Source organism: Phyllostomus hastatus, unplaced genomic scaffold, assembly GCF_019186645.2.
Source record: "Phyllostomus hastatus isolate PE091 unplaced genomic scaffold, TTU_PhHast_1.1 phas_scaffold_93, whole genome shotgun sequence".
Lineage (NCBI taxonomy): Eukaryota > Metazoa > Chordata > Mammalia > Chiroptera > Phyllostomidae > Phyllostomus > Phyllostomus hastatus.
Window position 1 is genome coordinate 35915565 of NW_025334042.1, and position 144179 is coordinate 36059743.

Consider the following 144179-nt stretch of genomic DNA (forward strand, 5'->3'; position numbering starts at 1 on the left):
AAGTCAGCTATGTCCCTGCATCAGTGGATCCCCAAGACCTTGGCCGTGATTTATGCCTGTACAGGAAGAACAGGTGTTTGCAATAAAACTGCTATGTATTCAGCCCCTCTAAGGCCACTGTCAGAATTTCTAAAAATTACTCTTCTTAAACAAATTGCTTGCACAATCCCAGACAGTATTTTATCCTGAGGGTGCTCCTAAATATTCCTGCTGGTGCAAACATGTGTTCAGATGGGCCAAGATTTCACCCATCATGCATGCAGGGCTCAGAACACCTGTACCTTGGTGGAGGTTACAGTGAGAGAGTACAGGAGGAACTTCTCTGGCCCCTGAGGGGGTGTCCCAGAGATGGGTGCTTCTCCACTCAGCAATGCACAGGAACCAGTGAGCTCCTTATGGGCTTAAAGTGAAAACATTTAAGCTCATTTTTGTAAACAGAGTCTTTCAAGATAAAGAGATTAAAAAATGTAAGGGTCAGTGAGCTCAAAGGGTGTGTATTTGTGTGTACATGTCTGTGCATGTGTGTTTTATCTGTGTATTATATATATAACTTTTTAAAAAATATATGAGTGATTTAGAGGAGTTAAAATTGCATAAACATTTTTCAATGGCTTCTGAAGCAAAATATAGTTTAATAAATGTATTTTTAGTGCCAGATGCCACTGGCTGGCACCTGCTTAGCTGACATCAAGTTTACTTTGTAGAATGGAGTTTTCTTTGGAGCTGAAGGAATTCTCTCTGAAAGAGAACCCAGCCCAGTTCTTCATAAATACACAACAGAGTCTTCTGCTGGGCTGAAGAGATCAAAGCAAGGCAGACCTCCACTGATTATCAGCTTCATAAACACTTGGTTTAACTTCATATCTATAGCTGGTGTTTTGTCACAAAAGATTTCAGAAATGTGTTCTGTTTCCACAACCAGATCTGAGCCATTGGTGTTAAGATGAGAAGATGTAACCAATGGTTCAATTGGCTGCAGTCAAATCTAGTCAAGATAATTATGGGAGAAGACATCTTTGATTGCCTTTCAAAAATTGACAATCAAGAAAGAAAATCTACCGACCAAATCTACCAAATTAGCTACATTCATCTCTTGAACTGAGGCTGGCCATGTGTCAGAAATCAAGCTGATTACAGCCGAGAAATATTCAAAGAAATAAACCCCCAGCGGGGATATGAGTGCCTTCAGCCAAAGGAAGCAAACGCAGATAATCATGGAAATGACCACTTCCAGTTCATTCCTGATAGGGAGTCGCTTCTCTGCTAGGTGCCACGTCTGAACAGTGTAGGGATTCTGAATTTAGGGCAACTCCGCAGCCCACTGGATGAGGACAAATGGTGCTTCAGCGAGGCTGGAATCTTTAGGCGATGGTATGTCTCTTCCTTCCACTGAGGGAAGGTGCTGGACGTGTTTAAAATTTTTATCCATTGTACCAAGAAGTGCAGGGGAAAGAATTTAGAACTCCGAAGGCAATGAGAGGATGGCCAGCCACCCGGTTCCGACAGTGGAGCTGAACCCAGCAGGGTGCGCACTTCCCCAGCCACATCATGATACTTAAACAGGAGGCTCATTTTAAGAGTGAGGCACCGTACACTGTGGGTTTCATGACAAAAGTATGTTAAATCCCTTGCTTATTCCCAATCACCAGGACCAGTGAATTGCATTCACTCTATTGTCGTCGTTGCCTGAAAAGAGCCACTTCACTGGCCTGAGGTCATGGCGGACCCTACTGGCCACAGTTCAGGGGGGACAAGAGCCAGGTTTTGAAAACTCTGGCTCTAGTGTTTCCTAGATTGTGCCCTTGGACACGAAACTGAGTGAGACTGAGGGAAATACACTGGTTTTATCGAACTGTTGTATTAGTCAGCTAAAGCTTTTGTAGCACTGGATGATACACAGGTGGCTTAACCAACAGAAACTGATCTTCTCCCAGTTCCGGAGGCCGGATGTCCAAGATCAAGGAGCTGTTAGGGCTGGTTCTGTCTGCAGCGGTGAGGGGCACCTGCTCCAGGCCCCTATCCTGGCTGTCGTCTCCCTGTGTCTCTTCTCATCTCCTTCTCTCTGCACGAATCTCTGTCCAGATTGCTCAGTTCTACAACAACACCGCTTATACTGGGTTAGTAGTCCCTCCCTAATGATCTCATGTTAATGCATCACCTCTATCCAGGCTCTATCTCCAGATAAGGTCACATTCTGAAGACAGGGACAGAGAGGAGGGAAGGAGAGGAAGGGAAGGGAGTTTGGATGGGGACCCAGGATCCAATGATGGGGAAGGGGGAGGATGACAGAAGATCTATGAGATCTGGCTTGGGTGGTTGAGAGAGGGCCCAATGATAGTAACAGCAGGCATTCATTACTTCATTTGTTCAGTCAACAAATATCCACTGAGCATCTTTATGCTAGGCACCATTTCTAGGCTTTAGGGCGGGGGTGTCAAACTTATTTTCACTGGGGCCCACATCAGCCTCGTGATTGCCTTCAAAGGACTGAATGTAATTTTAGGACTGTGTGAATGTAACTATGCCTTAACAGTTAAGCGAGAACTTGGAGCTGCCACTGGGTAGAAACAAGGTGCCAGGCCAGATAAAACAAGGTGGAGGGCTGGATTCAGCTGGTGGGCCTTGTGTTTGCCACCTGTGCTTTAGGGGTTAAAACACAAAGAAAAGAAAATACAATTCCTCCTCTCAGAGAACGTGCATTCTGGTGGGGAGAAACAAACAATAAAAATAAAATTTAAAAAAAGGTAAAATGTTAAATGTGTTATTAACGGGGGTTACAAAACAGGGCAGAAAAGAGGCTGGGAGTGCAGGGGGCTAGGTGGGGTCCAGCTTTAAACAGAGTGGTCAAGGCCAGTGGCATGAGGAGGGACGAAGGTGCAGGGAGGTGAGGAGTGAGCCCTGGGGAGGTGGGAGGGAAAGTGTGAAGGCCCACATTGGGACTCACTGCAGTGGGGGGCAGTGGGGGGAGCTCTGGCCCCGACTCACCCACCCCACTGTAAAAGATTTCGCTATTCAGACTCAGATGGGAGCCACTCAGGGTTCTGAGCCCAGGAGCGACATCACCACCCCGGGCTTGATCAGGCCATTCCTGGCTGAGAAGAGTCGGCAGGGGACACTGGCAGAAGCAGGGAGACTGGATGGGAAGCTCCTGAGACGGTCCAGGCCTGAGCTGGGGGATCCCAGCCAGGAGCCCAGCCAGGTCTGAATGAAAATACTGGCTCTGCCTTTATTCTTTGTGATTTCCCCTCAGTTTCCAAGCCTGTTAAATGGGAACACCACCTGTCACAGAGCAGTCCCAAGGATGTAAAACCATGGCCGTGGGCCTGGCCCAGTATGCGGTAGGCCCTTGGGGAAGGCCACCCTTATCCAGCTATCTGAGCCCCAGGACTTTAAACCCCTGCTTTCTGTGTGACCCTGGAAAGGTTACTTAACCTCTGTGAGCTGGTTTTTGCATCTGTGAGTGGGGTTGTGTAGAGATGTATGGATGTAGAATGTAGCTGAACAGAGAGTAGACATTTCTGCCATATCTGGAAAGTAAGGAGAGGGAGCCAACTCCCTGTCACAAGAACAGAAGCTGAATTTGCACTTGTTACCTCTGCTAACAAACTGACAATCACTGCATACTTAATAGACACCTGCCACTGGGCTGAGAAATCTGCATTTATTATTTGATGCATTAGTACTGAGCCTGCACGGTCAATGTGAGCTTACAGTGTCAGCTATCATCTCACTTCATCCTCATAGCTCAGCTCTCTGAGGTAGGAGCTGGTGCCACTGTGATTCCAATTCCCATTTTGCAGATGAGGAAACGGAAGCAGAAAGAAATAAAATCACTTGTCTCAGGTCACTCAGCTGGCACATGGTGGAAACCAGGCACAGGCAGTCTGAATGCAGAGTGCATGTCCTTCTGGTTATAAACTCAGTGTGTGACCTTGGCCAGTTCTTGCGCTGCCTCAGGGCCCCAGTGTTCTCATCTGCACAATAAAACCTCTCAGCTGACAGCCTGCTCTAACTGCCAGGCTCATGAGTGCACCATCCTGGGTGTTCTGGCTCAGCTGGCCCCTGGCGACCCAGAACTGGGAAAGATAATAGAATGGACTTATTTTGAGCCGTTTGTTATACAACAATAGGTAAGTAAAACAGCAGTGAGAAACAAATATCCGTTGGATGCCTGCTGTGAACTGGACACTGTGTTAGACACTAGAAGCAGCTCAGGATTTGTCTCTGGATTCAGAGCCTGATGGGGACCTTTAACTTCCTCCTAAATGTGGTCTGAACTGGCCAGGCAGTGGCAGGTACTGTCTTTCCAGGGATGGCCTCAGCAGCAAGGATGACGCTCTCACAGCTGGGCACAGGCAAGGCGGGCTAGCTCCCAAGCAGGGCAGCCCGGGAAGCACTGCACGTCAGGTACTCCTCCGTGCAGTATGCGTGAGGTGCCAGGGACCCCTCAACTGGTGGGCAGTGCATGTCCTCATGTAAGTGAGGATGGCATCCAGCTTTGGGGGCCTACAGGGGACAGGAGAAGAGAGGGTGTTAACAGGGGCAAGGGCAAGACCAACTACATGCCAGGGAGAGAGTGGTAAGGGCCGGGGGCAGGAAAGACTGCATGTTCTAGCCCAAATACACACACACGGGGCCTGGCAGGAGCTGCCCCTGCAGAACTCAGCTCTCCTGTCTCTGCAGCCTGCCCCTGCCCCACACATGTTCACCACGCCTCCTCGGCTCTTTCTGCAGGGGAGTCCTTCTTACTCCCTCACCCTTTCCTGCTGGTCAGTCCCTGCTTGTCCCTTGACACTCGTCTGGGTAGCATGCAGTAGGTACATAAGGGTTCTCGTCCTCTCATGGTTTTGGAGATCTGAGAATACAGAGCTTCCATAAAAACAATGTTTTCTTTTATTTTTAAAATGAAAGGGAGGCGTTTATTTTCTTAATTCAGTTTCACTTGGATGAAGCTGCTACCTTTTCCGCAGTGAGTCTTAGTTACATTAACATTATTACTTTTAGAAAAAAGTAATCTTGTGTTACTGATCTTTTGAAGGTAGTAAAATTGTATTCTGAAACATTGACTATATAAGAAACAAGCCAGCAATGTAATGCCCCAATGAATCCTGAAAATTTATTATTTGGGAGAATATCAGATATTGATCCTTTGTTTTACAGATCATGATAATAATCAGAAAATATAACATTTTAAAATGACAGTCAAAAGAATAATTACATATAATACAGACTACAGGTACTTTATTTGTACATAAGCAAAGCAGTACTAAAAGCACATTTATGTGTCCACAATGCGTGAACGTGGCAATTTTGTTTAAAGCTGCAGCAACTCAAATCCTCCTTGGGTCAGTAAGGAAAGACAGACTGAGAAATACACTTAGGGCTATCCCCATGTCTGGCTGTAAACCTATTTTTTAATCTTTCCCTTCCCCCCATATATATATATGTATATACTTTATTGCCTTTATATTTCTGCTGGTTTAATATAATTAGTATACTAAATAGTAATCTGCATTTATTTGGTTTCTAAAAATATATAAAATGCATTGGAATAGAGCTCCTGCAGCTTTCAAGCAGTCACTGTCCTGGCACCGAAAGCTTATTCTGGAAATGTAAAGCAGCAATACTGAATAAATAGTGATTGTTTTGTCTTCTCCATACAGCTGATGGCCTTCACCCAAAACGTAAAAATACTGTAGCAAATAGTATAAACATGCAATTAAAAATGGACATAATACAAAAGTAATACTTATGAGCAAAATTTTATACAATGTAGGTGAAGAAAGACAACTTAGCAGGTGGAAGAGGGATGTGAACACAGCACTGTTATTTACATATAAATTAAGGCCCGATTTTTCAAAGGCAATACACACAGGGAGCTGCCCACCTGCCCATCCCCTCTGCACACTGTTTGCTTTTTCCACATTTTTTCCTCAATCCATTACTATAGTTCTAATTTGGAAAGATGTTCACAGGAAAGATTTTAATAAAGTTTCTTGTTTTGCTCTTATTCACAAAGAAAATTTTCTTTTAATGCAGGTAAAAAAATTTTACTGATGGTCTGGACACAAATGCTTATTTGCTCTTCTTAAACATTGTTAAAATTCACATTTTACACCACAAATCCTATATTTTTAGCCTACCAGTCTTGTTTGAGCTCTAGTTTAGGACTAACTGTGATGAATTTGAACTATGGGAACTCATGACCTGTTTAGAGATGACTGGGGGAATTCAATGGGTAACTCCATGAATGCCAACCAAAGCCTCACATGTAAATTCCCTGTACATCAAGACAATGTACAAAGGCTAATAAACCAAAGTATCTCATAAGAACAAAAAAAGGGCTGCGGCGACTCACTGCGGATCATTTTGTGAGGATGACAGACACTCAAAGGGCCATGCACACTAGTGCTATTTCCTATTTCAAATTGCTCCTTGGTAAAAAAGAAAATCTTCTAAGGTATTTAATACTTGTAGAAAAATCACAATAAAAGAACCTGAAGTATAATAACAAAGAACTTGTCATCTAATTTAGTATTTAGAACCTGAATATTCCCCAGATGCAAAATTTGGTATTTGGCATGTTTGTATATAGCACTGCACCCCCTGCACGGCCGTGCGTCCAAAGATGTGGCCCTTCATCAAACTCATCTGTATTCACAATGGATAAAAATGATTAGGAATAACTAAAACAGTTTTAAGATGTTCCAAGGAAATGAGTTTTGAGTTATTTAAAAAAAAACTTAGAAAACATTCCTTAGAGGTGTGCTTTCAGAAGGAATAAAACTGATTAAAAAGCACAGCTGCTTAATGTGTTCGTCAAATTCATGTGTACACGCTCGTCTCATCTACGAAATAGTATTTTCATCTGTAATTACATCCATGAAGACTATTTGGCAGCCTGAAAATTCGGGTGACACTTTCAGAGAGGTACCCATGGCACTAGGCTGGGGAGCCCTGAACCCCTGCAAGGTGGGACCGCTGCCAGTCTCTCTTTACAGTTATGAGATCAGTGCTGGTAGCAGTTTACAGCAATTAATCTGGATATAGACTCTGTGTTTCTCATGGCATGCCAAGGCATCTTTTCAGTTTACAACTGCAAAGTTCAATATATCTTCAGTTTAGCTTTTTGATTTATATAGAATGTGATCAATTTATAAAAATATTTTTCCTTGTGAATAAGATCACAATTTCTCTGAATAACAGTAACAAAATGTCTTAGTATAGGATGGTACCCTTTAAAAATAAGGCATACATCAGGCATACATAAATCATTATTGTCACAAAATCTACAAATTATTTTGATTTTTTAAATTCTCATTTTTATCATATGTATATATGAAATAACTACTACAAATTGAGAGGAAATGTGTACAGGTTGTGGTTATTTAGGTAAGAACCATTTATTTCTCAAGTTATTTGAAAAGTAGTATAATGGCAAGGTCAACTCAGTAACTCCAAGAACCCAAAGAAAATAATATCTTTAGTTGAGGTCTGCCATTTAGCGGGGCTAGAAAAGGCAACTCTGCATTATTACGTTCAATTCTCTAGAAGCTTCTATATATTTTCACAGCCATTCTTATAATTTTCCATTGGAAACCTAGATATAGCAGCATTCTCAGCATTCATTAAATCAAAAGTAAGTCAAATGTGTGAAAACATCCAAAGCTGCCCTCATGCATAAGCTACAACTTACATCTGTTTACTGTCACCATGGCATTAATACACTAATCCACTGCTACTTCGTGGCTTGTAAATAATACAGAGAATATATTTTCCTCAGAATTAAAAACTATAAATTTCAGAAAAAGGTCTTACTTATATTGTACCAAATTTTGATCAGAGGGAATGTAAAAATGGCTGAGAGGTATCGGACCACATCCATGTGGATATTACTTGTGTTATTTTAGTTAAATCACTACTCATGGGAGGGGAGCTGACTTTTTGGTTTTATAAATAAGAAAATAAATGTACAAATGGAGATTAATGTCCTATAAAAGTCAAGCTCAGACATGAAAACAAACACTGATTTTAGCTTTATTTCCTTGGCAAAAAGTACCTAACTCCAACCCACTTTCTCTCTAAGTGATTGGAGAAATCGCCATAGTCCGTAATTTACAGAGTAAACCCACGGGTGCCTTACACCGAAAGATCATCCGAATGGAGTGGGTTACTCTCAGAACATACCACTCAAAGCGACCTTCCTGAAGTAGACTGGCCTGGTCCTCAGAGGCCTCTAACTTATGCATTACGGCAACTCTGAGGATCCACAGGAGTGAAGGGATAAGGCAGGGCAGAGACAGAACACAATGGTGGGCTAGGAACCGCCTGGCCTGTTTGGATAGTCCACATTCACATCTTTGTTCGACAGTGTCGGAAGCACTTCGAACCTTTTAAACATATACAAGTATCTCATGAAAATATTTCTGTTCTGCTATGTGACCATTTATATGAAAATACTGGAAAGAAAAGATTAAACTTCAGATTAAAAAGAAAACCTGAGTCATTTCACGCAACTGAACGACGTCTAGGACAAGTCACAAAATGAATGCGCGTGGGCTCTGCGGGGGGGGCTGCATCTGCCGGAGGAGCCCCCGTGGCTCTTGCACACCAGCAGCGTGCGGCGCGGGTCTGGCCGCGGGCGCACAGGGTCAGCATCACACAGTGTGTAATGTAATTCCGTCAGGAGATCAGTATTAATAACAAATGTTACGGCATCAACATTCACACATTAATTGATTACATGGAATAAATTAAACTAAGCCAGTCACGTATTTCTCTTCACTCTCTTAAGTCACGGTTTTATTTATGTATATACACAGTATAATACTTTCCTAATGCTCTCAAAATGCTACCAATAAAAATGAAGGCTTTGTATTACAGCTGTTGGATAAAAATGTCAACACTGTTGATGTGTGAAAACATAGTTTCTTTGTTCTTTAGCATCAGTGCACAGGGTATGGCTCCAAGTGGTATGCAATTTAGGACAAAAGAAAGATATGGTGGCTTGTGAAGCAGGTCCTCTGTTCATCATTGGCACAAATCAAAGAAAGAATTTTCACTGTCCCTGGAACTTTTATTGGGTCCCTTCCCAAAAGACAGATAATGTTATACATATATGCCTTCAGGGTTAAAGCCGGACGAGATGGGGTTCTGCAGGATACGAAGATTACTGGGGAGCTGCCGAGATGAGCCGGGCCGCTTCAGGGACCCTGACTGGAATGGTGCCTCTGGAGAGGAAACAAAGAGAGTCGTTTGAGGGACCTGTAGACCTGGAGTGCTGAGCGATATGAAACATGAGGATTTTTCTTGCCCTGAAGAATCGAAGAACGTGCAGTGACAGTTGCACACCCCTGTGGGCCCTGGGGTGACAGAAGAAGGCCGACTCTGCTGGACCCTCTCAGTTGACAAACCAAGATTTTGGTGATTTGAACCCTTAATGATCTTTTAAAGCAAGTGAGCAATTTTCTTCTCTTTTGTGGTTGTGCAGGCCATATCCATGCACTGATTCAGACGTGTCTTTTAAATATCAGCTCAAATGTATTAGTTTTAGAAGGGGGAGGAAGGGCATTATAAACAGAGAGAAACTAAAACTCAAACAGACTAGGTAGGACTCACAGACACTTCAGGAGAACAATATAAGATTTGGTGATATCAAGCTCATTTAAGTAAATAAATAACTTAAATGTTAATTTCCCCCAGAAATAAATACATCAAACAATTTTTTAAAATGCCCCAAGAATTAGCTTTGAATGGTTAGGATAGCACTTTTACTGAATGCAAGAAACGTATGCAAAGTTAACTGGTGAGAAGTGGGGGGAAAAAAGCAAATTTCTCAACATCTTACCCCTTTCTATGTCTGCGTGCGAGGCCTCCACTTCGATGGGCTCCGCTGGCAGTACGGTCACTTTTGTCCCTGTCTGCTGGATGAACTGCTGGAGATTGACCTGCCGCAGCTCTTTAGTCAACTGCTCCAGTTCCTGTTCTTTGTCCTAGATAGAATTATTTTTAATTTGAGGACTCAGTATTGGCCAGCTAAAAGGCATCCTGGTGACAGTCCATCTGCTCCGGGGGTTAAGTGTGGGGTACTCGGTTTCACACAGACGCATTTAACAAATCTGGCTTACAGCAGCAATGCCGTGGGCTGAGGAGGTCACTCTCGTGTGTCATGGGTCAGAAAATAAGCAAATAAAGGGCAGTCTGGCCTCTTAAATGTGATGCTTTCTTCAATTAGGGATACACTATGCACCCGGTGAAATAAGTATGATACGTCAATAAAATACTGGTTTCCAGCCATTCCAATGTTTCACAGCAATCTTGCAAAGCTGTTAACAATTAAATTTCCCTATTACCCACTTCATAACTGGCGGCAAAATGAACAGTCATTTGCTCCATAAGATTCGGAGTTCTTGTGTTTTGTAAACTGTTTAAGTTCTCATGAGATCTGTGACTGAGATTTATAGCCCAGCCTGAAGAGAGCAGGGTTCCCACAGCAGTCTCACTACGGGGTTTTAAGTCTTTGGAGAGGGCAGTTTCGAGAACTGCAGAGCCCTAAAGAAAGGAGATCAAGTTTGGACAGCTGGAAAGGTCTAAGAGCAAGGAGAGGCATTCATTCTATGACTTAAATGGATTTTTCTCCTCCTCCTCTCCTTTCCTGCACTGTAAGAAAAAGTGCCAAGGCCCCACCTCGGCTGTGTGTCTGAGGACCGGCAGTGGCAGGGAGGCACTGCGGAAAGAGGGGTTGTTGACTTTGAGGGAGGGAATCCATGGAGCTATGCTACTAGTTTGATAAGGTATCTTTCACTAGGAAATGGGATTTACTAGCAATGATTGTGATAAATTAGTGTTTCCTATCAATCTCAAAGGCAACACAATTTCCAGTTGTACCCTTAAGTATCAAAATGAATCCAAAGACCAAAATACTGACAAATCAGAGGTTAACCTGCTGAGTGAGAAATTCCTGATTTTCAAAATTGGAGAGGAGGATAGTTTATCTTTTACTATATATAATGACAGAGAAACAACACCAGTTCTTCCTGAAACCTTAGGTTTCTCTGCTTTCTGAACAGTTCACACTCTAAAGCAGCTCTTCTCAAATTTCAGTGTTTGGAGATCTTGCTGTAACGCAGATTGTGCATTTCTAACAAGTGTGCCCCAAAGCTGCACGGCTTTGAGTGGCAAGCTTGCGAACCAGCACCGTCCAGTACAGCAGGCACTGGGCACGTGCTGCAGGGCGCTTGAAACGCAGCCAACAGAGACTAAAAGCAACTTTACATTTATGTAATATTTGTAAAGTGCTTTCCTGAATATCATTTAATTTTAATCGATTTAAATTTAAGTAGCCATGTTATGATCAACTCTGTCTTTCTCACATCAACTCTTAAAGCCTGATACCTCTTTGCAACTCCCGTAACATCGCTACGTCTTCTTTTCAAGCATGGGAATCCACGAAACGGAAGCTGAGTGATCAGAGTAGATGTGATGAAATACTAATGTTCGTATACTCAGACTTCAGAGAGGGAAAACACCAGGGAGGGGCCTTTGTGCCCCTCTGCTAAGGAAAGCAAAGGAGGGGACCCTGGGCAGGGGAGGAGGGAAGGGGAAGAAGATGGGCTTAGAGACAATGGGGCAGTGAACGGACAAGCAGCCAACTAGCCACACAATCCTCGGTAAACCAATCCTTGGTAATCTCTTTTGGCTTTGGGTTTCTCTGTCTCTAAAAGGAGGAGATCAGATTCTCTATCTCATCATTAGTGTCCATTGCAGCTGGGATTCGAGTCTCCTATGTCCAATTATCAAATGCTACAACTGCCATGGTAAGACTGCCCCTTCCAAGGAGCAAGAATCACTGTGCCTTTGGCTCTCATCTTTGTTTTGGCCTCACATCTAAGCTTTATGGTAAGCCACAAGAATGCTTAAAAAAAAAAATAAACCAAGGAGGGTGTCTAACTTTAAATGTAAGAGAAAAGGGACAGTCACTAGCGATGTCAAAAACATATTAATTCTCTTAAATACAGATGAAACATGCTCTTTATAAAAGTGTTCTTACCTGTAATCGTTTGGTGGCCTGTCCAAGAGACCTTTCCACAGCTTTAATGCCATTTTCCAGCCTCAGACTCTGCTGGCCTTGAATGTCAATTTCCCCTTTGACCTTACCGATTTTTCCTTTAACCTCTTCTTCATTGACTTGTGCCTCCTGGACTTCCCGTTGCAATTTTTCTGCCTCAAGACCACTTTCCATAGTCTGGATCTGGGCCAAATAGTCCTTTAATTTGCTCTCACATTCTGTTATTTTCTGTCTTATTTCTTGAAGTTGATCCTTCAGCTGTTTTTCATTTTCCTGTTCAATCTGTAATTCATTTTCCCAAAATTCTTCCTCTTCAATTTCTACATCATTTCTTTTGATCTTTTGCTCCAGGCGGGCAATTTCCTCTTCAAGGTTAGAATTATATTTTTGCTCCCAAAATCTTATTTCTATTTCATTTGATTTTAGCTCTTTCTCAATGGATTGAAGCTTCTCTGTCTGCAAATGGATCAGCTTCTTTAACTCATCAGCCGTTGTTTTGCAGTTATTCAGCACCTTTTGCTTAAATTCAGTTTCTTTACCCTTTCCAAAAATTTCCATTAATCCTTTGGCACCTCCTGTAAATGTTAATGACTTCCTTTTAGGTTCTCTCCGTTTGATTGATTTGTCAATCTGAGGCCTCAGTTTAGCTAAGGGGGGCAAACTCTGCCTGTATAAAGTTCTTTCAGGAATTCGAGCCACACTGTCTGAAGTGGGTCGCTCACTGAGAGATGGCCCCGTCCGACGTAAAATGAGCTGTACATCACTAGCATACTGCCCCCATTTGTTTAAGGATATGATGGGGTTTTCGTGAGGTGCCAAATGTCTTTCGGTATCTCTCCATTTTTCTATTAGAGTGTACCTTCCAGTTCGACCTAGATAAAGAAATAAGAATAAACTGTCAAAACAGCACATGCAATAGCTAAAATAATCAAACAGAGGGTGCTGTTTGAGAATCGTGCCTTCTTGATTAGCATCAAGGTCCAGCCCATGCTGCCTGGGAAACTTGCAATTGAAGGGTGAACTCCTTAAGATATTTAACAGCACAAATTTATAGGACACGAATTGCATATACTCTTCAGACTTGCTTAGAAATTCAACTTCATACTTAAAGCTTCAGTGAGAATCTCACACTTCTGTCAAACACCTGACTGCCTAGATCTTCTTGCTTGGGGCAAGACCTCCAGCTCAAACAATGGAGGACACTAAAATGCCCCATGCAAGTGGGAGGGCCTGGTCCCAGGAACTAGGTAGAGTTTCAAAACCTAAACAAACTTCCACTTTGTAAATCCTCTGCTTTCTTTGCACGTCAGGACTTGGGGAGGCTGGAGGCCCATTTCTCCACCTGAAAGGAGACAGGAAACCAGTGGGGAACCTGCCACTCAGCTACTAGGCAGCTGGACAGGTCTTTCCTCTGTCTGTCCACGAGAGCTTGGCAAACACCCAGTGCACATGGCTGGTATCTTCCTGTACGCCTGTGGCAAATAAGAAAAAAAAATCACCTCACTAAAAATAATGCTTCAAAGTAATTTCATATACAAAGAGGGGACTGAAGAGAAGTCTTGTTCAGTTTAGGTAGTAATAGTTCAAAGATTCTTCTGAAAAATTTAAAAGACAAAAATAGTATTAAAAACAAAAACAGAATAAAATCACATTTTAATAAAAAAATACTGAATCTCACTAGTAATTATGGAAGATAAAGCTTCTGAAGACAATATAATGTCATTAGTTTGGACATACTTCCTCAATATTTCCACTTAAGGTGAGTAGTTCGGATGGATTATATTAATTTTGTTAAAAGTGTCCATTAGACACCTGAAACTAATATAATGTTACATGTTAATTATATCTCAATAACAAGAAGTATCCATTAGTAGTTAATATTATTACAAAGAGAAAAACTGTTCCTGCCATCTAGCAATTGTAGGTTCTTGTTTTTTAATCCTTACTGAGGAGGATATGTTTATTGACTTCAGAGGCAGGGGAAAGGGGGAGGGAAAGAGGGAGGGGGAGGGGAGACGGGGAGAGAGTCACACACATACACACTGACGTGAGAGAGAAACATCAACTGGTTGCCTCCCATACGTACCCCAACCAGGGACGAACCCACAACCTTTTTGGTGTGCAGGATGATGCTCCAACTAACTGAGCCACTTGGCTAGGGCTTCCCTGCCTTCCTTTTCAATTTCATTAGCTTCTGAACCAACTGTAAGTAGTATTTTCTCAACTACTGTCTCATTAAATGGAAATTGGGATACATACATACAAACACCCATGTCTGCAATTCAGAAGCAGCACATGAAAAATGGTACTACTTTGAGCACATGAAGTGTTGTCGTTTAAGGAAACCTGAATTGTAGGCGCAGCTGAAAAGTTGGAGCTTTGCAGGAAAACAGACTGGAGTCCTAACTGCAGGTAAATTACTTACTGGAAGTAGCATAATTTTACTTTTATCTGGGGATAGTAGCAGTACCTTACAGGCTGTAAGAGTCAGAATCCAGTGTAATAAGCACCTACCACAATACCTGGCCCATGGTTAGCATTCAGTACATGGTAGCCAGTAAGTATTAAGGACACTGTTATTCACATAACAAAAGGCTGACCAGAGATCTCCTTTAAATAGGGATGTGACATGACATTCTGACTTAAAAAAAATCCTTAAGCAACTCTCAGGAATTCCCAACTACGTAAAGCTGGACAGAGTAGAGAGGAAAAAAGCTCTGGAGTTCAAATCTGCCTCTGCCATCTATTTACATGATTTGCACAAATTACTGCATTTCCTTTAGCTTCGGTTTCCTTATCAATAGGGTGAGAGTATTTTCTTACCTGATGATGTTGTTGTGAGAGTCAAATGAGATGTCAAATAAAAAAATGTTTTGTAAAATTGAAAAGTGCTACACAAATATTAGTTATTATTATGATTATTGAAAATACCTGGGCAAACAAAGGGAAAGAAAAAGAAAACTTTAGCATACTAGACTGGCTTCCTAAAATTAATTGGTTTCTAATGATTTTCAGGTTAAAAATTACCGGAGTCACCACCCCAAGAAAAGCCACATGACACATCTGCAAGGTACACGCTGCTTCACAGATCACGGCCCTCTGTGTTCTTGGCCCCACGGCTCTGTAACTACTTTCAGGCTCCCTCCCCTGCCCCTGGAGCTCTGTGTCTCATCGGTGATGTGAGGGGTTAGACTGGATCAGTAGAGGCCCCTCTAATTCTATCAGGGCAATAAAGTATCTTTAAAAAGAAAACTCAGTCATTATATTATACAAGCTAAATTAAAAACTTTAAAGACTCTAATTTAGTCGTAATTAAATATAAAGCTGATTTTTCCAATGCTTAGTGGTATGCTGCCCTCTAAGAATGTCTTGGTAGAAGATTATTTAGAATTGCTTTTACTGCCAGTTTCCCCTTTTTGTTAAATAATGCATATTTAGGGCAATTAGGCAAAAAGAAAGGAAAAAATCCATTCAGCAATATGAAAAACATTTTTTTTAAAGGTGAATGAATTAACAGCTTTAAATTTTGTTACAGAAATTGGCTTTTAGGTAGTTTATGTAAAAATTAAATCCCATAATCACTTTTAAAAAAGATTTTATTTTTAGAGAGAGGAAGAGGAAGAAAGGGAGGGAGATAAACACTGATTGGTTGTCTCTTTCATGCCCCCAATGGGGGACCTTGCCCACAACCCAGGCATGTGCCTTGACCTGCAAATGAACCAGAGATATTTCGGTTTGTGGGACAATGCCCAACCCACTAAGCCACATGGGTCAGGACCCATAATCATTGGTTTTAATACCTGTCCTTGGCCAGGCTGTACAGATCCTGGTTAATTTAGATAGATTCAAATTTCTCCTGCAAAACTCCTTTTAGTACAGTTTATTAAATGGATACATTTAATTCTACCTTGCATACTACCTTGATAGAGCCTTAAAACTAATAAAAGGACTATCTGTGACATTTGTAGTTTAAGCCACTTTGGTACCTGGACCATGTGCCACATTAAGTAATGATAAATAAAATGCTGACTATATTTTTGAATAGTTGAAGCAACTAAGTATAATCCCAAGAACCATTAACTTCATATAGCCAGGAAAATCACACATAAAGAGATTCTTTCTGCACTAGTGGAATCTCACTGGATGTCTGACATAACTTAAAAGGAAGTAAGATAACAGATTATGCTCATCCAACTTAAAGCAGAATATATCACAAATAAGTAATGTATATATTTGAAAACATATATCAAAACTCAAATATGGGTCCTCCAGAAACATCATTCCCTTATTTCAACCATTTTCTTTTTACTACAACCATTTTTCCAAAACAATTTTTGGAAATTTCTCCTTAAAACCGAAAAACCAAAATCATAATTTAAAAGTCACATCTTTTTATTTATTCAATAGATAGTGAACAACAAATATTTGTCTAAAACAGTGTCAGACCCTGAAAATACACATTCTATTAAATACCCTGATCATCAACCCTCTCCATAAGTTTTAGTTTTGATATCCGATTTTTTTCTTCAGCATGAAATCCTCCTTCCCCCAAAGATGAATACTAAACATTATTCAAAAGTACATGACAGAGAGCTGGCATGAGTCTCTCATGAATTTAATGCTATTGTATCTTCTTGTTTCTGGATATACTGGAAGTAATGCCAGTAACACCTTATTCTTTATCCTACCCCACTGAATTTTTCTGATAATAGATGCTTTGCTGAGCTATAAAAATTTTGATTCTTCTGCACACTCTAGTGAACATGACTAATCCTTTCCATAATCATTTAGAATTCTTGCAATGAGCATTGATTTGTGCAACAGAGCCTGCATGGAATTATTTCATAGTCTGTTAAATGCCTCTGGTGCTTTTTTATACAGAACATATGCAGTCTTAATTGGTTCTGTGAGTTAAGCACCATAGGTATTATGATCCTCAACTTGCCAGTGATGAAATAAAAACTTAAAAAACTACAAGTAATTTCTGGATGATATACTGCTCTCCTGCATACTCATGAATGAATCTTCTGTAAGTCCTGAGTGTTGCTATTATGATAACTCTTACTGTAGAGTATTTATCTTGTGTTGACAGTGAGATAAAATCTCTCTGACTATAACCTGTCAGCCAGCTGTGTCGTGAACCCAAAGTTAATTATTCACTGTGTGTTTTCCTGGTGTGTTGATAAGAGTGCTATGGAATCACAAAATCACTGCACATTAATTTAGGACACACTTAGGATTATATGATATGCTTATTACTATTTAATAAAAATATTTATTGATTTCATAATCTTAACATTTACTAAGACTACTATTCGATGCATTATATTGGTTACTTTTTATAAATAACGTTAACCAAAATAATAGCTAACACTATAAACCACTAAGATTTGGGGGATTGTTAATGCAGCATAATCTAATCATGAGCGACACAGGCTATGAATTACATGTTCACATTCATTAAAACTAAGAATGATTACTTGTAATCAAGAGATCAATGTATGTCTTGTATATCAGTGTTTCGCTCCCTCTCTCCCTCCTTTCCTCTCTCTCTAAAATACGTAAATAAATAAAGTCTTTGAAATATGTTCTTTTCCTTTTCTTCTAAAGCACAGGTGGCAAACACAAAGCCCGAGGGCCGAATCCGGCCCTCCACTTTGTTTTATCCGGCCTTGTTTCTACCCGGCTGCAGTGCCGAGCTCTCGCTTAACTGTTAAGAAGCGGTTACATTTATACAGTCCTAAAATTACATTTGACCCTTTGAAGGCAACTGCGAGGCTGATGTGGCCCCTGGTGAAAATGAGTCTGACACCCCTGTTAAAGGATTATATAATTTTAGAGAAGGATGAGACATTAGGTGGCCACCTAGTTCAGCCTGTAGCTTAAAGAAAAAATTCATTAATTTAGTCACAAATATGTACAGCGACTACCACAGGCCAGAAGTGGTCTCAGGCTGTGAGAATAAATGAGAACAACACAGCGAGGCCACTGAGAACACACACAGCTGGAGCGAGGTCCACTGTCCATGACCCAACAGCTTTTAGGCCACATGTGCCAAAAACTCAGAACTTTTTGGGTTTAGGCTCTCCTGCAGTTCTATAATCAAACATTAAAATTTCTAATGTAAAGTGTATCGAAGTTCATACCAAATGGAATAAATATAGATGAAAAACAGCCTCACATCAAATCAGATGAGTTTTTACCCCCAAATGAGTTCAAGCCATGAGAAGTATGGCTGATAAATGAAGTGTGATAAACTTCAGGCTTCCAGAATTTTTTAGATTTTAAGATGTGGATAATGGATCATGGCCGATACGGAATATGTCAGGTGGATGAGTGGTATAGAGAAAAATAAGAGTATGGTAGGTAGGGAGTGTGTGAGTGTGTGTGCATGGACACGTGTGGGGGGGGGGCTCTGTGATATTGAGGCAGAGGTCCAAGGGAGAGGAGTCTGAAGATAGCTGGGTGCGGAGAGTGTTCTCAGCAGGGAAAAGAGCAGATGCAAAGACCAAGGTGGTAATGTGTTCGGTATGTTTCAGAGGGGTGACAAAAGTGACCAGTAGGAAATCAAGCCAGAATGGTGAGGGGGTAAAGTGGGGATTCATCTAGGGCCCTGGGGACCATTGTATGGACTTTGGAATTTGCTGAGCGTCAGGGATCCTGAGGGGTTTTGGAGAGAGAAGTGATATGATGCAACTATTTTAAAAACAATTACTTTAAACCTGTTGAGAATATACTGGAGGGGACTGGGATGCAGGGATGCAGGGAGATAGGTTGGGAGTGGTCACTGCAAAAACCTAAGTGAGACGTGATGGCAGCTTGCACCAAGGTAGTAACAGTGATTGTGGAAAACAAGAGCAGGTTCTTGATATATATTGAAGGCTGTACAGGTAGGATTTGTTGATTGACTGGCTGAAAAGTATTAGAGTAAGAAAAAAAATCAAAGATCATACAAAGGTTTTTGATCTAATCAATTAGATGAAAAGACTTCTCATTTGCTGGGATGAAAAGGAAGAAACTTGAGGGTGGGCAGTGGTTGGGACACAGACCTTGAATTTTGACATTAAGTCTGAGATAGAACTGTGCCATTTTAATGTCTATTTTAGTAAATAGACATTAGTCACATTTAATTACAAATTTAATTTGTAATTTTTTACAAATTATTTCCTCAGTTATACTAGCTAACTTCAGGCACTCAATAGCTTCATGTGGTGCAGTGGCTACCATATTAGCACAGCGAACATTTCTATCCTGGCAGAAAGTCCTACTGGACAGCACTGTCCTAGACAGTGTTTTGCTGAGCACCTTCTTTAGGAAAAGCAAGGGTGTAAGCAAGGTAAACAAGCAGGACCCCTCACATCGGAGGGACTTCCACAGAACAGAAAGAAGTGTTAAAAACTGACACTAGAGTTCAGAATAAAATGTGTCTGGAAGCTGATTTTGTTGGGGCAAACTGTATGTAACATGGCTTCTTCGGAAGAAGAGTGCACTCCACCCTGGGCCCTTGCCTCAATCAATTTGTTCCTATTAAACACTAGGTCTGGCCCCCGTTGAAGGAGATATGGGAACAAGATCACGAGCTGTGAGAACAGAGAACAATTCTGACCCACTGGCACTTTAAGGGGCAGCAGGCACCACAGTAGTGTGAAGCAGAGAACCTCTCCCTCAGTCTCCTTGATGTCTTCCTCCTCCTTTCCTGCTCTCTGGACTTTGGTGAGCTGTGCTTTAAGTTCTATGCTACTTGAGGGCAGAAATATATTCTTTTCATACTTTTGGTCTGGCCTACTACAAAAGCAAATGCATTTGCTCGACTTTAACTTGGGACACATGGTCTGCCAAAGGCTTTCTGTTTAATATACAAATTTGAGAGGCAGTTTGAACTCTGAAATAATGACATTTCTTGGGCAGTTTATGGAGGAAACGAGTCACACTAGTTGATAACGGGAATGTTTCGGAAAACCAAAGGTGTAGGAGGACCAAACACACACAGTGTGTGCTCTTGCTGGGCAGTTCAACCAGTTTGAGCCAATTAAGTGTTTCAATCACGACATCACTTTTAGTTATGGTCCCTTACAATTTCAGAATGTGTTCTATTTCTACCACTTAAATATGACCTGTCAAGGCCGTCAAAGATCAGAGGAGACAGTATTCTTTCCAACTACTAGATATATTAAACATCGTTTATCAAATTGTGTTGGCTCTAATTAGATTGGATTGCTTAGCAGCACTAAGTTAGAAAACGTTAGCAGTCATATTTGCAGATTGCCAACTTGTGTACGTATTTTTCTATCTTGATGGTTCCTAAAGTAGTTTTAGTTTTCCAAAAAAACCTAAATAATCAATAATCTCTAATCCGGAATGGAAACATGCAGTCAGTCCATACTCTGCTGAGAGTATACCTAAACTTTCACTGTTCAAAGTCCCCCTAATTAATAAACCCTCTATTATTTCTTACAGTAGAAATTAGGTCAAATACTATAAAATTTATTTAGTGTTTCGACTAAATACCAATACATCTCATTACAAGACAGATAAAGATTTAAGCACATATGAGAAGCACACTGAATTTGACGCTGAGAAAATCTCACAGCATGACAGAAGCAAGGATCAACAGCCCTTGGCTGGCTGCCCGCTGAGTCATCTCTTTGATGAATTCTGAATTCAATGAAGTATTTATGGTACAGAAAAAGAGTGTGGGGAAGTATCATAAAACATCCATATTTAAGTTGTCAACTTTTCAAAACAGGTCTGGACTGAGTTACTCAGGAAGCAAAAGGGGGGTGTAGACTTAGTTAAAACTTCTTTTTAGGTTGTTCACAAACAAGTATACTCTTTAGTCCAAGTGGGGAAACACACGCCTGGCGCGCCCGGGCACTTTCCCTTTGCAGTTCTGTGTGGAAACTGTGGTCCCCACACAGACAGATGGCTTCCTCCTGCTGGCTTCCTCCATTACCTTGACTTTTGTACTTTTGTTGGTTTGTTTTTACTCCTGTCTGCGGCTGGATTCTCAAATATAACAGTTAGATTTTGACACTTGCTAATCCTAGTTTTCACTGAGCAGGGAAACACACACATACACACACAGTGCTGAATATTTAATTCAAATAAATTCTGTGAAACTTTTAAAAGAGACAATTACTAAAATAAATTGTGCAAATGATATTAAATAAAATGAAATGACTCAATTCTCCCCTCTTTAATAATTAAACTTAAGTCCATAACATAATATTAGTCCCAACAGCAAGAACGTTTTGTCGGATGTGAAAGCAGGAATCTCAGCACTGTTTGATGTACGAGCGTGCTATACGGCATTTATGGCGAAACCAAAAGGAAGCCTCTACCTATGTACAGGGCACTCCCAGCCTCCAACAGTGCATCTGCCACAATGCAGGTGGCACGACTGCTTCTACAAAATGCCAAGGTGACTTGTTTCAATCCTGAGCTAATCTGACATGCCTCCAATATAAATGAGCATGACACAAAATAAACTCTTGAAAAGAAACTCAAAGACAAAGAGGTACCAGGCACGTAGCATGGTGTGAAACACATGAATTCCTCTCACCACATGCTTGGTAAGTAATGGATCTGAGATGCAAACGTAAACTTTAACCCACATTACTGCTGTTACTGATGCAGGTGTTTATGATGTTATCATGTTCCAGAGGGATTTAAGGCAACTAAAGAACACACATAAAATGTGATACGGGTAAACAGGGAATAAATAAGAAAAGTTGCAACGGGGTAATTGAATAAGATGGAGCCAGTAAGCACACATGTGACAACTTCATCTTCTCTACATGATAGTTTAAAAGTATACCTTATCTTTCTACTGAAGAATGATGTTATTTAATTTGCTGTATTCTATTTTCTCAAAGTATATAGAATAAATAGAAGTTAGGATTTCTCCTAATAAGGGGTCTGGGAACTGTGACTCTAGGTTTTGACATCTTCAGTTCCAGAAACCACTGTTTAAGAAAAACAGCGGATGAGGAGACAGCACAGATTCTAGACTCTAGATGAGTAAAACCTGCAGGGAACCAGAGAACCAGGGTCTGCACAGACTCACCTAAGTGCAGGGAACAGGAATAAGTAGAAGTGTGCTTGTGAGCTGTATTATGGAACCCAATGAACAAAACCCACTAGAGATCTACAAACAAACAGGAGCCACAAATCCCTTTCTCTCAGACACCCAAGGAATTTACTTACCTATCGCTTGAGCTAAGGCTATTACAACCTCCTGGCAAGTGGTGACTTCGGTGACCCCACAAACAATCCTCTGAACTCCATCCACCCATACTTTCAGTTCCATGGTGCACCAGCCAGTCAGTCACCCAAGGGCCCTGAGACTGGTCATCAGAGGTGTCAGGTCATGTCTCTGGCTATGGAAACATGGAGAAGGCAGGTCTGTGTAGTCAGCTAAAAAGAGGAAAAGACATTTTTAATAGAATGAATCTTAGTATTTCTTCTAGTAAGTAAATATTACACAAAACAAATTTTAATGTGTGATAATCCTACTACCATTAATGACCATGTGCTTACTTATTGCACAGAACTGAATTCAGCAGCATGCATGTAACCATAGCCACCTATCACAACACTGTTTCATATTACTATGATTCTTATCATTATAATTTTAATCATAAAATAAATTTTAATAATTGAGTAAATAAACAGATCTTATATACTCAATAAAGCCCCTCCTGTTCAACAGATAAGCTGTTTCTTTTTTAGTAAGTCACTGCATTAGAATAATTTCTGAGGTTAAAGAGAAATAAAGAGTTTCTGTCATTTTAGGAACTGTAAGTAACTGAACCAGTTCCTGCAGCCTCGGCAGCATTTGTAGAAGCATCACCTGACTCCACTGTCTCCTGTTCCGTGTGCCTCCCACCTCCTCCCTAAATGACGGTGAGTGTGTCCTCGCGACCAAAACTCCAGCACCGAGTGCAGCAGAAGGCTCAGGTCTACGGAACAGATTAGCTGAAGGAAATTATTTCCTTCGACGGCTGACAGCTTCCCCCTATATGTCCCTTTTCGTTTATTTCATTGGGATTTGATAACTTTCTTAAATTATAAGTTATTCTAATATTATAAAACTTAACCTTTTGTTATACTTGCTGTTTTCCCAGTGTTTGATTTTTTTGTTTAGCTGTATTATATGCCAAGCAGAAGTTTTTACATTCTCCTATAGTTAAACCAAATGCCTTGATTTCTTCTCTTAAGTAGAATGCTATTATTAGCCTTCTAAAAACCAATTACACACAACTCCTTTTCCTGGGAGTTTTGAAAATCTCAACTCTTCCTGCATTAAATCTTTAATCAACTTTGAGTTTTGTCCATCATCCTATGATTGTCCTATTTCTTTGTGGTTTCTTTTAAATGTAATAACACTGACTTAATTAGAGAGAATAGGAATTTGTAGGTTTACAACAGAACTGATGTTTTAAGATTAAAGACTTATTAAAAAGCTTATTTAAAAAACACTAAACATTTTTCTTGTAAAGTAGTATTTACTACAAACAGTAACTTAGTCCTTGTACATTCTCTTAAAAGACCTAAGACAATTCTAGGCCACATGGTCATCTGGGAAGATGAATCAGAACACACGTGAGCTGAAGGAGAATAAACCTAATAATACTCCTTCTTCCTCCAGAGAAGATACAAAAATAGTTTCTGCCGTCCTGAACACAAGGGGAAGGACGGACTGGATGTCAGTTTCCTGGCTCTCTCCACGGTGCCAAACAGAGAAAGCCCTGTGCCTGACAAGCCGATTCCTGTGCTGGGTCCTCAGCTGAAGTCCTGTGAGATGTGAAGTCTTCTGGGGAAAAGGGTTTCAAAACCAAAGGATAATGAGAAATCCAGTAAACAAAGTCAAACAAGTTTCTTAATATGCAGATTTCTCTGAGCTTTCCGCTTTCTTTAAATAGGCTGGTGTGCAATCTACACTTCAAATAAGAGGTTTATATGCTATTGTCCCCAATCCGTTTAGAGAACATTTAAGGAAAGGGAACAGGAGATATAACTTAACACTTGTTTCCTTCTCTGCTAGGCACTCTGCTAAAATTAGGATATGTATTAGTCTTTCTTGAAACAAAATTAAGATTAAAAGATGGTCAAACAACATATATTGTATTGAGTAAATATATTAAAATTAAATTAATTAAAATAAAATAGCTAAATTTTTAAAAACTCAGCTGCATTAAAATTTATTTAATACCTAGTCCCTTATTTGTTATTAAGAAAACTTAAACTTGGGAAACCTAACAAGAAAGATGGCAGATCTCATTAAAAGCCCCCCTTCCCACAAAGAAGCCTGTCATTTCAAAGAAACTTATGAGGCTCATTTTTAATTTCTATAAAGGTTTCAGTTACTACCACCTATTTTCCTACCTAAATGATCAGTTTCACCTTGAGTTTTTAATCAACTGAATACAAATGAACATAATACACAGGTACATCTGCTAAATATTAAATAGTAATGTGGTAAAATGCTGGGCGTAAATAATGCTTAGTTAATATAAATGTGGAGGGTATTTAACCACTTGCTCAGAGTATTCCTACCATAGATCATGGCAGAGAAAACCAGCTTCCGCGTTTTTAACATCACTGATCTCTTTCAAACTTGAATCCTTAAGGAGAGCAGGAAATGCCTAAATGGATCAGATGAATGAACCACATGGTCCAAAATTTTGTTTCTAGGAGGGCCACCTGTTTCCAGTACATGGATTCTGCCAAGTTTGGGGCTGTACTGACGACCATCTCTAGCTCCCCTGAACATCTGGGCATTATTCACAAGAGTCATTTGAAGAGTCTGTCTCCCTTCCCAGCAGATGCCTCCAGCACTCCCTTCTAGGAGCTGCCACCCTTTTCCTTCCTTCACACCCTCCAGAATCCAACCCCACAGTTCTCCTCCCAGCCTCAGGACTAGACTAGAGGGAAAAACGAAAGCCCTACACTGTAGGTGCATGCGATGGACTGGTCATCATCGGAACCAGGCTCAGGAAGCAAAAAGGCTTCGGAATGTCGTTGGCATTTGGAATAATTCTTTCCATGGAAACAGTAATGTAGGTAAAAGTAAGGTTCCACTGTAAAGGTATAAATACAGGTGAGTTAGTGTTTTCATTATGAGGTTCCTGTATTTCAAACCACTATTATTTTAATAATTTTGACAATGAAGAACTAGGTTTATTAAGTAACATGGTACCAGTGAGCAAGTGTTCTTGAGCTAAGAACCATTTATTATCTTAAAGGCCTACTGGAAGTAAGCATCTGCACTTGTGGAAACGTACTCCCCTGAAACCAGTGCTTTAATAAGCAATTAAAGTCATTCCTCCTTATCCGTGAATCCACTCACCTACTAAGATTTGTTTGTAACCCCCAAACCAACACTTGTGGCACATTCATAGTCACTTACAGACATGTATATATATTTCACAGCAGTGAAAAATTTGAGTTGCCTGACCCTTACGCCCTTCCCAGCTGAGGCTGGACAAAGTTGATGCTCTGCCTTCTTGTTTCTGCTTTCATACTGTCAACGAGTCCTTGCCTGTCTATTTACTTCTTTGTTTTGGCATTTTTAGGGTTCCTGTTGGTTATTTCACTGGTTGAAATGGCTCCCAAGCATTGTGCTGAAGTGCTGTCTGGTGTTCCTGAGTGCAAGAAAACTGTGATGTGTCTTGTGGAGAAAATATGTGTGTTACTTAAGTTTTGTTCAGGCACGAGTTACAGTGCTGTTGGCTGTGAGTTCGATACTAATGTATCAATAATATATATTAAATAAGGCATCTTGAAACAGGAAAACATATAAAACAAGGTGATTTATTAACCAGCTGACAAAACTGTTTTGACCAAAGGCTCTCGTGAGTAACATGGCTGCATATTTTCATGTACTATAACTTCCTGTGATGGCAAGCGTCAGGCTACTGAGTAAATTCCATTACTCCATGGACACTAGACACAAGTACAGAGGAGGCTCACTGCCAATTTTGACATTTCCTTCACTGCTAGTTTTTTTTATTTTAACTGATTTTGAAAGAGAGAGGAGAGACGAGGGAAACACCAATGTGGTGTTCCCCTTATTTGTGCATTCACTGGTTGCTTCCTGTATGCTTCCTGACAGGCAACTGAACCCACGGTCTTGGCATACCTAGTGGATGCTCTAACCAACTGCGTTATCCAGCCAGGATCCCTTCCTTGCTAGTTCTGCTCTAGATCTAAGGATACTACAAAAGCAGTATACAGGTAAACTGGGTTACAATAAAACCTTCACATTAGAGGTATCTACAATACTTTAATTAAATCAAATACGGATGCTAACCACTAGTTGTTTTGTTTTTTGTTTTGGCATAATAGAGAAGGAGATTCAGCACAATGAACATGCTATATTCTGAATGGTCATCATTAGAACTATTGATAATCAGACACCAAAATTCTTCTTTGTATAGAAAACTGGTACAAAAAATAAAAACTAAAGGGAGTTTCAGTTACCTCATCCTAAAACTAGTCTGATGTGTGAATTAAATAATGTTGAACAACTGTTTCCAACTAAAAAATATTGACATTTTAACATTCAAATGATTACTGAGGTAAGGAAAAAACACCTGTGGGCAGCTGCTGCCTGCGGAGACGGGAAAGGACCCAGAGATGAAAGAACCACCTGGAGGACCTGGTAGGATAAAGCCCAACTCGGCAGGCAGAGAGCGAGTGAGTGAAAACACATCAGGTAGGGAGGGATGGGGTAAGAAAACAGTTTTCTGGAAGACTGCCCCAGAATCCAGTTCCAGGTTACCTGCCCCTGAACACTCTGGGTCTGTATTTTGGAAACAGATAAACATAAGTTGCTTTTAGCAAACTCATTATTTTGCTATAATGCAGTTCTGCAAATGGTGTCACAGAAAGCAAGCTGTTATAAAAAGGTACACAATGTTAAAAGTGAGTGCTAAGGTAGGTGATCTTAGTAATATAAATAAGTGCTTCCCCAAATAAATTTTTGACAACAGAAGTCCTATGAGATGCGCCATGGGGAAATAAAGTTCTAAGCCCAACAATTTGGGGAAACTTTCATGACACTGTCTCTGGGAGACGATGCATAGCAAGGTCAAGGTTCTGATACCCTATAGTAGAGAAACTGGATGAGCTTGGCTGAACTTACAGTGATTAGCACAGAGGTGGGGTGTGAAAAGGGGGCACAATGCCTATGAAATGTCTTGCTGAACTACAGGACACAAATGACCAACTTTTGGAAAATATACCTATACAGTGGTATCTCAGTACTCATTGTTAATTCGTTCCTGAACTCATGACGAGTGCTGAAACCTACGAGTACCAAATGATGAATCATTTCTCCTGCAGGGAGGCATCGTGACTTATAGGGATTGTAGCCAGTGTGGCTAGCCCCGAGCAAGTGCGAGTGCGGAAACCCTTTTTTCTTGTCAAAATGAGACAAGTACAGGGTTTGACAAGTTCTGAAGCTGACAAGTTTTGAGGTATGCCTGCATATAAAATGAAATTTCTGCCTGCCCTTTAATATATTTTGAGGTATCTAGAAGTGGTGATAGATACACTGTTTAAAATTTAAGTAGGAACAATATACAACAAATAAAATGTAATAGAACCCAAACTTTTCTCTTCCTCTTAAATGAAGTTTTTATTGCCATGACTGAGCTATGTCTTTTAAAGATGGGTTTTACATTTTTCTTTTTAGAGACTCATCTAAGTCATAGGATTATCTCTTTGAGAGTACATTTTTAAAAGGTCAACGCTAAGCAATCCCTGCATATTAATTATTAAATCCAATAAACCCATGCTTTTCCCTCTACTCTCCATCACCCCCATGTCACAGCATTCAAACACACACAATGATTTAACCTTTCCCACACATCACATGCTCAAGGGACCATTCTGCAATTACAGCAAGGGATGGCCTGTGTGCTTACTATGTGCTGAATAAGCACCGTGTGTTGTATGTCATTTTCTCATTTATTCCCCACAACACAGTACATGACACACAATATACAAGCAAGTCAGGTCATTAGCCTCATTTTAAAGTTGAGAAAAGTGGCTCTCAGAGAGCTGAAACAACTCTTCCAAGGTCACAAACCTAGTAATTTAGGGGCATATACTCAAAATTGGGATGCATAAAGAAATGAGAAAACAAGTAAGGCAGGCCTCTCCAAAAGGGCTCACTGCGCTCCGATCAGTGTTTAAAGTTACAGTATGTTACAGTACGTTACAGTACAGTTACAGTGCTAAGTTACAGTACGGCATCTCATTTATCACCCACTGGAAATTTATTTCTATCAACAAACAATGATCAGACAACATGCGCAAACTTGCCATTCCAGGAGAAAGAAAGAGGTAAACCCACTAAATCATTGTAAGAAACTATAGTTTTAATTCAGACAACCTATGCTAAACAAATGCACATGCCAGCAAAATGGGTATCTCATGGCCAGGTTCATTTTCCAGCACCAACAAATTATTTTTGTAGTTTTGGAAAATTACATCCATATTTGTTTTTATAGAGAAATATTTACATATTTGTGGTAATTTTTAATTGTTGCCTTAAATACAAAACAAAGCTTCTTAGAGATGTTGGGCATTTTCTTTAAGTTCGCACCACTAAAATAAGCTACTTTTTCAAAGGAACACTGATTAGCAGGAACAGCATGGGCTGAGGTTTAATCGTGAGTCTACTATTTACTGTGACTTAATTTAAGATGCATAACTTTTCAAGTGGCATTTGTGAGAAATGGAATGCCCTTTTTAAGAAAAACATACCTAGCAGAGACAGGGATTGGCAAAAAGTATGAATTCAACCAAAGTTCTGTGTATGAAACTGAAAATTCTAACATAAAAATTATAAACTTCTTTTATTGAAAAAATCTAAGAAAAATAAAATTTTTAGAAATGCTATTAGTATTTTAATACGAATATCTGAAAATAAAAACATTTTATTGTGTCATGTACCTAAGAACAGCCAGCGCTCTCAGTTTTTAAATGGATTAGAAATGGTAATCGGGAATAGCCTCCACGTTAAAAAAATTTCCATCACATCTAGTATAAACATGGTTAAAGTTACTGGTATTAAAATACAGATTCTTCTATTAGGAATTACCTTTAAAATTTTTCTTAAAGTGAATTTTACTAGTAATTTTAACTGTTACTAAATAAAAAAGTTTTTTATTTCACATCCAATTTAGTGCTATAAAGGCCATTACCTTCAGTTGAGTTCCTTATTCAAAGCCCATCTCCAATTACTGGACAATTATAGTGCATTTTTCTAAATTGTGTATTATGTTAAACTCATATCCAGACTTTGAAATGAAGACTTCTCCCATACCCAGAGGGGTTAAATAGGTCATAAAACAGTATCAAAACCTTTTGCAAATACAGGACTTTGCCAGGATGGTATTTATTTCTAAACTAACAATTTGGATAAATTTTCATTTATCAATAACAGCTCTGAGCAAAATTACAGAATATGTAATAATTATAACTTTTTTAAAAGTAAGATGTTTAAAACTACCTGTTTTAGAAAACAGATGCACTTTCAATAACCAAGGCTAGTCTCAAAAGTAAGCTCAGCTTGAAAATAATTCCGTTTACCAGTCCAATACACTGACACCACAAAAAGCCATTTCTTCCCTACTCTGCACCCCCTCACGGCTACCATTTGTAAAATCATTCTAATACCTCATGGTAACAAGTATACACTTACTGGATTGACTTCTTTGACGTCCAGCTTGCAGAACACTGAAGCAAGTGGCTCACTTCTGAATTTAAGCCTGCAACATCACACCTTGGAAAGTGTGACGGCAGAAGGCGGCCTGGAGAGGTCAGAGAGCCACGGGCAGTAGGAATGCAGGAGTGTCACAAAAATGATGGAAAGGAATTGAGACCAACACACAGGAACATACAGTTCAGTCTAGGTCAAGGCCTCCAATGGCCCTCGTGCCCCCATGTAAGCCAAAGCCAATTCCCCGACGCCTGCCATCTCTCTAGTGGCAGTAGCCCCGGGTCAGCTTGAACTGCAACACCAGCATTCCTCCACACAATGCCACTAATCTTAGCCCACGCGTCTTCTTTTTTCCATCCTTCCTGCCATTCCAGCCTTGCCTTAGTCTTCTTCCCAAGACACAAGCCTACCAACAACAGCAAAAAATACATTTTGCTCTACTTGGTTCTACGGAAGCTGCAGATTCCTCACAGCTCAGGTGTCAGGCAAGGGATGATGAGCACGGGACGGTACTTGCATCAGGCATGTAAAGGCCACTCATGTCAAAGGGTTTACTGAAACAGACTGGGTAAGATAGCTTGCCTGGCAGAGCCAGTCCCCTGCTGCCCATCCACTAGTACAATGCCTTCACTGAACACAGAAGGCTGAGGCCTGGCCAGATTACACCACTGAGTCAAGGTCACACTGACAGACGCTAGCAGAGCCAATCTTTGGAATACTTCATTATTAATTTAAATTATTCTGAAATCTCAAATTAAATGACTATCTGTTACATACATTGAAATCAATTAAGTGCCCAGCATAGAAGTTATTGAGGAAGTTGTTCCTACAAAGCATTTACTTAAAACAGACCATAAAATGGAGGTTACCACTGAAAAAAGAACATTAGCAAGAAAAACCTACGGGTGGTCTGTTCTTGCTAATTTTCTTAAATGTTTATGGTAGGTGGAACAGTAAAATTAAGTGGAACTTTGCCACTTAATTTTACTGGCACAGAAATCTCTTGAAAAATTTCCTTGCCATTGTACTATAAAAAACCATCTGCTTTGCAATCACGTCTTCTGTTGGGGTCCCAGCCTACGTGTTGGCCCTTCAGAAATGGTCGGAGGCATGTGTGTGGTTCCGACTTCTGCGATGGCTCACCTCCTGGTAAAGCCCCCAGGGCTGGGATCAGAGACCACACTCGCAAAGTCTCCACGTGAATCACCCTGGGCTGTGGCCTCAGTTAATCGTGCTCTCTTCCACATGCGCTCCTTCATGCTCTTTCTCACAATCGTTTGCACTGAGCAAACGATGTTATAATGTGCTTCTACTGAAAGAAAATCACTGAAAACTTGGTGATATTTAAAGATAAGTTTAGGTACAAAAAGATTTGCGATACTTCTCCTTCAGCAGGTATACTTCAACACCTTCACTGTAAACTAACACTTCAAAAGAAAACATGTCCTTGTTTTTTACTGAATCTAGCCAATAAGAATAGTAAATAGCGAACACTTATGAACACTTACTATGTGACAGATGAAAAGTTAACTGTGTTATATATATGTAATATATATGATATTTTTGTGTAACCCTTTCTATACCCATCTGTAGCTCTATGTGACATGAATTATCATGAGACAAATGAGAAAACTGAGAACTGAGGTATAGAGAAATCAGTAACTCAAAGTCACTCAGCCAGCGGGAGGTAGATCCAAATCTGATAATGCTCATAACCACTAAAAAGCTAGTTATCTTTACAAGATAAAGTTACTGGTAAAGTTTGCAAGGACTTTTGGAATCACAAATCTTGCCTCAGGAGAGAAAGCAATCAAGCAGATGTGACCACAGGGGCTATAAACTCCAATACTACTAAGCTAAATAATACATTTGGCCTAATTGTTGCCACAGAACTTCGAAGAAGCAAACAGCAGATGTTCAATAATCAAATCAGACTTAACTAGGCACACACAGCTCCCGAGGCTCCCACTGGAAACTAAACCTCCCAGTCTCCCTTGTCTGAAAAAGCAGGAATAGAGATTGCACCTGAGTCCAAATGCTGTCAGACCACAGCGTCTACGTCCTCTCTACTACAAAAGCTGCCTACAAGGCAGAGCCGTTTCCTCTCCAGACCCGAATACATGTGGGCTACTTCATTAGTGGTTTTTTAAATCCATTTGAGTGACAGTAAATTACGTTCAACCCCTTATAGACACCATTCAGGTATAATGACCTATTTTCTGATTTTAATATTTATGGCATTCTGCAATGAAATCCACTATTTTACTATTTTTTATCCATGAAGCCAAAATCACCATAGACTTCTCATAGTATCATTAATATCAAGTCCATCAATTATGACATGATTTTTATAGTTATAATTATGTGTGTGAACTTTTCAACAAAACACTGTTTTGACTTACAGCTAGAATAGTGACTTCAAATAGCCAAACTTTATATATCAAAACATGTTGCTTTGCAGGTATATATTTCTAGGCTACACTGATACGTAAACATTTCGAAGCAAAAACATATAAAATAAATAGTTTAACTTCTAGGGTTAAAGTAGTTACTAGACTATAAAATTTCTACTAACTTTAAGATTTAATCAACATAGTTGAAATGTTATTTTTTTTAAACCTCATTACTATGCTTAGTCACTGGATCAAGTATGAAATGCTTTATTTTTTTTAAATTTCACTACTATACTTATTTAGTGGATAAATTACTACATGCTTTAAGAGCATGGAAGTCAGAAATTACATTTGGCAAAAGTAAAGATGCATAATTCCTAAGAATCTTTGTTAAACAACTATTTCAATTCATAGATAATGTAAAAGTGTCCATTCAAAAAAAGTGAAAGGTAGTTTCCCCATAACCTTTAGGACTCAAGAGTAACTTCTTATTCTACTTGTTTCCTGAAAAGAATCTAATTAAGTAATTAAGTCCCTAGGTGAGATACAAAAATAGGTGCATCTTTTGGTGATATTTTAAAGTAATACGTATTTTCCATGTAATAAAATTGTAATAGGTTAATTATTTAGTGTAATAAAACAAATAGTGCTATTGTTCCAAACTGTCACACTTTATTCCCCACACTATCCTTAGCGGCCACTCTCTTTAGATACCGTGTACACTCTACATTTAGCTGGGGATGTTGTAACTTAGAAAGTGCTGCACTGTTCAGTGTGCATCCAGTATTACTGAAGGAGACATGCTAAGTTTGAGATGAGCACTGTAAAATTTCAGGGTAAAAGACCTGATATTTTTCTAAGTATCATCAGTGAAGCTAACTAAAGTGATACTCTACTTGGCAATATCCTATTTACAGAAGTGGACGTAGGCCTGGTCTCCGTCCTTCACAGAAACTGCAGTGCCAGGTGAAGATGGCTGTGGCTTGTCAATCAGCAGTCAGACCGAATGAAGAAAGCTATACATCTAACCAAGGGCACATGAATAAATATAAAAAGGCTCAACTGTAGGGTATAGCTACTGAAGCAATTAACTGTTTAAAAATCCCAATACACTTTCCAAATCAAACTGCTTGCTTAATGGGGTGGGGACCGTATTTTTATGTTTAAAATAAATTTATTTGCATTTCATTAGTATATCTGATTTCCACCACATGTTTATATTTTTACGAAGTCCTACATTTTCAGAGTAGAGAGCAAAGCTCAAGCACTGATAATACAACGGTAATCCTGGCAAAGGTCACTTGCAGAATACCAACCCATGGAATGAAATGAGTCAAAAAACATGGCCACGAATTATCCCAGAGGTCACTAAACCTGCCTCCTGCTCCCTGCCTCAGCGAGAAGGAAAACAGCAGCGAGGTAATAAGTCACTGTTTAGACAGAAGGGGGTGGGGATGATACTGGAATAGTGTACATGTCTAGGGTATAAGAAAACTGGATTTTTAAACAAATGTTTTCATTGAAGTATAACATATTACAAAAAAATGCAGAAATTTTAAGTGTGGTGAATTTTTACAAAGCAAACACACCCGTCTAATCATCCAAGATTAAGAAGAATCCCTATCTTAGTTCCAATCCTTTCCTTGAAAGGCAACCTTCATTCTGACCTCTATCATCACAGACCAGTTGGTGCCTGTTTCTGAATTTTGCATAAATGGATGACGGCGTATGAAGTGGTGTCTGGCTTCTTTGGTGTGACAGTGTCTGCTGAGCTTCGCTGCTATTGCTGTGCACAGCAGCACTTCCTCCTTTCTCTCCGCAGCAGAGCTCTCCACTGTACCAATGTACCACAATTTGCTCATCTACCTACAGTTGATGGGCATTTGGGTTGTTCTCATTTTGGGGCTATTGCAAATAATCCTGCTTTGAACACTTGTAGTTAAGAGAGTGGTTGCTGCATTCTGCATCTGCCTGCTAACTGATCCATTCCCCTGCTTTGCTATCCTGCCTCTCCCCTGTGTATCCATTTTATCTGTTATTGCGAGAGAAAAGTCTTTCTTAAATACAGATTTGACTCCATACTCCTGCTCAGAATCCTTGAACGGTTCTCCTCTGCCTCCAAGATAAAATCCAAACTCCTCATAGGTCAATGATGTGTGTATGACCTCTTGATCGTCTTGCACCTCTCCCAGCTGCCCCCATGCCAGGGCACTGCAGGCCTTAAATGCATCATTCTCTCCAGCATCTCTGTTCTCCCTCCTGGGAAAACGCTTCTGATTCTTGCACATCCTTCAAACTCACTTCAGACTCCTCCCAGGCATCCTTCCCCAGTCTCTCAGCCCCACTTTGATTTAAAGGTGGCCCCTCCCTGTGCTTTCAAACCACCATGCTTCTGTCTTAGCATGGCAGCCCTCAATGTACTTGTCAGCCTAACCCCTCTGATTCCCATACTACCACTTGAACCCCTCCTTCAGCACAGCGGCTGACACATGTCACACTGTATGTGTCCCCTGAATAACACAGATGCTAACTGCACAGGACAGAAACAGAGAGTTACATTTAACTGGGGGGGGGGGCACAGACTTAATGCAGAAGTGTCAGTGTGAACCCAGAGGTGACAAAATTGGCATCAAAGTATTTTAAGTCCAGTAAAGCCCTGCAGTATTGATTTAAACTCCTGGGATAAAAGTTAATCTTACTATTAGAGATGCTACTGTAAAAATATACCACATTGTAAAATTCTTCAATATATCCCAAGGCAATACATAAAGAAGGAATACTATTGTTCTAAATCTACAATTTGTGATTTCCATGCAATCATAAGTAAAACGTTTACCTGAAATATTTTTTATGGATATTAGTTATTAAATAGTGAAAGAAAATGTGCAAGTATATTATACTTATGAAAAAGTCAATAGGACTTCTGGTCAGAGGCATAGTTAAACATAGTTAAACATAGTTAAACATAGTTAAACATGTGCCTCCTCGCACAACCACAGCAAAAATTACAACTAAATTACAAAACAACTATCACCCAGAACTGTTAGAAAATCGAGCTATAAGCAAGTCTGATAACCAAGAAATTAAGGAAGTCACATTCATCCAGATGGATAGGTAGGGTGGAGACAAAGGACAGGTGGTCCCACATCTATGGGTGGTTGATAAAAATCAGGAGGGATACCTCAGGAAGCGAGGGATCTCAGCCCCACCCAGTCCCCCCAGTCCAGGGTTCCAGTGCCAGGAAGATAAGTCCCCATAACTTCTGGATGTAAAATTCAGGAAGCGTTGGGGCGGCAGAAGAAAGTGTAGGATTCTCAGGCGTCTCCTCTTAAAGGATCCAAAACAGACTTAAGACTTACACAGACTCACTCCTTCTGGGCTCCAGCACCAGGACAGCAGCTGGAAGGGCACCAGTGGCATTTGGGGAGAAATTGAAGTGTCTGGCATCAGGGCAAATGCTGGAGAACAGCCTCCTCATGGATAAAACCCGAGGCCAGGTAGCGGCCATTGTCCCTTTTCTGAGCTGTCCCTCAAATAGAGCCACAGAGTGGTGACACCATATCTGAGGTTCCATTAACCTTGTTCACACAGGTTGCCCCACTCTGGTGCTTACCTAAGGCTCTACCCCATCCAACTTATGGGTGTGTTTTTCCACAATAGGATGTGCTACTAAGACAAGGAGTTAAGGCAGCTCTATCCAACACACAGAAACAAACACAGGGAGGCTGCCAAAATGAGAAGACAAAGAAATAAGGACCAAACAAAAGAGCAGAGCAAAACTCCAGGAAAAGTAGTAAACAAAATGGAGACAAGCAATCTCTCAGATGCAAAGTTTAAAACACTGGTTATTAGGATTCTCAAGGGACTCATTGGGTACTTCAACAGCATAAAAAAGACCCTGTTAGAAATGAAGGTTACACTAAGTGAAATAAAGAAAAATTCACAGGCAATCAGCAATGGACTGGATGCTAATGAGAATCAAATCAATGATTGGAACATGGGGAACAAAAATTCAATCAGAACAGCAGCAAGAACAAATAAAAAAAAAAAGACAGGCTAAGAAGCCTGTGGGACAACTTCAAGCATACCACCATTCAAATCATAGACATGCTGGAAGAAGAAGAGAGCAAGAAATTGGAAATCTATCTGAAAAAATAATGAAAGAAAACTCCCCTAATTTGATGAAGGAAATAGACATGCAAGCCCAAAAAGCAGAGAGAGTCCCAAACAAGATGGATGCAAAGAGGCCCACTCCAAGACACATCATAATTAAAATGCCAAAGGTTAAAGATAAAGGGAAAATCATAAAAGCAGCAAGAGAAAAGCAGATAGTTACCTACAAAGGAGTTCCCATAAGGCTGTCAGCAGACTTCTCAAAAGAAACTTTTTTCAGGCAAGACGGAGCTGGCAAGAAGTATTCAAAGTGATGAAAAGCAAGGACCTATAACACAGGTAACTCTATCCAGCAAAGCTGTCATTTAAAAGGAAGAGCAGATAAAGTACTTCCCAGACAAGGTAAAGCTAAAGGAGTTCATCATTACCAAACCATTATTATATGAAATGTTAAAGGGGCTTATTTAAGAAAGAAAAAGATCAAAACCATGAACACTAACACGGCAATAAAGTCACAACTATCAACAATTGAATCTAAAAAACAAACTAAGCGAACAGGCAGAACAGAAACAGAATCATAGATATGGAGATCATTTTGGAGGGTTACCAGTTGGGAGGGGGAAGAGGGAGAATGGGAGGAATGATACAGGGATCAAGAAGCACAAACAGGTAGTGCAAATAGACAGGGGGATGTTAAGAACAGTATAGGCAATGCAGAAGCCAAAAAAGTTATATGCAAGACTCATGGACATGAACTAAAGGGGGGATTGTCAGAGGGAATAGGGGGTACCAGGTGGAGTGGGACAAAGGAGGAAAAATTGAGACAACTGTAATAGCATAATAAAATATTTTTTAAAAATTTAAGAAAAGAAAAAGTCAATAGGAAAATGACTACAAAAAATAATGTCTAATGTTCATGAATTAGAAGAATTCAGGAGAGTATAAAATTTTCCTGACACAGCTCTTTTTCAACACTTTATCACTTAAGCAAAGCTTTTACCTCCCTAAAAACAAATAAATCAGAATAGCCTACATGTCACCAGTCAAGAAGGAAGACATGCTCCACCCTACAAACTCAGAGACTTTAGTAAAAAGAATGTAAGGAATCTGATGAAATTAAAACAAAGGAATTGATAAAGTAAACAGCACAGACTTCTCAAGCTATCTACAGATTCTGGCTTATAAATTACCTACCTAAAGAACTTGTCCGACATTATGAAGACACACACACCCCTGTGGTTAATATTCTCTCCCATTTCATAGCTTGGGAATACATGGTGTAAATACAACATACACTTTTCCCTCAGCTGTCCCCTCAAATATGTTGTTTTCTCAGTCAACAAGTTCTTAAATTGCTATGTTTAGTTCCTTTAGGTGGGGAGAAGATACTAACCTTTTTTACTTGTAACTATTATTTCAGAAAAGAATTAAGTTAAATAAACACATACCTCATTTCATTTTTTAAAACCAGACTCTAGAAGTTCCAAACCTTTACAATAACTAGTGATTCATTTCCTTAGGACGATTCAGCCATAAATAAAAAGTTACATTTTGAATATTCTGAATTTGTAAGAGCAATAAACATTTCTGTAGAGCTATCCAGTAAAATCAGAAATTTGCATTGGGAACTGAGAAGACAGATCCAACACATTTAAACACCAGAGAAGTGACATAAATCTGTACAACTCACTCACTTGTACTCTAATTACACTCTTTAGCATTATTATACAAACTTATCATCAGGGTGTCCTGTGCTTCTTTTTTAAGACTGATCTAGACTTGCAACTTAGTATTTTAACACACACATTCTGCTTCCTTAGCTATAGTTTAAATTAGAAGTCACAGTTCCCTCCTTTCTTCATAACTGGTACTCTTATGAACATAGTATATGGTCATTAAATTAACAAATTAACAAGTAGCTAATTGGTCAAATTACACAATGATCCAGTATCAAAGCCAGGAGATCTATGCATTTCTGACTGCCCAAATTTCCACAAATACACAATAGTATTAATCTATCTAACTTATCAAAGAAGCAAAGGAGTACAGACCCCTCAGGAACAAATTAAACAGTGAAATACTCTAAAAACTGTACATATGAAAATTAATGTAAGAAATCCTCAAAATCCCATGGCTTGTGTTTCAATGCGATGGATAACAACACATTCAGGGGAAAGGGTAGATTAAATAAATTATTAAATTTTAGACTATAAAAATCACACTGAATAAAACAATGAAAATCATGGTCTAACAAACTGAAATAAAATAATCATGCTAGCTCTGTATTAATATATTTAGCACTCAGGAAATAATAAAAAGGCACAGACCAACAGCCAGCAGTTACCTTCCTTACAAAATGGGCATCAAAGATTCAAGGCCTAAGGAACGGACTGCTGAGGACGTGCTGGGTGTGGGGTGGGGACATTTAAGGCAGTGCAGGAGAGACCTTTTCACAACCGAGAGGCTATCTATCTATTAACAGTCACCTGAAACATTAGTAGAAGCATAAACTTGGGCTCTTTTTTGAAGTTTCTTCACTGTTTAAAATTTATCCTGTTGTGGCAGAAAAACTAAGAAAATTGAGTAGCTAATTTTTAAAATTCAAATCCAAGCAACCAATTATTGCACTATTTGTATCTACTAAACCAAAAATCTTATTAAGGAGATAAAACAATGTCCTAATTTCCTTTTTTAAAAGATTTTATTTATTTTTAGAGAGGGAAGGGGGGGAGAGAGGGAGAGAGAGAGAAAGAGAGAGAGAGAGAGAGGGAGGGAGAGAGAGAGAGAGAAACATCAATGTGCAGTTGCTGGGGGCCATGGCCTGCAACCCAGGCATGTGCCATGACTGGGAATTGAACCTATGATGCCTGGTTCGCAGCCTGTGCTCAATCCACTGAGCTACGCAATCCAGAGCCTAATTTCCTTTTTAAAAACCAAGAATATAACATATTTAAAGCTGTGACTCAACAATAGCTAAAAGAGAAAAACAATGAAAAATATTACCAACCCCCCAAAAGCCACTGTTTAAATAAATCCAACACTCAAATTTGCAGAGAGAATGATCAAAGTCAAGAAAATAAGATTATGACTTAATTTTAAATACACGATGCAATTCACATGTCCTTTGTTAATCATTGTACCACCAGGGCCAGACATTCAGCAAAACATGTAATTAAATAGAAAAATAACCCCACACATAATAAATATTCTTTTCTTTCTACAGTTATTTATTAAATCTAGGCAAATCAATAGATTTCTCTACATCAAGCCATTAGTTCCACCTTTTCTTTAAATACATCACTCAAGAACTAAGTAACAAGTAAAAGCAAAAGTCATCCCTTCAACTCCTAGGTCACAGAGTGATCCCTTCAAAGGTGACAGGGAAAGAACATGGACGTGAAAAATCATCAATACCAGTGCTGTTTACACACCAGGAAGTTTTACACAGGGGGCAATAGGTTTAGTATGAGAAGCACTATAACTCTGAAATAGCACTTTCCAGTTCTCACCCTGAAAAAGTTCAAATAGTGCTAACCAGTATTACACAACTTATAAAATTAGCCAAAGCAGATATCACTATTATTTGTAACAATTCCCTCTCGACACCACTGTAACACAAAACAAAACAAAACAAAACAAAACAAAACAAAACAAAAACAGCTGAAGTTAACTGATCTGTTCACGAGTGAAGGAATAAAAACAAGGTGAAGCACTCAGGTCTCTAATCTCCAGTCCTCTAACACCCGGCCTCACGGCAGTCTCCCCAGGACTGGACTCACTCAGGCCCTTGTTATCCCCACCCCCATGCCACAGTTTTCACAAGGAAACTATTAGCAGCAGAAAAATAAAGAGGCTACTTGACACCTGCCTAAATAAAATCAAGGAATGGAGATTGTCCTATTTAGCAAAGCTAATTCTTCAGGGGGATCCTATAAAAGTCACCTTAAGAACTCACCTTTTGCGCCCCTCTGAGCAGTTTGCTGCATTTTACAGAGGAGAAGCACCCGTGATATCCCTTCCAGTTCTGTGATTCTAATGCCATTAAAAGTTGTTTTATTTTTTAAGGCAACTCAAAGTCAAACTTTAAGAATGTAATTTTTTTTTTAGGAAAATAAGGGGGAAAGTCCGATTATTATGTAGGAAGAATAAACATCTGTGAATGTTCCACTGATCTCAAGAATGACAGGAAGGAACTGTCTTTGAAAACTAAGTGATTTATCAGGCCAATACGTTCACTGTGAAGACATGAAAGTCAAATTAAATAAAACCAACAGGAGACAAAGCAATGTCCTAGTTCTGTGCACTGGGAGATGAGGCTTCACTGAGCACTAATTATATCTGGTTGGAAAGGAAGCGAGTATGTTCCGTTTTAAATGGTTTTTTTTTCCTTTTTAAACAAGAACATTTTAAAGAACAAAGCATTTTGAATTATTTTCCCAAATTAATTTTGGGAATTAAAGAAGATTATACAAGTAATTTTTCCCTACTGTGTCCTGGGTAAGAATGATGAAGGTATAGGTTGAAGGTCCATTTAAAAGCCAAATACCTAGCTTTGTAGTTGTGGGCTTCCAACATGCCTCCGGAGCTGGGGCTCTAAACACAAAGCACAAACACACACATGCAAGTCTGCAGCATCTGGGGTGTTCACAGCTGGGAATGGAGAGGGCAGTGCTCTCAGGAAACTGTCAATGTCATGTACTTTAGTTATTTATCTTGTGGTCTTCATTGCATTTTTAAAACTTCTAGTCAGTTCTATTTCCAAAGGAACTGGGATGCCTTCCTTTGAGACTATGCTCTTGAAACAAAGTTTCACTCTAAGAAAAAGGGTATAAAACATGAAAACATTATTCTGAAGGCCAACTATTTTATTGCAGTGATATTAGTGTGTCTGAAGCACGTGTGCCATGCACACTCTGTTTAGAGAGAATCGCAGCTCCGTGTGGTAACCGATCGTGAAGGCACGTAACAGGGTAGAAAGACAATACACCAGGGGGGAGGTGAGATCCTAAGGGCATTACATGTCACAGGCACTGAAAGCTCAGTCCGAGAATTGAGCTGGGCTTGGTTTAACACATACCTGCTTTTCTCTGTTTATTTTATTTTTTAAAAAATATTTAAGTTGTTTCACACTCAGTCTGGCTACAGCACTGTTTTTCCCTCAGTCTCTGATTCTTGGGAAACAAAGCATGCTGGGGTGACCCTCAGGGGCAGCTTCTAGTCTCAGGACACAGCTGCTCCTCTGGAGCCCATTCCCCTGCATCTCTTCTGCACATGTATGCGTGCATGCATGGAAAGGACACCCCCAGCCCCGCAGCATGCACAGGGGCCACCGAGGTAGTCATGGGGGTCCACCAACCATACCAGGGCTGTCCACACTAGATCTATTAGCTTTTGAAAACAATTACCCAAATTTACAGTGGTAAGCTTGCTATTGCTGTGTTAATCTGATTGCTGGTTATAAACATCTAATAAAGAAAATAATGAAATACAACTTGGTAATAAAATGTTTAAAAATGGGATGAAGATTTGGCAAAAAGAATAAAGTGGAATCTTGATAGTAAAAAATTACACTCATACACTTAACATTTTTTTAAAGATTTTATTTGTTTATTTTTAGAGAGGGAAGGGAAGGAAAAAGAGAAAGAGAGAGAGAAACATCAATGTGCAGTTGCTGGGGGCCGTGGCCTGCAACCCAGGCATGTGCCCTGACTGGGAATTGAACTTGCAATGCTTTGGTTTGCAGCCCGTGATCAATCCACTGAGCTACGCCAGCCAGGGCACACTTAACATTAAAAAAAAATGTTACTGTATGAGAGAAAAACACCAGAAAAGTGTGAAAAGATAAAAACATAAAGCCATCTATAACTTCATCCTTCATTTTAGCTTCTTCCCTCAGCCTAAATCCATCCAAAAGCAACCTATTTCATTTCCTCATTCATCCACTTACTTACTCAGTCTTAACATACTGGGTTGGCCAAAACGTCCATTACTTTTTTCCATAAAATAAAAGATACATTTTTAATTTTCACCAATAACTTTATTGATTTAGCTATTTTGAGTATGTTGGCTATCTCATGCATTGGCTTCTAGTGGGTAGAGGCCAGGGGTGCTGCTAAACACCTTCCAATGCATAACACAGCCCCACAGCAAGGAATTATTTGGCCAAAATGTCAACAGTATCAAGAAAACTTCACAAACCACTTTTAACATGTTCAGTCAGTCACAGCACCTTCTCCATATACTGCACAAATCTTTTTTTTCTGTGTTTAGCTGTATTTTTACCTTTCTTGAAATAATAAAGCATAATATGTTGAAAATATTGTATATTTTCTTCCATCTTCAATATTAAAATGGCTGCACAAAACTCATCAATTTTGATAAGTTGTTTTCTAAATGCACACTGATATGACAGCTATTACACTACAATCTAACAAAACTGTTTTGAATGAGGTTAAAGACACGCTCTACTAGAGCCTTCTCAGGAAGAAACGTAACAGACTGCCCAACCCAATATCTGAACCTCTCTTGCTTAATCTGTGAATGTTCCTCACTGACTTTAAGGTAAAGTCCATGTTCCTATCACTGCCCACCTCACTGCAGCCCCTTTCTGAACTACACTTCCCTCTGGTGGGGTAGCCATATCTCCTTGCCCCTCTGTGTACTGTTTTCCTTGCTTAGAGCATCCTCCTCCTTCACACTCACTTCACCAGGCTTAGGCCCAGGCATCCTGCTGGCCTCTGCCTGATGAGGCGGTGATGGGGAGGAGGCACCGCAGATGCCGAGGGCGTCCTCTGCCAGGCATGTATGTTATTATTATCATGCCCACTTTACAAACGAGAATGTAGAGGATTCAAAAGGATGATTAACTTGATACAGCTAGTACAGGATGGAGCTGGGATTTGAACTGAGTCTGACTGCTGTCCTTGCTCTTAATCTCGACCTGGAGTGACACACCCCACAGGCACCAGGTAGGTTTGCATAGTAAATGCAAAGCAAAGTTCTCACCTCCACAAAGAAATATGCTTAAAAAAAACATGGCCCTTTAATTTTATTTCTTTCTACAAAGATGGATAATACTCACTTTCACCTTATTTCTATCATAAAAAAACAACAGCCCTTTCGTATTATTAATTTTCTCTCTAAAATAAAAATTGAGATAATTATATTCATGCCATTTTTCTAAAGAAACTATTTATATTCTGGAAGATTTTAATATGCCTTAGAATCAAAGCATGACATAATACCTTACTAAGTGTGAAGAAAGAATAAAGTAGAAAAATATAAAATAATATGGAAAAGCTCACTATTCTTGTTGTTTATATTGTAAAAACCAAAAATGCTATGAACGACTTGTGTTTTTTCTGTTGCAATTTGAAAGATCTCAAGTTTTGGTCAGCGCTTCAACATTTACACGACTAGACACCAAACTCTTTTGATGAAAGGAGTTCCAACGGGTTCTGTGCCGGCCTGAGACCGAGCCACACAGCGTTGCGAAGAATCTGATCACCAACTGTTAGAATATTGGGGGTTCAACTGAACTCTTTAGCAACATTTACACTGTCCTTAATTTTTACCTTAAAGGAAAGTCAAATTTCAAGTGTGGCTGAAGTATCTGATATATTTAGTTCTTAATACATGTCCGCTTGAAAATAAGATCACACACAGAAACCGCTCTCTGTAGTACATCTGTGGGTAAGAAGCTCTGTTAACTGATTGTGTAATGTTTTAGTTTGGTAGTAAAAGATTCCAGATGTTGACTCTAACAGCTTTTGCAGACACACGGGATTAATGTTATACACATAAGAACTGGTTTTGGAATGGGGCCAGTGTGTGTGCATATGCTGTTTAATTACGTTGGCACCCCAGGCATTTCAAACATCAACAGAATTTCTCAGCTGATATTCCCATTACGAATTCTGTTTTAAATAATTACAGAGGGGTAAAGAAATGGGGCATTGCACATGCTAATGAAATCTATCTAGTTCTTTTTACTTTTAACAGATTTGGAGGTTTTATGGATCAAAATTCTCTTAACTCTATACTGCAGGTAAATACAAACTGCCAGGAAATATTTTCTTTAAAATTCTTTGCTGAACACCAGTGTAGTAATTTCCATGTCCTTTTGTTCAAGTTATTATTCTCCTTTCTAAAAATTCATCTGTCTCAAGGGAACCTTTGACTCAGCCATGAAAATTTCCCATGAGTTTTAGAACTTGACTTTGAAATATACTTCTCTACACAAACAGTGCTGGAAGAAGTTTGTTTGGAATGAACATTCCGAGGTTCCTCACCTAGATGACTCTGAACAACCTGCTGTGAGTCTAAAAGCGTACAGACACTGGAGAGTTGTTCTGTATTAATGACTCAAATTTCTCCCCCTTCCTCTTAGAAAAAAATGAAACAATAATGTAAATGTTTCTGCAGTTTTTCCAAAAGACTTTTAAGAGTTTTATATGTGAAAATAAATGAGTAAACCATTACAAAAATGGATGAGCTGGACTAGCAACGCAATGAAAAAATTCCTAATCCCAAAGTTTTCCAGACATAAAATTTCAAACTTCCCAAGACCATATGTTAGTCACTAGGTCTCCTGGGATACGGGAAGTTCCCTTCATGTGCTGTAGGCTGCTGCTATCACACACATAAATTTGAACTATACACACAGAAATACGTATTTCATTAAGATAGCATGTGACGATGAGAAACAAGATATTCTGGTACATTTATTTGGGACACATGTAAAACATACAGGTCAGAGGAAACTACCGAGGCATCTTTTCAGATTTCTTGAATTTCTCTACATAAGAAACACTCTCAATAATGGTAAGAACTGCTCTAGATGGACAGGCAGAGCTGATGCTGAAATCCCCACTGAACACCTGATTCTCTGAGGCTCTCCAGCTCTGGTCACTCGGACACCACTTCACAAGCTCCTTTGGAAGCAGATCCTTGTTTTCTGGTCCTTTATTTTAAAATCTCTCAGGCAGCTGTTTGACATTCTCACTGCCAATAGTTCAAAACCTTTATCATCTCAGGCATTCGTCATTTTATAGCTGCTGTGCCTCTCTGCAACCTGCCTGGCACACTGCAACAAAGACCCTACCTGGTGTCCCGCAACCTGACTCAAATCTAGTTTGCACTCCATCACGCACATGGCAGAGGTTTACCAAATGGTGGCTAATCCAGCCCACGAACTCTACATTGTCTTCATACCACCATGATGAGAAAGGATGGGTCTCAAGTGTAACAGAGAGCAAAAATATACACTGATAATCCAAGTAAGGGATACAGTTAAAAACAACCACAAAAACAACTAAATCTAGGAAGGCTGACATTTTAAATGTTTGGCAGTTAAGCAAAATCCAAGTAACCCAGAAATCTAGCACAATGCAACTCCCCCAAATTCACATCTGAGGTACAGAAATCATAATGCTGGCAAAATCAAAATAATATGGAGAGCAGTCTAGGATTGTAAAATAAATTGCAAGTAAATTAACTAGGCACCTGGTGACTGCTTGTGAAAGAAAGCTTACTGCACTGTTTTCTTCAGGTAAAGAATCTTCATTTACTCTGAAAGCAGCAGCAGTCCAGGTGGTCAGAATTCAGGTATGTGAGAGGATCCCTTGTGTCTCCCACTGCTCCAACTGGCTATCTCTGTGACCCCAGTGCAGCAGGGGTCACAGGCCGTGGTCTGCTGATTGTGTTGGCAAAATGTTATTGGAACACAGTCATGCCCATTCATTTCCCTATTCTCTGTGGCTGCCATGTGCTACAGAGTGAGAGTCACGTCGTTACAATAGACACTCTGGCCAGCAAAGCATAAGCTACTGATCACCTGACCCTCTGCACAACAGAGTGTAGACCCGACAGGATGGTGACATGGAAGAAGAAAACCCTGAGAATGCCCTGGCTGCGCACTCGAGACCAGAAGTGCAGACTAAGAGGTAGCAAATAAGCCATTTTTTCCTCTCTTTACATTAAGGAGTATAAAGAATTTTCTAACACTGTGTTTCAATAATGACTATTTTTGGCAAGAATAGGAAACAAGTCACTAAAATGCAATTACTTTTTTATTTTTTAAATTCTGTACACACAGTACTTGGATGTATGCCTCCTGCATACTCCACAGTATTAACAGTAGAGAGAATATTTGTATTTACAGATCATCTCCATGGTACTGATACTTTGTAGAAACACCCTTGTGAGTACTGAGTAATCAGTACATTCTTTCCATAACCAACTATTAAATATCTCTATTTTTACTATGGGACAATGAAAACTATGCTTCTATGGAAAGGCACCAGGATGCACCAGTGCATTCATATCTATTTTTGAAAGTAACATGCCTTAGATTATCAATAGAATAGTGGTAAAGGGCCTATGATATGTAATAACTAAGCACAGTCTGGCCTTTGAGTGTACCTCTTTCTTCGTGCCATTCATAGTTTGGGTATGTTTTCTGATGCACAACTAACCTTAAAACTAACCACTTGTCTGTATAGTATGTGTGAGGAAACACTTTTTGAGCCCTAACTTTATTCTAGACATTAATCTGGGGTTGCTTCTATATTAAAATCTAATTTTAGGAAAAAATAGGAATTCAAAGATACCTATTTGGCTTATAAAAGAAGTGAAATATTATTCATTAGAAAAATACACTTTTCTACTACAGTGAGAGTAATGGGACTTTTTGTTTCATATCAAACACCTCAGCAGAAATTCCCATGGTATCAGCGATAACTCTGAAGAGCATCACAGGCTGTAAAACCAATTCTGAGTATGAGAGATAAAAAGTCAGTACTGGATTATGGAAGCAAGGGGTCCATCTTGTCTAGACAGGTGGTTTAAAAAAGCCATCCCACAAAACCTCATAGAAAGTTCTTTGAAAACAAATGCAATCATGCAGAATGAATTAATTTCTGTTTCTTACAATCTCTCAACTTGGGACTATGAAACATGAGGAACAACGGAGATTAGAACCATCACAAAATATCTGAAAACCACGGGTCCTGAGCAGTTTTTTCTTTCCCCTGAATGAAGCATTGTTTTGACCACAGGGAAAAATCACTTTCAACAATTTTATCTTTAACTATAACTCCATTAATCACTGTCACATTTGTCAATTGTGTATTAGAAGACAAATGGATTACAATCAATTTTAGGAAAATTTAGACATATAGTATAATCAGTACCCCAAAAGAAAGATATCCCTTTTGCCTCATTTTTATTTAAAAATTGATTTTTACCTTTTTAATAGTATACCTCTTTTTAAGTTTCCCTAAACCCTTTGTGAGTAAAGTGAGGTGCGAATAAACAAACCAGTGCAGATCAACCCCAAAAACCGAATAATTTCACTGCCATTTACTAATGAGCTGACCATGTTAAGGATAAAAAATATTTCTGAGGAAGCAACCCATTCAATACTGATTAGTGGGCTGATTCAAAGGTAAATATTAGCCAAAACTATGTATCACACAGCACAGTTTGAGATTGATAGTTTGTTTCTTTTTTTAAATGGATCAACCTGGCTTTTTTTTTGAAGATTTTATTTATTTTATTTTTAGAGAGAAGGGAAGGGAGGGAGAAGGAGCGAGCGAGAAACATCAATGTGCGGTTGTCTCTCATGCACCCCCCACTGGGGACCTGACCCACAACCCAGGCAGGTGCCCTCAGGGCCCTTTGGTTCACAGGCTGGCACTCAATCCACTGAGTCACACCAGTGGGGGCTGTTAGTTTCTTTAACAAGTAGTAAAACTTTTTCTAAATAGAATGATCACTAATAATAACAATTATTTAAACCAACAGAAAAGTTTTAAGTTTTAATACTATAAAGGAGTAGCCAGGAAGACAGTCATGTTAAGAATTTCGTACTCTGTTAAGAAAGTACTTGTATCCTGAATTAAGGTCAATCATAAATACAGGCACCACTGATGAGTACTGAAAGATGCAGCATTTATACATGGTGGAAAAAGACACTGATTTACTTGGAATGAGTGTATAAGGGACATTATAAAAAGTGACAAAACGTGAACATATGTGCACAATTCAAGCAGAGAGCAGGTAATTAAAGCTTTGTCTCAAATTTGGGGCTTATCACTTTAGCCAGCAGAGGTCACCCTTTCCCCAGAGAGATGAAAAACAGGGTTTGTGAAGCACTTGTCACTGCACATTTGTTTTAAGGCTACAAGAAAAAACCCATGTGTTTACAATATTCTCCTCTCTCTGCTCAAACCATATCTAAGAATGCCCACCCCCCACCCTTTGTCCTAATGCAGACATACAGGTAATGGGGAACAGCACTGAAAACAGCCTGAAAGGCTAGAATCACGTACAGAACTGTTGAGTCCAGCGGTGAGGGGTGGGAGGAAGGAATGCAGTTCCCTGGCAGAAGAGAGGCTTGTGGAATAGCTGCCATGCTCCTGAGAGGTAATAAAGGGAACTGGATGAAAGAGGATTCAGGAATTTGTACGGTGTATTACAAGTATAACCATTCCTGGGCAATTTTCAGCTGAAGCCTGTGGCAAAGATTTATACTGCTTTTTAAAGTAGCTTTGCACTTAAGTTTTGTGTCTGAATCTGGCTTTAAGGAAAAGGCAAACTGACCAGGGCTCCTTCAGGGTTCAACACATATATCTACAATTAAATTGGAAAGAAGGAGACCCTTATTCAGCATAGTATCTTGAACAAAATATTTGGTTAGTAAAAATGCTCTTCCTCACTCACCCCCAGCTCACATATAATACACTAAGGAGCTGACAAGCAAAAGTTTCAATCTCATTTGTTTCAATTCTATTAGGTAAGGGACAGCCCGATTTTCTCCATTTACTGCCACTCTACTGTAGCCACAGACAGAAGTAAAATTCAAGGGTCAGAGTTGGTGTTCATAATTTTATGTATGTGGGTTATGGTAGCCAATAGACCCTTTAGCACAGAGCCTTTACAATTAGCCAGGGGTTAGAACCTTCCCCAAACACCATCTTTCTTATTTCATGTAGCACAAAGGAAATCCCAAAGAATGGGGTATTTAGTAGACCAGCAGAAGTCTCTAGCAGTTTGTGAAATACTTGTTTAGAAAATGATGTTCTGTATTCCAACATATTGGCAAATAAGGCTACTGAGCATCATTATTACATTTGGATACCTACCAACTTTTTTTCCTAAGTACAAATGCAAAATATGTTCATTACAGAATTTTCAGAAAATGGAGAAAGGCTACAAGAAAATAAAATGACCTATAATCCCACAGAATACGGGGCAAGAAAATGAAGTTCTGAATAAAACATTTTTAAATATGCAAAAATTAAATTCATCCATGGCTTCAAATTCAAAAAATTATAATTTGCATCTATTCAGCTCACAAAATCCATTATAATCTGTCCTCCCTTTACCAATGAAATACTTTTAAGAAGTTCACCAAGAATCCCAGGCTTGATGGGCTGTATTTCCACGCTCAGTTTACTCTTTTCTTCTCCCTTCTTCACCGTCTCTACAGCACTGGCACTGCTGACCACGCCTTTGCACACGCTGCTGTCCTAATGTCTTCCGTCCTATTTCCATAGCTTCTGCCATCCATCCCGTCCTTCTCCAGCAATCGTCGATGTGGGCTGTTCTTACTCAGGTTAACATTAACTACTGCATTTCTGGCTCTTTCATGCCACTGATCTACACCCCTCCTTGAGTGACCATAGTAATTCTCACAGTCTAAACTACTAGCTACATTTTGATAGGCTTAACACATAGTAGACGCTTAATAAATATTTAATTTTATTAATGACTTAATGACATTAAAATTTAATCTCCAGGGACTTCTTAGCTCCAAGGCCAGAATCACAAAGGAGAAGTCTATTATTCACTACAGTTGAGGATGATATTATAATTGGCATTTAGTTTTAATTAAATTAAATGTTTGATCATCTGTCAATATGTTTACTGTTAAGGGCATTATATAATGTGATGGGTCAATTTACCAGGAAGATATAACACTTACACATATACTCAAAATCACAATATGTATGAAGCAAACGTTCACAGAACTATAGGGAGAAACAGATAACAATATCATAACAGTAGGGGACTCAATATCTCATGTTCAACCGCAGATCACCTACAGCAGATGAATAGGGAAACAGGGAATTGGAACAATATTACAGATCAAATGGACCTAAAAGACATACAAAGAACAATTCACTCCATAACAGTAGACTCTATCTTTTTCTCAATGCACAGAAAATATTCTCTAGGATAGGTCACATGCTAAGCCACAGAAAGTCTTAAATTTAAGGTAAAATTACAACAAGTATCTTTTCTAACCATAATGGAATGAAACTCTAGAGATCGATAATAGAAGGAAAACTGGAAAATCCATAAATATGTGGAAATTAGATAGAACTTAACAACCAGTGGGTCAAAAAGCAAAAAGAAATTAGAGAATATCTTGAGACAAATGAAAACAAAGTATATCAAACTTTACTGATGCAACAAAACTAGTAAGTACTAGGATGGGTGTTTATAATGATAAATGTGTACATTAAAAATGATTTAAAATAAACAACCTAACTTTTATGCCTCAAGGAAGTACAAAAAGAATAATAAACTAGGTGCAAAGTTAGCAGAAGAAAGGAACTAATAAACAGAACAGAAACAAAATAGAGAACAATAGGAAAAACACAATAGTTTTTTTTTAAATTAACAACATTAATAAGTCTTCAGCCAGACTAAGCAAAAAAGAAGACTCAAATAAAATTAAAAATTAAAGAGGAGATATAACTGATACCAACACAATACAAAGGATCAAAAACTACTATAAACAATTATATGCTAACACACTAGAAAACTCAGAATAAATTTCTAGAAGTGTACAACCCACCAAAACTGAATCATGAAGAAACAGAAAATCCAAACAGACCATTAATGAGTAAGGAAATTGAATTCATAATCAAAAATCTCCCAACAAAGATAACCTGAGCATTAGATGGTTTTGGTGGTAAATTTTTCCAAACATTTAAAGAATTAATGCCAATCCTTCTCAAACTCTTCCAAAAAAACTAAAGAGGAGGGAACACAACCAAGTTCATTTTACAAGGCCAGCATTACCCTGATACCAAAGCCAGACAAAAATAGTGCATGAAAAGAAAATTATAGGCCAATGTCCCAGACAAACAAAGATACAAAAATCCTCAACATCATACTAGCAAACCAAATTCAAAAGCATGTTAAAAAGATCATGCACCATGACCAGGTGGGATTTATTCCTGGGATGCAAAGATGGTTTCATAATACAAAAAACCCCAATAAATGTGACATCTTACAATAACAGAGTGAAGGATAAAAATCACATGATGTAGATATAAAAAAGCATTTGACAAAATTCAATACCCTGTTTTGATAAACAAACAAACTTTCAACAAACTAGGATTAAAAGAAAACTACTCAACTTACTTACAAGGAGTGCATATGAAAAGCCATAGCTAGCAGCAGGCTGAATAGTGAAAAGTTGAAAGCTTTTCCTCTCAGATCAGAAAGAAGGTAAGAATTCTAATTCTTGTCACTTCTATTAAACATTGTACTGGGAATCCTAGCTAATGCAATTAGGCAAGAAAAAAAGGCATCTTTTTCTTTTTAGAAGGAAGGAAGTAAAATTGTCTGTGTGCAGATGATATGATCTAATATGTACAAAAACCCTAAAGGATCTACACATGCACACAGAACTAATGAATAAATTCAGTAAGATTTTAAGATACAAAACCAACATACAAAAATCAGTTGTGTCTCTACATACTAACAACAAACTATTTGGACAAAAGTAAGAGCACAATCCTATTTACAATAGCATCAAAAATAATGAAATACTTAGGAATAAACTTAACCAAAGAGATGGAAGACTTGTACACTGAAAACAACAAAGCGCTGATAAAAGAAATTTAAAAATACACACATAATGAAAGGACATCCACGTTCACGTACTGGCAGGTTCAGTCCTGCTACAAAGTCCAAACTATCATAAGTGATCTACAGATTCAATGTCATCCCTATCAAAATCTCAAGACACAGACAATCCTAAAATTCATACATAACCATAAATAACCAGGAATAGGCAAAAATCTTAGGAAAAAACAAAGCTGAAGGCATCATACTTCATGTTACAAGTAAAACTGGACCCTTTTTCACACCATACACAAAAATCAACTTCAAATGGGTTGAAAACTTAACTGTAAGACCTGAAACTGTAGGAACTCTTAGAAAACAACATAGGGAAAGTGTTTCACAACAGTAGGCTTGGCAATCATTTCTTGGATGGGGCATCAGAATCACAGGCCACACAAGCGGAAAACAGACGAGCTGGAGTACATCAAACTAAGAAGCTTCTGCACAGAGGAGGGAAAAGTCAACAGAGTGAAAAGACAATCTACAAAATGAGAAATTTGCAAACCATATGCCTGATAGAGGTTTAATATCCAAAACCTATACAGAATTCTTACGACTCAGCAAATAAAAATAAAAGTGGGCAAGGGGCTCGCTTGCTGGAATAGCTCTTATCTCAAAGATAATACTCAAGTGAGCATAATATATGACAAGAAAGTCAACATCACTGGTCATCAGAGAAATACAAAACCACAATGAGATATCACCTAATACCAGTTAGAATGGTCATTATCAAAACAAACAAAAAAACTCATCCTAAAACCAACCAACCAACCAACCAACCAACCAAACAAACAAAAAAACCCCAGAAAATAGGGCTGGCGAGGACTTAGAGACATTAAACCCTTGTGCACTGATGGTGGGCGCACTGCTGTAAAATGATGCAGTCACTGAGAAAAACAGTATGGAGGTTCCTTTGAAAATTAAAAACAGAACTGCCATGTGACTCAGCAACCCCACTGCTAGGTATTTATCCAAAATAATTGAAATCAGAATCCCAAAGAGATATTTGTATTCCTATGTCCATTGAGGCAATATAACCAAAAGCTGAAAACAACCTAAATGCCATAAATAAAGAAAATGTTATATATACTTGCAACAAAAAATTATTCTGCCATAAAAAGAAAGAAACCGGGTTATATGTTCCAACATGGATGAAAAAAGCTAGTCACAGGAGGATAAACACGGTCTGGTTCCATTCATGTGAGGCATGTGTAACAGTAATGCATGGGGACAGAAGGTGAATAGTGATTGCCAGGAGACAGGGGAGGGGGAAATGGGAAGTTGCCATCCAACAGGTAAAAAATATCAGTCATGCAAGAAGAAAAAGTCTGAGAGATCTGTTGCACAGCATCATGCTTATAGTTAACAATACTGTAATGTACTGCACTTGGAAGTTTGTTCGTGTAGATCTCGTTACTTTAAATTTAATTTTTTGAAGATCTTCCTTTAGGATTACTTGCAAGGTGAATCTGTCCGCAACTAATTCTCTCAAATTTTGTTGATATGGAAGGCCAAAACCAAAATACTGTCAGGGGAGGCATTACTTCTTGCAAAGGTTCTGGGGGAGAATTCGCTCCCTGCCTCTTCAAGCTTTTGGTAGCTCCAGGCATCCCCTGGCTTGTGACCACAACACTCCAACCTCTGCCTCACTAGTTCCATGATCTCATCTTCTGTCTCAGAAACTCCCTCTGTCTCCCTCTTGTAAGGATAGATATGAGTACATTAGGGGCCCATCCAGGAAAATAATTTAAGATCCTTAACTTACTTCTTTTGCCATATAAGTGACAAGAATATGTTTGTGATATACACCAAATGAGATCCTTATTTTGGTTCATTTTTCTCCTGTTACTTCTTAGACAAATGACACAAAGCTGCAAATATGAAACTATAGCCCTAAGGCACCTCCAGAGACACAATTTAAAAATCATTATCAAACTGGACATCCAGAAAATTAAATTCCCTTTTATAAAAGATTTTAAAAAGTCAGTTAAAAATGTAGTAGTATAATCTGAGTAGTACATTTTACTTAATCCAAACATTCTTTTAGAAGAACAATAACTCAGTGCCCTTTTGAAAAATTATAAATCTTTTTCTACAATCAGGAAACTTTTTAATTCAAGATATCTTTTTAACTAATTCAGTAACACACACACATGCTCACCCACTCTTCTACATAAGCCTATGCATGAAAAACACTTACAATATTTAGTCTGCTCTGGGAGGCAAATGTTTGGATTTGGCTGCACCAAAACCATTTCTGAGAGTTAAAAGTATAAAGTAATGAGACTACATTTTTCTTTACTATGTAATTTCACACTTCACATGTAAGTGCTGCACCCATTAGTGTAGGCAACTGGAGAAATACACACTTATTCATATTTTGCCACTTCTCAAACTATATTTGGAATTATTTTAGAAATTTCTTCTATATCAGTTTATTATACACCAAAGTATCTTATTTTTACTGGTCATGCTTTCTTTAAAAAGTAGGAGTTCATCATTCTTAAACTCACTCATAATTATTATTTGCTGAATTTGAGATAGTTATTTATTTTTAAAAAGCAAACTTACCTCATGTGCCATGTTTTTGCTATTACTATGATTATTCTAAAAGAACATATGCTGCTCATTTCAAATAAAAAGGCTAGCACCGATGCTGGGGCACCATAAGCTGTAACCAATTTGGTCAAGCGTGTCTGCTGCTCATCCTGGAGGTGCTCTCCGAGGCTGAGTCACGACCACATGGAACAGCTGGGCCAACCAGCTCTCCAGTCACCTTCCCGTAGCCCGTCCCTGTGATTCAAGGACAGCACACCTTGTCACCACGACTGCCAAGCCAAACCAGGTAGAAGACAACAGTCTTACTTTGCCAAGATGCAAGAGAAGTTCAGATTCACTAGAATTTAGTCCAGTTCAAAAGAAGTCTTATCGGGCAATTTTGGATGTGTTTACTTAATCTATTCATGAGCTAGTTATTCTAAATAACTTGACTGACTACAAAGGCGCCAGTATCAGACACCAGGTCTGGGACCAGATCTAATTTGCCAAACGCAGTGAAAGGCTCTTCTGGTAGGCAGGCCAATACCCTTGGTTTGGCCCAGAACCCGTTCAGGGCCAACTCTCCGCTGGGAGTGGGCAGAACTGGAGCAGCGCTGGTCCCCCTGCAGAGACTCTCTCTGCTGGCTTGCCCACATCTGTGTAATTTCTGCTCAGTGATTTCAAATCTGAATGGTTTTAAGTGTTCCGTTTCCACACACCTCTACAATTTTCTAAGATATTAAAATTGTGTTCTCTGGTTGGCTCCTAATGATGAGATACATTCTTAGTTCTACAAACTTTTTGTGTTAAGGTTTTTTTTTAACTTCATGATTTTTATTTGTCAATAAGACATCAAAGCAAAATGTTGTAAAATTTAAATCTAGTTAAATAATGTCAAGAATTTAGAAATAAGTTTCTAGAGCTATGCTATTTTCAAAAATACTTTAAGCAAGAATAAAGCCTTCACGGGTGGCGGCCAATTACCTGTGACACATTTATGTGGATGTTTATATTCTGATGGGTACAGGTGAGAAGCAGTGACGGAACTGTTTTAAAAATAATAAAACAAAAGTGAGCTTTTATAGTGACACAGACATTCTGAAGTACTCTCAAGAGTGTAGATATGTGCTAACATCACACTACAAGTTAAATACATCAATTACGTCAAACAGTTCACATGGCTCTTATAGACGTTTCAGTAGAAATGAACTCAAGCTATCTCACAGACTATCATAGTACATGGAAGAGGAAAAATGTTTTTTATTATAAATGATATCACAGGTTCTGTTGGTTATTATTCCTTCTCAGCTCCAAATTAATCCTTTTGGCCTGCTCTATGAAAATGGATCTGGGTCTTAAATATTTTGACAACTGCACCATGTCAAGAGAGGTCACTGGAGAGACACAGTGGAGAGGGCAAGGAGAAGCATCTGCTCCCCAGCGTGTGCCGTCAGCAGCAGCTCCAGGGCAGGGCACGGGTGGCTTCCCCAGTGTGCAGGTCCAGCAGCAAACACAGCCTCGCCAGGGCCCTGATTTTGCAAGTGCAAAGGCTGGCAGCTTCCCCAGCCCCAGTTTTGGATCGTTTTATAGTATGGTGCATCTGGTGAGATACCTCCTCAGAAAGTTCCACGGGGTGGGTTTCTGGCAAGTTCCATCAAGGAGGAACCACAGTGACTTCTCTGCCACCCAATGAACTGTATGAAACCTTGTTGCCAGGTTCTCGGCAACAAGGTCTGAATCTCAGTTCCAAGAGGCCTTTTCTTTGAGTATTCTCTCTCAGCCTTAGGGTAGTAGCTATGCAGATAATATCATATCTGCCATTTCTGTACCTAGAGAATTCTCTTTACTTTGTATTAATCTCTTACTTGCAATCAATCCACTGTTACACTGATAGTCCCTTCTATAAACTTTCCCTGTTCACACGACTGTGCAGTTCCTCTCTCCTGACAGGACCTCGATTTGTCTAGCAACAGAGAGCATTATCTTCCAATTGTTCTTCATGTACCTTAGGATACATATCTCTATTAACAATTAATAATACTGATATATTAAAGAGACAAAAGCAATCAGAAAAAAGCTTTTTTGTTAAAAATATTTTATTTACCTATTTATGAATTTTTACTCTCATATGAACCAAAGAAAAATAAGAAAGTCTTCTCAGTTAATATTATTCACCTATAGGAAAAAAACCCCAGCTGAAATATTAAAAATGTGAAGCCACTACTTTTGTGAAAAAATACTTTTCTACTTGGTACATAGCGGGGAAATAAAAAAAATCAAGTAAATTTTACAAACCACTAGAAGAGAAAAATAAAAGGAAAGGTCTCAACTAATAAATGAGCTTCAGATAATATTTTCATTATCTATCCTGTCTTGTTAGTGTGAGTAAAAAATATAAACGAATATCTATTTAACAAGAAAATACAAATCAAACAGCACTAAAGCAAGGAAAAGGGGAAGAACATATTTTCACACCTCAGTAAACAGGCTGACATGAACAACTGCCAGCAAATAACTTTATAAGCAACTAAAATTCTAAAGATGGTGTTATCTTTATATATTGTCTTTTTAATTACCTAAAACAATTTTCTCATTCAATATAAAACCTGCACAGAACTTTGCAATTTATAAAGCTCTTTCTCTTAGATCCTTTTATGTAGATGACAATATTAATAAAAAGTTCCTCCTAAAATAAACTATCAGAAAGAGAAATTAAGAAGCCCCCACTTATTATTGTATCAAAAAAAATAGATACCTAGGAATAAATTTAACCAGAAATGAAAGACCTGTACATGGAAAACTACAAGACACTAATGAAAAATTGAGGAAGGCAGTAATAAATTAAAAGATATTTAATTTATAAGCTCATAAGTTAGAATATTAGCAGTTAAAATGTTCATATTACGTCAATCTGCAGATTCAAAGCTATCCCTATGGAAACCCTAATGGCAATCTTCACAAAAATAGAACAGATAACCCTAAAATTTGTATGGAACCACAAAGACCCTGAGCAGCCAAAGCAATATTGAGAAACAAAGCTGGAGGCATCACAATTCCTGGTTTCAAACTATAGTACAAACTATAGTACAGTAATCAATAAAAACAGGCAGATCATTGAAACAGAAGACAGAGCCCACAGATAAACCCATGCATATACAGTCAATTAAGACAAAGGAGTGCAGAATATACAATGAGGAAAGGATAGTCTACTCAACAAATGGTGTTGGGAAAACTGCACAGCCACATGCAGAAGAATGGAACTAGGTTATATCATATACAAAAATTAACTTGAAATGGACTAAAGACTTGAATGTAAACTTGAAACCATAATACTAGAAGACAACACAGGCAATAAGCTCTTTGGCATTTGGAAACAGTGATGATTTTTTGGAACTGGCTCCAAATGCAAATACAACAAAAGCAAAAGTAAACAATTCGGAATACATGAAACTACAAAGCTTCTTAACAGCAAATGAAACCATCAACAAAATAAAAAGGCAACCTACTGAATGGGAGAGAGTATTTGAGAATCATATATCTGATAAGGGGTTGATATCCAAATACTCATACAACTCAATAGCAAAAAACCAAACAGACCAATTAAAAAATGGGCAGAGAATCTGAATAGACATTTTTCCAAAGAAGACATACAGAAGGCCAAGAAGTACATTAAAAGATGCTTGACATCGCTAATCATCAGGGAAATGTAAATCAAAATCACAATGAGGTGTCATACCTGTTGGAATGGCTATTATCAAAAGACAAAAAACAAACACCCCCCCAGCAAGTGTTGGTGAGAATATGGAGAAAAGGGAACCCTTGTACACTGCTGATGGGAATGTAAATTGGTGCAGCCTCTATGGAAAGTAGGTTGGAGGTTCCCCCCAAAATATTAAATATTGTATGACCCAGCTATTCCATTTATCCAAAGAAAGTGAAAACAGCAATTCAAAAAGATATATACACCCCCATGTTCACTGCCTCATTATTTATAACAGCCAAGATACGGAAACAACATGAGTGTCCGCTCAAGGATGAATGAAAAAAGAAAATGTGGTGGCCAGAGGGAGGAGGTGGGCAAAATGAATTAAGGGGGTCAAAAGGTACAAACTTCCAATTATAAAATAGTTAAGTCATGGGGACATAATACACAGCATGGAGATGTTAAATAATACTGTGCTGCATATTTGAAAGTAGGAAGAAAAACTTTTTTTTTAACTATGTAAAGGGCAGGTGTTAACTAGAATTACTGTAGCAATTGTTTCTCAATAAAAATTAATATAGAATCATTATGCTGTACACCTGAAACTAATATAATGTTATATGGCAACTGTACTTTAATAAAACCATAATATGTAAAACAGACACCCTTCTTCTCTCCCGCCCAACCTGTGCCAATCCCTCATATCCCAGATTGTGACTTTCTAGAGCAGAGAGCATTGATATCAAATCAGATTAATTAAGGTAACATTATAAGACAAATCCTGGACATGTGAACTACAGTCCAAGATTATGGGGAGATCTTAAAATCCTAGGTCAGGTAGAAGCTAATTCATAATCTAAAGGACCACTCTAAATGAAGCAAAGAAAAAGCACCAGTTAGATTTTAGAACCAGAAAGATTCCTTAGACAATCCAAAACAAAACAAAACAAAACAAAAATACCAATCAATCAATCAACCCCCCCAAACAGTTCTAATCACTTCCTGGCTTTTAAAAGTTTTAAATCAAATGAAACTGAATAAATTTCCCATGTGTTTCAAGGGAAAACAGGCCCTTCCTGCCTTTAGTTAAACTCTTTAGTTGAAGGTCCTGATGCTCCAATTTTGGAGACTATGACTGCTTGACAGGCAAAATACAGGATGAAAAAAAAGATGATAGTAATTTGGTAACAAATTATAAACCCCAACTGGCCACCAGCACTTCAAAGTAATCATTAGTTAGAGTTAGTGGGGCTGTGGTCAAAGTGTTACAGAGAAGTACTGTCTTCTGCTTTCAAAGTATAAATGGCTAGGACCTTATAGATAATGAAAAAACAGAAACATAATACTGAGAACAAGCAGAGTGACTGCAGAAACACTACTACCGAGTTATTTCTCTTAATTTCATTTAATTTTTGAAAAAGCACATTCAACCCAGCATTTCTTTCAACACAGTAATAGGTAGGTCATCTAACATTAGGTATATAATTTCTCCTAACTACATCAGTACAAAAATAAGTAAGGACAGTTTTCATTTCTTTTCAAACTGAGATAAGTAACTTAAAGTATAACGTTACTTAACTTTAAAGATACACACAAAACATGAGTACTTTTCCATGGTTTCGCATGTTATTTTGGATTAAATCTCACCTCAATCTCTTTGCTGGCTGGTGACCTATCTATTGAAATATGTTTTGATAGAACTTATTTTTCTATTTCTCAGTTTTCTGTCTCATATTTCACAGGGAAAAAAGGAAGAGTGCATTTTCTAGAAATTTCAACACAAAGCAACAGGCAGGAATGACAATTTATTATTGTAAATATACTGCTCTTCGGCTCAAATTCTCAACTCTGAATCCTGTGCCAAGATGTTCTTCAGTAATCCCGCACTGGGCAGAGCCCTTTAAATCAAGAGGTCAAGAGAAACAGTGGAAGAAACAGTGGAACATCTATCGGACCACATGCGAAATTTTTACAAAACACTATCTTCAGCCCTGGCAGTATGGCTCAGTTGGTTGGAGTGGGTTTGATTTTCAGTCAGGGCACATGCCTAGGATATGAATTTGGTCTCGGTCAGGGCATGTACAAGAGGCAACCAACTGATGTTTCTCTCTCACATCGATGTTCCTCTCCCTCTCTCCCCCTTCCTTCCCCTCTCTCTCTAAAAAAATCAATAAGCATGTCCTTGGGTGAGGATTTAAAAAAAACACACACTATTTTCAGTTGAAGTAACAGAAAGGTCTAAAAGGAAAAAAACTTGAAATCACTCAGTCAATCAATCAATCCAATCCTTGCATGTTTTTATTTCTACAATTACAGCCATAACTCAGAGTTTTAAATTTAATTTTTAAAGGATTAGTTTTGTGATGTATGACAAAAATTTAATGAAGACTTCAAAGCCAGTTTTTGCTCTCTGTATAAAATAATTTCATTATAACAAACTATGAGCACTGTCAAAAATTTTTAATTCAAATATCCATGACAAAATTTTCAAATAATATTATAAATCAGTAATCAACCTGGCTTAATTTTATTGACATGGAGATGACTTTTACATGCTTAAGTAGCATATAAATTTTAAATAAATGGAATTTAACCTGTATTAAATTCAAATGTCCACATCAATCAAAACTTCTATAGAAAATACTGCATGCTTATTCTTGCTATAGAACATGCAATTATTTATCTTATTTATTATTTCCCAAAAGCAAACAGGCAAACAGGAGAAAGCTACTATAGGCACATTTAAAGTCAAGTTCAGTACATATATTTTATCTTGCCTACTACGTGACTGGCCACAGATGCCAAGAATGCAATGCTGAAAAGGATAATCACTATTATCAGCATGAACAAATACCATGACCAATTAATTATGTCTACCATAGGCACAGGTACCACTCACATGACACATTTTACCATCCCTAATATGGAAGTTCTTTGTTAGGCAGCCCTGGATTCAAATCCTGACCTCACCCCTTAATAACTGTATGACTTGAGATAAATTACTAGTTTCCTTGGCTCTAAAATGGGAATAACAATCCTTAAATTTGTCAGAGCTAAGTAACAACAGACATGAAGACTTAAATACAACCTGACATACATTTCTTACTTAATAAAAAATAGCTATTAATAGTATTATTACAGGAGTTTGAGTCTTTCAGAACTCACCTGTGACTGATCACTGAATATGATCTTCAAACAGGCAGGTCCCTGTCAGCATTGGCCGCTGTTGTGAATGACTCTCACTCAGCAAGTCACTGGAAGAATGGCATCAGCCAGCTGCGCCTGCATCTGCTGAGCAGAGGCACGGGCCACCCAGGCAGTGCGCACCAACATGACCCATGAAGCAACAAAAATCCACCCTCTCGTATTCCTCAAACCAATGCTACAGGCCTGAGGTTTGTGCACATAATAATGTGCCATTTGCTTAGAATGAGGTCTACAAAAATAATGGTTTCAAAAATAGAACCATTTTATTCTTCCTGAGACCACTCACCTACCTGGCAAGTATAGGATAAAAACTGGTGATTACACTCCTCCAAGAAATTTCAGAAATGGTCTTAATCTAGGCCTACTCAATATTAGCCATACTGAGAGAAAAAAAGACTTCTATTGACATGAAATCTACTTTAATGACAAAGTATATATATAATGAAAAAAGACCTTTAAAAATTTAAAGTTAGTTAGAAAATGCTTATATACGAGGTCTGTCCAGAAAATACCCAGCCAGTACTATGAAAAAGAGACATTTATTGAATAAGATACAAGATACATTGTACACAGGACAATGATGCTTCAATCTCCTTCAAACTAGGCACCTTGGGATCTCACACAGTTCTCTCAATTGCTGTCACTGCCCAGTCATATTTTCCTGAATCTCATCCATGGTCTGAAATCTCTTCCTTTTCAAAGGTGATTTTTGGGAAAAGCTAGAAATCCCAGGGTGCCAAATCTGGGCTGCAGGGGGCTGAGTCACCTGGGTGATATGATGTTTGGCCAAAAACCTCTGTACAAGATGTGATGCATGAGTGGGCGCATTGTCGTGATGAAGCTGCCAATCATCAGTTGCCCAGAGCTGCGGCCTTCTGAATGATCTGAATTATTTCTGTGGAGGAATGTTCCAACTTAATGCAAAATTTGATGTATATTCATCACTCTACTTGCTCAGTCACTTTGAATGTGTCAACCACAGAGTACACATACTCATTCAACAGTGCCCACCACCCCCACTGACTAGTAGAGTGAAGTCATCATTGTTCATTCATGAGCATTCCAGCCCCCTCTCCTTGGCTCTCAGGTTACATGGATGTTGTGCAAACCATTCTTATTATATTAACAAGGCTGGACTTTTTCCGGACAGATCTCATATAACCAAGAAGAACAAACAACATAGCTAAAAGGAAACTAATTCCTTTTATTATAAAAAGTAAAGTCTTCAACACTTAAAAACAGTATCAAATCTTATGATTTTATTTGAAATTATAACTCTGTGGTTATCCTTTCTAATGTGAACAGGCTTGGACACTTGTCCAGGTCTTATTACATGATTATAATGAGCTAAGTGAATCTGATTGGAAAGCAGTAACAGTGCAAGGACACAGGGTTTTAAGAGTCAGCAGACCTGGGTTCACTGCTAATTTTAACCGTGTGTCCCTGAACTCCCTTAAACTCATGGAGGGTCATTTCTTCATCTATAGAATATTCATAAGAATATTTTTCTTATTAGTTTGCTTGTGAGCATCAACCTAGACTTACCTATTTAAAAGAGTTTTATGAGCAATATAGTGCTGTGCCACCAGAGAACCACATTTTCCCATGGGTTTAGAAAATAACTCTTGAATTACTGGCAACCAGAGAGAAGCTGGGAGAGAAGTCCTGTGGGCACAGCACACAAGGAGCACTCTGCCCTTTTTATTGGGTCAGACACTGCCCAGCTCCCTGAGGACGAGCCCATGCCAACAAAGAACTCTGTGGATAACAATGCTGCTGACTACATGGAAATTGCCTTTTTTAAAAAAATTTTAAACTCTAGCAGACACATTTTCCTTTATTTTGATTCTGTAAATTTGGGTGGAGGGAAAGAGCAAAAAGATGACACTCTGCAGCTCTTAAAGCTCCTATGGAAGGAAACATAATGGATGCAGAATGCCCAAGAATGAACAAATGTGGATACTAACCATAGTCTCCACAAATTTTTAAGAATTCGATTCTCTTACATAATTAGTAATGACACAAATAATATATGAGCACAGTTAATGTTTAGGTGTCAAGAATGATATACTGTCCTGGCTGGTGTGGCTCAGTGGATCTGAGTGCCAGCCTACAAGGTGAAGGGTCACTGGTTCAATTCCCAGTCAGGGCATATGCCTGGCTTGTGGGCCAGGCCCCTGGTAGGGGGCGCATGAGAGACAACCACACACTGATTTTTTTCTCTCCCTCTCTTTCTCCCTCCCTTCCCTTTTCTCTCAAAAATAAATAAATAAAATCTTAAAAAAAAAACCACAACAAAACAAAACCAAGAGTGATACACTGATACGAGGCCAGATGGGACAATTACTTCTACTCTTCTATCTTTAGAAATACATGAAGCCATTTACAGCCACTGAGAAAAGACTAAATGACTACAATTCACACAATCAACATTCAAATACTCCTTGCCAGTTATAATGATATTTGGGTAAGAAGACGAGATTTGCTTTTCTCACTTTCAAAATATTAAATGCTTGACAGCTTTTTAAAAAGTCATTTTAATACTTATTAAGCACCATATGCCAGGAATTGTTTCAGGTGCTTTGAATGTGTCATTTTAATTGTCATAATAGTCTCAAAACATAGGTACTATTATTATCCCTACTCTTAGAAAAAAAAAAAACATGGTGAAAAGAAGTTCCAAAACATGCCCATGATCACACACCTCATCAGGGAAAAGCCTAAAAATGAATCAAGGCAGTCTGCAAGTAGAGCTAAAACCTTGAACTAATACACTCTGCCAACTAATAAAATGAATAATTAAGCAGAATATACATTATACTTAACTGTTTCAAAAGCTTCAAAGACACTAGTTTATCACTGAAGGTCATGGGTCAGTATCCATTTGGTAATTAATCATGTCATCACATTTACCTTACTCAGGTATTTGTGGGGTTGAAGGTAAAGAGGAAGCAAGGGCCTGGAAGAGTAACTAGAACATCAAAAATTATATTGCTCATCAGAAAGAGGAAAGCTCTTCTGGGAAACATTTGCTTAATCTTTTTGGAAAACAGGTTCTGAGGAAATTCTCAAGGGGCCTCTTGATTATGCAACACTAACTAAAGTAAAAAAAAGAAAAGTCTACCATTTTCAATGGGGACTTCTTTCCATGGACACATTGCCGAATCAGCTCTTGGAAATGGAGCTGACACAGACCAAACCTCACTAGGCCTCATCCCACAGAAACTGCAATAAAAATTGTCATATTGCCACCAGATTCATTCATACGTGGCTGGAATATATAAAGATATAACTTTTGAGGGAAATAACAAGGTCTAAAAACTAGGATCCTTATTTTACCCATAATGAGGCATGGAATTCTTGCCATTCCAATTTTCACTGTGAGCCACTTAAAAAAATAAACAAACAAAAAAAAAGTTCCCCACTTCTAAGTTCAACAGGCTCTTCCTCAGTCTCACAATCAACTTCCTAATTACAAGAGGACCACTGACCATCTCTTTAACCACCTCCATCCTTTTTAAGTGTGCCTGCTGCCTGCCCCTCTGGACACTTCCACTTGACGGAAGTTCTTCAGAACTGTCTTTGTTCATCTCTCCCCATAGTTCCTTCAGATGACCAATCATCTTGTACACTTTCACATGTGTATCCTCTCTACACATTTGGTCCTAAAGGTTCTTCATGTGAGAATATGTCAATTCAAATATTATGAGCAAGGCAGTCCACGATTCTGCCCTGACTGGTGTGCTCAGTTGCTTGGACGTTGTCCTGCAACACAAAAGCTCACCAGTTCGATTCCCAGTCAGTTCACATGCCTGGGTTGCAATTGATGTTTCTCTCCATCTCTTTCTCCCTCCCTTTCCCTCTCTCTAAAGATAAATAAAATATATTTTTTTTTTAAAAAAGGCAGTCCATGATTCTCTGTTATACTTTTATTACTACAGCTCCCTCTGAGGGGACAATCGTAAGACCCTGTGACAATATTATCCTGGACACAAAGCCCTGAGAATTCTCTGGGTTCTGTGGATGTTCAGTAGTCTTTTGGTTTCTGAGGTACAATGAGGGCTAATTCTTCAGATGACCTCGGCAGATCTTTCTCAGATCTGCATGGAACAGAACAATTCAATTCTTAGGTCTAACAAAATAGGTGGTCACCTCCTAACAGAGATACCTGAAATTTAGGTTACTCCAAATCATTAACACTCTGACTTACCTTCCAACTACAACTTTGTCTACTTCTAAATCACTTTGATCCTTTCAATTAATTACCATAAATCCCAGAGCCCCTAAAAGAAAAGGTTGTTTCTATCAAATCAGAACAAGAATCTTGTCTTTAAGTTAGTCATCTTCCCATACACACTCAGATTCACATCCAGCTGTCTTGTTTATCCCCAAACACATCATGCTCCTCTGAGCCTTTTTAGGCTTTGCACATACTGTTTGCTGGGCTGTTCTAAAAGACCTCTCTCCACTCCCTGAAAACCTGCTCATCTTTAAATACTTGGCTCAAATGATACCCATAAGCAACTTTCCTTAACCTCTGCACAGTTAAAGTGCTTGCCCATGTGCTCCCTAGCACCCTCTTCACTTCACTATTGCATAATTTATGTTGTGACTATATTAGTTTACCATATTTTGCCATGTGTAATGTGCTTCCATGTATAATGCATAACCACATTTTTGGCCCAAACTTTCAGGAAAAAAAATCTTTCACTTTAATTCAAAAAAATTTTATTCAATTTTTTATTACAGTTGTCCTCATTTTCCTCCCATTATTCTGCCCTGCCCACCACCTTCTCCCACATTCAATCCTCCCCCACCCAGTCCTTGTCCATGGGTCCTATATACTTGTTCCTTGACTTGACCCTTCCCCGCTTTTCCCCATTATCCCCCCCACACCCCGCTCTGGTCATTGTCAGTTTGTTCTTTATTCCCATGTCTCTGGTTCTATTTTGCTCATTTGTTTTGTTGATTAGGTTCCACTTATAAGTCATAGGGTATCTGTCTTTCAATGACTGCCTTATTTCACTCAGCATAATGCTCTCCGGATCCATCCATGCTATTCAAAGGGTAGAAGCTCCTTCTTTCTTTCTGGTGTGTAGTATTCCATTATGTAAAGGAACCAGAGTTTTTTGATCCACTCATTTACTGATAGGCACTTAGGTTGTTTCCAGCACTTGGCTATTGTAAATAAGTCTGCTAGGGACATTGGGGTGTTTTTTAAAATTAAATAATTAATTAATTAATACTTAGAAACAAAACCAATTATTGTATTCCAGGGTAATATTTTGCATATGGATATCATTTTTGCTTTCTAGAGTTATATACTTTTAATGCATAAGCATAAATAAAAGAGTTAAAATGTTTATATAGATATGGAATTAATACTACTCATGTATGATGTACATCCTTATTTTTTCCTCAAAAATCTGGGCAAAAAAGTACACATTATACATGGTAAAATACAGTACTACCTGCTAACTCCCAGTAGACCCTCTGGGCAATACTAGGTCTGAATACACATTTGCTAATGAAGAGTACTACGGAAGGTAATGGTGGAAAAGCTTTGATCCTTTTGCAAATGATTCAAACCTTGAAGTCTATTGCTTCCTCCAGTTTTAGTAGTATTAGAAGTTATTTATAAATTATAAGAAAAATGTATCTGGTATGTGTATTATCAACTATTCTATTAATTTTAAAAGTTCAGCTAGATTTTCTTCCTAAGTAAAACAGCTCTATAGCTGGTGTACAAAACAAATGCCCTTGTTTCACGCAAAGTCTATTAAATGCATATAAAAATTCATATTTACAATTTTTTTCTTGTATTCAGACTATGATTCATCCCAAACACAGGAAAGCACAAAAGAAAAAAAAGCCTACCAAGGGACAGTTCACAGAGAAAAGTGGGTGTGATGCAGCAGTAGAATCCATGCCTCTCAATGTCAAAAAAGTGCTTAATGCAGTCAACAGAGACCAACCCTCCACGAAAACTGAGGAACCACATGTGAAATTACTTATGACTACCACCCACAATGTCTAGTCCAATGGACCATAAAGATACATTAAGGAAGTGCCAGAAGTACATACGTAACACAGCAAAAACACCTACCCATAAAACTTACCCAATACCATGGGTTACTGTATAGAAAGACATGAGAAAGCAGGTGTCCAATTTCAAGATATATTAAAAATAGGGACACATTGTTCTTTATCATTCCCAGAGATGCTGGGCCCCACACTTCCAGGAAGCACAATACCAGATGCACAAGTAGACACCACAGTCTAATGTGAATGGCAGCTAGGAATGCAGAGTGACTGCCCGGCCCTGCCCAGTGACTTTGATGATCCCTTTGTTATTCATGGCTGTGTACAGTCCATCTCTGGACTGTGTACAGTATATTTATGTCTGTGTAAAGACATAAGTATGTCTTTACAATAGGTACATTTTTTCATGAAGGCAATATAATGAAATCTTAGATACTTGGTTTTCAAAAACACAATCCATGTTCAACTTTCTGAATATAAATGTTTTTTAAAGAAAATCTATAATAACGATTTAAAGTTAACAAAAATGGGTACTCAAGGTACACCCACCATGTGGGCCGTGTACATCCTACTGTTGTAGTTGAGTCTTGATTGCTGTTGGCACGCACAAGGTCAGCCACTGCCTGTGTTCTGTCTGGAGTGACACAGCATAAGCTACAAAGCGATCTGCACGTGGCTATTTGTGCTGGGCTTGGACATACCCAGGAGATGCCACTGTGTGAACCAAGGCTGGCTGCTATAGTGCTAGGTCTGGGGCAACTTACTGAGAGATATGGGGCTTGCTGAAGCCAGATGCTGCTTGTTTGAGAGGACTTAGGAAAATCTGAAGCAGTGGCCAAGATAAGTCATTCATATGGAAAAGCTGCTGGAAGCCCTGGCTGGTGCAGCTCAGTGGATTGTGTACGGGCTCCAAATCAAAGGGAAAAGCCACTGGAAACAGCTTGGGTGGACCCGAAAGATATATGGGGCAAGGCCCAGGGAATCACCAGGGTGGGCAAACAGTGTGAGCCAGGTTGACCGAGTCTCAGGAATAGTACCCGCCTGCCAACTCTGTGACTCTGTGGGAAGGAGGGCTCAGAAAAAAAAAAACAATGGCCACTGCCAGTACTTCTGTCGGAGAAAACTGCTCCCCACCTCTCCCCCTGATGCCAGGCAATTCAGTTCCTCCCAGTGTCTCTGATGACTTTCAATCTGCTACTCCCATGCTGGAGCTCAGAGGGAGTAAGCCCAAGTCAGTGTGTGTATGGGCCCTTTAAGAGGAACTGCCTGGGACTCCATAAGTTTCTGCTTTCCACAGTCTCAATCCCCATTTGTTTTTACAGCAAGAAATTATGGAGACTTATCTTCCTGGCATGGGTCTGGGACCCCAAACCCCTGAGATATCCCTCCCAGTTTTCATCTGCCCCACGTGGGTGTGGGACCAGCCTGTTTGGCATCTCCGCACCTCCTATCAGTCTCTATGTGGTTTCTTCTTTAATTCTGTAGTGTAGGACTTCCATTCAGCTCAATTTCTAACAGTTCTGAATGATAGTTGTTCTATAGTTTAGTTGTAATTTTGATGTGGTTATTTTCAAGGGGACAAGCTGTGTGTTTACCTATGGTGCCATCTTGACTGGAAGTCTCAAGAATAGTTTTTGTGATTTGACATATGCTAAATTTAATTGTTTTATCTTTAATGTACTTATATATGAATCACTCCTTTTTAACCTTTGCTATTTAATTTTTCCTTTCTCCAAATCCATCAGACATTCATGGACATTCTCTTCTGGTTTATTACTGTACTTTTATATTCATTAAATTTGTCTTTTTTTAAAATTTATTTTTAGAGAGAGGGGAAGGGAGGAAGAGAGGGAGAGAAACATTAGTGTGTGGTTGCCTTTCATGCGCCCTCTACTGAGGACCTGGTTTGCAACCCAAGCATGTGCCTTAGACTAGAAATTGAACTGGCGACCCTTTGGTTCACAGGCCGGCACTCAATCCACTGAGCCACACCAGTCAAGGCTATATTCATTATTTGTAATGGCATTTTATCAATACAACATTCTTCTGAGGTTTCTATTCTCTTCCAAATATTTGTCTATTTTATAAACATCATACTATTTAATTATATCTAGCATTACAAGTTCTCCTTCATCATTCCTCTTTATATAAATATTTAATGGCTCTTATTTTTTATGAAAATGAAATTTCAGAATCACTAACCTGCAAAAACATTACTGTTGAGATTCTGATTAAAATTATATTAAACTTACAAATATAAAGAGAATAAAATAATTATTAAGTTGTCTTTGTATCTAGAAACACTGAGTGCCCACATCCTCGAGGTGAAGTTTAATAGTTTCCTTCCTATATGCCATTCACATTTCTTACAAAGTTTAATCCTCAGCATACTTTCTGTTGTTACTATGAATGGGCTCCTTTTTCCTCATATTTCCAAATTGGTTATTACTACTATATAGGTCATATTAAATTATTTATAATGGAATTTTACAACACTCTATTAGTTTCAGTTGATCGTCTTGGGAACTTTTTATTATCCATAAATAATTTTATCCTTTCCAACAGTTCTTTCAGTCCTTTTTCTTTATAGACTAGCTGCATATTTCAGATCTATTTCAGATAGTAGTGATGATAGCTGGTTATACTGTTAATTCAAACAGGAGATAAAATTTTATTATTTCACCATTGTTAGTATTTTGGCCCTTGCCAGCTTGATTACGATTTTGTTTAAAAAATTATAGCTACTTCTCAAAATATTCACTGTAGCATTCTCTAAACAGTGAGATAATGGGTGATTTTATTTTTCCTCACATTTTGCCAGTAAATAGATTATTTAGGTTTTCTAAATCTACCTTTATACTTTCTAAAATTTAAATTTTGATTTATGTTTTTAAAAGAATCATCTGTTTGATTGAGATTCTCATACACATGTGAAAATGTACCTACAAAAGTATTATCACTTTTTAACTATAGATAACTACAGTTATATCCTGTAACTTCTAATTTTGTATATTTTTATTAGACTAGCCACAAACTCTTCCAATTTATTTTCCAAGTTTCCTAGAATGAATGGGTATACACCCCCTTATCTCCTATTTCTTTTAACCTTCCTTCCTTACACAGAACATTTACTGTATTTTTCTGACTATACGACGTACTTTCTCCCCCCAAATTTGGAAGGAAAATTGGGGTGCATCTTATAGTCTAAATGTAGCTTTCCTGGCTAGTAAATGTAGTTTACTTTTACATTGGTGAAATATTATGCTATTTATGTTATTAAATATTTTACCACATTTTTTGCTTCAAAATTTTTTCCCCTATTTTCCTCCTCTAAAACCTAGGTGCATCTTCTGGTCTGGTGTGTCTTATAGTCCTAAAAATATGGCAACTGCAAATCACCTTGATTAGTGAACAGCATTTTGCAAAAGGCAAGAGAGAAGCAAACATTAAAAAGCTTTTTCTTTAAAAAAAACATTCTGCCCTGGCTGGTGTGGCTCAGTGGATTGAGCAACAGCCTGCAAACCAAAGGTTCCCCTGCTTGATACCCAATCAGGGCACATGCCTGGGTTGCAAGCCAGGCCCCCAGGAGCGGGTGCGTGAGAGGCAACCACACATTGATGTTTCTCTCCCTCTCTTTCTCCCTACCTTCTCCTCTCTCTAAAAATAAATAAATAAAACCTTTAAAAAATATATCCGATTGTCCTTTGTGAAAGATAGCATATCTAAAAATAATGTCTAGATACAAATTTCTCCAAGTTAACTTACTCCATTAATAAAAATGATATCCCATCTTTTTCATTAAAGTATACTTTTACAAGATGCCATAAAGTAAAAACATTAACAATTTGATATTAGGAAAGTCAAAACATTCCCTGATCAGAGTTCAATGAAAACCAGATTCCAATCTTCTTAATATTAAGACTTCATTTTAATAAATGTATATACCAATTTTTTCAAATTCTATTTCTTTCTTCATTAAGTAATCATTATATTGTCCCTATTTGAACATCCAAAATGAGTTTGAGGTACATTATCAAAAAATGTCAACTTCAAACATAAACAGCTAAACTTTGCTTTTTTTTACTCTTACCAGGGAAGTTTCAAAATGCTAAAAAATGCAAACTGCTATGTTCTAAAAACAGAAATGAAATAATGAGGTCACAATAGATGGCTCCTTTCTTGGAGGAAAAAAAAATGATGATGAATGCAACCGGAATGTTTATTGTCACTAAAATTCTTCAGGCCTAGATTCCAAGTACATGCCTCTTGATGCAGGTTACCATGACAACTTAAATTACAGACAATATCCCCCGTTCTACCAAGTTGTTTTCTCCACAGGATCATTTCAAACCTCCTAAAATGTGTGTTCATGAATTACCTGTCACAATAATAAATATCTCTTTACCAGTTTTATTCAGAAATACCCCAATCTGACCCTGAAAACCAAGTATAAGCATATAAAAAATAAATTCCATTAAGTCTACTTGGGACAGAAAACCTAACTTGAAAATACACACAGCTTAAAATATAAAACGTTGATGGTATTTTGAAAGTGCTCCTCGTTACCAGATGCACAGTGTGTTACCACGGAGCACTTCGTCACAGAAACTATGGGAAAGTACTTGCAAGGCCGTTATGAAAGAAGACTTTAGAGCTAAATCCTGTTTATCATTATTTCCCCCTCACTGATGGTTTTACAGGAATGTACCAGAAAAGAGTGCATGGGGGAAGTCCTATTTCAAATAGAAAGAGAAGCAAATAACTAATCTGTAAAATCTTATTTTGTTTTACCCAATTTTTTTTTACAGAAAATATGGGCTTTATAGTTTACTCTCATAGCTTCAGATTTATAAACCTAACAAAGATGCCTTGTGATAAACTGTGAATTATTCTCTATCATCATGCTTTAAAAGAATAATGGCTTGGGGAAAATTGCATCATTATGGAGAAAATGTGATTTAGTAGAGATAATCTGATTGTAAGACATTAAAAATTTTAAGTAGCTCTATAAAAAAAGGCTTCAGGTCTTTTACAGTGTAGCAATACTGAGAATTAAAAGTTGGCTTTGTTGATCATCCAAGTTAACATGACTAAAATTAGATGCCTCATTCAGAAAGACTTGGGGAATTCATATACTCTCCCTTCTATGAGTAAGCCGCATTACTTCAGTACCAGCACAGGCAAAAAGCATTTCAAGTTTCCTGTGTAGCTCACTATGCTATGCCCTAGCCCAGGAGCCCTTTATTCATGTAAAACAAACAAAACTTAATTTAAAAAGGAACACGGCAGTATGCTAAAGGAACCTCTTTGCACTTGAAGTCAAACATCAGTCATTTATTTTTTAGCATACTGAGCATTTGAGCAGAAACAGTAAAAAATGAAAACTCTTCTGGGAACTCAAGCAACTCATGAATCTCCTACGTGTACTAGTGGATAATGACTAGTTTTCCAACAGGAACAAAACAATTAAATTGTTCAAGCTCAAATGTACACAATCCCTCGACATTAAACTTGAACCACAGGTCCTTCTTAGTACAACTTAATATATAAATCCTCCTAAACAGAAATAATTCATGTATAAAAGAAAGATTTACGGAACAGCTTTATCAGTAACGGAAGCTAAAACTAAAATTTAAGTGCCTGTCCAATCATGGAGAGAACTTTACTCAGCTGAGCTACACAGTACATTTTTTCTTCTTACGTTTTTTTTTCTTTAGGCTGTAACACAAATAATTACAAAGAGCAGGGCTCAACCAGGATTTTTCAGGTCTCACACGGACATAACAAAATTGCCTTATTACCATCAGACCATCATTTGCGCTCACCACTTGTGGCCCTCTGTAACTGTTTTCCCTAACCCACAAGCAATGCAGCACAGTCCACGGAACAACTGAACCAGTGAGAGTATAGGCTTGTGCTTTTAGGGCCCCATTCCTTCCACACAATCTAGTAAATACTAGAGGCTCTAAGGTTATACTTTTTTTATTTCAGGGGGAAACTAATGTATGTGAGACCTTTGAAATGCCATCATCTAGGAAAAAATCAAGCACAAAACTTTTACAAATGAGGGATTAAGAATTTGACGAAAGGGCACACTGGTTGATGCCCTTACACATTTTATTCACCTGTAAAATGTGAACAGTTTATTCTAACTAATTCACTTACTACAAACAAGGTCAAATTACTTCCCCCTCTGGGACCAATAAGTGACTCAAGGTTCAAGAGATAAGGGACAACACACATCAAACAGACAAAAAGCAAGTGCAAAATAATTTAGTTGTATTTCCTCACCTCAAGGGATTCTGTGCCTCTCTTTACTTGATGGAGTCAATTACTGACACTACTAAAGGGATGGAAGCTCAAACTATAGGATATATCTCACACTTACCAAAACCTTCCAGCCTTTCACTGGTAGGAATACCTAGGTCTCTGCTCTAAAAGAGGTTGTCCATGTAAAGCATTAGTCTGACTGTTCAAGGAAGCCCAAGAGTAGTAATACAATTTGTAATATTTTGCTTCAGACTTCTGATTTGGAACCCAAAGTGTGTTTTATGATTCTAGTAGCATCAACCCAAATTTGAATCTAGGGATTTACACTACAGTGGCAAAAGATACCATCGTTAACCACATTTATAATTATCTATAGCCCCCGCTTCTTAAGAGTTCACCAGTGAGCACAATCTCTAAAAGTCTCCCAAACTTAGAAAAAAAAATTTTATTTAAGTCACCCTAAGTGATACTCTGCTAGGAAGTACATGTGGAACGCAAATGTGCGGACTCACCTGGTTGCGCTGGAGCCCTCAGGTGGGGAGAGAGCGAGGTCGTCCGGACCGGAGGATGGGCAGGGCACCAGGCACAGGCACCTAAAAACATACACAGCGTTCTTACAGGCCTGGCTCATTTTTATCTTAAAAATACTAAGTCATCCCATTTTAACTTATTATCATTAAAGAGCAAAAAATACACAAGCTCTCAGCTTCAAATAGTTCTCCCAAGAAAAATTGTTCCTTCCCCTTCTGATCCTCCCCGAATTGCAGTGCTTATGGGGTAGTTTGTTTGGTTTGGTTTCAATTAGTATTTTTATGCCTTTGAAAAAGGAATTTCAGTTGTTTCTTAAAAAGGTCATTTGATGGCCCATGGTGTGCTAGAGAAACTTGGGGCTGCCTCCTCCTCCTGGCGAAAGCTCCCTGCCATCCCCCAGTAATTTCTTGAGAGCGGTTTAACAGTTAGACATTTGGAAAACTGCCTGAGGTCAGGGCCTAAAAATGAAGCGGGAGGAGAGAGCTCAGGCTTTCAGCACCAAAAAATAAAAACAAAAGCATGCCGCACTTTCCCTTGGTGAGTAAAAATCACAGCCGCTGGCTGCGAGAGTCAGTTGGCTCCAGTCCTCTGACCATTCTATCGCCTAATGCTTTGAGAATGTGACCCCCTGGCACGACGTTAGTTAGAAAGAAAGCCTAAGAAAGAACTCTTGGCTACAAGGCGAGCATTGACGCAATTCTAATGTCTGCTACATTCAGACTATACCCTTCACAGGCATTTTTTTTGCATTTATTTATAGAAAAGTTTGCTTTAGGGACAAGACCATCTTCTGTCAACCACTTTTTTAATGTACCAGGAAACTGAACTTTTATTATGAAAGAGAAAATGTTACCAAAAATGTTACAATCAAATTATTAGTTATACAATAATGGGAAGAATCAAATTAGAAATAGTGTGAGGAGAAAGAGCTGGAGAACCCCAAGTCTGATGCAAGCTATCAGAAAATATACAAATTTCAAACACAACTGAGGAAGTGAGTAAGTAGTCCAAAGTGTCCCCTTCCATCCCGGGGTTCTTCTTGCTCAGCTACTATAATCCTGAATGGTGACATTGTCTCCAAATCTGGTTACTGGACTAACACTTCATATAACTTAATAGTTTTTATAAAAGCACCATTCATTTCCGGATTATTTTTACATAGTGTTATAGCTGTAGTGCAAAGGTGCATTAGTGCATGCTTCCAAGTTTTACAAGAAAAAGAGACTAGCAGTTACATTACATTTTTTTCCCAATGAAAATGAACAGGCTTTGAGCCAACCAGATACCATAATATTCCTGTTTCATCTCTTATATAAGATAGCTTCAACAGACCTACTTATCTCTTGGAGAAGCTGGAGGAAAGACATGCATTTGAGGCTGATATGCTTTGGTAAAAGGGCTTGTCCACGGAACATGGCATCATTGAAGAAGCAATGAAGGGGCAACCCTGCTGGAAGAGAGGGCTGGGGGCGAGTCCAGAATCTGTGAGAAGAGGCTAACTAGCCTAACCACCCTAATTCCCACCCTTAGGCCCACAAGATACCTGGAATCCAGCCTAGTTGGCAAAGTGATTCTTACTTATTTAAGTCAAAATCTCTTTTCCTAACCATCATCACTCTTTTTAGTTTTGTTTTCAAGAAAATCTTTTGGAAGTGAAAAGTGGGCAGTTGAGGAGTTACGAGAACTGACATAATCATTATCTTTTGTCCATAAAATAAAGTTACCACTACCAGAGTCAGACACTTAAAAGGAGATTAGGATGCTTACTCCCTTGTATGTAACTGAAAATGATACTAATTTACATATATATATATATATGCCGATGTTAAAATCTCTCCTTTATAGATGTTTATAATTATAAAATTCTGGGTAAGTCAAGGTGCTTTGGGATGGGATGGGAAGTGTCCCAGTCTTTCCAGTGTCCTGGGAATGTGCTTGGGATGCCTCTGGTAAATACCCAGCCTGACCAGAAGTGAGGGACTCCAGGTCTCGTGGACGGTCCTCACCTTTGTAGTCCCTGCGAGGCTCAGCTGTCTCCCTGGCCTCACCAACTTTTTGTGCTGGCCAAACTCCAACTCACCCTCCCAGAGACAATGCAAATGTCTCACATCCCCCGCAAACCTTCCCTCAGCTGGAGTGATTGTTCCAGGTATTCTCAAGTAGCTGGCTAACTGTACTCACTGGCACTGTTTTCTAAATCCTTACAACCCTATGAGGTAGGTAAGCTGTAATAAGAGAATTATCAGGAAAGAAAACTAAAAACCAGAAAGGTTAAATAACAGTTTAAGGTCGTATAGCTATTAAATATAGGAGGACCAGGAATTGAACATGGGCAAATGGACGGCAGAGCCCACGATCTTACACAACTGACCTCACTACTCCAATATGTACCTCTATTGCCATGTTTGCCTTTGCTTGAGGGCAGAGACATTTTGCACTGACATCTGCATTCACATGGCCCACAATGTAAGAGATGTTCAATAAATGTCCACTGAGGCCTGATGAATTCAGAGGGTTTTACAGAATGGCAGAGGGTTGTTCAGTGATGCTAACCTTATCGTCAGTGAAAACCCTGTCTAGCTAAATGATTCCTTTCATCTAGATACAATTCTCCTATGACCACATATCTGAAAAAGAGATATCTATTACAGAAGTAACTGAAATGGACCAATAATCGATATGTTACCAACATGTGCAATTTGGGGTAAAAAGAAGGAATAAAAATTAGAAACCTCTTTGCTCCAATAATTATATTATTTTTGGTAAAATTAAAAGGTTATTCACAGGACACTTCAAAATTTGTGCTAAAGGCATTCTCCTATACTGATTGACAGCCTCCAAGATAGTTTCCCCACATCCTTGCCTGCGGGTCTTCACACCATTGTGTATTCTCCTATCGCAATGAGCAGAAGTAACTTGCAGGGCCAGTAGTATATCATGGAAATAACGTGTGACTTCCAGGCGAGGTCATAAAAAAAACAATGCAGCTTCCATCTTGTTCTTTTTTGGTCACTTGTTCCTGTTATACAAATGCTCAAGAAGCCCCATGAAGAGGTCCATGTAGTAAGGAACTGAGGCCTCCTGCCAATAACCAGTTCAAATCTGTCAGGCATATGAGTAAAACACCTTGGAAACAGCCCTTCCAGCCCCAGTCAAGTCTTCATACAGACAACTCACGACTTGGAATGACATCTGGACTGCAACCTTATGAAAGACCTTGAGCCACAGCCACCCACCTGGAACATTCTTGGATTCCCGATCCAAAGAAACTAGATGAGATTAAAAAATGTTTGCTATTTTAACTCCCTAGGTTTGAGGCAACTTGTTATACAGCAATAGATAACTAAGATATCTATTATCTACACAGTCTTTATTTAAACTAGTCTAAAAATGCAAATACAAGTTATTGATGTAAATGAACATAACAGGTTACTGCAATTTCTATACACTGAACTCTAGCAAAACGAAATGATTTAGAACTCAAGAGCAAAATGAATTCCAGTTTCCAAGAGGCATTGCCATTTCCCCCCTTTCTTCCACAAATCAGGTGAAGGAAGCAGGACTTTCGCTTGCTTGTGGCTGTCTCTTAATAACTACTGATTCGGTACACTCCTTTCCTCCAAATCAGGCCCACTGGGATGGGACGGATGGTCAGTGGGCAACGGTGGCGTTTCCATCACTGCAGAAACCAGAAAAGAGCCCACTGAGCTGGTGGTGTAAGTCTTGTAGACCATGTAACAAAAAATCTAAAGGGCTTGAAGGAAGCCAGCTACTATCCAGCCTGTTACCCGGAGATGTTCAAAAGTTAAAAAATCGTGTTTTTATTGAAAACAGAAAAATCTGTACAAATATGCAACTATAAATAAGTATTCAACTGTAAACAAAATGTTATAGTACATTTTCATAAGTGCTGTTTGTATCCATAACATAAACTAAAATCATCAATATTATGCAAATTTGTAATTCTAAATTTTTGGTTTTTCTAATAAAGAGTAGGAACATTCAAGGGTCTTTTTCTTCTTCAATACCGACACTCACAGACATCCTACATTTCTGAGTATAATTTAGGTCTGCTTAAAGCAATCTGCAAGGTTAGTAAGAAAAGTATCTTAGGCTTTACCTCTTCCACATGAAATGTTAAAAACAATAAGATTTCTGTGAAAATAAATCCATTATGATGTTATCAGCTATATTAGCTTACAAAGGAGAGGGTAAGGGTAATAAAAAAAATAATTATCCATATAATAAACACTGACCAAGCCCTTACTATAAAAATATAGTGGGGATTATAAAGGTGGGTAAGATACGGGTTTCTTTCCACTAATTATACAATACTGTGAGACACAACTAATATCTGGCAATAAGGACACCAAACACACATCTGGAAGCATGAAGGAGACCTGGGGGAAAACACTGCAGTCCAGTGCGCATTGTGGTGGGAACCTTCGTGAGACGACTCATTACAACTGCTACCGGCTGTAAATTCTGAGCTTGTTCATATTCGTGTTGAAAGTCTTAGCACACAGGTGACAAAACTGAAGTTCAGAAAGATTAGGTAACTTGACCCCAACGCAGTGCCTTTAACGGTTAGTAGGCACTCAGTAAGTAAGTGACGGGCAGGACTCTGTACGACTGAGGCACTGTTCACAACCCTGTGAGGGTGAGTCCTGTAATATGCATTCTGCAGATGAGGAAATGGATGTTTCAGAAAGATTTGGTACCTTTCGAGGTTCACATGGCTAGTTAGTGGTGGAGCCCTGATCTGAACTCAGGTGTTTGGTTTTTTCCCACCAGACTCCCATCCCAGATTAGTTCATATAAGTTGCACTGCTTCTAATAAGTCTTCATACTCTTTCCTGCACCTTGCCCTTTTGGGTAATAAACTGATCCATAAACCATAGGAATTGAGTCCTGGCTAGGTAGCTCAATTGGTTAGAGCATCATCCTTATACACCAAGGTTGCAAGTTTGACTGACGGTCAGAGTACATATGAGACTCAACCAATGAATGCATAAATCAGTGGGACAGCAAATCAATGCCCTCCCTCTCTCAAATCAATAAATTAAAAAAAATCAGAAAATAAACCATAGGAATTGAAATACATTGTTAGCCTTATGATTTGTAATTAAATGTCATACAGGGAATCAGAAGAGCAAAAGGAGAAGGATAAATCAAGCAAATGATATAATCATTCTTTTTAAATAGTCAAGCAATCATTTTTGTTTAGAACAGTTTGAAAATGCATTTCATAAACCTTACTAGACTACCCATTGATTATTGGATAAGGTCTCCTTCCCCTGACTAACAATTTAATATCCCACACACCAGAGAACTGTTTTCAGAGTTGTGATAAATATTCATCAAATTATCTAGGTGCCATTACTGAAGATCTATTACTCCACTTTGAGCTGCCCCAAAACAAAAAAAACCCCACACAACAATGTTACGTGCAGACAGATTAAAAAACAAACATAACCATATTAATAGAAGCTGTATTTTCCTACAGAGCACACGCCAGACAAATCCGACACTGGGACATCAAGTCAGCCCTGAGAAAGGCAGAGTATGACCTCTGGTGTGGTCCAGTGATTAAGGGAGGACACGTGGCTGAGCCACAGTTTTCAGAGAAAACATCAAATCGATGGTAATGGGAAGGAAAAAGACCTGAAGACTAGAAAAGGAAGTAGGTTCCTTCTGCAGAGCAGACACTGTACAGCTGTCTTTGCTGTCACTCAGAAAGTCCAGGCTCTGTGCACTTGCAGAAGAAATGAGATAGGCTAGGCACAGCCCTGAAAGAGCTGCCTTCTGAGACCAGGAAAAATTCAAAAAATTAACTGGTTTTTAATTTAAATGAAGTAAACTACAAAGGTAATAAGACTGATGAAGTTGTAAACAGTCCTTCAATGGGCAGTTTCTTTAAACACATTAAGAGGATTCTTCGGAGGCACCCACTGTTTTGTGTTACTATGTCAGATCTACCCGCATACTGTACCAATGAATCCTGTCTCACTTCTTTACAGTCCCAGCACCTAGCACCAGACCTGACACTCAGTAAACAAGCATGTAGGGAAGGCCAGGAGGAGCATCTAGATAAATTTGACATGCTATTTCCCCAGGAGGCAATGCAAGCAGTTAGCTGATGCAAATTTGTCTTTCTCCTCTTCACACACACAAGAAAAGATTCACTGAGGAACAGGTCAATTTTTTAAATTAAAAAAAGTGTTAATTAAAAAATAAACTGTGGTTTTAAGTTATATTTTTGTATTAACACAAATGAAATCCTAAATATTGATTTTGACCACCACTCACCCTAGAAATTTTCCCAAATACTAAAAGGTGCTCTAGTTAGCTACTTCTCAGCTTATCAGATTTGATTATCCCACTTCACGGCTGTCCATTAACCATCTGCTCAGTACGGATACAAGACAGTAAGAAGAACCCCAAGGTGGTCAGGACGGGTAGTCCTAACTTGAAGGTTGTCTGCATGGATGCTCGAAAATTTCCCCCATTTTTTTCTGATGGTGTCAGAGCACTAAATTTAAAAAGACTCTACCATAAACAAGAGTAAATTCAAATGTGAGGAAGAGATTCAGTTTTTAAATAATACTAATTAATTTCAAGTGACAATGCTTTCATTCTCCATTTAAAATACGGGTTACTAGAAAAATTTTAGCATACATTTAAAAAGGCAAAAAAAAATAGAGCAAAGAATATGCTACCACTGAAGTAAAAAATTACTACAGTACGTTGGCACATTCAAGTATGCTCTGAACAATTATCTAATTTTCTAAATTGAGGTGTTTCACAATGTATGTTAATCTTGAATAAATGTCCTCATTTCAGTTCAAAGGAAAGCATAAGCAACAAAGCTATCTTAAGTTGAAGAAGAGTATCTTTATATTTAAACACTATTTAAGACAGGCACTTGTGCAGATTATACTTTACATATTCCACAAACCTTATCATTTCCTGTCTTAGTGCCTTAAGGGAGGAAAGCCCTTAGATTGTTTCTGGAATTGTATGTAGTCTCCCACCGTTTCTGGTTTAGTTTGGTGTACTCTTTCCCCTTGCTGACATCATATGATATTGACTGTAATGCTGTGTTAATAATGTTCAATTTGGTTAAGCAAAAGAAAGCTAAGGGGCAAGACTGAATAGTTCACATAGTGTATCATGATTTTCAGTCAGTTCATACCATGTTGCAGTTCATACCAGTTTACTGCTTACCACTGGCTCTAAAAGTCAAGAGTCCACTCCTGACCCCCAGGACAGGAAAAATGGCATAAATGCGTAAGGGCTAGTGTGTGAGAATAAGTAAGGGTGGTGAGATAAAGAAGTAAAGTGATTCAAGCAAACAGAAGGGAAATAAGTCAAAAGTGTGGGAAACACATGGAAGAAGCCAATGGATGTCTAATCCCTGCACAATTTAGACAGAAACTGGCATAGAAGGAGGAGCCAGCAGAGGTGCTCACAGAAGAGGCAGGCTGCACTGGCATGATGTGGGAACCGACAGCAGCCCACCCACCACAGGCTCCAAAGAGCACATGGAACCACGAGCCTCCATGGTCCAGTCTATACCAGTGTGAATGCTGAGAAAGAAGACACCTAGTAAGGGATCCTGGTGGCTAACTGGGCTCAAATTAAAAACAAACAAACAACAACAACAACAACAAAACAAAGTCTAGCAGCCATTTCTTCTTTTTAAATTTTAAAAAATTGATTTTTAGAGACAGGAAAGAAGGGAGAGGGTAGGGAGGGGGAAGAAAGAGAAAGAGAGAGAGAAACACTGATTTGTTATTCCACTAATTTATGCATCCATTGGTTGATTTTCACATGTGCCCTGAAGGGGACTGAACCTGCAACCTTGATGTATGGGGACCATGCTCTAACCAACCAAGTCACCCAGCCAGGGCTAACATCCATTTCTAAATAGGGGAATCTCATGCAAGCCACACTTTAGGGAGGAGTCTGCACTGAATTACTGCCTCTTGCACTGCACTGCCTATCTACACTGTGGTCCTGCCATCTGAGCCAATAAAGGAGATCCAGAAATTTTATTTCAACCAACAGAACTGAGGCATTCCCTGTCCAATCAGAGCTGCACAGCTATAGCCCATCAATATCTTCACTGACCAACCAGAACAGTTTCATTATGACCAATGAGGACAGTGAGGACCAATCAAACTGTGAGGGTTTGGAGTCCTCATTTGCATGAGGACAGACCAATCATGAATCAGAAGTAGGACTTCTCTCTAAGACAACTCTCCTCTGGCTCAGGGAGCACACTTTCCCTTTCTACTGAAGAGAGAAGACTGCATTTCCTTGGCTGGAACTGAAATACTAAAGAAGTCTCACTGAAGCAGAGCACACAGAGTGAAACAGACAGGTGAGGTGCAGAGCAAGGCAGAGCGGTGTATACAGGAGCAGGTGGAGCAGAGCAGGACCACCTCAGAGCTGTGCTGTTCCACAGCCGTGCTATATCACAATTGAGCTGTTTGCACTGAATAAAGTCTCCTTCTTCACTGTGCCCCAAATTGCAGATTCCTGTTGGTGTTGAATTGGTGCCAACAACCATCCATTGACACAAGAAATGCGAGTTCATTCTCACTGTATGCAATCAACTCTCCAAAAAGAACATTGGCCTTTTCCTTTACATGTTCTGAAGGCAGCACAGACAATAAAAAACACACCATCGCAGCTCTGCTGGAAAGTGGATATGGGATAGTCATGACCTCCTTGAGCCTCCTCTGCAGAGCTGTTAGGAATAAGCGCATCTGGTGTGTCTTTTCAGTAACTAACATTGGCAACACCTCTAAGGCCCCAGGGAGATGCAGGATCTTGGAGGAGGATGACTTCATAAACAAAGATCACAAAGGGCACTCTTATCTTGGGATGCTGGGGAAACCAGACTGAATGTAACTACTTCACCCTTTAAGACTGAGAAGAGGCTCAGCTATAGTACAGGGTCACAGAGACCAGGAGAACCACTTGCTACAAGCCAGAGTTAGGAAAAAGAATTTGCCTAAGCATTTCATTAGATAGCACTTTCTATGTGCCAAGCCACTGTTTTATGTATTTTATGCATATTAATCCATTCCTCATTTTCTGATGAGGCAGAAGGCACAGGGTGATTAAATAACCTAAAACCGGGTCACCAGCTAGTAGATGGCCCAGCCCTGTCTGCTGCAGTCTGTGCTCCCCACCAGCCACCACACTGCCTTTAGCCAGGACCCAGAGCTGCCCTCTGGGCAGGAAGGTTTTCTCCCCCTGAAACACAATTTTGAGCCACCCCTCCCTAAATCCTACATCTGTAAGGTGGGGATAAGACCACTTCTTTCCCAATGAAAAGAGTATTTTTATGTGAAAATGCCTAACAAACATATGAAAAGATGCTTTATGTCATATATCATCAGGGAAATCCAAATTAAAACATGCAGATGCTAACACACATATCAGAATGGCCAAAATCCAAAACACTGACAACCACCAAATGCTGGTAAGACTGCGGAACATCAGAAAATCTCATTGACTACTGATGGGAATGCAAAATAAAAGACAGTTGGCCGCTTTCTTACAAAACTAAACATACTCTTTTCATAGGATTCAGCACTTGTGCTCCTTGGTATTTACCCACAGATCCTAGAAGATGGTGTTGCTATGCCTCCCTTACATACTACAAACTAAATTTGATACAGCAGTAAGAGTGGGTTAAAGTGAACAACAAGGATGACTTTGAAAACTATGATACAGAAATAACCCATCATGCTTTATATGGTGCTGACAAGTAAAAGTCTGATAGTAACAGCAAAGATCCTTTAGAAAGAGCTGCGAGTCCCTCAAAGGTGAAGACTGGTTTAGTCTTTGCTTCAGTGATTGACTCCACCAGCAGCAGCAAGGCTATGCAGCATGCCTGCCTCACTCCACCTCTATGCGAAAGGGGCCAGCAACTAGAAAAACGTTAACATCACGTAGGGTGACCATACACTTGATCATCTGGAAGGAAAGGTCCTATTACTATGCCAGAGCAACAGGGGTGAACTAGGACTGATCCGGTTACCAGGGCATATGTCACTCTAACAATACACCCCTATTTTCTTTTAATAAAGCAAGTGCCTCATCTCTTCACTGCCCATAAAAAGTACCTACCCACTGCCTATTCTCCACTGGATGAAATCTAAATTTATAGTATAATACGTTTTATCATGCCCTTCAACTCCACCACTCAAAATATTGCTTAATATAGTTACTTAAAGCAGGTAGTTTGATAGCCTTCATTCTTAAAATGATAGTTTTAATAGATTTTAAATTATATAAAAACTCACCAAGTTGAAATATCTCATTCATAATTTTTAACTTAGCTTGAGTTTAAATTATTCTTGCAATGAGACTACCAGAACTGCCTGACATCTTCATCTCCTTCTACAAAAAAATTAAAATCAAGGCATTTATAACTACCACCCCTGCCTGCTTAGAGTAGAAGCTGGCTGAGGCTAGTAGGTAACCAAGAAATCCTCTCTCACAAGCTTAAGAACTTAATACTACCCCACCTACTAACTAAACATATCCACCTATACTGTTGTTTTGTTTAGCCACCATCGTATTTTTGATGTTTTTAAAAGGATGGAAATCACCCCCAAAATTCAGATATATGCTTCTCTGAAAACAGGCACACACGCACACACTGAAGATTTGCCAAAAGCTGGTCCACCCACATTTCCTAAGGGCAGTAATCAGCGGGAGCTGAGTGGGGACCGCCCCCCTGTAGGTAATTTGAGTACTCTCTAATTTGCCCCAGTCCTAACCACTCTTCCTTTACACCCAACCCACTTCGCCCCTTGCTGCCATCTGCCTTACTGCTGTAATGAGTTTGCAAACACTGTCATAAAGCACTTGTAAACAAGCACACACACCCCATACATACAGAAGGCCAAACAGATTGGTGACAAGGGCACTGTATACCCAGAGCCTCGGGGCTTGTGGCTGATGGATCGGCAGGACGTCTCACTCTTTCCCTCACTCCAGCCGACTGCTCTCCCTCGTCTCTGCTTTTTCTCCCTCTGCTGTCCTCCTACTCTGAGACCAGCTTTTCCCACTGGGTCCTTTGTTAACTTTCGGTAGTTCAAAAAAATCTCTCCAAACCCATTTTCTCATTCATAAAATGAGTAAACTCACCTTGCAGAGTTGTGAAGATTAAATGAAAATGTGGGTCAAGGGCCTAGCCCAGCCCTGCACATGATATCCACTAGTTATTTAAATCAACAAATCCCAAATAAAAGTAAAACCAATAGCGAGCCAGAGGGGAAAGGAAAAGAAACAAACAAAATTCTTTATGGAATTTATTTCAAGTTTAAAAATATTATAGTTCTCTCATTTTTAAAGAATAAGTAACAAAATGATCACACATGCAAGAAATAAATTTGGCCACATCACATGAGCACTGAGTGGAGTGGGGCCGCCTGAGGCCTCGGGCAAAGCCGCTGAGGAGGGACCCCCGACATTCCCAGACTCCCTTGCTGATCTCCTGGGTTCTCATTTAGGCAACAATTTCATTTCTTTTTTCTTCTTGTTCTCCTTTAGATTTTATTTATTTATTTTTAGAGAGAAGGGAGGGAGAAAGAGAGGGAGAGAAACATCAATGTGGGAGAGATACATCGATGAGTTGCCTCTTGCTCACCCTTAACTGGGCACCCTGCCCACAACCCAGGCATGGGCTCTCACTGGGCATCGACCTGGTGACTTTTCAGTTCACAGGCCAGCACTCAATCCCCTGAGCCACACCAGCCAGGGCAACAATTTCATTTCTTATAAGGTACTTTTAATGAAGGCACAGAAATGATTAAGGAGGAAGGGTGTTCCCCACCCTATACAGGAAGCATAGTAGTGTCCGAAATCTGTGGAGAATTTTTATGAGTTTATCTAAGCCAAAAAGACAGTGAAAAAAAGCAAGCTCTTAAATGCTCTGCAGAAGGGCACTTTGCAGCTTCTTTTATGCAGTTGGAATTCAGAAGGGAATTTAAAGAAGATTATACATAGGTAGGAGAAAGCAAGGCCAGGGTTGGGTTACAGGATAGTTAAGATTATGTGCTCTCTCCAAAGGTTGGTTATGCCTTCAAGGGGTATTGCTTCTGGCATTTCAAAGGTGTGTTAACTTAGATACACCAGAAAAATGGACAGGGCTGGCTTAAAAACCTTTCACTAAAGAAGTTATAGGCATGAGGTGTGACTACCCACCATGACCTGCCCAGTTAGGAATTTATGATTTATTACAGCACCCCTTTTCATCCACAAATTACTGCATTTATTTAAAATACTTTTTTAAAGCCCAAATTACTGCCCATTTTGTTGTACATATGTGTGCTTTTTCTTAAAATAGAACATGTGAGGAAGTCTTTGGTTTCCTTTCTCTAAATAGAATGCTGCATTTAATTACATTATTAGTATTATAGCACAGTGTCCCACCTAGAGAAAACAAATAGCAACCACCACTGCAGGTACTCTTATTGGACAGGTGAGGCTGGCCAGTCTGACTTCAGATATATAAGGGTACTTTATTGAGGCCTACTCCCAGTCATTTAGGAGCTTAAAAATAACTTGATTTGACCTCAGAATTGAATAAAGTTTTCCAGATCGGCTCGCTCTATCAGACGTCTCTGTATATTCAACTGAAGTCTATGACATGTTTTTTTTTTAAATAGAATTTTAGAAGAGCTCCATCTTCATTTCCATGACAGACTTGACATTTATTGCCATCAATATAATGCCGTCAAACTGCATTCCCTCAGTGCCGACAAACAAGTACTTGCTTTTGTCTATGTTCTCTTCTGCGTCTTTGTTTATCAGACTTGGGAAATGCCTCAAACTCCACACTCACTCAGAGGTAGAAAGGCCGGAGGACTTCAGGCCTGATCCTACTGTCAGCAGGGAGCCACTGAGGATTTCAAACCAAGGGGTGCCACAACACTAGTCCCACGTCCTACCGCTATGTGAACTTCCACTGATCTGATCATTCCCAATAACTGTTAAGAATCAAATTATATAATGACATAAAAGTAGTTAAAAAACTGAATAGCGTGCTGCAAAAATCTAAGGCAAGGAGAACTGACACTAAAGGATGAAGCTGTTGACTAAGGAATCATCCAAAGAGTCTAGACCAAAATCACAACTTTCTTGGTCATCTGTTCTACACCAGGAGGGTCCCTGAGACAAGATGTCAGGATACAGTACACTTCATGGGGCTTGCTCTGAGCACAGCGGTTGGGAGACAAAGACAGCAGAGGCCTGGGTTGGAGAGGAAGACAAGTAGACTTGTTCAGAAAAGCTTAGTGCCTTGGAATAAAGTCCAAATTCCTCAATGCAGCATTTAAGACCCTTGCCATCTGGCCCTAGCCACACTTTCGGCCCCATTTGTCTCTACTTCCAGCAACGCACCCCACACTGAGTGACTTTGCACCAAGCTCCCTCCAATGGTTCTCTGCACGTCCTGGCTCCTGGGCTAGCCACAGCCCTCCTGCTGGAGTGGTTTTTCTCCAGTTCCACTCACCTTGCCCTGCCTTTACACGACTGTCCACCGGTCCTAGTTTTTTTGGTTTTTCTGGCCCTTGATGAGAGTGCCCTTTCTTCTACACGGATTTCTCTACTTCCCACAGTTGTAAGTGACAAGCCCATCCTGTTTCCTTTAGCCATTATTTTTCTTTCCATAATAGGGCTTCTGAAAGCTCAAGTTTTGCTTTGTTAGCTAGATTGTAAGCTTCTTGAAAGACAGGAGCCAATTCCTATCTTTGTAATACGGTCCACAGCAAGTATAATTCCTTTGATATAACATGTGCTTTTATAAATGTTTGTGGACTGACTATAAACAACGGGATCTCAACACACTGAACTGGAAGACACTAAGCAGTACTCCAAGCTCCACCTAATCACAAAGCAATCTCAACATTTCCTAATGTCAAGTCTGAAGAAGCAGAAATCCTGATGCAGGGCAGAGGCAGAAAAACTGTTTCTCATAACCAATCAGTGAAAAGCTAAACAAACTTTAGGACAATGCAATATCCTTTCCTGGGTGGGGGAAGAGGGTGGAGTTATTCCAAATCTCAGCTCCTGCCACTTCCCCACCCGCTGCTAACCTCAGTGATCTCTAACTTTAGCGATACCAAGACTGTAGTTCCACAACAGACCATGTTCTCCCTTAGACACTCTGGCTTTGCGTCTATTGTTCTGTCTGTATGGAGTAACTATGCTCCCCAAAAATGCCTTTTAAGTCACAAGTCTTAGCTTAAGAGTGAAATTTCCCCTTATGCCTTCCCAATTCCCTCCAGCAGACTCAGGAACATCTTTATCGAAGCACTCACTTCCAGCCCCAACCCAGGAACCCACATCTACCCATTACCACATTCCAGAAATGATTTCTTTAAATGCCTGGCCCAGGTACAAAGTATCTGGGAGATAAAGACTTTTTTTTAAATCCTCATCAGAGGATACACTGAGACAGAAAGAAACATTGATTGGTTGCCTCCTGTATGTGCCTGGACAGGATGGAACCCGCAACCTTTTGGTGTACAGTATGACACTCCAACCAACTGAGCCACCTGGCCAGGGTAAGATATGACTTAAAAATACATTGTCTTAGTATCTAGCCCACAAGCACTCAACAGATACTGTCTGAATGGATCAATGACCAGAAAAGGCACAGCCCAATCTCCTAACATCATTTATCCACAAATAGCTAACCTCTCCACACTGGGTTCAGAAGGGAGTGCCTCCCCATCACTGCATTGGGAAGAGGCAGACCTGCTGGAGTGCACCCCCAGCAGCTTTCACTGCACCTGAGTAATTTTCCCATAGAAACAATACCAGCCATGAATGGGGCTACAGGCTGGACCATCAAGCCCTTTATTATTTAAAGGATCTAAAATAGTTAAAACTGCTAGTGATTTTAGGACTCTCAGAGCTAAAAATATTAGTAAAAGTTCCCTGCATGTCTTGTAGGCTTTTGTGGTCAAGACTAAATCTCAGCACTCTCTTTTAGTGCAAATGTCCTTGGAAGCAGACCTAAGTTCCAGATCGCCAGGGACTCCTGTAACACTCCCATTCTCAGCGTAAGTCAGAGGCTTCCTTTAAACAGTGTTGTCTTCGCAGACTAGCCATGGCAATTCTCATGTTGGGCTTTCCTCCTTTTCTTTCTGTGTCTGCCTCTTCCATTCCATTGGTATTATCAGGAAAAAAATCAGTTTAATATTAGTCCAAATAAAACATAAACAAATATCCTGGTGGGAAAACCAACATACTACCCTGATGTTTATGCTCTGAACACAGATGGACCCTTAACACTGCTGAGCTCTCCCTCCAATCCACCCGGGGCCCTTCCCCACTGAGCACTGAGGGGCTGCCTGCCCCAAAGCTTCTCTGCTTTGCTCAAACCTCCACCTCAAAACCATGTGCTTTCATTTACAAATAACCATTGCCCCTCACTTCACAAAGAAAATTAATGGCCACTGGATATTAACTTCCCTCCCTGATCATCCATCCTCTCTAACTCTGATTTTTAAATAAAGGATCTCACCATATGGCAGACCTTCTCCTAGACTCCTTATCTCGAGTTAGTCCTCATGACCAGTATCATCTAAGGATAATACCATCATACCCAGCTGACCAATGGATGAGCAAACTGGAGATCAAAGGGATTAAAACGCACGTGTCCTCAGTCCCATGACAACTAAATGGCAGAGCAGATAGAATCTTGCTCTCCTGACGCAGAGTGCACACTGCGCCGAAGTGCACCTGTTTCAGCACAGTCCCGGCCCACTCCTCCTCACCCGTCCCAGGTCTAGATGAAGCGGCCACCTGAGTCTAGTCAAACACTTTACAGATAAACTGGCCTTTGCCTCTTAAAAAAAAAAAAAACTTTTTCTGATTACAAAATACATTACATTACAAAGATGAAGCATAAGATTAAGTCATTCATAATAAAAAGAACAAACGATCTATAACTATAAACAATACAGATGAATCAGACAATGTGGAGTGTGAAAAATCAGACACAAAAGAGTGTATGCCATGTGACTCCATTTACACAATGCCAAAACTCCGGAATGCCAGCAGAGTCAGGAGCATGAGGGGCCTGTGGGAACGCACATAGTGTTTCAGTTGTTAACCTAGGCGCTTGTTGTATGAGTATGTTCAGTGTGTGAAAATTCAGTGAAGTGTATAATTATGATATGTACACACACAGATGCACATATGTGGTGGGGAAAAGTAGGTTTACAGTTGTGAGTACGTAAGACAGAGTTTATTCTTGTATCATTACTTACCAATTATTGTATTATTTTCCCATAGGAACAACTACAAACCTACTTTTGCCCCACGCTACATACACATGCACATAAATATACATAAGACACAAACATATGTAATATATACTTGAAGTCAGATGCAGTGTTTATATATCGGTGTGTTTTCTTCCTAGTGCTTTTTTCCCCTCTTGCTATGCTGTTTTTTTTTTAAATGTGATCACACAGTATATTTAGATTTATATTCTGACACTTCACCTAACATAAAAGCATATGTATTTACATAATTACTGTAAATTCTTCATGAGTATTTTTAATGGCTGTATAACAGTCCATCTGGTGCCTATACCATAATTTACTTAACTGCTATCAACCATTTAGATGCCTCCAATGTTTATTACAATAAGTACTGCTGTAGTGAAAACTTTTATCCTTTAAATCACTTAGCCACTCTCTCTTCATACTGTTTTATATATTTATGTAATTACATATTATAGAATATTCTCCCATATGTAATTATTTATATATTTACTGCATCCTCATTGCTCAATTATAAGCCTTCCAAAACCACAGACCACATTACCCCTCCTGGTATCCTCCACAGAACCTACTCCTGAACACAGTAGGTACTTACTGTTTGCCGAAGTGTTTTCAGAAGCCAAGTAAAACCTCCGTTCCTAACAGTCCAGATTTCACTGTCACCTCCGTCATCCACACAACATGAATGGTTCAGTCAGCTATATTCCAATCTCTTTGTTTAGTCTGCACAGCTAAATGTTTAGAGGCAGTTTAGCATGGTTCCCCTTGAGGATATAAATACTAACCAGCACAGTGAATTTATTCTACAACTAACAGTGCCACACCCCAAGGGTCCAACGAAAATCAGATAAATCCCTGCCATCAAAGAGCTAAGAGCTGGTGGACAATGGATTATGAATCCTACTTTCTAGTCTAGCAGGAAAGGCGCTGTGAAACAAATCCTGATGGCCCCACTCCTGAGCTTCCAGATCACAAGTGGACAGACGGGGATGAACACCTGTCCTCGAGCCAGACTCTGAAAACTCTGCCTGGTGGGCGCCTCCATGTTCCTTAGTCTGCGGCTGAATGTGCTTGCTGTCATTAAAATGTTCTAAAGTATTTTTACAAACATTTATTAATCACACCATACCTGCTAATGCAAAAGTATGGTACATGTTTAGTGCTAATAAAAAAGAGACACCCAATTATGATGGAAACAAAAGGAGAGCTTATTCAAATAGTTGTGAGTGGTGAAAAATATTTTTCCTTTCTTTTCTTCCTTTGGAATATGAAGACTGGGAAGAACCCTGAAGGGCAAAAGATGAATGAGGCTGAGGGTGAAAAGGACTTAACTATACCGATCATAACCTAGCCGTAATAATCAGCCACGACAGAGAAGAGAGATCTCCCTAAGTTTTTCCATTTTGAATACACGACAGGATGATTGGGGCCAGAGGTGGAAACTTGGCCCAACGTTAGTTAAGAAGGCCAGGAAAACTGTTCTAGAACAGACAGGCTGAGCAGAGCCAGGGCTGACCCCACTCTTGCAGTTCAAGTGGTGAGGCATGAACTTGGACACCAAGGGCTACTAAGGGGCTCCTCAGAGCTCCAAAGAGACCATGGAGGAGCCATCTGCCTCAGGAGATTTTTAATGTAGACAGAGTTGCTCCACGTCAGGAAAAAGATGCCCTACAGAACATCCAGCAGCAAGGGCATAACTAGTTATAAAGCTTCAAAGAACCAACTCCCACTCCTTCAACTGCATCGGGGGACTACATGCTTAAAGTCCTCTTAGTCACTTTGATCTTGTGAACAAATGAGGTTAAGAAGAGCCTCTCAGAAGCTCACTACATGAAGCAGAGAGCTCCGGAAATTAAAATGCAGAGGGAGAAGGGAAATATGCCTGTACGTGATATAGAAGGCAAACGGACGCCTAAGGGAGTGTGCTCCTACTGCAAGAAGAGGGGAGAGCCAGGCTGCATTTCAGAATATCGAGTATTTTGGTAGGTAAGGGAGAGGCTGAACCATCTTTTTCGTGTGACCGACAGCATGTTTAGATGTTTCAGCATCAGCTCATGAAACAGCTTATTTAGTATTGCTAGAGCCTGGCACAGGAGGACGAGTAAGGGAAGAGAGCTGGAGGGCAGCCAAGCAGGGAGGCGGGACGGCCACCTCGCCAGCCCAGGACGGGGACCAGCGCCAGGTTTCAGAGGTTCTATGTCAGTGTTGAGGTTTTAGCAAGTCAGTGACACAGTGAGATTTGTATATCTAAGAGCCCATCTGGCTACATGTGAAAGATGGGTCTCAGGCGGGGAGACTGGTGAAGAGGCAACAATCTAAATGAGATGTTAAATTAGAGTAGCAAACGAGGAAACTGGAAAGAGTTCCTCAGCTGTCTGGGAGGTAAAATCAGAAGGGAGAGATGAATTAATCAAGGTGAGGTGGCACGAGAAAGTCAAGATCAGGAGTAAGGTGACTTATGGGGCTACAAACCCTGGCAGGAAACAAAAGAAGAAGTTAGGAGAAGAGGAATCACTGCATGGTTGAGCAGAGAGGGGTCCAGCAGTCAGAGGACAGAGCTCTGCCAGGACAGATATGGAAGTCCGCCACCACACAGGCTGGAGCAAAACCCACGAGAGTGGGTGAGACCACTCACAACAGGAATTTGTACATTCTCAGGTTATGGACACTTCTGAGAACTGGATGAAAATGCTCAACCCCCACCCCCCCAGCCCAAAATGCACGTTAATAAAGAACATATTGGGGAAAAAATAACAGGCAGCTTACAGGACACCTGCTGCCCACACAGGATGGCAGGTTAAGAAATCCTGGGCTTGGGAGCAGTGAGAAGACATGAGAAGAAGGAGACATGTCTAAAGAAGCATTTCTCAACCAGAATGCTATTGGCAAATTGCAAGGCACAAGTCTTCACCACACAGGATGCTGAGCAACCTGGACCAGCCCCTGCCCACTAAACACAGGCAGTATCTACAATCCAGTCTCTGTGCCAACCAAAAAAGTGCCCCCACATAGTTCCAAATAGTAGCACTGTGTCTGAGAACCCCTGGTCAAACAGGAGGGAAGGAGGCATCAAAGAAGTCTTAGAAAAATCAGAGATGGGAGGAAAAGCAGATCTCATCCTTCAGTCAACAGGTCATACCCACCTCCACCACCAACCTGTGAATCACTGCAATCGCCTAACTGGTCTTCCTACTTCTAGCTATTCTCTTTTTTAAATCACCATAGTGTACATTGCATTCCGGGACTTATTTATCTTAAAACTGGAAGTCTGTATCTTTTTAGCCATACTCCGCCTCCCCACCCACTGGCCTCTCGCAATCACAAGTTTGTGCTCTGTATCTATGAGCTCAGTGGTTTTTTGTTTGTTTTTTTGATATTGCACATATAAGTGAGATTATGTGGTATTTGTCTTTCTCTGGCTTATTTCACTTAGTGTAATACCCTCAAGGTCCATCCATGTTGCAAATGGCAGGATTTCCTTCTTTTTTTCTGGCTGAGTATACAATTGTATACATAAACCACATTTTCTTTTCCACTCATCCACTGATGGATTCTTAGGTTGTTCCTATGTCTTGGCTTCCTAACTCTACTCTTAATTCTCCTCGATAAGCCCTTTCCACAGGGCAGCAAAGTGAGGCTTTTCAATGTTACTAATTTTATTTAACAAGTACTATACTTTTTAAATACTCCCCACCTGCCATGCTCTGTTCTTTACAAATGCTAACTCCTATAATTCTCACAACACTATGAGATAGGTATCACTTCTATCCCCACATTACCGATGAGGCAGAGGGCAGTTACACAACTACTCTATGGTCAGAGAGCCAGTGAGTTCAGCGCTGGGATTTTAACCCAGGGAGCCAGCCCCAGAGTTCACATTCTTGCCTAATACCCCATGCTACCCTCCAATTCATCCGTTCCTTTAAGGCTCACAACTGTCCTCTCACTTAAGAGTAAAATCCAAGATCCTTATCACAGCTAGGCCCTAGAATAGGGGCCCCTACTACTCTTCTGCCTCGTCCCCCACTGCTGCCCCATGTCACCCCTTACCTCAGGGCTCCGACTGCTACGATGTTTGCACACCCGTGCTCCGAAGCCTCCACACTCACCTGCTCCTCTACGTGGAGTGCACTTCCTCCAGTTGTAGAGGCAGCTCCTTCACTTCATTATGGTTTCAAATGAGCTCTCATGAGGGAGGACTTCCTGCTCATCCAACATCAAATAACACCTGCCAATATCAAATATCAAATTCCCACTGCCAGCATTTTCAATCCTTCCACCTTGCTTCATTTTTTTTCTTCAAAGCATTTATCATCACATTAAAAAATGTAAAATCACTCCTTCAGGAGAGGACACTTTCCATGAAAGCAGGAATTTTGTGTGTTTTGTTCTCTGCTATAGCCCCATGAATGGAAAGGCATGTAGTTCATTTTTGAATGAATGAAAGAACAAAGAAAGAATGGTGACAGCAAGCCAAGAAGGAGAAGTTTCAAGTCAGAGGGAAATAGCCCAACAGTGTAAAATGCTACAAAAGGCTTTGGTTATATTAGGGGTAAAAAGTTTCCATGCATTTTGGCAATTAAGATATTGGTATCTGTGGCAAGAAACGTGTCTAAGAAATGGTACCTGGCTGGGGAGTGAGCTGGCAGGTAAAGCAGTAGAAGCATTACACACAGACAACTCTTGTAAGGGGGCGGCTGATAAAGGAGACGGCTAGAAGGAGCAGCAATGCCAAGAGAGACCTGAGAGCCCTGACCAGTGGACTTAGTTGGCTGGAGCATTGTCCTGTAGACCTGACGGGTTGCGGGTTCAATCTCCTGACATCTAGTGGCATCGGGTATCGAACTTGCTTTAGAAATGGCCAAATTTTACCTTAAACATTGCAAAACATTCTCAGCCTATCCTGTAATAGTAATTCTAGAGTGGGGTTTTACAAATTATAAATGAATTCAAAGTTCTTAAGCAAAAATAAGAGTAAGATCTTACTTTTCTGTCCAGTATCTACCCATTAGGGGAGCACAATTTTTTTCAATGCATATACTTATATCTGGAACGACTGTTTAATTTTAAGTGATTTCCCAATAAATTTCTAGAGTTAAAAATGAACATGACTTAGCTCTCAGAAGCCAATGACAGTTAACAAGAGTGACAAGGTACATCACTGCCATGAATTAAACCTGGTGGAAACTATCACAACTCTTGTTTTAACCTATATATCTGATTTCTTATGAAAAAAAAAAGTGTAAAACATATGCCACTGAATAACAAAATCCTTCCTTCCTTCCTTGGAGTAAGAAAAGGTTTATTAATTGAGAAGGTGCCAACCAAGAAGATGGAAGACCTAATGGTGCTTCATATCCATCTTGCTGGACTAGGTTAATGGTTTTTAAGGGACTGGGGGAACAAGGACACAGGAGGGCTGGTGGGACATGTTTTCATTGGAGGACCTTGGAACTTGGTATTTATGATAAAGGGTGTCAGTCTCAGATCTTCCTGGATAACCGACCCTTGGCTTCCAAAAGGGTTCCGATGTTCAAGTTCTGGTTATGGCCAGGTCCTTTGCTTCCATGTGTTGGGGTTGGGGGCAAGACAGTGGTTCTGGGTGTAGCTGAAGGTCAAATTTCTCTCATAAAACATTTTTCTAAATGCATAATACTTGGACAGCACTATAGTTCACTATAATAAGCTTTGTGAAATATCTGAATGTGACCGCCCCCCGAAAAAAAAAAGCCAAAAATAAGTTTTCTAAATCCTGAAGCAAGCCTGTGAAATAAATAGGTAATAAATAGTACTGGTACTAAAAAGCTCCAGGCAACTTGTTCAAGGTCACCTAAAGTAACCACTAAGCATATACACATGAAGGAAAAAATAACAAGGGCTCCAACCATAACCTTCTTCTCCTCCACAGTGATGGCCACTCACGATGCAATGTCCTGGGGCCACAGAGGCCTACCACAGGGACCGATCACATGGGGCGCCCCTCTCGGGCCCCACTCCCTGTATTTTTATACGAGTGAAATCAGGTCTAGATAAGCGCCAAGGTGCGGTAAAGGAGGACATCTCAATCTTGTCACGCCTTCCTGTCTAGAAAATAAAGGCTGGGAAAATAAGGGTATAACAGGAACAATTTCCCTGAGTGAAGGGAATGTATGAAAAACTTGAAGTTCCTTCTAATGATTTTGAGCAGGTGAAGTATTCACTCTTCTTTCATGAGAACACTGGGCCCAGAGTGTGGCAAAGAACAGAGTTTAAAAATGCTGCTTTAGTCCTCCCTGCTCTCCCAACCCAAGGGCACACAGCTTCTGGCAGCAAAGACTTAGGGTCCAGACCACTCAGAGGTATAACTTTTGAGGGAAATCCAGGGGTTGAGTACAAAGAAATAAATCCTGAAAGAACTAGAATCAGCTGCCAAATTCCCTGTATCCTTAGTGGCCTACAAGATACAAAACTAGAAAAGAATTGGAATTATCCTCTAAGAGTGTATGGAAAAATTATGAAAGGAAACTGAAGTCCTAAAGACAAATCAAAAGAAAATGTTAGTGATTATGTAAGAAACAGAGACTAGAAACATTAATAATAAAGACATAAGTACTTCAGAGTTGTAAGTTCATCAAACTAACATTGTGTAAAGAGCAACCACATGACAAAAATACTCAGACAAAGCTTTAAACCTTCCTTGGCCTTCAAAAGTCATGAGACTATTTTGGCTAAGACAAGAAGTGCTTTAGTGAGACAGGGAAAAAGAACTTCCAGACCTCTAGGTGGCTCCCATTTTTAAACAACTACAGGTCTCTTCTACCTTAACAAATGGTCAAATGAAATCTAGCTATTTATGCAAGTCATATGCAAGTCACACCAACAGCTGGGCAATGCTAAAATCCTCAGAGCTGTAACTCTCATTTTTCTACTCCAGTTCTCCCTGCCTTCTTCTCAAATCCGGCACTGAGCAATCAATAGCTGCTGACTAACGTGTTATCACATGGCATGTGTAAGACAATGACAGGGTAAGATTTTTTTCTTTCAGTAATCCTGTGCTGATGAGAAAAGCATAATTATTTTAATGACGTACTTAGAAGAAAGGATTATCTACAACAGAAAAATCACAAGGGTAATGCTAATTAAAAGGTGTCTCAATTTATTACTACAAATTTTTTCCCCAGAGCCCCAATGCATTAATTTTACCTTACATCTGCAAAGGTTGTTTCATATTATACATCAAACCAGCAAAAAAGGAACACGGGATAGTATCGGTCTGGCTTTTCTGTTATGAAAAGCAGATCTGACATGATAAGAAGGCAATCAAAGTAAAACACAAATTGGTAGTACTATCTTATTCATTACATCAGTAACTATTGAGCACCCACTACATATACACAGAACACACACTCTCCCCACCCCCCAGGCTGTGGGTATAGATTAGCAAATAAACCAGGCATTTTTCCTGCCCTCAAGGCAAGAGAGAAACATTAAGCAATTAAATAATATAATTATAAATGTGAAAAATACTGAAGGAAAAGATGAGTGTGCTGTTAGGGAGAAAACAAAGAGGTTCTAATTACATGATGCTAAGGATGGCCCTCAGAGAAGACTTTATAAAAGGATATTTGAACCAGACCAAGAAGATGGTCATAAAATAAGAGAGAGCAACAGCCTGGGCACCAGCCCTTAGTGGGGTCCACTGGGTAACTGCCAATGTGGTGGACAAGAGATGAAGATGGCATGCATGGGCCAAACCACACAGGACCTTGTGGGCCTGTGGAAGATTTTGTATTTTACTCCAAGTACAAATGTGCTTCCTAAGAGCTTTAAACAGGTAAGTGACATCTCTTTCTTTTCCATGATTCATGGGAAAAGAGATCAGAATGGGTGCAGAGTATGTGCAATTGGGAAAGATAATGGTGGCTTGACCTAGAATGGTAGCATAATGGAGACTGAAAAATCAGACAAGTTCAAGAGAGACTTCACCAGAAAAGTGGTCAGGGATTTGTGACAAACTGGCTGGGTAGGGGGGGTGATAGAACAAAAAAGGGAGTACAGGATAACTGAAGCCTTCTGGCTTGAGCCACTCTGGATGGATGAGATGAAAAAAAGCAGAAACAATTTGAAGGCTCAATAATCAACAACTCAGTTCTGGACAAGTCTGAGATGCCATTCACTGGCTAAGATGTGCCAGGAACTACATTAGGTCTCCTACTTGTCCCAGCCGCCCTTTTAGTAGCAGTATCCCCATTTCACAGAAAGCAAATTGTAGATCACAGAGGCTAAAGTAGCATGGCCATGCTCATTCAGCTTGGAGTGACAAAGTCACACCTGCCACTCAAGTCAGGCTGGCTGGCTGTGGGATAAGTATTCTTTCCAGTACACAAAGTTCATGGAAACCATCGCTACACTTTGAATTTTGAAGACTGTTGATGGTTGGAGCAAGCTAACACCCAACGAGAATAAACCAGGTGATATGTTATTTCTTAAATCCAGGTCCTCAGATTTAATGCATGTTTTCCTTTCCCACTACCATCTATACCTACATAGAATTCTGCAATCTTTTGTATACTAGCAAGATATCTATAGCCTTAATGTTTTGCCATAAATAACAAAGCCATTTGCCAGGAATAAACCATAATAAAAAGAGCAACAATAACTAGCAGCAAACACTATTTTTACTCTTGTCATTACATACATCAACATTAGATCAATTAATGAGCAAGAATTCTGAAAAAACTAATCATTTCTCAAAATGAACAAGGCATTCAAGTCAAAAATGCAAGCCACCTAGGGCAGAAGGCTACAAAAGCCAAGGATTATGATTCATATAAAAAAATAAAAAACTTAAAAAAATATTAGGCAAACAGAAATGACACCACAACCACAAAGAATTTAAAATCTGCAATTCCCAGATAGCTTAACCAAATGTCAAATTCAGTAAACATGCACCCTAAAAACACTTAAACATTCTCTCTTCTTTTCAATTGCTTTTCCCTGAAGCATGTTGACACTTTGGCAAACTGAAATACCTTTCCTATCTGCACAGTCCCATGGTTTGCTCTCTATCTGCCCCTCCCTTTTTCTCTCTCTCAGCTCTCTGATGTCCCCCTCAGTTACTGAAACCCAGAAATTAGGCTTGATTAATGAGCCTGGAAGGAAAGAATTAAATGCATTACTGCCAATTGTGGCTATTACTGAAAGTACCAGCTTGAGACTCTTACAAAAAGAGAAAATGAGGAAGGGGTAGATTTTTGAAAGGTTTTGTCATCTACGTTACAAATTACATTTTGTTGGGTCTGATACTTCAACAGAATAATCATCAAATTATGTTGAGCCTTCTTAATGGGGGGTATGGTCACATGTAATTTTTATGGCTCGGGGAGAGTTCTCCATGGAGAGAAATAAAATTAAAAGCGCCATTAATGTGCCTGCTAAAAGATAAATACTCACAAACCACTCTCCAAAATGATAATACTGTGTCCTGTGTCCTGATTCTTGTGTCTACCTCTCCCTGCAGGGGGCTAGCTGGCATTCACTACTTCCCCAACTACGCAAACGACAGGATGCTGAAAATCCATTAAGAAAGCTTCCCATGTTCTGTTCCTTCATAACATGATTGCTAACTCCTGGCAACCGAAAGATTAAAGACTTTACAAAAGAAAAAGAGAGAGAGAGAAAAAAAAAACTCCTTGAGGTCTCCTACCAAAATGAGTACTTAATCCAACTGACAGAAAAGCAGAGATCTACACATGTTAAAAGGGGCTTCCTGGGGACAAAACAGATCTAATGAAGAATTGCTGAGCCACATTATACTGGAAAATCCATAAATGTTGGTCCTCGCCATCACCAGGCTGGAGTCATTTTTTAAAATGCAATGCTTTGATGTATTGACAAGGCTAACCTGATGGGTTTCAATCAGCTATGAACCGTGCCCTGCGTATCTACTTCCTTCTAAACATCAGGGTCAATACTGACCCACAATTATATCCCAGGCTTGGACTGCTCAAGATGCCATTTGATGCTGAGAAAGTAGTGATTTAGCAACACCAGGCGGCTCTATGATGCTAAAATAACAACGCAACGCTCGATTATAAACCAGGTACTCGGCTTGTAAGACTCAGTGCAGCACAAGCACCCACATTCAAAGCTCACACCCTTTCAAGTGAAATCTTAAGTTTCCTACGATTTACCCTCTCAAAGTTTCTAGCGTGCAAAAAAAAAAAAAAAAAAGGAATTACTCTGAAAGTCCCCTCTTCTGGACTCCCCTCCCTATACGGGCTGGCAGCCAAGGGGAATAGGGACGGTGAAGGGTTCATCGTTCAGACAAAATTAAAAAACCTATAAACCAATCACTGTTTCAGAGAAGAAACGAAGCCTTTCACCAAACCGCCCCCCGGCAAGCGAGCATCCGATTTCCATTTGGAGGAAAAAATATCAGAGAAACCAGACATACATTTCCCTTCCTAACAAAAGTGGCCTCTAAACTCCCTTGCCAAGGACACTGGGAGGAAACGGAGAAGCGAGGAACGAGCTCGTACTTTTCAGGCAGACGCATGTGTGTGGCGGGGAGAACACGCAAAAGGGAACACAGCAAGGGAAAGGTGAACGGGAGGAAATGAGGTGGGGGGCAGAACGGGCGAAGAAGCCCCAGGTGCAGAGAAGGGGTCTGGGACTCGAAGGTTTAGGGAGGAGGAAGGAGGGATCCCAGATGCTGCCCAGAAATCGCGGCCGCCGAGTAAAGTTAATACTCACTCAGTTTCGCAACTGCGCCGCCCCCGCAGGCCGCCCGGCGGGACTGGCCTGGGCGCTGGGGACGCGGCGGAGCCCGGAGCCCTGCAGCCGCCCGGCGCCCGTCCCCGGCCGTGCAGCTCCGCGCGCCTCCTTCCGCAGCGCTCCGCGGACCGCGCTCCGCACCGGAGGGAGGCCCCGGCGCGTCCCTCCGCGCACCTCCCCGGCCGGCGCTAGGTGAGTGAGGACGCCCCTGGTGGGGCTGCGGGAGTGTGCGGGCGCGCGGGCAGCGGCGGCGCCGCAGCCGGAGGGAGCGGCCCCCGGCACCGCCGCCGCTGCTGCGGGAAGGCGGGCGAGGTTGGGCGAAGAGCCGGGCGGCGGGCGCGGTGCGGGGCAGCGGCGAGCACGGGCAGCGGAGTTGGCGGCCGGCTCGCTCCCGCGGCCGGTGTCTCAGGGCTGGGGGCCGGGCCGGGGGCCGGGCCGGGCGGCCAGCGGCTCCGCCCCTCGCGGTGCCGCGGTCTGAGCGCGCGAGTAGAGCGGTACGGGGCGCCCCCCTCGGCCAGGCGCTCGGGTTACAGCCGTGGCTCCCCGTCTCCCCCGCCCGCGCCTCGCCGGTTCGCCGGCGCCGGGAGAGACATTGTAACGGAACTGGGACGCCAGCGCTGCATTGTGGGAGCTTTTGAAACGGCGGGGAGTACGGTAGGGCCGCTCGGGCCCATCGGGCCACGCTCGCTCGGGCCCCCGCTGCCTTTACGCCCGCGACACACTCCCAGGTCACCGAGGCCTGCGGGCTGGAGAGCCAAAATGGTGAGATGACCGGTGCCTCACTGACTCTCACGAGAGCAAAATCTTCCATAGCCCGGGGTGACTCTCGTAAAACTGCCCTCTATGGTCACCCCGGAAAGTAGGCAGCTTTCCCCACAGACAAAAAAAAAGCCCTGTCAACCTCCAGGACTGGGTTTGAATGGCTTTCGTCTGGAGTGGCAGTGATTCAGCGACCCCCTCCTCAGCAGCAGGCAATGACAGAGACAGAAATCACAAAAAACAGGGAATGAATCAGACGTGAGTAACCAAGTTTAGAAAAAGCTGGGCTCAGATTCAGGACCCTCCCTCCCCTTAGCTCTCTTTAAATACTGCAAATACTGCAGATAGTTAAGGAAGGAAAGAAACAATGCTTTCATCTAGAAATGCAGATATGTATATGTTATTTTCACTATTCCACTTTTTTTTTTGGCATGCAATTACTCTAGCCCCTGGACTAAATTCAGACTTTGGTTCAACTTGTACTCACACTTGCCCATAACTCTGCAACAGCTATTAATTTGCAGGGAAGTGGGGGGTGAAAATAATGGATGTGATGCAAGACAGTATCCCAATGATAAAAATGCCCCTTTTAATTTTCCAGATACTTTTTTATTAATCATCAAAACAAGGATATTAAATTGGAAGCATAAGTTGTGACAGCTCATCTTACTCAGGGCCTGATGTGTTTTGTTTGTCTTGAGTTTGGGTTTGTAGGCCTTTGGTTTCTTGTTTTTCGACCTTTAGTTACTGCACAGCTCATTAGTTCCTCTACCTCAGAGGTTAATTGAGGAGAGAGAAATGGTAAAACTCAGATTTGGCTAAGCAACATTTGGAGGATTTGGGGAGAAGAAGAGTTCTCTTTGATTCCAATGTGAAAACCAAGGGAACTTCATTTAAAGATGATTCTGTAGGACAAGGATCCTTTTCTCAGAGTTTTCAAACCTTAACGCAACCATTTCCTAAGTTCTCATTCCCTTGTCAACCTTTCCCTCGACTGAACATTCAGTCACCACCTGAATTGCCAGTCTCATGGAAAATTTTAATCCCCATCTTTGTGGCATTTGCAAATGTTGACTTCTTTCATCTTTGAACTTTCCTCCCCTTCTGTTGTTGTTGTTGTTGTTTATAGTCATCCCTCTTTTGTGGTGGTCTGTGATAGCAGGCAGGAGTGCAGCTATAGTTAAACCCAGATTCCAGATCATACCAAGTAGAAAGCCTTAGTACAATTTCTGTTGGTCACCAGTAGGGACCTGACATCGATTTATCATGCATCCAGGGCTGAGCAAGTTGCCTGACTCACGACATCCAACTTTCATGAGACTGGCGTGTAAATTGGGATGAAATGTACCAGGTTTGGATAACCGTGGGCACTATTTAGAAGAAGCACTTACAAGTATTGATACAGCCCCACCTATAAGCTGGAATGTGCCTTACTGATGGCTGTTGAAGTCAGTAAATTTACCCCTGTCCAATCCCGGATAAATCCAGATAAATCTGTTCCCTACCTCAGTCCCATGTGGTTAATGCATTCTTTCTTCAGGGTATAGTGCAATTTGTTTTAAGCTTTCTTAGCTATAATCACATCCCTGTTAAGCCTCCCCCAGATCACACCAAATGTCTTTGACAGGAGTTGTAAACAACTATTTCTGGTTTCTAATTATATTCACAAAAAGTAACCTAACTAGAAATCAGTGAGTATTCATGCACTTCAAGCCCTTGGACATAATCAGATTTGAATTCCAAGAAAAGAATCTGAGAGGATAGATTCAGAAGGGAGGAGAACACCGAGGGAGAGCGACTTATGTGGAAAGCAGTGGGAATACATGGGGCGGGGTGGGGGCAGAAGGGACAGCACCTAGGGATATATAGTTACGTACAATTAAGTTTCTGTTGCTAACTATAAACAAGTTACTATGACTTAGTGGCTAAAAACAACAAGAATGTGTTATCTTACAGTTCTGAGGTCAGAAATCGTAAAATCAAGGTATGGGCTATGTTCTATCTGGAGGCTCGAGGGGAAAATCCATTTCCTTGCCTTTCCCAGCATCTAGATGCCATCTGCATTTCTTGGCTTGTGGCTTCTTTCCCCTATCTTCAAAGCCAATGGCATAGCATCTTCAGATCTCTCTCTTTATGACTGCTGCTTCATGGTTAGGGGACCATCTCTTAATGTAGGTGGGCAAAGATAATAGCAATTGGTGTAGATACGTTTGTAGTCCTATATGCTGTGAACTGAATTGAATTGTTTGAAGGAAGAGATTTCAGTGTCCCTATTACTAGTCGAATCGTCAGAGGGATTTGCTGAAATGGTCACTCCTTAGTTCAACCAAATCATGGGTCTATCAGGTCGCTTATGAAACTGAAATCCAATGAATTAACACACTAAGAAAACCAGGTTCACACCTGCAGTTTCTGGGTATAAATCCCTTCCTCTGGAAATCCCTGGCAAGTCATATTGCTGAGTTTGAGAAATACGTCTCTAGACCAGCATTTTGGTCTACCACAAACTGGTCCAAACTGGTCCACCACGAACATCACCCTGTCAGATGGGTTGCTGAGAAGACAGGTGCTCCATGCTTCAACACTGTCTGTGGAACACAGCTGTGACTGCAGTTTAGGCCGGCCTAGAAGCTTATCAGTGGGTCAGATCCACGCAGGGCAAAGTGTCAGGAGATCCTTTCATGAGGAAGTCTAAGGAAGAGACAAACATTTTTGTCACAGCAAATAGGTGCATGTGCTGGGAGGAATAAATTATGGATTTTTGCATATAACATCAGTTTCTTTTTTATGTAGCCTTACCTATCTTTCTTTTTTCCTACTTCTTTCCCCACTCTCTGTTTCACCCAGATTGCTTGGAGCTCCGTGACCTTTCACACAGTGGTTCAGGACCTCTTCGCAACTCTCCTATGACATTACCCTGAACTTGCTCCTTTACTTGTGGAGCCGTCACTCTCCTTTCCCAAGCCCACCCCCACTTCTTGAAACCAGGGACTGTGTTGTTCTCACTGTATTCTCCAAGCCTGCCAGAGGGCCTGGCTCAGACTGAGAACTCAATTATTAGTTGAAATAACAAGCAAATGAATGACAATAAAAATGGAATAAACTACTGCCCCCTGCTCACATGTTATAATTTTCTTTGATCTTCATTCTAAACTATTACTAAGATTCCTTTTTTTTTCTTTAATTAATAAACACAAAAAGAAACATAATAAGCTATGGTATTGTGCTAGGTTCCAGGATTACGAAAATCAATTTGATATAATTTCAGCCTTCTGTGAGCTCAGAGTTCATTTTAGGAAACATATCCTAAAAAAGAAAATGAGACAGATAATGCTAGCTGCCTATCCCACTCCCTTTCTCCCTTCTTTCTTAGTAACAAAACCCTGACTTTGTGCCCAGTAAAAAATTTCATTTCACAACCTTCCTCACAGATAAGCATTACTAAGCATAGGCCAATGGTATGTTTATGGAGGGTGTTGTGTAGGGCTTCCAGGAAAACTCCTTATTTGTGTGTCTGGTGGTGGGGTGCTGGCAGGGCCGACTGAAGCCCTGTTCTTGCCTGGAACATGGATGTGATAGCTGGAGTTACAGCAGTAATCTTGTGACCTCAAGACTATATTGAAACCCAGTCTATGCTAAAATTTGTACAAATGGGGTCATTTAGAGTTATTCAGCCTATCTTATAAGTCTTTATTTAATCACTGTTAGTAATAAGTTTGGAAATAAAAGAAAAAAGCCTTCTATTCCCCTTTGGTATATGTGTGTGTAAAAAGCAAGAAAATGTGGTATTCTTTCCCATTCCTAAGGAAAATCTTATGTACATATTGAAACACTGCAAAGATCTATAAATATTGTGATTTATTTGATCAACATGAATGGGCTTTTTAGAAACAACCAATAGCACTCAGATATGTGGAAATTTTAAATTTAATGATAGCTTCTTCTTAAAAAATATTTAGTTACCAAATCATCAAGGACCCCTTAAAAGACCCTCTAATAATCTGATTGGGCAGGAGGGTGATGATCAGTATATTTTGCTAAACAGTGAAGTATAGTATGGAAAGAAAATAAATGGAAACTACAACACATTCTACCAAAAGGGATACAACTAAATGTATTCAGAAATAGAATTTAAAATATGATTGGATCTTTATTTAGGTAGATGTTTTTTGAGAGGATAACCCCATGAAAATGAAACAGTCTTAGTTTTTTAATTGTAGGCTTAGAAGAATGGATTTAGTCAGCTGAAATTAACTATAGGGGATTCTACAAGAGCTTATTCTAGGATCAGTGTATTGGGGAAATCAATGAATGTGGTGGCTGATGTTATAAATACATGGAGTAAAAATCTGGTCTGCCTGGCATTCTTTCAACCTGAATGCCACTCATCAGTCTCCCCACACTTCTGCAATAGGGGAATTGAGGTTTATAATGATGACCCTAATATGACTTCTGAATCACAGCAGAAAGATTAAATTATCTTCTGCTTTGCCTTCATGTATTTAATTATATTTTTATTAATTGCAAACTAGAAATCAGATCTGTTTAATAATAATGCTGCTAGACTAACCAGAGCCTCCTTAACAGGGACCCAGCCAATCACAATAGCAGACTTTACAGTTCATGGTGTGGGGGCAGAAATACAACTGATTAACAATGTGAGATTTATATGATCATAGCAAGAATAATTACAAAATAATTTAGAATCATTCAGCCACATTTTAAGAATTATAACAAATGTATTGATTAATAGCAAATGTTTTATATCTAATTCAATAAGCATAATAATTCATATTTGTAGTTAAGAGGTAAATGACCTTAGAGTATGAATAAATACATTTTCATTTTGGATTTGATAGAACAGATCTAGTAGTTTCATCAAGAGAGTAAAGATTAGGCTGAGGCTCAGGAGTATTATAAACTGACTTGGGTTATATGTTCGAACTTCGTTTGGGATCCTGTTAAGCTGCTCTTCATCTCACCCTTGGTTTCCCTAGAGATGTATTTGCTCTGGTGACAGTAAAAGCCCTCTAACGGCTTAAGCATGAGTCTTTGGTTGTGTTACCCGAAAGTGGAACCTGAGACAGGGATTCTTGTGCAAGTGACTTACTGAGGGCGTGCTTCAAGTGAAGGGGAGTGTGAGAGGTTGCATAGAGCAGTGTGGATAAAGCTAGGTAAGAATGTGGTCTCTGCTGGAGACCAGCTTCAGACTGATCCTCTGGGAACTCGAGGGCAGGAATCACCACAGAGTTGGTCTGCTGGGGCAAAGAGCCTGGCCTTCTGCACCTCCATTGTCAGTCACTCACTGGCTTTGGGTTGGTAGTAACTCCCTGTGCCAACACACCTCTGTTCCCCTGAAGGCAAAGGTAATTCTCTGAGAGTGAGGCAGCTTCTAAAGTTGACAACCGATACACACAGCAGCTAGGGACACACGTTCCAGCCCTAGAGGGGAATCTGTGCTGGGCTTCAGTATCCACTACTCATCATGTGTGGGTTAGAGCTGCAGACCAACCTCTGATGATCCTGTAACAACGGAAATATGCTACTAAAAGTACTGCAGAGGCCAAACAATACATATGATCTTGTTTAGAAAGGAAAATATTTTCAGAGTACAAGACGCAAGGAAGACATCACTTCTCCTAGCATAAGCTTGGGAACTCCATCTTCTCTCACCCGCCCTTTGTGCCAAGGAGTGGCAGTTGGTGGTGGCTTCAGGGACTGAAGCACGGTGCCCAGCAGGGGAGGAGGTAAGAATGTTAGGAAACTTTAGGATGGATCCAGAGAGGCTGGGTGGAACAAGGGACCCTTGGGTAAGGCTTATGTCTGAGGCCTGTTTGCCAGTCTCCTTTCTGTTCTCCCACCGATCGTAAAAATGTATTTACCTACTTACCTTTACTCTGCTGGTCTCTTCACTGCCCACCAGGACTTCTCTCTCCCCTGGCTACCTCTGGAGACGTACTCAGAGTCTGTCTTCATACAGCTTTTCTACTATTCTTCATATAACAAACTCATCTTTAGCTTCTCCGACATGTTCTAGTAGTTTGACAGCTAAATATGATGGCAAGTGTGTGGAAAGTGAATAGAGGAAAAACCCACCCATACTTTTCTCCTTCCCAAATTTCGCCCAATGAGCCAAGCCCAGCATGGGTGCTACTGGTGGGTGTTTGGGAAAAACAGAGGCTATGTAATTGATTTATGTGCATCTCAGGGGAGCACCCTAAGGCTGTCCTGGAAGGTTTGGGGGGAAGGTTCTGGGTTGCAAGGTGGAAGTGGAGGAGGCAGAGAGGGAGCTCCAGAGGAGATAGCGGAATGGGCAGGAGACACAGGAGCAGGGACAAGGTGGTGCATGCTGTTCCTCCAGCAAAATGGGTGACTCTGCTTCTCTTCCTCCCCAGCCCTTCACTGAAGACATCATTTTAGACAAATGGAAGAAAAGTTGACAACTAGGAATGGGTGTGGGGCAAGAGTGACAAGGTCCTGGGCTACTATAGGCTTTGAAGGAAGGGAGAAAAAATGCACTTTGTTTTCTAATCTGGGAAAGAGAGAGATGTTCCCTTTATTGTAAGGCTGGGATAGAAATAAATAATAGCAGGAACTATTGATATTGAAATTATAAATACTGCCACTTTGGCCAGAATCAGAACAATGTTTCCTGATACTTTACTGAAATAAGCAAGGGGTTGGGGGTAGCCGCCAGCAGTATAGCCCAAGTGGGTGCCTTGTGGCACAGTGGAAGGCAGGGGTGGGCGGGCTGGGACATTGACAGAGTCGCCGTCCCACGCCTGACACCTTCCAGGAGAGACCATTCCCTTCCTGCCACTGCCCTTCAGCCTCTGTGGAGATCCCAGTTTCCCTGACCTGTATGAGAGGTACAGGCAACTCATTTAAATAAAAAACTTTAAAAGAACTCTAAGTTTCTTTTCTGAGAGAGATTGAAAAGACACCAAGACAGATCTTGGTTCAAGTCCTGACTCTGCTTCTTATTACCTGAATGACCATGGGCCTGTTGTTCAAGTTCTTTGACTTTAATTTTCTTTCTTTTTTCTTTTTTAAGATGTGGCTTTTATACAGACTTCCCAGGATATCTGTGCTTTTAAAATAAGGGCAGGAGAAGAGAGGATACTATTAGCACATAAAGAGTTATTATGATTAGCTGGCATAATGGGTGTAAAGCACTCAGTACAGTGCCTGGGACATACGTGGTGTTGTCATTATCTTTAGGCTGTTATGTGAGAAGATACTTTAGCAAAGCCAATGATTCTAATTTTCTGTTTTAGTATACTCTGTGGCAGGCACTATTCTAAATGCTTCTTATATATTAGCTTTTAAATATAGTATCAGGTAGATACTATTATTGTATACATTTTATAGATTAGGAAGCCACAGCATAGAGACATTAAGTAATTTAGTCAAGATTCCATCATTAGATAGTAGTAGAGATTCAAACCCAGGAAGTCTGACTTCAAAGTCTGCATTCTTTACCACTGCAATGTTAAGAAGTAAGTCCAGAATCAAAAATAGCTGAGAGAATGAAGCATAGAATTGGCACAGCTTCAAGGTGAATAGATTAGAATAAAATCACAGGTAGTGACCTGGGTTCGACGGGTTCCTTGCACCTGGTGCCCAGAGAGTGCGGAGGGCGTGGGGCGGGGAGTGAGGACAGGGCGGGCCGGCAGCATCAGTGCCCCTCATTGTGCGCTGCACACCTAGCAAGATACGTTAGCCTACTATTTCAGGACGATTGACGAGTGTCCAAGTTAATTTAAGATCAAATTGGGAAAGAATCCCGCAACTGCCTGTGACTAAGATAACTATGTGTATTTTATTTATTTTTTATTTTTTATTGTATTTTTTCCATTACCATTTAGTCTCCTTGCACCCCGCCCCATAATCACCACACTGTTGTCCATGACCCAACAGATGCATTTTTAAGGAATTCCTGGTCTTCTGTCTTTTACCAGGTAAGGGACCATCCTAAGAAGTGAGTCAGGGAGTGCCAGTTCTCCTGCTTAAATGAACTTTGTGACCCTGGGCAAGTCCCTTTGCCCTCCTTGACCTCTCTAAGATGGAAGCATGATCCGACAGTGGTTCTTTGAACCCCAGCATTGACTGGCCAGTCTGGCTGCCCAATGGGAGTACCCCTTCTCCTTCTACTATTGCCTGTGTACCCCCCTTCCAAGAGGGCCACATTTCCAGGTGGCAGTGCATTGTTCTTGTGTCAAGGGCATATAAAATCACCTCAAATGTTGAATGTAGGTCTCACATTCTGAACATATGAATCATAAATTTAAATAATTGGTGCTGTAGCAAGAGAAGAGCCATGGCAGAAGAGGCTTGCTCCAGCTTCTAATAATGACCAAACACAGTTCAGAAACTAACTAAAAATTCCAGGAAAAGAAAATGTAGCTGAGGCTTTAAGATAGTTTTGTACCAGGAACATAATAATCAGAGAATATAATTCCATTATGTTTTTTTCTTACACTATATTTCGTGACTTTGCTCCCAGTGTTCATTTTAGGTATCAATTTCTGAGTATTGGTTTTAAAAAAAATCATTGTCCTGTGAGCTCGATGAGCCACTGGAGCTTTCTAACAAATACGTGAACAAAGAGTGGCTACCCTAAGAAGAAACAGCTTCATGTTACTGGTTGCCCTCAAAACCTGGAAGTCCATGTGCTAATAGGGGTTATGAGAGCATGTCAAACTGAAGAAAAAACTGCACAACACTGCAGTGATTCTAGACAGAAGTAGGCAATCAATTTAGCCCTGGATCATTTCAGAGAGTAAGCCAAGAAAAGGAAATCTTTTTCTTCTCCTCAGGGCACTGACGTTTCTGTTTCTGTGTTTTAATTTTAGCACCCAGTGTTCCCTCGGGAAGTGTTGGTTAAAACAAAAACACTTTATTAGTGATAGAAATTAATCAAAGGTGCAGTAGCAAGTCAGACTCCCTTCTCTTGTAATAAACAAGTAATCATGATTGTGCTGTGGGGGTCCTTGTAGGTAAGGACTCCAATTCTCTCTGACCATTTTATGCAGGGGCGAAAAAAAAAGGGGATAGAAGGGAGTTATAAGGAAAATGTTTAAGTTAAATAAAAGCGAAACAAGTGAGACGAAATGAAGTATGGGAACCTAAAATTCTAGACCTTGGCGATCCATACCCCTGCCTGGGTGCTGTGCAGACAAAGGAAGCCAATGGAGATCCCTGGCAGTGCCAGCCAAGGCAGGTGACTTTAATTACTGCCTTTCCAGTAGGCTGAAGATGGAAAAGGGAAGCAGTGGTGATTTGGATGAGCAAGTACTTTGAACATAAATATTTTATTGTGAGAACTCAAGGACATCCTTAGGACATATTTTAGAGAGAGTGCAGAATGCACATGAATGATTCAGATTTCTGAAGTAGAGAGAAAATAGGCTATAGGTGATTTCCTAAACTCTTAATATAGGCAGACAGTAATATAGGCAGAAGAGAAGGTGCATTGGGAGGTAGCATGGATGTAAAAAAGGTCCGAAAGGCTTCAAGCGCTGGATTATAATCTTCGTAGGACATGGACGAGATCTTGGAGTTCTTTTCTGTTTTTTCAGATGAACTCTTCAGTAGCCAGCTCAGTAGTTACAATGCATGTAAGAGGTGCTTGAGTGAGTCTTTTTGTTACATAAATGAAAAGCAAATTAATACACTTTCCAGAGCTCTCTTCAGAGACCTGAGCCTGAGTAGAGACAGTTATAAAAAGATAGAACACTTGCAAATGAAACATACTGAAGTCTTTTAATGCTGTTTGTCAGATTTTAACCCTTCCTCATTCCCCTCGCTACTCTACCCCCACCCTTGATGGCAAGAGAACAGAGCACTGTAAATGGCAAACTGTGAAGTATGTGTATTAGCATCTAGGACAGGGACGGTGGTGCTGGCTTCCAGGCAATTTATTTAATCTGTTTGGGACTCAACTTCTGCATCTGTAAAAAGGGATGATTATAGTGAGTACTAATTTACCAAACACAGTGGTTGAGAGATTGATTAACTGTGTCTGACCTAGAGTAGGCCTGAATTCAAATTAGCTATTTCCCTTGATCTTTCTACTGAAATTATAAGTTCAGGATGGAGGCCTGACCTGTTAGCAAGATGCTTTCATATGGTGTCATATGGTGAGATAAGGAGTGTGGAGTGCAGAATTCACATGAATGATTCAAATTTCTAAAACAGAGAGAAAATAGGCCATAGGTGATTTTCTAAACTCTTAATATAGGCAGACAGTAATATAGGCAGAAGAGAAGGTGCATTGGGAGGTAGCATGGATGTGAAAGAGGTTCAAAAGGCTTCAAGCGCTGGAAGCACTGGTGTGGTTCAGTGGATTGAGAGCTGGCCTGCAAACCAAAGGATTGCTGGTTCAGTTCCCAGTCAGGGCATACGCCTGGGTTGTGGGCCAGGTTCCCAGTTGGGGCGCCTGAGATGCAACACACATTGATGTTTCTCTCCCTCTCTTTCTCCCTCCCTTCCCTGCTCTCTAAAAGGGGGTGAGACCAGAAATCCCTGCGTGTCAGTTAGTAGCAGGAAAAGAGGGAAGGGATGTCATGGTGATGATTCAGAAATTGGTGTCAGTACCAGTACCAGTATCAGCTGATCTTTGCTCCGAGGTGGGTGAATTAGACAAGTTTCTCCATGTACAATTGTTTTTGTTTTGGGTCCATTCTGCTGATAAATAACATCATTCAGAGTTTATTACTGCAAATGAAAGTACTGGTAAACCAGGCCTCTGAAACATCGGCAGTTTAAAAAAGTCAGTGTTTTGTTTAAAATATGACCCCAGGCTTGGCATTTTGTTTTGAATTAGAATTCTGTGAGGCAGGGCAGGGGCTGAGCAAGAGAATAATATTGAAGGGCTTCTTGGTGTTGATTTTGAATGCTTGTTTGTCACTTTGTAAAATCGACTTAGCATAGTCAGGATATATAGGAAAACCTTTTTAACAGTCACTTGGCAGCTTAGATCTGCACACAGAATTTCACTGGCCTCAACCCCATCCAAGTGGCCTCTAATAAAAGGAACCAGAACAGCTGGCAGGGGCAGTATTGCAAATCCAAGACTTCCAATAAAGTTTCCTGTCACAGTACAAGTGAAGCTGAAAAAAATCTGAATTATAGCCTGACAAGCTGGCGGGGGTCATTTTATTCAATCCCTTCAATTTCCTGTTGAGGAATCAAATCCAGAGACATCTAGGGACCTGCTCAAGATAATGCAACTAATTAGACTCAGAGTTAAGACTCAAGACAGAATACCAAAAAAAAAAAATTATATTTAAACTTTATATCGTTTCTATCCCTTGTCTCATCAACTTTGATCTCTGCAAAATAGTTAACAGCAATTAGCTGGAATAAGGAAATTCATGAGCGAAATTGTGCTGGCATATTGGGGATTGTATTAATATTCTCTGACACCACAAAAGGCATTTATTGCATAGTTTGCAGCCCGTTTGAGAATTTAAAGGCTACTTTCATTTTCAAAAGTTAAAGCAATCTTTGTTCCACGTTCAGGCTTTAAAGGCTGGGCTGTCGAAACCCATGGCGATGGTTCATTGTTGCCAGTGTCACCATTAGACCAAGTACTACTTCAAAAGCCATTCAAGGCGATTTAGAGGAGCTCAGTATCAGGTCTCTGTGATTATAGTACGTGCAGTTGTCAAGGGAGAAAGACCAGCGCTCCTTGGTGCCTTCCACAGTCTGTGAGCTGTGAGCAGTCAGTCAGGCTCACCGAGAACAGCTCTCCCCTGCATTCAAGACACAGGACTCACCCCCCAGATCAGGCTGCTCAGAATTGCCTTTTTACTCAGGATCAAGCACCTTCAGAAGTCATGCTGTAAGCATGAACTATTAAGTTACTGAAATAGGAACTAATAGGAACTAATAGGAACTATTAAGTTACTGAAATAGAACAGCTAGAAAGAAGAAAACAAATGTGTACTTAAAGATACAAGGAGGCTTATACTGAGTATATTCATAGGGCTCCTGTTCAGATGTATTTTTTCTGGCATGAAGATTCTTCTAATTTCTGTTTTGGTTTGTTTTTCTTTTCTTAATTTTATTTTTTATTTTATTTTAAATTGATTTTTAGAGAGAGAGAGAGAAACACTGATTTGTTGTTTCACTTGTGTATTCATTGGTTGATTATTGGTTGACTCTTGTATGTGCCCTGACTGGGGATGGAACCCACAAACTTGGAGTATTGGGACAACCCTCTAACCAGTGGAGCAACCGGCCAGGGCACCTTTTCTTAATTTTAATCCATGAACTTTTTCTCGTGCCAATTAAAAAAAAATAGAAGTCAGTCACTCCCTAAATTCCTCTCAGCTCGTGAACATTCTTTCTCTGCACATGATCACTTGCTGCTTCTATTAATCTGAGACCCTCAGTACAGGCAGTAGTCAAATTCCTGGAAGTCAGACCAGGGAAAACTCAGCCCAAACTGTCCTCATCCATTCCCATAAGAGATCATGCATATGTCAGTCTTGCTTTCTTTCCCTCTGCTTATCTCTTTACATAGACTTGTAGACATGGGACTTTTACTCCCCCCACTTCTGTCTCCTGTGGATTGAAAAAAGAAAAAAAGTGGGGGGGAGAGGGGTTCTATGGAAAGTAAGGGACAGAGTAATCTGATCATAAATTCCTAACTGGGCAGATCTTGGTGGGTAGTAACACCCCAGGCATATAACTTCTTTACTAAAAGGATTATCTTTGCTTTAAGCAAGCGCTGTTCATTGCTTCTGTGCATCTAGGTAAACACACCTTTGAAATGCCCCCCTTAATACCCTCCTTGTAATACCAGACCACCCTTTAGACCCCTCCTTCTAAAGTGTGCAAGAGAGCACATAATCTTAACTCTCCTGTAATCCAACTGTATCTTGCTTTCTCCTACCTTTATGTAACCTTTTTTACATTCCCTCCTACATCTCAAATATACAAAAGAAACTGCAAACTTATTCTCAAAAGCATTTATCTCCATGTGTTGAGATCCTCCTTCCAGGTATATCCTCTGTTCAGCTCAAATAAATTTCTACAGAAATTCTCTACAGGTTTGGACATTCTCACATTGACACTCCTAACTCTTACCTCGATTAATGTGTAGATTCCTGTGCTCCTACACCCTCTGTTCATTATGTTCTCCCTCCCATTTTGGCCCCCCAAATCTGCAGATAGTGTGTGGCCGATAAGCATTTTCATTTTGCTTGTGATAAACTCTGAAGGAGGGAAAAGCAAAGTGCACACATTTTGGTGTGTATTCAAAGTAAAGACCTACTGCCAGAATACTTTGGAGAGTTCACTGTGACTTCACATTAAAGTATTCATTTCCTACTCCCCACCACATCCTTCTCTAATTAAACTTAATTTCCTTATTAAAAATATTTTTAAAAATTATTTCTACCCAATGGTTCCATTTCGAATGGTACAGTATACTATTGTCTTCCACTGTTGTTCACTGCAGATGTGCCATGGGAGGTAAACGAGCCCTTCTGAAATAATTTTGGAACCTGGCCATTTTTAGAACATTGTTCTGTGATAAAATGAATTCCCAGCTCATAGAATATGATTTATTTTAAGTTAGGTATTTCCCCTGTGTGTTTGGTAACAAAAATCTTTTGGATGTGGTGACCTAAAATCAGAAACCTTCCTCAGTTTTTACCTCATTAAATATTTTCATAATAGAAAAAAATTTAACCTGTTTATTTCTTATATTTTATTGTGTTTGTGTAACATCCTTGAGACCTTGCAATGCATGTTGTTGCTCATGTGTGATTTTCCACCATCAGAGAGTACATGGAGACTATAGTCATCCCTGCTTCTGTTTTTCCTCTCTCCTTGACACAGGGAGAGACTGTGCTTCCAGCCTTCCATGTAGCCAGGTATGGCTGTGCGACTACATACTTGCCAGTGGAATATGAGTCCAAGTGATCTGAGGAACCTCTGCCTTGTCTGCTTATCTCTAGCCCTAGACTCTCTGTCTTTCCCCCATTTAGCCAGCTGGGATGGAAACGGCCAGAGCAGCCCTGCAAGCCAGCTGTTGATGGCAGAGCTGCTCCCAGCCTGGGTTTCTGATGACCGACTGGAGCAGAGCTGCCCAAGGAGCTGGAATGCTCATCTGGGACTGTTACCTGGGAGACAGACTCTTTGTTCTTCAAGCCACTGGATTTTGAGGCTTTCTTTCTCACAGCAGCTTAGCCTATACAATAACATTGCTATAGAAATAATTTTATGAGGTTTTCTATCGTGAAATATTTTTCCTCAATATACTGAATAATGAAACTATGTAAGCAAAAAGTAGTTTTCTTCAGAAAACAAAACTCTAGACTCTTCAAACTGTTTTCCTTTGATTCTGATAGTGATTTTTTTCTATATATTAAGAGATTGATAAGGCTAATTTAATCTTCCATTGAAACGTGAAAATCTGTTTACCAAAGAGTTATTATTTGAAAGGAGTAGTATATTTTTGGCTTCATTACATATATTAAAGAAAAGTAAGTGAAAGAATACCTACATTGAAGCACATTTTTTTTGATATAGTATCCTGTGATAATCCCATTTTAATTAGGGACAAATCCTGCTTATGATAAAATGTACTCTCAAGAAACAAACTTCTTCAGAGGTCAGTCTTATTATAATACAGTAATGAAATAAGCTTAGGCAAAGTTAACATCAATGCATTTCAAAAAAAATTAGTGTGAATTAAACTGAGGGTAGAACCACACATGCACCTGGTCATGGTTTGTTTTTATGCCCACAACTGGGGTCACACCTAATGACCCCAGTGCTTCTTTGCGTATATTTCTGTGTTTGTTGGGTTGTTTTGTTTTCCTTACAAAGCAAAATAACACTTACAACTTAGGGTTTTTTATAAAGTTTTTCATCAGAATAGATATTAAAATATGGAAGTTAAAGTAAATAGTGCCAAATTGGCTTATGGCTAAGAATCAAAATACAGGCTCATAACCTATAAGCATGAATTCATTTCTCACAATTCTGAGATTGAAGAGGTAGGAAAAGAAGTTATAAAACACTCTCTGACCAATGGTAATGGAAAAAATGCAATATAAAAAGAGAATCTATGACCTTCATTGCCTCATAAAAGCTAAGTGAATACTACAGTTTTCTTAGAACTCTGTGTGAGTTCTCAGAAAATACAATTTAAGAGGATAAAATGGGCATTAGCTACAGGAAAATAATCTATTCTCTCTTGACATGTTTGAACTAATGCAAATGTAGCTCACTTCTTTTTTTAAATGCAGTACGGGGCATTAACTCTCTTTGCCAGTACCAAAATTATGATAGTTGTTATCTAGATCTTCATCATGCATATGGAGATTTCTACTTCAACCTTAAAATGACACATGTGAAGCTTTACCTTAGTAACCTTGTTTCCCCTTTTTCACCAGTTTCCAGCTCCCCCAGTTATAAAGCCAAGCAGAAGCATTGTAACTGGGGGAGAGGCAGAGGGAGGGCAGGGGGCCCTGCAGTGTAACATGGATTGTAGATCTGAAAAGAAGCTTGGTAAGTTTTCTGCACTTGATCTTAGCCAAAGGGCCGAGAAACAATATAACTTTTCTGTGTTGAAAGATATAACCACATGTCTTGGCAATTAACTGCTGTGTGACGATTCATTGACAGTCTTGGTCCAAACAATTGAGAAAACTGAGTTCTAATGCTGCTTTAACACTAGTTAACTCTGGCAAATCCAAGCTGGGCCTCGACTTCCCTATCTGAAGATGGGAATACAGTATGGATACATTTTCCCCAAGCCCACTCTAGAGGAAGTCTGTACCTTCAGAAAATGACATAACACACAATTCTTTATTTTAAAATAACAATAAAGACAGTCTTAAAGAGGGGAAGGAGGCGTAAGTGGCTGAGGAACTGTGACTCTATAACAGGGGTCAGCACACTGTACTCAGAAGCCCAAATCCATCCTGCTGCTGGTTTTTTTTTAAGAGCTAAGAGTGACTTTATAATTTTTATGTTTTTCAGTCCAAAGAAGAATAATGCTTTGTAATTAATACTTTGTAATATTTGAACTTCAAATATCAGTGCCCATAAATAAAATTTTATTGAAATATAGCCATGCTGATTCATTTATGCATTGTAGCTGCTTTCACACTACAATAGCAGAGTTCAGGAATCATAACAGAGACCATATGGCCTGCAAGGCCCAAAATACTTACTATCTGTCCTTTACAGAAATAGTTTTACAGTCATTTCTCTAGAATATCCAAGGTAGAAGTGTCCCACAGCACTTCTAGAGGTGGGAATTTAGATTTTGGAATGATCCACAAAGAAGCAATAGTTTAAGACATGTGAGTTGACGAAGTAAAGAAAGATTACTAGAGTAAAGAGGTGTGGAGAAAGCACCTGGTGGAAGATCACTTGGGAGAGGAAGGAATTCCTGAAGGAAGCAAAGAAGGCACAGTTAGGATGTGGTGTGTTTCCCAAAAGCCAAGCAAGGAGTGAGTTCAAGATGAGCTGGTAAGACCAGACATGTTGGAGAGGTCAGGTAGGTTGAATAATAAAACGGTTCACTGGATGTGGTGGTTAGAGGTTATTGATAGCCTCTGAGAAAACCATTTCTATGAGACAATGTGGCATTAACCAGTTTTTCAAGAGGTCCAGTAGCAAACAGACATACCCTGGAAGGAAACCAAGGTAATAATCTGACGAGGTTACAGAATCAAGGGAAGTTGACGTTTGTTTGCTTGATTGTTTTTTTGTTTGTCTGTCTGTTTTAAGGCAAACACTGAGTGTGTGTAGGCCTAACAAAGGAATACGAGATAGGAAGAGAAGACAGTCAAAATTGAGCAAACGCCGGGAAAAGGAATAGAGGAGGTTGAAAGAATGACTATGCTGAATATGGAAGGGGCAATGATGCCTTTGAAGGAATAAGGGAGAAAAGAAAAAGTAGGAGCACTAAGGAAGTTTGAAGGGGGAGGTGGAAAAGGGTGTATAGACAGCAAGGGCAAAGGTCACCTACATAGAATAAGGGAGGTGGGATTGTGATGGGGCATTCCAGGAGGCTAAGCGGACAACTGTCCTGCATGAAGCTGTGTATTCTGCAGAAGGGCCTGAAAGAACTATTGGGAAAAAGTATTTTATATGGTTTTGTAATCTTTCCCAAAAGTTTTGGTAGCTTAGATGTGGAGATAGAAAAAGTGGAGATGATCAGGGACTGAGTTTTCTGTGGAAGACTCAAGAAAAGTTAAGGGGAGGAATGAGTGTTCAAAGAGACAGTGTTTAAATAACTTCTCCTGCAGTCAAAACTGGCTGGTAGACCAAGAGACACCAGAAGGAACTTGATTGGCTAGGAATAGAAGAAAAGACATGAGACAGATGAGACCAAAATGTTGTTCCTCTACAATGAAGGGAGGTCAAAAGAGAGAAATCAATAAAGATAAAATGAAAAGGGACTCTTATCACCACCACAAAATGTATGATCTCGGGATACTGAAAATAAGGTACAATGCCTGGCCATTGCAGACACTGTGGGGATCTCAGAAGAGATCTGAAAATGAAACTCCAGGAATATATACTTTACCTGGTAAGGCCCTCTTTCCTCAGGAAGGTTTTTTTGTTCCATGGATGCCTCCCAGGGTCCTGAAGGTGGAAGGTGATCAGAGACCAGACAAGCGATGTCTGAGCTATTGCCAGTGGGACTAGATCACAAAAAAATCTTCAACCTGAGGTTGAGACTGAGTAGTCCTTTAGAATGGAGCTGAACAATGATTCAACTCATTGTTCACTCACTGGGCTCCCCTTTTTCCCTTTCAGGGAAAGAGATTGAATGAATAATAGCTGTGAAATACTCTCTTGAGAACAAGACTCCTATACACTAATAAATACAAAATGCTTTCATTACAATTTAAGTGAATGACTTGCTTCCCACCCCACCCAAATGCCTCATAATGAATGGCATAAAAAGCATTTTTCCAAAATGTTACACAGTAATAGTAGTTTGTTGTAAAATCATGAATGTCTACCAGTTTTGTTGATTGAAAATTAATTTGCATAAACATTTGAGGAATGGTGGGATGGAAATTAGTAAATATCCAAAGCATTGAATTATTTGAAGTACCTAGGCATGAGATAGAATATACTAAAGGATAATTTCAAAGAATATTCAACAAATTAAATAGTGATATTTTGGGGGTCATTTGAAATGAATAACATCTTTTTTAGCTCTCATTTTACCTCTTCTCCCTTTACGCCTAGCCCCACCCTACCCCCATTCCTGCTGCCCCTAAATATTCCTTCAGAGATTCAGCAAAAATAGGAAGGAAAAGATCCACTTATTCCAGAAAGCAGGTAATTTCCTGGTCTCCATGACATAAGAATACTAGCTCTCCCACAGAGAAACAAATTGGATGATGATTTTAGGGTAATTGAATTGCTTGATGCTTTTCAAGTTGTTGGGAAACCAGAGCTGTGAAAACCAATTTTTTTCAGTGCTACCTGTTGTTTCCTGTGATAGGAGATTTTCTGTTTACCCATTAAAAACAAAACACAGAGCCAAGACGCAGGTTTGTGAGTGCGTTTGTTGTACAATGACTGTGAAAATGAACCACCTGGTAAACTACATTAAAACAAACTAAGTTGCCCAAATTTTCAATGAATCATATAATAATTAGGAGTGGACAAAAAATCTGTATAAGAAAGACTTGTAGAATCTAATTTTTAATTGTTTAAGGGTAAAATACTTACCCTTGTTTCCCTTTTTGGATGGAGGTTGGGGTTTTCAGATATGAAATAATTGATAATGATACTAAACAAAATAGTAACACAAAAGAAACTAAAGCACAAAAAGGGAAGTGTCTGGGCACAGACAAGCTATGGAACTGAACAGAAACACAGTGATTTAGGCTTCTGATTCTTAAACTTGACTATGTCCCCAGGGTCACCTGGATGACTTGTTAAAACCCAAATTGTTGAACTCCACCCCAGAGTTTCTGATCCGGTAGATCCAGGAGGTGGGGGTGGATGGGTGCTGAGAGTTTCCATTTCCAACAAATTCCTGGAAGGTGCTCATGCTGCTGGTTCTGGCACCACACTTGAAGAACCAAATTTAGGTTCATTTAGGGCAGTGTCCATGGAGACAGACAAGTGTCTCAGTAAGAAAATTTGCCCTGACCAGCGTGGCTTAGTGGATTGGACGTCGTCCTGCAAAGCAAAAGGTTTGTGGGTTAGATTCCAAGCTGGGGCACATGCCTGGGTTGTGGGCTGGGTCCCCAGCTGGGGGTGTGGAGAGGCACCCAATCAATGTTTCTCTCACACATGGATGTTTCTCTCCCTCTTTTTCTCTCTCCCTTTCTCTCTCTCGGAAAATAAATAAAATATATATTTTTAAAAGAAACTATTGAAGACAGGAGGGATAGAAGATAATTTACTAGAGGAAGTTAAATGGAAGAAGTAATTAAAGCAATCAGGTGCTGACTAAATGAAAATCAAAATAATAGCAAGTGAAGGTAAACTTTAATTGGAAGCAAAGCCCTGTCTGAACTAGGCACCTTGCATTCACAGTTCTGCCAGGCTGATAAAGTGATAACATCCAGAAGAGGAACCAGAAGAAGCTCAAAAACTTGACAGTGGATAATGATGACTATACTACAAGTAACTTTCCAAGGACAAGACAGTTAAAAAGTGGGCCTGAGTTCTAAGCTGTTAAGAGATAGATAGACAAGGAATAGGCCAGATGGAGATCAGAATACCATACTTACTACTAATCAAGGCTGGGAGGGATAGTGTGGCTTAGAAGTGCAGCAACTGTGGGTTTCCTAGCACTGCAGCTCAGAAGTAGGCCAGACAGACACGGGTCCTCCCGTGGGGCTCCCCTGCATGAAACAGCATGGAAGAGAAGACATGAGTGTCTGCATTAATATAGCCATTCCTCAAGGAAGGAAAGCATTACAAGGGTCAGGTCTGGAAGCCCTGCTTACTTTTCTCAAATTTACCAGTCAAATAAGTTGCTCCTCATCCCCTGAGGCAGAGTGATAAAAGAGTGAAGAAGCAAGGAATGCACTGGCTGAGGTCTCTCTAGATTCAAGAAAACACCAGGAGACAGGAATAAATAACCCCCCTTCACCTAGGACTTAATTAGAAGCAAACTATTTTCACTCTAAAGCCTACATGATTCTGTTGCTTCTTGAAAGAAAACACACCAAAGATTGGAGAAAAGAGAATGATAATTTAAAAGCTAAGATTCTTTGCAATTTCACCATTTTGCTAAGTGAAGTAAGTCAGTCAGAGAAAGACAAATACCATATGATTTGACTTATCTGTGGAATCTAAAAAACAACATAAACAAAGCAGAAATAGACTCACAGATACAGAGAAGGGACTGATGGTTGCCCAAGGGGGAGAAGTGTTGGGGGGTTGGGCTAAAAAGGTGAAGGGATTGAGAAGTACAGGTCAGTAGTTACAAAATTGTCACAGGGATGTAAAATACAGCATAGAAAATATAGTCAATAATACTGTAATGACTATATATGGCATATATGACTATATATGCCAGGTGGGTGCTTGAAATATTGGAGAGAGGACCACTTTATAAAGTACATGATTATGTAATCACTATGTTGTACATCTGAACCTAATACAACATAATATTGAATGTAAACTGTAATTGAAAAAGTTTTTTAAAAATTATTTTTAAAAAGGTAGGGTTCTTACTAGGGAATCCTAGGAAGATGCAAGATGAAGAAACTTCATACCGTATTTTGGTAGCACAGTAATTTGAGTGACTGGTGCTTAGCAACCGTTCATGGCCTGCAAGATTTGGTGATTCAGCGTTGGAACAGGGCCTGGCTGGTGGTTGCGTCAACATCCCAGGAAGAGGTTGGTTGATCTAAATTTCGCACATGGCTTCCTCGTCTGTTCCTCTCTGATTGTGACCATTTTGTAGCCAGAGGGCATAATGACTAGTTTTCATTTTCTGTATACTGATGTCCATTAGCTGGTTCCTTAGGAAGATGGTTCAAATTGGCATTTGGACACATTAAGAAAGGAAAAGAGAAACTAAAGAGAAAGAACATTCTATTCAAACAGAATGCATGGTCAGGTTAATACTATTAGTAGTCCAACCTGCTATGAGTGAGTCCCAACTCATCCATCCCATCATCAAAGGTGTTCTCTACATTTCCCACAGAGGTCAAGAGGCTCTTCAGTTTTCCCTCCACCCCATCACAACAGTGTCACATTGCCCTCTAACGAGAGTGTCATTGGTGGTTCACACTGCCACGTGCAAAGGATGAAGGGCAGGGTGTCTCATGGAGGGCTCTTGCCGCTTGATTTCCCAATGGACGTGGGCTCAGTGGAACACCTTCTTGGCACAGTGAAAGTTCTTTAAATTGGACTCTGTTGAAATGCCTTGGAGGCGCATTTGGAAGCTGATATTTTGATTACATGCCATTAGCTACTATGCTTCTATGAATTTAAAATGAGTGCCTTATATGTTGTTCTAAGGCCTTAGCAATTTTATCACAACAGGTGAAGTTTTATGTATGCAGTGAATTTTTGTTGTTGCTGTTTAAAGAAAAAAAAAAGAGTCTTTGCAGGGAACAGACAAGAACCAGAAACTGCCCAGGAATTCAATAAATATGAGTGGGTGAAGATGAATGTAGGAAAAACAGCAGGAAAACTATCTGAACTGCCTGAAGTACAAAAGCCCTAGAATCCTCACACATTTTAAAAATTACTCTAGGAATTCTAGATTTATTTGGCAGACCAGAGGGTTTATATTAGTACCATATCTTACAGCTGGGATGATCAGAAAGCTTGAACCTGAACTCAGACCTACAGGTGGTCAAAACTTTTAGATGGAAACAGAAGAGAAAGTCTTTTAGTATACTTTGTAGAAGTTTCAAATGCCTATATGAAATTCTTAGCAGTTTGAAAAATGTGTAAATTCATGAGTATCCATTACCATAAATGTGTCTTCTTGATTACTTCTTAATATTAGTAAAATGCCTCCAACATTTTCTTCTCCTAGATATTCATTGAGGTTCGTGAATGTTCAGTGTAGTTTACACATGCTCATTTAAATGCAGAGATAGGAAGAAAAAGAAGAGATCAAACTTCTAGTCTATATTCTGCTATAAACCAGTGGTCTGATCTTAGGCAAGCTAGTTTACTCATGTGTAAAATACCTATTATATAGCATTCAGAAATGTAAAGGTAAAATGATATCATATATACAAAGCACTGAAAACAAAGTTTACTGTTACATGAATTTTAAGTAATATTATCATTTTAAAGGATGGATAGCATAAACTGAAGATGTTTAGTTTAGGGAAGGTAGGGCAGAAATGGTAAATAACAAGTGTCTTCTGATATTTAAAGGGTTGCTCAGTTGATCTGGAAGATAGACTTTAAAGGCTGGTAGAAACTATAGTCCAGAACCGTGTCCAGCCATGAAAAAGAACGGTCTCAAACAGTGGAGAAGGTGCCCTTGCTAGAGACTGATTCACTTGTCCACCACAGTGTGCAGGCTGAGTTCCTATACTGATTAGTGGAGGTGCCTTTTATGACATTAGCTGTTCTAATTTATTATTGGACCAAAAGAACTCTAAAATCCTTTCCAACTTTCAGAGCTTTTGCTTCTATGTTCATCTGACAAACCAATCAGTGAATTTTGTGGCAACTGATTTCATGGACTGTGTTTACATGGCATGATATAGTCGAGTGGAAAAAGATCTTCATTTCGATCTACGTTAAAGAGCACAATGTGTTCTCCAGAGAACAGTGGTATTTCTAGAGCATGGAAGGGCTGTATGCTTAGCAGACATTCCTCAACCCTCCCAGGACTACCTTCACTGAATAGTTCATTAGTGTTCTATTCTTGGCCATCTATGGTCATATGATATTAGCAATAAAAATCCAACCAAAGATAGTCTGTACTATATTACATCATATATTATTCCTTTCTCCACATGAGAAACAATTTTCAAATTTGAAGTCAAGGAAAGCTTTTCCTTTTTGAAGAACTGCTTCCTTATTCCAACAACAAAGCATTATAATTTTGTGTGGCCATTGTTTTGGTTGCCAGGAAGCTCCACACAGAATTGAAAGACTCATGGCAACTCTGACAGTACTCAGGGTTGCCATGTTTACGTTGTCTTCTTCTCCTTTGTTCTGAATTTTCTTTTCTTTTATAATGTCTTAAACTGTTAAGATTTTAAAAATCATATTTAAAAAATGGTCACTGTAGACATCCTCAGTTGATTTTGCTAAAAAGTCTTTCACGCTGTTCTTTCTTTAGCCGACCTTGCTACTTTACACACATGCACAGTCACAGAGTATGGTGTTTTCTTCTTTTCAATATATGCTGAAAATAAATTTTAAAGAACATAGTAAATTATTTGTGGCGCTGAAGGGTCTGATAATCGAGTGAGCCTGATGATTATGTTCTTGTTGTAGATGGTGTCATGTTTACCAAAAAATCGGGATGATCTCTTCTTTCGTGATTTTCTAAGGGTTGTTTACTGCTAAAGTAAAATGTATTACTTTACAGTCCTCAGTTTCAATGAAGGCCAAGAGGTTTTGGACAGTGAAGGATTTGGGGTGGGTCTGATGCTGATGACAATTGTTCATTTGAAGTTCAAAGATTCCTAGTCTCTGCCAGTTTTTCTTGCCATTTTATTTATTCAAATGTTATCCCCGCACTCCTACCTGCATTCCTCATGATAACACTTAGCCCTTTCATGAAAAAGCTTTCTTTTGTCTTTTTAAGCTCCCCTGGAGTCAGCTACTAGATGTTTGGTTTTCGATTCCATGAACATTCTTATGCTTTTTCAGAAAACTCAGGAAAGCAGGCACCTTCTTCTTCACGTACAAACCTGCCATGGATCTAACAGTGAGCACTTTTGTGCTTCTGAATAACATATTCTGTATGCCCTCTGTGGTAGGAAACTCAAATGTTTTGACAAGAGGTTATCTTAAAACAAACAGACAAATTAATAAGTAAATCCAACCAATCCTCTGTGTTCAATTGTACAGTTTTGGCATATGACTGAATTTTAAATTTGGGGGCTTTATATGCATTTACTGACTACCTTTTATTTGATTTAAATTGTTTGGACTCTGATGTGTGTGCAAGTAGTGGTGTTACTATTTTTTTGAATGTGGATGTTATTTAGCTGGTCAATAAACTTGATTTTTCTGTTGAGTGTATTTAAAAATAGAATGTCTAATTTTATAGGTGATTTCTTATTTTCACCCTATTCCCATAAAATTTTTTACCTTTATGATATATTATAGTTTTAAACATTACATGAAGTATTTTAAGAAATGTCAGTGCAAGGTTTATAATGATTTTTGACACTACTTAAAATTGTATCATTTTATAGTACAAAAATAAGTGTCATAATTAAAAATGACAGTGTATGTGGGTGGGAATATAGACTGGTGCAGCCATTGTGGAAAACAATATGGAATTTCCTCAGAAAACTAAAAATGGAACTGCCTTTTGACCTGGCAATTCCACTGCTGGGAGTACACCCTAAGAATCCTGAAATACCAATTCAAAAGAACCTACACTCCACAATGTTCATAGCAGCACCATTTACAGTAGCCAAGTGCTAGTAAGTGCCCATCAGTAAATGAATGGATAAAAAAACTGTGGTACATTTACCTGATGAAATACTACGCAACAGAAAGAAAGAAGGAGTTCCTACCCCTTGCGATAGTATGGATGGATCTGGAGAACATTATGCTAAGTAAAAAACAAACTGACAGTAACCAGAGGGGAGGTGGGAGGGGATAATGGGGGAAAAGGGGGAAGGTTTTTTAGGAACATGTATAAAGGACACATGGGCAAAACCAAAGGGGGGTAGGATCAAGGGTGGGAAGTGGAGATGGCTGGGGTAGGGGGGAGTGGTGGGAAGGAAAAAAGAAATAAAGACAATGAGAGTTGGAAAAAAAATAAAAATAAAATTAAAATGGCAGTGTAAGTAGCTTCCTATATTCTTTTTTCTTGTTTGCTTTGTGATCAAATTTGTTAACTAGCTTTGAAATAATATTTGTAAATGCACCCACTACTGTCATGTTTTTTGGGATATGTAGGCTTTCTGCCTCTTTGTATGTATGTATGTATGTATGTATGTATGTATGTATAGAGAAAGAGAGGGAGAAAAACATCAATGTGTGGTTGCCTCTCACAAGCCCCCAACTGGGGACCAGGCCCTCAACCCAGCCATGTGCCCTGATTGGGAATTGAACCAGTGACCCTTTAGTTTGCAGGCTGGCACTCAATCCACTGAGCCACACCAGCCAGGGCTGCCTATTATGTCTTATAAAAATTTCTTAAAAGGAATTCAGATAATTCTAATGGTGATACATAAACCAAAATTAGATGAAGTTAATTTCCCTTCATCAAATTTGGGAGAAAAAACTTGATTCCTTTCAGTGATACTTAAAAACACAAAGGCAGCAAGATTGCATAATTAATTCTGGGTTTATTTTGCTGATTTTTTTCAGTCGTAAAATGTATAACTCACTCTTCTAAACTAAAAAAAAATCCCTTTGTAGTTAATATATTGGGAGATACTTTAAGTAAATAATGCTGCTGTGTTTTCATCAAACTTTTACCTACTAGTTTTAGTATTCATTGATAATTATCTTCTACCTCTATCATTTTTCTATATTAGTTGTATTTCTTCTATAAAGAAACATTCCTTCCTTTCTCCCTTCCTTCCATCCTTCCTCCCTTCCTTCCTCCCCAGAGACTCATGGAATCTTACATTATTCAATAATCCATTACTATCACCATTTCTTTTGATGCTCATATTATCCTAGAGTTAGCTAGTGGGAATCCCAGTGGTTTTTTTATGTCATTTTGATATACCCTATCATTTTTTTTTAGCAATCCTTTATTTTCTTTGTGAAGTAAGATGTTCCAGGCTCATTTTGTACTTTTCTCTGCTCCAGCCCTGAAACCAGGCATTTCTCCAAGCAGCTGTATTTTCTTTTAATAGAAAATGGCACCAAGATTTGGGTGCTAGATGTGCTCATTGTCACTGGCATGTCATTGTTTCCAGACCCTTCCGGAGAAGAAAAGAAATAGATGGATAGATAAATAGATTAGAGAGACAGACAGACTGGAATACGATAGCTCTGAGTCCAGTCCAAGCTACATTATAGTCCAGCAGTGTCCAAATATGAGCCACATATGTAACTATTAACTTTCTAGTTGCAATGTTTTAAAAAATAAAAAGGAAATTGATTTTAATATTTAGTTAACCCAATATATCAAAAATCTTTTCAAAATATAATCAATATACATAAAAAATATTGAGGATTTTTTTTTTTTTGCATTTTTTGTACCAAGTCTTTCTAAAGTAGTACTATTTGATGCTTACCTCACATCCTCAATTTGAGCTAGCCTCATTTCAAGAGTTCAGAAGCCACATGTGGCTAATAGTTACCATATTGGATAGCAGTTTTTGTCTTCTTCTTTTCTGTGTTTGTTACCCCATTCCTCAACAGTGAGAAACCTGGATCACATTATTTCCAAAAGCCTAGAATTTTGCTCAAGCCTAGAATACACAGGAGGTAGCCTTAGAATGCCTAATAACATTGGAAAAAAGCAAACCTACTAATGAAAGTTTAATGACTGTTTTTGTTTAGATCAGGAATACAGATTGAAAGCCACAAATATTAGGAGCAATTTGAGTTTTAATCAGTGCATATATCTGTGTAATCCACATCTCTATCATTTGTATTACCCTAGAAATTTCCCTTTGTGCTTCTTCATAGTCAGTTCCCTGAACCTTTCAGAGGCAAAAATTCATCCGACTTTTTCCATTATGGAGTAGATTTTCCTCTTCTAGAATTTTGCATAAATGTAAGCATAGTATTTTCTATTTTGTGCATGTCTGGCTGCCTTCTCTCAGTATAATGTTTGTGAGATTCATCCATGTTATTGCATATATCAGCAGTTTGTTCCTTTCTACCACTGAAAAGTATTGCATTGTATAAGTACAATTTGTCTATCCATTTCACTGTTAATAGACATTTGAGCTGTTTCCAGTTTGGATTAATATGTATAAAGCTGCTAAGAATATCTTTATTCTAGTTTCTGTGTGGACATGTTTTCATTTGTCTTGGCGAAATACCTAGCAGTGGAATTACTACATCAGAGGGTAAATGTAATAATTTTCTTTTATATGGTTAACTAATGTTAATATTTAATGTTGTGTGCTGAAACCATTGACAATACTTTTGTCTATAGTTCAGCTTTAAAAACTAAGTAAAGACATTCAAGCCATGGGGATGTAAAACACAGCATAGGAAATGGAGTAGCCAAAGAACTTACACACACGACCCATGGACATGAACAATGGTGTGGGGATTGCCTGAGGGAGTAGGAGGTGCTGGGTAGAGAGGGGCAAAGAAGAAAAACTTGGGACAACTGCAATAGCATAATCAATAAAGTATAATTAAAAATAAAAATAAAAAACTAATTAATGATATTTATATCATTATGGTAATTTTTTATGCTAGGTCAGGTAGCATGCCAGGATAACGTTTTCTACTTTTGAACTCTTTTATCATTTACTCTTTCCTCCTTTTGCACCCCCTCTATGCCCACCTTCCCCCTTGCAGTACTGTCTCCTACTTATCCTTCAGGCCTCACCTGAGACTCCCTGCCGCCTAGAAGTCCACCCTGACCTTCCCAGTCTGGGTGAGATGACCCTGTAAGAGCTCCTTCATTTCCTTCTCTCATGATTTGTGCCACCCAGCACACAAACATCGCTGTGTGTGTCCATCTTCTGTTCTCCCTTGTAAGTTCCTTGAGAATAAGAATTGTTTTTCACTTCTCTTCACGTACCTATTACCTAAGCATGCTTGGCTTAGTGGTCCCTCAGAAAATCTTGGTTGAGTGCATAATAAAAGTGAGGTAATTTATTCAAGGTCTATAATGAGTTAAAGGAACAAAAAGAATTTGAATTGTTTTGTTTTGAAATTCATTGCTTTCTTCTCAGTTAAGCATTTTATTTAAGCTAAAACAAAAGTAACAGAATTTTCATACTTGGTTTGGATAAAGAGAGAAACTGATAAATCCCTAAAGGCTAGTTGTGGGTATCCCAGAGAAAATTAGTGGGCCAGAGGTGGTATCAGTGGAACCTCTGGGCCCAGGACCAGGAGAGGTTGGGGAGCTGGGGCAGGTAAAGGGTGGGAGCAGGGCCCATGGGGATGGGGGTCTCTGGGGACACTGGCCTCTTCCCTGGGGCTGTTCTTTTTAATGAGTAGGACAGAGAACTGGTATCAGTCACAGTAACAGATACAATACAATTGTACCCGTGATCTATATTTGAGGTCTCTTGGGTAGATTTTTCAGTATCCATGGTGATGGGTTGGTCAACTAATTCCATGCCTGGATTACACTGGAGGGGAAAGAGCTGCAAGTTGTGTAACAGTATTTATAGACAGACATGTATGGACAATAGCATCATTGTCAGTCACTGTCAAACAAAACAAACTTTATTGTTGTTTTTCCTACCATAGCCATGATTCTTAGTGATATTTCAGGCTTTTAAAAGCTGAGACAGTATAGTGTTCAGTATTCTGTAGTTCCTGTTGAGACTGAAATGGAATGCCAGCTGTTCAGAGTTGTAGAATGGGACCAAAACCAAACCAAACCAAACCAAACCCCCCAAATGCTAAACAAGACATCAGAGTTCCTCATCAATGCACATTCCATCATCTGACTTTTATTTATTACACTCTTCTAGACTTCAGTAGGGTTGACTGAGGCAGAACAGTGAGAACATTGCTAATAGTAAACCCAGTATCCACCCACGATGTCCTTATTTTCCTGAGCAGCAGCGGCAGCGGCACGCAGAATGTGGACAGATGGCCAGGAAGGCAAGATTTTAAAAAATTCAATCTCTCTACCATGATAATAAATAATTACAAGTTTTGATTATAAGATTGGTTTTTATCCTTTCTAAGAGTTAAAACCTCAGCCTCTAGCTTCCCATTTTTTCCCCTTTCTGTTTTGCTTTTTCCTTTTTTTCTGGTTCAACCAAGTTTCCTAGGTCATTTTGATTATAAAATCAAATCTGGTCTTTATCTCTAGGATACATTTGTGATAATAAAACATTTTAAAACCCATATCCAAAGACTTTTAACATAATGTAATCAGCCCTCCACCAATTAGTGATGCTAGATAGCGTCACAGCATTAATCCATAAAAGCAAATGATGTGCTTTAATTTGTAACAAGAAAATTATGTTTTATCTCTCAAAATGATAAATAACTTTGAACAACAGCAAAATTGGTTGGTCAATTTCAGCAACATTACAAATTTGCTGATTTTATTTTATTTTTTATTGAATTTAGTGGGGTGACATTGGCTAATAAAATTATGTAGTTTTCAGGTATACATTTCTATAATACATCATCTGTATATTGTATTGTGTGTTCACCACCTCCAAATCAAGTCTACTTTTATTACCATTTATTCCCTCTGTACCTTCTTTTACCTCCCCCTCCTTTCCCTTCAATAATCATCATACTGTTGTCTGTGTCTTTGAGATTTTTTTTTTCTTGATTCTTTTACTTTTTGTACCCAACCCCAACCACCCTGCTCTTTGACAGCTGTCAGTCTGACTTCTCTGTCTCTATGAGTCTGTTTCTGTTTTGTTAGTTTGTTTGGTAATTAGATTTCTCATATGAGTGAAATCATATGGTACTTGTCTTTCTTTGACTGGCTTACTTCACTTAGCGTAGTCTTTTCCAGGTCCAACCATGCTTTGGCAAAGGGTAAGATTTCCTTCTTTTTTATGGCCATGTGGTGTTCCATTGTGTAACTATACTGCAGGTTTTTTGTACACTCATCTACTGATGGGTGCTTAGGTTGCTTCTGAACCTTGGCTATTGGAAATAACACTGCAATGAACATAGGAGTGCATATATTCTTTCAAATTAATGTTTTGGTTTCTTCGGATATAATCCCAGAAGTGAATCACTGAGTCATAAGGCGGTTAAATTTTTAATTTTTTTGAGGCAGCTCCATACTGCTTTCCACAGTGGCTGCGCCAGTCTGTATTCCACCACCAGTGCATGAGAGATCAGAGGTGTATTACCAGAGGTCAGATTATGGGAGGAGGAATTGGAGGAATGTGGTCAAAAAGAATGCACTTTCAGTTATAACATAAATAAGTATTAGTAATTGTACATATGATGACTATAGTTAACACTGCTCTATGATATATAAGAAAGTTGTTAAGAGGGTAGATCTTAACAGTTCTCATCACAAGGCAAAAATTATTTTTCTTTTTGTTGTTTCTGTATAAGATGATAGATGTTAACTAAACCTGTTGTGGTAATCATTTCACAATAAATGTAAGCCAAACCATCCTGCTGCATACTGTACATTTATACAGTGATGTATGTAAATATTTCTCAATAAAACTGGGGAAAAAGCCACATAAAAAAAAGAGGAACATAATTTTGAAAGAATTGTGGAATTATGTCAAAGTCTACTAACAATCTTAAATCCTTCATACCTTAATTTTATCATCTCTATTAATTCTCAAGTTTGAGTAAAACCACATTGTATATTTTCAATGCCCTTTTTCTCACTGAGTATTTCTGGAGAAATCCACTTTGTACATTATTTGTCTAATCTCTGCCAAACACTTAATGTGCTTTGGTAGTCTTTTAATGTTATTAAATTAGATATCTATTGATTTCCTATCAAATTTACCATTGTTTGTGATACCTCTGTCACATCATGTAGAAGACAGGGAGTCAGGCACATCCAGATGAGTCCCCTGAGAACTGCTGGAGGGCAAGAAGCTGGAGGGCAGGTTGCAGGGACCATATACTAGTAGGGACCCAGCATCATAGCCTAGAGAAGAGATCAGAGTCATGACTTCAAACTCAGGAACAGATGGAGAGCTGAAATGAACAAATAATAGCAAAATTATCTGGAAAATCCCCAAATACTTGGAATTTAAACAATACATTCTAAATAATCTATATGTGAAAAAAAGGAATTTAGAAAATATTTTGAACTGAACGAAAATGAGCATATAACATATGAAAACTTGTGGGATGAAGCCAACAAAGTGTTTAGAGACAAATGTATAACATTAAATGCTTATATTAGATAAGAAGAAAGATGTCAAATTAATAATCTTAAGAAACTAGAGACCCTGACTGGGTAGCTCAGTTGATTAAGCATTGTCCCCATAGAACAAATTTGTAGGTTTGATCCCCGGTCAGGGCACATACAAGAATCAACCAATGAATACATAAATAAGTGGAACAACAAATCAGTATTTCTCTTTCTCTCTTTCTTTTCCCTTCTCTGTCTAAAATCAATAAAAAGAAGAAATTATAAAAAAGAAGAGTAAATTTAACTCAAAATTAGCAGAAGGAAGAAAATAATGAAGATAAGAACAGAAATCACTAAAAGGATAAACAGAAAAACAATAGAAAAAATAAAGGAAATTAAAATCTGGTACCTTGAAAAGATCAATAAAATTGATAAAACTTTATTCAGACTGAATAGGAAAAAGAACACTGGTGACCAATATCTTGAATGAAAGGGAGAAACTCACACTACAGATCCAACAAACTTAATTATACTTCTTATACATTTAATGTGTCTATCCTTAATTTTGGTTGCCATCAGCACCAACATTTAAAGGAAAGTAGAAAGGGTTTATTGTGAACAATTCATATGAAATTGACCAATTTGTGCTCACTTGGGCAGTTTGTATGCTAAAATTGGAATGATACAGAGAAGATTAGCATGGCCCCTGTGCAAGGATGATATGCAGATTCATGAAGTGTTCCAAACTTTTAAAGGAAAATTTGAACAACAAAAAATAAAAATAAAATACTTCAAAAGTTAAAAATATTGAAAAATTCCTAAAGAGAGACAAACCATAAAGCTCTCCTAAAAAGAAATAGAGTAAACGAGTAGCCCTACATCCAGAAGTAAATAAATTTGTATTCACTTAGCTGAGTCCACACTAGATTTCTTTGACCCTAAAGCCATTGTGCAATGAAGTGGTCAAGGTTGCTCAACAATAACTCTCCTACTATTCTATCTATTTACCTTAAAATAGCTCCCATGAGCTCATCCAACCAATTTTCTATCCCGCTTGACTCTGAGGATAAAGTGATCTCAGTCACTGATTTCCAAATAGGCTTGGTTTTGCTCATGCAAGCAGATGAGTTCTCAAATAGGAATGGGATGAATCATAGGAAACTTCACAAAGGAGATAAAATTTGATTTGTATATTTAAAGGATAAGAATTAGTGTATCATGGGGAAAGGTAAGAAAAGGTTTCCTCATTTATAGTGCCACAGAGCATTCTTGATGGATTTCGAGAATGGCCTCCATTCACTGGAAGGGTTATAGAAAAAAACCCACAGCCTAGGATGCTTAATTTCCCTACCCAGGTAGCTGTTGGAAGCCAGGATTAAGTAGAGACTAATTAAATGCCCCAGAAACATAATTGATTGGGGGAAAGTTTTATTTTTCTGTAATGATACAAATAAGCATTCAGTTAGAGCAAAAGTTTGAGAAAGATTTTTTAAAATTATCAGGGGATTGAAAAATAAATTCTGTCATGGACAAATGACTAGCTTGGAGACCTAAAATAAAAAAAGAGTTAATAAGTATTTTCTAAATAAAACAGAAGTAGAAATAGTGGGGTTACCTGCTGTCAGTACTAGATTTGGGTTTATTTAAAATGTTCATAAATAAGTGAAAACTTCAAATTAAAAAATGATATGATATTTTTTCCAGGTGGAAAGATGCCCAGTACACAGGGAAAATCTGAGGCAGTATCTCAGAGGCTGAGTTAATGGACAGAACGTGGCAAATGAGCTTCTTTCTGACAAACATAGGCTATCATGCATTTATGTAAAAAAGTCAAACCATATTTTTAAAGTGGTGAGTTGCAACATTCAATCACATTGAAAAAAATTCAGGAGTTATTGTAGACTATTACCATTCTGTGTATAAAAGAAAAATTAAATAAATATAAAAGGAGGGAGAGGCATTTTTTCTGTTTGCTTGTGAAGATATTTTAATGTCATCAGAAATGTTCCTCAAGTTTTAACCAATATTGTTCAGGCATTATAAATTGCCTGGAAATGACACAGTGTCACATTATACTCAAAATTCCATTCAATTAAAGAAATAAGGAGTCATCATTTTAAGAAATCCAGCAAAGATTGCTTCTCAGCCTTTTGGCTAAGCTGAAGTGAAGAAATCCAGCAAAGACTTTGAGTAGATGGCAGTGATGAGGCATAGGTTGTAATTTGTAATTACATCTGTGAGTATAGTCACACATTTCTTCTTCTTGATTTTAGTCAGCATGAAATAATTACGTGTTCCAGATTGGAGTGTATTCAAAGTTCTGTTTAAAAAGTTCATGCAGATTTATCACTTTGCTGTAAGAAAAATCTACTCCTAATGTTATGCGTCCCTCTGGCATGCCATAAATGGACACCCTGGGTATCAGAATAGCTAGTAAGTAGAGCAACTTAAGAATAGCCTCTTGCAAACCACACTGAAGCAAATGTGCAATCCACCTAGCAGTAACCAAATATATGCTTCCTCAAATCATATAACACACATTTAAGCTTTGAGCATATCCTCTTAATAAATTCAGGTTTGATCTTCTTTGTGGATTCTAGTAATGCAGTTTAAGAAATGAAAATGGCTTTATAGGTTCAAGAAAACTAAGTAGAATATCAAACAAAGAATATTTAACCCACATTTCCCTCATGGAATATGATAGATACATATATATTTTAGGCCCCATACACCTCAATGCAACATTTAAGCCAGTATAGCAATCCTTTCTAGATTTTCTCTCAGCTACTTTTTTCAGCAGCCTGTACATTTATGAGGTTATGAAAAAAATAAAACATACTTGAAAATCACTCTCATGGCTGCTTTTTCAAATAGATCCATGCTGAGGTCAGGCAGTAAAAATAGTAAATGTTCATGGGGTTGGGGGGGAACAAAATGATGAAATCATGAGCGGAATTACAGGCAATACATTCTTCATCTCCCTACTTGGAATTTAGAGAGGATCATTGTTTGGTTGTCCTATCCCTACTCCAAATCCCTTCACCTTCTCATGCTGAAGAAGCCTGTGTTTCTCATTTTGGGTAAGTTCTTAAGCAAAGAGTCTGAGTGGTTTGGTCTCATAGAAAACAAAGGCTGAATGTATTAAGGGCACAAAATTTCCACAGGTAAACACCACAGGCTTCCTACTTCAACGGCTTAAATCAATGAGTCTCTAAAGAATCACAGATTTGGTCCTCATAACACCCATGAGAAAATCGTTGATATTGAGTGAGTGCCTTATTCTGGGAAGAGAGGTAATTTACCCTTATGAAGTAAGTGGTTCATATTTCTAACCTCATTCCTTATCTTATGCACTCAGTTTTTCCGTGATGACATTTCTAAAGAGAGAACATCAAGCTGGTACTGTTGGGGATAAGCATCTTCAAATAAGAGAATGTGCCTGGGGCTTGGAGAGACAACTACATGTGAACCCATGTGGGTGTGTGACCTAGAGAAGTTCTCTGAACCCATCTCCATCTCCTCATTTGTAGATGGTGGTAACAACAACAAGCCTACTCATCTGGTGGTTTCTCATCATGTGGATGGAAAGGGCTGTGTTTGAAATGCTTTGTAATCTGTAAAGCACCCTACTCATGCTCATTATTGTGATTGTTTCTTGTATTTGCTCACGTCATTGTTATTTCCGAAGCCAGTTTTGAGGTAGCCTTAGGATAGAATCTGAGTTGTTTGAAGTGGACAATGACTGGCATTTTATCGTCCCCCTCTGCTTTCTACGCACATGTAGTCCAGACGTACACACTGCAAAACCCTTGGCTGGTGTCCAATCATTGTTCCCAGAGCCAGAGCCCAGTTTCTCCTTTGCACCCTACAGCACTAACGTAAACTCGGATTCTCCTTGGACTCTCTACAGTTCCACCTTCAATTTCATCACTTAAGATATGTGGAAGTTGTTAAATATTTGAGTATTTATTTATCTGGCTTTTGCTTGATCTTCAGAACAATTTGTAGACTGAGTTTTTGTACACAGGCTCTGATGGAGACTTGCATACAGGAAGTTAATTGGAGAGAGCTCTGAGGAACACCTACCAGAGTGAAAGAAGAGAAGAGTCAGCATGCATTCAGAGGAGACAGAAGAAAACTTGAACTGTGAAGCAGTTCCTTCAGCAGATCCTTTGCAGAGTTCTAGAGTTGGAATGGCCCTTCCTGACCCGAGGCAAGAGTACAAGGCCTTTGTACCTTCACCTCAAGTAGTCACTGGATGCTGGCTGCTCTAGGAGAGCAAGGCAGCTCCATTTGACTGAGGGCAATTCCTGGGGAGGGAGTCAGCTGTGAGTCATCAACAGGCAATTAATTCTCCCAGCAACAGAGGGAAAGAGAAGCTCAGCCTACAGCGGGATCTGGGCAGTGCACCATGTACCCACTGCAGACTCGCAAAGTCATGGTCAAATGCTGGGCACTAAAGGTAGTATTTTAAGAAAGGGGGTCTCTGCTTTGTTTCTCTGTCTTGGAAAGGCAGTTAATGTCATGGAGAATGGCACATATACGTACGTGGTTGGGGGTGATAAGCAGGAATGAGGGAGAGAATGTTCACCTGCTCACTCCCCTTCACACATCCCATTTGTTTTCTTTCTACGGCTGTATTACTGAAGCCCTTGTAAAAAGAGTTCAGGTGAACTCAGACTGGTTAGCCAGGCGGACTCACACTGGTCAACTTCTTGAGGAGGATATGACTGATGGGCAATCTCTCCCTCGCCCCTGAAAAGTATTTTTTGTCTATTCTCTGGGAAATTAAAGTAATATGTCCCTCTGAATGGAAGCTGACCTGATGTAAAATCCATAGCTCAGGTAAGTTCTATATGATGCCTGAAATAAAGTAACAAAGATGTTTCTATATACCTCTTTTTTCTCAACAGCATAGAATTATTGCCCATTCTCTCCTCCTACCCCCGTGTGTGTGTATTTTGGGGGAAATGTGGAGATTTGTTATATTTATAGCAATATTTATCATGTATTGAAACCCCCTTATATGCCAGATACTTTGTGTATGTCATTGTTAAATATCTCAATAACCCTGAACAGTAGGTATTATTCACACTGTTTTACAGAATGGGAGATTGTTGCTCAAAGAGTTTATATGAATTGCTTATGATCTGCAGCCAGTAAGGGATAGAGCAAGGATTTGAAGCTCTCTGTGCAGATCCTGAATCCACTTTAACTCTCTGTGGAAAGGTGTTTTAAGTTCTTCATACCTCATTTGGGGTGTCTTAGGGTAGATGCCAGCAGTAAAAGGCAGGAAAATGTATTTAGGTGTGGCTAAATAGGACTCTACTTAGGCCCCTGCCCACACTTCTACAATCCACTTGACGGGTCCTGTGTGTGAAGGCAGGAGCTAATTGCTTACACATCCCCAGTAACACACAACCTTTATTTAGCTGGAAAACTTTAATAACTGGTTTTTGCCTTTCTAGAAACAGCCTCTAATCTTCTTAGTCAAAAGTGGTGAATTTTCCCCTCATGGCTGGTATGGGCTCCAATTACAATAGAATAGTTAACTTTTCATTTGTTGTAAGATCTTGAATAGAAATAATCAGTGTTCAATTGTGTAATGTCATAGTTCGAACTCAAAAAAAGTGTGCCTTTAGGTGTTTCCTCTCTCATCTCCTGAGAGTCTTCCCAAAGACCTTTCTTCCGAGGTGATAACAGTTTTGTCTGTGACATGCCCAGCACATAGCCTGTGATATTTTTTAAAAACACTACTAGGTTTTAGAAAATGAAGTCAGGTCATCAAAATTAAAACAGGCTAAGACAGTTTGTGCAGGTTAAGGCCTTTATTTAAGGCATTGAGTTACTGAAAGATTAGCCTTGTGCTGAAACACTAAATGGCTGTAGAAGAAATCTGAGAAACAGCATTTAATAATGTTAAAGACTTGAAGAGATAGGAACTGATTCATGAGGGGAAAAAAGGTATTAAGGAAAAGGGTCAGTTAACTGAATGCTTGGAGACATGTTAGGATCTGTATGGGAAAGAAAAGAAGGAAATAGAAATGTATTAGTTTTCACTATATTCGGTGTTTTTCTTCTTTCTTTCCTACACCAGTGGTACACAGATGGTTAAACATTGCATACAGGTAGTGTAACTAACTGACTAGCCAGTGTAGCTTTCTGAACCTGACCATAGGAAGATGAGTGTATCCAGTTGTGTTGTTATTTGGTAGAAGATTACAACAAAACCTTTAGTGACAGCATGATACAATACAGCATAACAGGACAAAAAACACAGTAAGGCACACTCACTGTGTAAAGAAAGCCAGGCAATTTCCTCTGTGTCAGAGAGGATTCAATAAACTGCACCATGAAGAGTGATTTCACTTGATACAAATGCCATTGGCATTAGCTGACAAGTTGGGACATGAAGACCCAGGGCTGCGAAATATTAGTAATCCCATACAATTGTTATTCTTTTTTAGAAAAGTTTTTTATTGTTCAATTACAGTTGTCCCCGTTTCCCCCCTATTACCCTCCTCTGCCTACCCACCCCCTGCCTTCCACTTTTAATCTGCACTCCCCCCACCCCCATTGCCTTTTTCCCTGGGTCCTTTATACATGTTCCTTGACTTTCCCCTGCTGTCCCCCTCCCCCCACCCCTCTGGTCACTGTCAGTTTGTTCTTTAGTTCCATGTCTCCGGTTCTGTTTTGCTCCCTTGTTTTGTTGATTGGGTTCCACTTATAGGTGAAGTCATATGGTATTTGTCTTCCACTGCCTGGCTTATTTCACTTATTATAATGCTCTTCGGTTCCATCCATGTTGTCACAAAAGGTAGGAGTTCCTTCTTTACTTCTGCTGCATAGTATTCCATTGTGTAAACATACTACAGTTTTTTGATCCACTCATTTACTAATGGGCACTTAGGCTGTTTCCAGCACTTGGCTATTATAAATAGGGCTGCTGTGAACATTGGGGTGCATAGGTTCTTTTGAATTAGTGCTTCAAGATTTCCTAGGGTACAATCCTAGCAGTGGAATTGCCAGGCCAAAAGGCAGTTCAATATTCTTATAACAACCTTATGAAGGAAGCTCAGTGTTGTACAGTGAAACTCCTGTGCCCTTCACAGTGTTGTACAAGGTTTAACCCGCAATCTCCAAGCGTGCTATAAACATGTGCTATTTTCGAAAAGGGAAGAGCCCCCGAAACAGAGAGACTGTCTGTCTTTCCTGAGGGCTCACCTGAGGGCAGAGTGAGTCCAGCTAGGTGCTGGTCCATAGCATCCTGAACGTAACAATTTTTATCTTCCTTTCAGATCCATTGCCCATGATTTCCCTCCCAGCATGAAGAGAAATGGTTTCACCCTCTCCCATCACTCTCTTTCTTTTTTTAAGTTCAACTCAAACCTCATCACCTTCTTTCTCAATCACTACATCGCACATCTCACTTCTGCCATCTTTTATAACCCCTCATGCTTGTTACCTGTACTTTTTAGTGCATTTGAAAAATATCATACATGGCCATGAAGTTCATCTTGATTTATAAGACATGTCTGTCTTTCTTTAAATAGAAGGAATAGGGATTTAGTTGTAGTCTAAAACTATTTTTCCACTTTTTACATTTTTCCCTAAACTTGTAACATAATGCTCAACTCAAAACAGGCAGTCAGCAAATACATGTTAGTAAATATATCAATGAAATAATGTGTTTATTAGTAATACCCAAATTATTATGTACAATTACCTGATAACAGTGACTTTAAAAGGATAGAAGTTTTTTCACATAAAAAGTCTGCAAGCAGGTGATTCAGGGCTATGTTGTAATTATACAGTATTTTCTATGTCCCCAGACTCCTTCTAGGCTTCTGTTCCACTATCCTTAGCATGTACAGACTTTTTTTGAAGGTTTCCTCATGGTTGTAAAATTTTCTGCTAATGCTCTAGCTGTCATATCTCAGCTAAAGACATAAAGAGGCAAGAAAGGGAAAGGGGAAAGGCCCAAGAAGCACACGTCCCAGATGAGTCAACTCCCTTCAAAGAGCTTTCTGGGACCTAAGCAGATGACTACTGCATGTATCTCATTGGTTACCTCTGTTTGTTAAGGCTGAAAAATGTAGTATTTGGGTATGTGTATTGTCATGCTAATAAAAATTAGATTCTATCAGTAAGGAGAAGGATGTGGAGGAGGCAATTACCAATCTCTGCTGTAAGCTGTGGTCCAAGTTGTCTCCTGATTGGGACTCAGTCTCTCAATATACCTGTAAGATTAGATGTTCTCCCAATATACTGTATCTATGGGAATGGGAAATCAATGCTTTGGAATGTAGAAAAGGAAACATGAAAAACATTATATTGGGAAAATTGATGAGTCAAGAATCTGGAGCTATCAAGGCAGGAAAAATAGGCTTTTCAAGGAATAGCATAAGGCAAAAGAAACTGGACCCCTTGATGATGTTGCAAAGCAGGTTCCAAGGCAAAAGCATGAAAGAGCTAGAAAGATAGGCAGCTGTGGTGTAAGGATGGAACATGGGATTTTAAGATTCCAGAGGCTTCGCTGTTCCAGACAGTGAGTGACAAACTCCATGGCCTGGTTTTCAAAACAGAGTGGAGCTGAAGGACAATTAGAGTGGAAAAGACTTACAAGACCCCGTGGAATAGAATCATGTCTTTTGAACGAGCTTTTCATAATTTTTAGCTGTGCCAAACACCAGAGGGATTTCTTGTTGTTGTAAAAACAGTATAACTGCATTTTGGAAAACAGATAGGGAGAATCCTCACATTTTCCAACCATCTACACAACTCCTGTCTGAATTGGTGTATTGCCTGCCATATAATGTACATAATTAAACCCATAGATTACTTATGAACAGTTATACTTTTAATTTAACATTAACATTTAACATTATAATGTAAACATTTTGATGTTATAAGATAATTATTATAATTAATCAATGAGTTCTTAATAAGTGTTTCATATTACAACATTGGGATACTCCAGATCACATGTCAAGAGCATTTTTCCAAAGACTCATTGACACAGAACTCACAATCAAAAACACAGGTTTGAGTCCAGCCAAGATGGAGGCAAAGTAGATATGCTTTGCTTCCTTGCACAACCAAAAGAAGGATAACAACCAATTTAAAAACAAACAAAAAAACCCCAACCAGAACTGCCAGAAAATAACTGTATGGAAGTCCAACAACCAAGGAGTTAAAGAAGAAATATTCATTCAGATCAGCAGAAGGGGCAGAGACAGGCAGCTGTGGGGGTGAGGGGGGGGAGAAGACACATGGGAAGGCTGTGCCTGGTGACTGGCGGGTCCTGCATTCTCCTGTGAGAGGAGAATGGGACCTCTCACAGGAGAGGAACTGGGAGGAACAACTGGGAAGCAAGACAGAGCATGCAACCCATGGTTCCAACACCGGGAAGAGAAAGCTTAAAAACCTCTGAATGTAAAAAACCTGTGGGGGTTGTGGCAGCAGGAGAAATTGCCAGTCTCACAGGAGAGTCTGTTGGAGGGGCCCACAGTGTCCTAGGACATACAAAAGCCCACCACCCAGGAATCAGCACCAGAAGGGTGCAATTCACTTGTGGGTAGCAGGGGTAAGTGTCTGAAAGCAGGATGAGAGCCGAGCAAGTGGCGTTTTTCCCTCCCTGACCCTCATCCACAGGCTGTGCCATAACACAGTGAAGTGGGTTGCCCCTCCCTGCTGAATACCTGAGGCTCTGAACCTTACGACATAACAGGTGGACTGAGACAAAGAAATATGGCCCAAATGAAAGAACAGATCAAAACTCCAAAAGTAGAACTAAGAGATGAAGAGATAGACAACCTATCAGATGCAGATTCAAAACCCTGATAATCAGAATACTCACAGAAATGATTGAGTACAGATGGAAAATCAAGGAAGGAGTGAAGACTATGCAAAGTGAAATAAAGAAAAATATACAGGGAACCAACAGTGAAGGGAAGGAAACAGGGACTCAAATTCAACAATTTGGAGCAGAAAGAAGAAATAAACATTCAGCCAGAACAGAATAAAGAAAGAATAATTCAAAAAAATTAGGAGAGGCTTAGGAACCTCTGGGACAACTTTAAACATTCCACCATCCAACTCATAAGAGTGCCAGAAAGAGAAGAGGAAGAACAAGAAATGGAAAACTTATTTGAACAAATAAGGAGAACTTCCTCCATCTAGTTAAGGAAATAAACTTTCAGGAAGTCCAGGAAGCTCAGAGGGTCCCTGAAAAGTTAGACCCAAGGAAGCACACACCAAGGGACATCATAATTACATTACCCAACATTAAAGATAAGGAGAGAATTTTAAAAGCAAAAGAAAAGGAGACAGTTACTTACAAAGGAGTTCCCATAAGATTGTCAGCTGATTTCTCAAAAGAAATCTTGCAGGCAAGAAGGGGCTGGAAAGAAGTATTCCAAGTCATGAAAGGCAAGGACCTACATCCAAGATAACTCTCTCCAGCAAAGCTGTCATGTAGAATGGAAGGTCAGATAAATTGCTTCTCAGATAAGGTCAAGTTATAGGAGTTCATCATCACCTAGCCCTTATTAGATGAAATGTTAAAGGGACTTATCTAAGAAAAAGAAGAAGATCAAAACTATGAACAGTAAAATGACAAAAAAAACTATCAACAACTAAACCTAAGATACAAAAATAAAAACAAAAATGAACTAAGCACACAACTAGAACAGGAAGAGAATCACAGAAATGGAGATCACATGGAGGTTATCA

General features: G+C 39.5%; 1 protein-coding gene and 1 non-coding gene across 2 annotated transcripts; one reads left to right on the top strand and one right to left on the bottom strand.

Moving 5' to 3' along the window:
- Positions 1-5091: 5091 nt before the first annotated feature.
- Positions 5092-102014, bottom strand: RASSF8 (Ras association domain family member 8). The gene is made up of 6 exons (XM_045829524.1): positions 101582-102014; positions 74504-74584; positions 22274-22483; positions 12050-12939; positions 9848-9992; positions 5092-9230 (listed from the first exon to the last, which is right to left on the bottom strand). The coding sequence occupies exons 3-6, from the start codon at positions 22374-22376 to the stop codon at positions 9109-9111; spliced, it is 1260 nt and encodes a 419-aa protein (XP_045685480.1). The 5' UTR covers positions 22377-22483; positions 74504-74584; positions 101582-102014; the 3' UTR covers positions 5092-9108.
- A 32075-nt stretch (positions 102015-134089) lies between these two features.
- On the top strand, positions 134090-134196 carry LOC123813184. The gene has a single exon (XR_006784678.1). It is a non-coding gene; the product is annotated as a U6 spliceosomal RNA (small nuclear RNA).
- The last annotated feature ends 9983 nt before the right edge of the window (positions 134197-144179 follow it).

Coding starts and splice junctions, on each gene's coding strand:
- RASSF8 (XM_045829524.1), bottom strand. CDS start 22,376: ATGGAACTGAAAGTATGGGTGGATGGAGTTCAGAGGATTGTTTGTGGG. Junction 12,940..22,273: donor AGCCTTAGCTCAAGCGATAG/GTAAGTAAATTC, acceptor TTCTTTATCTAG/GTCGAACTGGAAGGTACACT. Junction 9,231..9,847: donor GCACGCAGACATAGAAAGGG/GTAAGATGTTGA, acceptor TTTCCTCTCCAG/AGGCACCATTCCAGTCAGGG.